The 144,179-nt window shown below is 37.0% G+C and overlaps 2 protein-coding genes across 2 annotated transcripts in view; one reads left to right on the top strand and one right to left on the bottom strand.

Annotated features, from left to right (window-relative positions):
* The window catches only part of LOC124237572 (gamma-aminobutyric acid receptor subunit beta-1), a 350,803-nt gene extending 341,531 nt beyond the window's left edge, over positions 1 to 9,272 (bottom strand). The window contains exons 1-3 of the mRNA XM_046657368.1: positions 9,161 to 9,272; positions 8,911 to 9,002; positions 8,431 to 8,498 (exon numbers count right to left, since the gene is read on the bottom strand). Coding sequence (XP_046513324.1) covers positions 8,431 to 8,498; positions 8,911 to 9,002; positions 9,161 to 9,240 — 240 coding nt within the window. The 5' untranslated portion in view covers positions 9,241 to 9,272. The remainder of the gene's footprint in view (positions 1 to 8,430; positions 8,499 to 8,910; positions 9,003 to 9,160) is intronic.
* Positions 9,273 to 42,982: 33,710 nt separating this feature from the next.
* On the top strand, positions 42,983 to 104,688 carry LOC124237472 (gamma-aminobutyric acid receptor subunit alpha-4). The gene is made up of 9 exons (XM_046657139.1): positions 42,983 to 43,068; positions 43,442 to 43,560; positions 57,938 to 58,005; positions 59,024 to 59,244; positions 59,405 to 59,487; positions 62,109 to 62,252; positions 63,975 to 64,127; positions 69,971 to 70,230; positions 104,155 to 104,688. Exons 1-9 carry the CDS (start codon positions 42,983 to 42,985, stop codon positions 104,686 to 104,688), a joined length of 1,668 nt encoding a protein of 555 aa, XP_046513095.1.
* The last annotated feature ends 39,491 nt before the right edge of the window (positions 104,689 to 144,179 follow it).

The raw sequence follows: 144,179 nt of genomic DNA on the forward strand, positions 1-144,179 counted from the left end.
GGTCCTCCTAGGAAAAGAACAATATTGCTAGAGATTAAGATTGACTGCATTCCATTCTCTGTCTTTGGCCAGCATCCTTTCTCCATAACTCTAACCAGCCCATTTCAGCCACCACATTTGTGGCCCCAGGATTTCTCCCTGTACAACTTGTCTCATTTGTAAACAGAGCTGGAAGAGTCACCAAGGAACTAGTATTTTTCAGGATAGTTCCAATCTCCAAAATTCTACCTCAGTGTTCCCATAAATACCTTATAACAACAAGCTGTAACATTTTATTTTATTCTGGAAATATATCCACTTCAGTGGTGAACACGATGGTTAGTGCTTCTTTTCCTGTGTTCTCTTCCTGGGCTGATGGTGCCACATGTGCCCATTACTCAATATGGAATCTCATAGGGCTTCCCAGGCTTGTTTCCTCTCTAACCTCCGTCATCTGGTCAGTCACAAAATCCCTCTGATTTGCCTGTTTGACTATCTTTTCTTTTTTGACTTTCTAGTCCTAAGGCCACTGTTTTACTTTAGGCATTTATCATCTCTTATCTGGACTTTGAAACACCCTCTTAGCCTCTTAATTAGGAACACTGCCCCCAGTTTTAGCCTTTCCTACTTCATCTTCCACATAGCTACCAGAATAATCTATCTAGAATGCAAAACATACTGCCTGCTCAAACTTTTAGCAGGTTTTCTGTGTTTCAGGATTAGGATTCATTTCCCTGGCATACATATTCCAGCATCACTTCGCTTTGTCTCTCTGTCTTTGTCTCTGTCTCTCTTTCTCCATATGTGTGTGTGTGTGTGTGTGTGTGTGTGTGTGTGTATCTTTTTAAAGTGAAAGTGTAAAACGTGTATAGGATTTTTTTTAATCAAACAATTCAAAAGGACTTATAAAGAAGAGTAAGTATCCCTCCAACTCATACTCCTACTCCTGGCTCCCCTGCTCCTCATCTGTTGTGGATTCCTCCAGAAATGGTCAATGCACATAAAAAAAATTATGTTTATGGAGAGGGGATCTATATATAGACTATCTCTTTCAGTCTGTATAAGGCTTTTATTAACCTTGTCTTTATCCCCCTCTTCTTTTTACACAAGAGAGAATATTCAACAACATCGTGCTACACCTTGCTTTTAGCATTCTATTTTATCTCTTGACAATCTTCCCTGTGCCCTTCAAGTTCTCACAAAAGTGAATTACCTGTAGTTCCCAGAACACTCCACACTGTTTTCAGGCACACCTGCCAATGCTTATGCCCTTTCTTTTTCCGGAAAATTTCTTCTCATTTGCAGCATAGCATACATGGCGTTAACTACTGTTCCTCTTTAAGATTCATCTCAGGCATCACCCCTTGCCCATGCCTTAGAAACCTCTCCTCTGTGCTCCCACACGATCTTGGACACACATGTTTCTGTCCTGGCACATATCACATTATTTTAAAACAGCTGTTTGTGTATATATTCTCCTCTACATTGTAAAATATTTGAAGGTACGGATCATGTCTTAGTCATACTTCCATCCCTAATGCCCAGTACAGGATCTGATAAAAGACTAAGTGGTCACTAAGTCTGTGTTGAACCAAAGCATCCCAAGACCAAGATAATTATGGATGTTTCAAAATCTTCCAAAAGGGAAAAAACTTCATTACAAGAATAGAGATTTTAAATTATTTTTTAAAAGACTGTAAACTTCACAAGGACAGACACCACATCTCTTTTATTCACTAGAATAGTTGAATGAATGCTCTTTGTAAAATGCCCTTTAATCTTAAATATACATAGGATGACAGGTTTTATTGGGGCTGCAAGGGGCAGGGGATACACCAGGCACTCAATCGAGGGGTAGGAGAAAAAACTACTAGCAGCAAAACAATGAGGACCATGAGGTTGCTAAGGGGTACCCAGGCTCACTAAAGAAAACCCATGTATTTTTCACTCTTTTCCTATGGCCAGACTTTTTGCTAAGTTATCCCCACTGATAGGAATTAGTTGTACTCTTTCTTGAGCGTTTCTGTCAAGTGTTGTGTAAGAGATTGTTATATGCTGCTGACTATTAACTTCCTTCAATAGATAACAGTCAAGAGATTTCATGAAAAGCACGACCTGATGAAAACAGAAGTATACTAAAATGCAGAAACTCAATCTTGGTATTATGGAAAATAGGATTCAGTGTTTTGAAAATTTCATAGGGAAACTCTGTACCAACAATCAATCAACTATAAGCATATATACATTCATCTTCTCATTACCCTCAAGTATAGTAACGTCATTTGAGTTGTGGACACTCAAATCAATTGGACACATTTTATACCATTTATTTTTCTTTTGAAATGTTTTACATTCCTTGATAATGCAAGATTTCATTCATGTGTGTTTTGAGGGTGCTATCAAGCCTTTGGGGGCCTTCTAAGACAAAAAGCATCAAACAATTACAGAATTGATACAAAGTGATGTTCAGTTGAGATGAATACCTTAGCTTTACTGCTTGCCCCCAGACTCCCTGATAGAAAGATTTTAGGTGGGTTGGGTAAATCCTTTGGGATACCCAGATCTTGGAAAATAGTGATTTCCTTCCACTTCACATTGTGTTAAAATAAATTATTAGTTTGTCGGTAGCGGAGCAATGCTCCCAGTTTAAATACAGGGACTGCATTTGGTCTTGGCTCCAGTGTTCAATACAATATGAACTAGGCATCAGTGAAGTCTCATTTGGAAGACAATTGATCCAACGTTTCTTGTTGCTGTCTTTGGGAATCTGTTTAACTTGGGAAAAAGTGGATGATAAGGCCGTGACCAATTAAAATTATTCGATTCAAGAGGCCGCAAATTACACCCAATCATTGCTTCGGTGTTCCCAGGAGACTACCATAGTTTGTACTCAGTGGGAATTCAATAATTGCTTGTTGATTGACATATCTAACAGGAGAATAAAATGGAATAAGATGGAATCTAACAGGAGAATAAAATGAAATAAGATGGAATCTAACAGGAGAATAAGACAGAGAGGAAGAATCTTGATTTTGACATCTTTAAAGGCCTAAGTTTATATCATAGAATATTTGAACTGGAAAGAGGTTTAGCACTTGTATCATTTATCTTCATTTTACAGATGAGAAACCTGAGGTCCAGAGAAGTCAAATGACTCACTCAAGGTCCCAAAGCTAAATACTGGGAATATTTTTTTACTTGCCGAGCAGATAGGAGCCAAACCCTGGAGTCAGGCTACCTGGTTTCAAATCCTGACTCTGACACTTACTAGCTCTATAACTTCTGAGCAAGTTATTTAACCTCTCTCAACCTAAGTTTCTGCCTCTCTTAAAATCAGTTTCCCCATCTGTATGAAAGATAACTACATAGCCTTAAATCAGGAATTAAATGAGCTACTAATATAAAAGCACTTGACGGGGCTGGCCCGGTGGTGCAGTGTTTAACTTCTCGTGCTCTGCTTCCCTGGTCCAGAGTTAGCTGGTTCAGATCCTGGGTGCAGACCTATGCACCACTCATCAAGCCATGCTATGGTGGCATTCCACATACAAAAATGGAGGAAGTTTGACAACAGATGTTAGCTCAGAGCCAATCTTCCTCACCAAAAAAAAACCCAAAACAAAACAGCACTCGACAACCATCCCTCATACATAGGATGTGTTCCATAAATATTTATTTATTTTTTAAAGACATATTTTAAGTATATATTTATTTTCTTTGTCATTACACATTTTAATACCCAGTCTGGCCTTGTAATCCTAAGAACACAGGCTTTCAAATGTGAACTCAAACTTTTAAAAATCTAGATAGGCTTGCTTTTGTGGGGCTTAGGGTGTAAAAAGTCTTCCTGTTATTTCCAAACAGAAAGGCAAAGGGAATTTTTTCCTCTCTCAGCTTCTCCAGATAGTATAGTATTGTAACCTAGCACCTAAAAATGAGAGCTGGTCAATTACTCATATAAGAGAAAAAGTATTTTTATCTTTATTTAACTGCTGATATCTATTCCCGCCTTTAAATGGTACTGACCTATTTGCTGTATTTGCAAAGGAATTCTATTATAACCTCAGAGAATTTACTGACAGCAGCAAGAGTATGTTTAGGCTATTTTACAAAACTGTAGCAAGCTCCTCAGTCGGGGAAAAAGCAGTTTGCAATGTTCTCTATTCTGCAGAAGAAAAGTTCCTCGTATTCTCTAAAGCAGCAGGATGGTATTGTTGGAGTCACTGTGCTTGGCGATATTTCCATAGCCATCATTTAAGGTTGGCTGACTCATAAGTATTGACACATTTAGGAGGACTGCTTACTAGTTTAAGTCAAGGCCCATCATGCAGGCTCTTGCCTTTGTCCTGTTGCTTATCATCAATTACTGAGCTAATTTTCCCTTTTGAACAGCTACCTGTTTAACTACCTACAAATTAACGTGAAACTTAATTTGGAACCTTGAAATAATACCCTTCTTAGAGAAATTTAAGAGAAAAAAATGTTCATTTCTTAACAATGTTGGATCTTAGAATAATGTACCACAACCTTGCCACTCAATGTGCTTTCCACATACCAGCACTCCACATCACCCGGGAGCTGTGAGAAATGAAGAATGTCAGCCCCCGTGCCAGACCTCTGATTCAGAATTTGCATTTTAACATTTTAAGATCCCAGAGTGAGTCAGGTATACATGAAATACTGAGAAACACTGACTTAAAGAAATAGGGAAGGATGGCTGGGATTCTGACATGTGATGAACATTTTGTGTCACCAAGATGATGGTAATTAGGCATAACTGCAGTGTGTACCAGAAACCTGTGGGAGCGAATATGAAAATAACAAGAGGAACAACAGTGAAATTTAACAACAGTGCATATTTGGTAAATTGTATTTGTTTTTATTTTAGGTATTATTTATACAGTTAGCTCAGTTTAGCTTTTTTGGGGGAGGGGTTGTTTTTGTTGTTAGTCGTATGTCTGCTAAGAGCGTTCGCTGTTGCATCCTTCCGTGCATGAAGGAAGGAAAGAAACAATGAATACATGATAGTATTCCATTACTGGAATGACTACTCTGAGTCAGGACTCAACAGATGTAAAGTCTTCTGGGAATGACCATGTGGACCATTGTGTCTTTAGATCAGGGACAGAGTTCCGTGGCTGGAAGTCCTACTTGATCATGGGAAGCCACCTCTTTAACAAGAAGGGGAGCTAGTCATTGGGATCTGAAATAGAAGAGTTCAATCTCTTGTTTGCAGGTAGTTAATATCATGTTTTCCCAAAATACTACTCAAAGATGACTTGTCTATTACAATCTGTGCTTTACTGGGCTTATATCAGCAGATGATTGTAGCAACTTTAAGGCAGTTTCTGAAGGCTATTGTCTCCTTTATGCCCCATTCCTATTGTACACAATATACCCCATGATGCCAGAACAAAGAGCCTTCCTAATTTAATCAATAATATTATTGCTCCTAAGAAGTTTTTTCCCCCCACATCAGAATTATTCTTCAGAGATTTTGCATTCACTGCTCAAAACCAACAATTCTCGATTATAGACATTCTTGACTGTAAAAGCTATTTTATTTTCTTAATTTGAGAGAAATATTTTATATCCTGAAGGACATAAATCAGAAAATACTCCTGATGTTATGTTAGTCTTTACAACAGATAATGCTGTAAGCCAATATAAAATTATATTTCCCTTGGGGTAGCATAGGAAAAGAACAAAAATGAACAGAACCTAGTTCTCAAACCCATTAATGCAATGTACAATTATCATCTCATTTTACCAGCCATGGAATGGGTGGGTAATAATAGTAATGACTAAAAATATATAAATTAGCAATGTTTTAGTAATAGATTTTAGTCTGAACTTTCCTTAAGGCTATTTTTATTATATTCCTTGTCCATTCTTATTTTTCGTTAATTTTGGTGAAAATTTCCTGTTAAATGACTTCAAAGGTTATTTAAGCCTATCACAGTACTGAAACACGATTAATGTAAAAAGCAATGAGCCTTATTTCCCATAGACAGTTCAACCCTACTTACGTTATCTAAAAGTCAAAGCATATTCTAGACAATTTTCCTAACCAGGGCTAACCATCCAGGTTGTGTTATACAGATCCTTCGATCCTAAAATTCCTCTTTACTTGCATTTTCGTGGAGTTATTTCCAATCTATTTATTTCACTGCTTTGTCATAGATGAGAGAAGATAAAATAAATCTTGGTCTTGTTAATAGCTCTCATTAAAAGGGGAAACTAAGAAGAAGTCAATCAAGGTTTATTATTTTTCAGTGTTCCGTGGTTCCTATTTTCCCATCAAATCTCTAGCCCCATTGTGGAAAGGTAATGAGTACTTGAGTTGAATATATTTTTCAAAGGTTTATCTGTTGGGTGAATATTCTAAAAAATCAAGTAGGATATACATGGTGCAGTGATTAAACAGACTGTATTATTCCATCATTAGGAGTTATTTCCAGTGGTACTGCAATTAAATTCAATCCTTTTTCTGAGCTTATGTATGAATTCAGTCAAACAACTGGTTATACAGAGCTTTTTTGTTGTGGTAGTTGTTTTGGTTAATGGCAACTTTCTTATTCATTTTTTTTTTTTAGCTGAAAAGGTGTTTGTAAATATAGTCAACAGAATTATACATTTTCTAAAATTCTGGAAAGTATAGTATCCTATACAGAAGACCAACCACTGGCAAAGGCACTGTTGGCCTTTTCAGCTTTCTGAATCTTCTCCTATTTTATCCATTATCTTTGTGGTTACTTACAAGGTATCAAAACAAATGACTGAAAAGGAAAATATTATCATCATTTATCTACCTGATACAAACAACTTGTTTTTGTCTAATTTATCCAGTTGCAATGGCATGGATTGGGTACAATTTGTATATGTGTGCATGTTACTACATTCTCCAGCATTTGTAAATAGCGTGTTTTGGGTTGCTTTGAGGTAGTGACATGGATGTGAAGAGAATATTATAAATGTCAGTCTATTAAAAATATCTGCCAAGTCAGAAAATATTCATTGGGCACTACTTTTTAAAAATGGATTTTCCTTTTCCAATACAACCACCAGAGACCTTATTTTAAGTAAGCTTTGTAATTGTGGGGACGTTACGACTATAAAACACAGGAATTTAACAGTCACATGTTTTATTTTAGTCCTAGTCAACAGATCATAAACATATTTATTTCTCCCCTGACATAACCTAAAAACGAAGAAGAAAAATTCTTAAACCTTAGCATGTTAAAATAAAACAACACACCAGTAATGAAATGAAAAGACAATTGAATCTCCTGTACAGCTGTAGAGTGATAAATCCCCAAAGGTTTTAGTCTTTAAATTATTCAGACTGTCTAAATTTCTGCTGCCACAATATTTTTTCACAAGTGGTATAAAAATGGCATTTTGGTCACGTAGATCTAATTGTTCCCTGGGTGGTTGGTTCTAGAAAAGCAACAGGCTTTTTTCCCCCTGCCTTACAAGAAGCAACAGTTAGAAACTCGGGCTAGAAAACTGCTACCCTACAGCGGTTGGAAACAGGCAATAAACTGACAGCTAAGATTTCAATCGCTTTTGCAACAGCCACAGAAAGGAAGGAGAAAAAAAGGAAATAAAAGAATGTTAACCCCTTGAAATGAAAGGATTGCGCTCTGCGCTCTGTTACTATCGCTTCCCCCACTTTCACCGTCCGTTTAATCATGAGGCTTTTTCGTCATGGGCATGCTTAAGTTTCTAGGGTAAAGCAAAGCAATAACTCGACCTATTCTGTTTCAAATGAAATTTGCGAGATTGTAGCAAGACACATTCATCAACCTCCATACAGGAACAATGCAAGCCTCCCCAGAAGCTGGCTCGAGCGCTTTCGTATTAGCAAGCATGGACTGTTGTCTCAGCCTGTTGCTCCTGCCACACGGTGTGCTAGAGCCCAGAAAGAGGGAGGGGACATTCTGAAACCTCATCTGTGTGCTGAATACTTGGTGGCGGGAGCCTGGGTCAGTCCAAGCTCCCGGGCAAGGGGGCCGCGCCTGGCGAGGAGGCGGCTGCGGACCACGGTCCGAGGACCCTAGTGCAGGCTGTCCGGCCGCCGGCAGATGGTGCCCTCGGCAACCGATCACCGAAGGGAACCCTGCTAAAGTAATGCTCAGACTCCGCCCCACCCGATCCGCTGGTGCCACAATCACCCGTCCTTCCCCAAATAGTGCCGAGCACGTTTCCTCCGGAACACTGCAGTAGTCCGTGTGTGTGCGCGTTTGTGTGTGCGTGTGTGTGTGTGTGTGTGTGTGTTGAAAATACAAACCAGGGGCAACAAAGTGTGTGTGCCGGAGTGGGGAGCGTACGCGGAGTGGGACTCCCGGGATCGGGGCTGGGTGACCGCCAATGAAACGCAGAGGGCACGGGGACCGGTCCATTTCGCATCTGCGTAAGCCGGGCCGCCGGGCCCGGCGGGAGGCCACTCACCATGTTCACTTCGGAGACCATGTCTATGCTGGCGACATCGATCCGCATCCCGACATCCACGGGGGGCCCTGCCAGGGAGGTGGGACTCATTATAGGCATATTCTCAGAGTGGCGACAGGCTGGGGAGGGACGAGGGGCTTCCCTGCGCTTACTACAGTGTAAACCGGCTCCCTCCACCCCCCAACCCTTTTGCAGGGGACAGCCTGGGAAAACAGGTGTAGGCACACGGGTGATGCAGTGACTATGCAGAGGGTGTGTCGGGCCGGAGGAAGGTCGGCTCTGCCTGGGGGTTCATTCACCTGCGACTGGGTGTCCGGTGAGTGTGTGTGTGTGTGTGTGTGTGTGTGTGTCCAGGGCGTAGGGCGTAGTGCACGCTTACGAAAATGAAATGCTTTTTTTTTTTTGTTTTTTTGACATTTATCTTTGACGGGAAAAGAGAACTAGATATGGGTTACAGGTTGAAAAAAGATGAAGCATTACCTCCAAAGTCCGGCCGCAAGCGAATGTCATATCCTTTGAGCAATCTGTCCACTGTCTCTTTCACGTATGACATGTTGCTGGGCTCATTGGCGCTGGAGGGAAGAAGTAGGGACCGTATTCAGAATGAGCACAAACTGCGAGCAGACATAAAAATAGACAGGCACACCTACCCCCAAATAACAAGCTACATGATCCAGCAAGCATGTAAAAAGAAAAACACCAAAAGAGACGTTCAACAGCAGCAGCTCACCTGTGTGCACAACAGACCATGGCAATCATCACAGGGAAAGAGAGAAGCCCCAAACTCTCTCGATTTTGTACTGTCCACATTACTAACTCTGATTAAAGAATTGTCTTTTCTGCGAAGATTCAAGGAATGCAACTTAGTCGGCGGCAGGGCAGTTAATTCCCGAATGGACCTGCGCATGCGCAGAGGGTGCTCACTACCAAAAGACACCTTGTGCCTTGCAAACAGTATTCCTAGTGGAACAGGCAACAGATTTCAATCCCTTTAAAGTTCCTGTTTGTGGTGCTCCGCGTCCTCCGGGTAGTCGGAGATATCCTGCTGTTTTCTTGCTCGGGATCCTAGGTGCATACGGAGCTTTCTTCCTGCACTGGAGGTTGCTACGTTCATTTCCTTTCTGCCCTCATCCTGATTTTTTACTCAACTCCCAGGGATCTGGCTAAGGCTGCCTGTGATTGGCATCTTTCCTTGACAGTCACAGTGGTCCTAGAACTGGGAATCTGGAGGCGGGGAGGTTCTCTGGTGGCCAGTGTGTGTGTTGGTGTGATGGTGGGGGGAGACGTGAGGGGGCGAAGTGACTGGAGAGGGGGAACCAGAGAAGAAGGGAAGGGACAGAGGAAACGCAGGTCAGATTTGAGGACTGGAAGAATCAGGTCCCCTTGGGAGGCGTGTTAACACTTCTGGCTTAGTGTGGGAGGGGGAGAAGGGGCAGGTCAACTTTTTCACTCGCTCCCCCGCTTTTCTTCCCTCCGCTTTTGTGTCTCTCCAGACATGGGAGGTGAGGGAAGCAAGCGATGAGACAGCATCTCTGGGCAGGCAATCCTTTTTCTGGGGCCATCTGCCTCGAGTTTCACTGGGATTCTAGGTCCTAGTAAGGAAAACCTATTTCTTAAATTGCCAGCTTGTTAGCTTGTGTTAATAATTGAGAAGAGGATCCTGAAAACCCAGAGGTCTAACCTCTGTTTGCAGGTAGACTGGGGCTCTGCAGGAGGAAGAGCTGTTTGAATTAAATCAAATTCAGTCGATGCAATTCGATAAATGTCATTGAGCACATGTTGGGCGAAGGTCCTGGGCTAGGTGTTTGTTCACTCATTTAATAGTATATCTTAAATTTTTACTATGTTCTAGGCTTTCTGGGATTTAGAGATGACTTAAAGAGGGTTCCCAACCTAGGGAAATTCACAGACTAATTGGGGAGAGGGACACAAATATAAATAAATTCATTATGTCACTAGATAGTTTATAAGCTGACAGGATGGTTGTTAATTCTACCAGGGAGAGGTAGATATGATTTCCAGAGAAGAAGAAAGCTTTTTGCCAGAGTATGGTAGGGAAGGGCATTCCAAGAGAAGGGAACAGCATGTGCCAAATTCTAGAGACTTGAAAGACTATGGTCTGCTTTGCTGGCTGAACCCTGAAATGTCTGAGCAGAAAGTAAAAGGAGGGAGGTAGGGATGGTGGGTGATGAGGGTGCAAAGGGAAACTGAGACCAGACTATAAGTACAGCTACATACTCCACTATGCAGATTTAAGCTTCTGGAAATCACAGAAAAGTTTTAAATAGGAATGATCTGGGTTAGATTTAGGTTTTAGACGGAATGTTCCGGTACAGTCATTATGATAAGAACAATTAACACTTGTCACTTGCTGACTATTGGCTGTTTATTGTGCACATTACATAGATTATCTTATTTAAGCATTTTAACCATCCAAATGTGATAGATATTATTATTATTCTCCTTTTGCAGATGGTGATACTAAGAATAAATCAGGGTAATTTAACTAGTTTAATATCAAACAGCTAATAAAAGTTGGAATCAGTATTTCAATGCAGAATCTATGGACTTAACTACTCTACACTATGAAGCATGGACCCCATGAGAAGGAACCAGAGACAGAGAAAAACAGTAAGAAGGAATAAGAGTTACTACAATAACCCAAGCAAAAGGAATTAAAGTCAGATAGTGTTCAGTATGGAGAGAAGGTGATAGACTAGGCAAGCTTTCAGAAGTACAATGGTGACATAAAATAGTTGGAAAGATTTTGGAAGGTGTCTAAAAAATTGTACAAACGTTTATACATGTGTCAATCCTGACATTCCACCCATGCATAAATTTAATTTTCTCATTTGTGCCTCACAACCTTAAATACACGGGCCATTTCTTCTCGGGACAATGCTAACTCTTAATCAGGTTTCTTAATTTCCTTAAAAGTATGTCAATCTACCTCTTTTTAATTCATATGGATCTGCTTGTAATGGGCAAGAGAGAAGATCCCTTTATGCTTCAGGTCCTTGCTGAAGCATAGAACCTCTCTCTCTGTGCCTCACAACTCTGCAAAAGCTGCACTGTAGAAAACATGAATGCATGGAGGTTTACTTCATTCATTTATTCCTCAACTATTTATTGAACATTTACTAGGTGCCAGACACTATGCTAAAAGCTGGTGATTCAGTAGTGAAAAAGACAGCATACAGAGAGTCCCTTTCCACGTGGAATTTGTCAATTGATCCATCTGTTGGAGGTTGCAAATTATCAGCCTTGCTAGTCAAATTCAACTCATAAAAGAAGTATTTAGTTTGGCGTTCACAGTGTTTTAACTTATGTAGCTTTTATTGGGATATATGGTTTCCAGTTGATCATAAACTGCAATAATTCTTTTTGAATAACAACTAGGATTTTATTTAGCAGTCTGCTAAAGAGCCACGATTTTATCCTAAAATTAAGGAAGAGTATTGGTGACTTTGTATACGTGAATCCTAAGGGTTAGCATGACCCAGTTCAGGCCAATTTCACTGAATTTGGCTTTTAAATTATGCCTTCCACTCACATGGAAGGACACTACAGCAAGTCATAAGATATTCATTATTGCTTTTATTATTGGTAAGCTATTGGGGATGGACACACTGCATCACTCAGTATCTTATGTGTTAGGATCTGTGGGAGAAAGTTTTTCCCAGACGCTGGTATTCTGAAAATTCTCTTATTTCCGGAATAGCTTGTATCTTATGGACAATAGAAATTCTAAAATTCATTAATTTCCCTGCTTTCTTTGGTCACTGGGAATCTCAGAATTATAGGTACATTTCAGCTTTAATCATTACGTAACATCTTAATGACCTACATTTTGATATATTGCATTTCTCTCTGATGCCTTAGAATTCTAAATTTAATTTTCCTTTGTCACACCTTGCTAATTTAAAAACAGATATGTTGCACTGAATATATATAGTGTGTAAGCTGTCTTGAATAATTTTTGGAACTAATTAGGGAATAAATGAATTCAAAATAATAAAAAGAAATAAGTATATAATTGAAAAATCTTAAGAATCGTCAGGTCCAGACACAGAGGAAATTTTTTTTATGACTTGAAAAAGGCAACACTTACTTCCTCTATGAAGTTTCTTGTTTTTTTTTCCAAATCAGTCCTCTTTATTAAGACCTTCTCCCCTTCAAAATTCAACTCAATTTCCATTTTTTCTTAAAGCTGGCCCTGAGAGTCATTGGCCATCCCTACTCCTATTATCAGTAGGAGAACAAAAGGAGGATCCTAAAAATTAGCATCCAACTAGAATGGAAGTGTCTCAAGATTAAGAAATCTTACACAGATTCTTAGTGAAGAAGCTTATTGGTGAGAACATACAGTAAACAGCTTTAAATTGTTACTTTGCATTGAGATCAAACTTGAAAAAGATGGTTTCATTTTTAAATTAGTCCTGTTTATTTATTTATTCTTGTAAATACTGAGCCCAGACAAATAATGTTCATACTAAAGCTATTTTTGATAAGCTATGTCAGAGACACTGCACAGATTTAATGTAGATGGTACACTTTAAGGGAAAGATTAACAGGGATTTGTGAAAAACAAAATAACAAATATTTTCATTCATAGTTTAAGAATATAACTAAAGTTCAACTCCATTCAGTCTTGCTTCAATCAAATTTATTAAGCATCTACTATGTGCCAAGCAAGTATGATACTCTGCAGTCTCAGTTAACCCATTATTTTCTGTCCTCAAGTTGGCTTAAAAAGTTAACGTGAATGGATATATTAGGTTGGATATATGTGGAAAGAAAGATGATAATAATTGTTTGGAAGTACTATAAAGCAGCTTCCTTACCATGAGTTAGGAAGAAATGAATGCCTACCCTAACTTTATCCTCCATTCCCCAGAAATTTATCTCAGGATAAAAAATTAAGCATATACTCAAATTAATGTTTCAAATTAGTGAATAAATAACAGATTTTCCAATAAATAATAGGAAAATTATTTCTCTGGAAAATAATAAATATAAGGATTTTCTTATACTTCTTGCTAAAATAAGTTTCAGTTGAGTTGAAGATTTAAATGTAAAAACTGAAACTGTAGGAATAATAAATAGGTACACACAATATGCTCATCCAGCATCTAACAAATGCTCATTGAAGTTCTTTTCTTTTTGACACATGCTGGCCAAAGCAGAAACATTAAAAGAAAATGTTGATAGATCAGAATACATAATTGTAAAGTCATTTTAAAAACATATGCTTGAAAAGTAATTCATTGTGAAATTTAAGAGGCTCTTCTATTAAAGTAGGACTATTCAACGTTGTACCAGAGGTGTGATATTTCAATGAGACAATAAAAAATAGAAAAAGAAGAAATTAACTTTCCTTATTTCTACATGTTAAGTTTGTTTAGAAAGAAAATCCAACGAAATCTTCAAACATGTAAGAATATAATAAGAGAGTTAAGCAAGCTTACTGGATTCAAGATCAAATAACATTTAAATACTCATTAGCAGTATTCCTATACACGGTGGTTACCACAAGAAAACATAATAGGAAAACATTTCATTACAATAATAGCAAAAGCTCATATGCACCCAGGAATAACTGAAAAAAAAAATGTGCAAGACCTTTATAGAGAATCTATATAACATTATTAAAGGACGTAAAATAAGACCCAGATAAATGAAAATGTAACGCACATGTAGTTGGGAAGACTCAACATCATACAGAGGTCAATTCTATCCAGTGTAAGAAATATAATCAATTTGAATCAAAATTCCTACAGTTATAGTGGAAATTAAGAAACCAATCCTAAAATTCAAATGCAAGAGTGAAGAGTCAAAAAAAAGACAAGAAAATTTTGAAGAAGAATAAAAGGAGGGAGGATATGGGGCACTTGCCTTTGAAATGTCAAGACTTATCAAGCTACTGAAATTGAAAGTTTGTGGTTAGTTTGGAATTCATGTAGGGCTAGGAAAAAATAGTACAACCAAATAAAGGGCATAGAAATATTCCTCTATTTTAGAAAAAGTGGGGAAAAATGAGCTATTCAATAAATTCTGCAGAGACTATTATTTACAAGGGGAAAAAAAGCAGATTTTTTACCTCATTACATACACAAATATATATTGCAGGTGGATATATAATTCAAATATAAAAACCAAAACTCCAGAAAAATTGTATGGGAAAATATATTTATGATTTTGGTATAGGAAAAGATTTAAAGATAAACAAAAGTACAAACTGTAAAGGAAAAGATTAACAGAAATAACCACATTAAATTGTAACCTTTAAATCAAAAGAGACTATTAACGTAGTGAAAAGTCAAGTCACACACTTAAAGAACATGTTTTCAGCAAATTTAACTGCCAAAGGATCAGTATGAAGAATTTACCAAAAAGGAAAAATCTCCCACAAGTAAATAAAAGAGAAAGCAAAAAGGACAAAGAGCCACTCCAAATGAAGAACTGCAAATTAAAACAATGATATGCCCTTTCAAACCTATCAGATATGCAAAATTTAAGAATGCCAAATATTGATTAGAAACTCCTGTATACTTTTAGTAGGCATATAAATTGATCTGAACACTTTGTAAGGCAATTTGGACATATCTGGTAAAGTCAAAGATGCGCGTGCCCTTTGGCCCAGAATTTCCACCACCTGGAAGATAGCCTAGAGATCCACTCCCGCAGTCTAAGAATGTTCTTAGTGTTGAATAGTTAAAATAGTGTTCTGAGTCTCTGCTTAATTAAAAACAGTGTTGCTTTTAATAGTGTAAAACTGACAACAACCTAAATGTTTACCTATTGAGCATAAATAAATACAGATATAGTTACACAATGGAATACTACAGTCAAAATAGATAAGTATCTACACGGCTTTACACAGATAAATCTCAATATAAGACATTAAGCAAAAACGAAGGAGCTAGGTGCAGTATGATATGCGTGTGATAACATTAAGTAAAGTTAAAAACATTTAAGTGCAGACACCAGATTATATATTATTTTGTATACATATATAGCTCTTAGATAGATAGATACATACATATCTGTTGTAAAAATAGACTGGAAGGCTAGGAAAGATACTAGATTTTAGGATATAATACAGGCTTCAACTGAATCTATAATACTTTATCCCCCTCCAAAAAAAAATCTCAGGCAAATTAACCAAAACATGATCTGCGGGTGTTCACTATTCTACTCTCTATATATTCTAGGTATTTGAAATATTTTATAAAAACTAATGAGTGAAAACTTGGAAAGTATATTGGAAATTTATATGTTTAAAATGTTGATATATATTAATGAGAAATAAATAAACCTAATACATAAATGGGTAAATGATTGCAACGGGCATTTCACAAAAGAAGTAACCACAAAATATATTAAAAAATTTCAACCTTGGTAGCAATTTAACAAATACAATTTAAAAAAAATATGACATGCTAATTTTATTCATTAGTTTGCTATTTTAAAAAGGCTTAATATCAAGTATAGTGAATGCTGTGAAGAAATACAGTTTCATACACTTTAGGGGCAGTATAAATTTCCACAATCTATCTTAAGGACAATTTGTAATATTAATAGCCATACGATATGCTATTTTCTGTATCTATTTGTGGAATTTGCATTTTGTTTAATTGATCAGGTTTTCTGATTTAACCCAATAAGATATTTGTACATATTTAATTCTATATGTATAATGATGATTTAATATATGTATACATTGTGAAATGCTTACACAACCAAGCTAATTAACATATCAATCACCTCACTTAGTTACCATTTTTCTGTGGGTGTGATGAGGATACTTAAGATCTGCTCTCTGAGCAAATTTCAAAATGCAATATTATTGACTATAATCACCATGCTGTACATTAGATCCTCAGAACTTATAACTGGTCAAAGGGTACAAACTTTCAGTTATAATATGTTACATTTTTATCACAATCACTGTTAATAAGGTTTGAATTTTGGTAAAGTAGCCACACTATTATTACGTTTTAAAATGTTTATGTATCCTTTGTTAGGCTTTCATACTTCATTTTTTAGATTAAGTACTGTATTAATTTATTAAGATTATAAAATCTTGCATAACTTTGCTATTACATTAATCTACCTATTCACTTAAGTAGTATTTTTATCTGTGTTAATGGGAATGGTCTCACTTCATTTTTTGCGTATGAATTAGTCTCTAAGGGTGTATTATTTTCTTAGAAAAAATGTCTTGTGTTGCAAGCTATATTAATAGCCAGTTATTTAACAGATTTTTAGCTGCTAATATGAAAAATGTCCTTTTTCACTTTGTATTTTTCAGGTCTTCCTATTCATATATTATAATACGGACTTTTTTTTTTAAAGATTGGCACCTGAGCTAACAACTGTTGCCAATCTTCCTTTTTTCCCCCCTTCTTCTTCTCCCAAAAGCCCCCCAGTACATAGTTGTACATTCTAATTGTGATACTTCTGGTTGTATGGACTTTTGAGCATAAAACTTATATCATATAATTTAGCTAAGTACATTTTTATCTCTTTTTATTTTTACTTTTTACTCATAATGCTACAGCAGTTTTATATATCTTAAGTAAATTCATATTTTATTCTTTTCCAATATTTATATTTCTTTTGAATTTCTTCTCAAAATTCTGCTATTTCCAATATTGGAATGATTATAAGAGTATTCTTTTCCTGTTTTAAGGAGATCTCTACTCAAGTATATGATTTTTTTGTTTTAAAATATATGCTCTATCTTATTAATAGAGATATTCCAAGTCATTGCTTTTATTAGAAACACTAATTTTATATTAATAAGAATAGTTAACATTTTTATTGGCTTATTATTTACAATATTATTTTAAAAACTTGACATATTTTGGGCTTATAATACCTGATGAAGGGGCCGGCCTGGTGGTGCAGTGGTTAGGGTCTCGTGTGTTGCTTTGGTGGCCTGGGGTCCACAGGTCTGGATCCCAGGCATGGACCTAAGTCAAGCCACACTGTGGCGGCGTCCCACATAAAATGGAGGAAGATTGGCACAGATGCTAGTTCAGCAACAATCTTCCTCAAGAAAAAAAGAGAAAGATTGGAAACAGATGTTGTCTTAGGACCAATCTTCCTCATACACACAAAAAATACTTCGCAAGGTAGTGATACTATAATTAGTTCTGTTTTACAGGTGAAGTAACTGAGACACAGAAAGTTCATTAATTTATCCAAGGTCAAGCAATTAAATGATAGAGACAGAATTCAAATTCAGGTAGTCTAAAGACAATCTATACTCTTTGTCAGTACACTATTAATTATGAAAAAATGTTGCCACCATAAAATGCTTTCTAACCTCTATTGAGATAAGTGTATGCTTTTTGCAACTTCTATGTAATTAAATGCATTTATGCTTTATCCTACGTTATGAGTGATTCACATTTTTAGAACAAGCCCGGATTAGAGATTTTTTTCATTAAGCTCAGGAGACTTATGCTCCCCGAGTGGAATCTTGTAAAAGGTCACTCTGAAAACTGGAAGTCTTGTAGTGTTGTGGCCTCTGACTGATCAATGTGGACCTGTGGGTAGAAGACAAAGACAAAGACTAAGACAGTGACTATTAATGTTGTTACCAGTGAGATATTGCTTTAGTCTGCCATTCATAACTCTGTTAATGTGTAGAGATTTTACTGTTATTTTTTAATAGGAACTATTTATACTTTTCATCTTACTTGTTTCCAAGACTAAATTTTAGTGCCTGGGATTAACTGGAGAACAAAAGTGTTACAAATGGTCAAGTGATTATCCAGGTAAACATTTTTTTATCTAAACATATGGCCTTAGGATTCATGCAATTACTCAAAAATATTTTTAAAACTATGAAACAATAAAAGATAAAAACCAGGGCCTGGCCCATGGCCTAGTAGTTAAGTTCATTGTGCTCTGCTTCAGCAGCCCAGGTTCAGTTCCTGGGCATGGACTTATACCACTCATTGGCGGCCAAGCTGCGGGAACGACCTACATACAAAATAGAGGAAGATTGGCACAGATGTTAGCTCAGGGCGAATCTTCCTCAGCAAAAAAAAAAAAAGATAAAAAATAGCAAGGTAAACACATCCAAAGAGAAATGATTAAAGAACTTTCCATCTTATCTTGGAGTGTCAGGGAAGACACCTCAAAAAAGTTGAAACTTTCTGCTAGATCTTGAAGTCATGGAATTAAGAACTTCAGAGGAGTTGGGGCAGGTGGGAAACACAAGCAAAGGCTTCAAGCTGTACAGTTGATGGCAATAAAGGAAATGGTAATTTCAAGGAGAATTGGACATAAAATGTATTTGCAGTGCTGACAGGAGTGGGGAGATGGAGGAGGACAGGAAGGGAGTTAGATGAGGAGAGAAATGTGTTCTAACTTTCAGCTAAACAAGAATCAGAGTAGAAAAACAAGTAGGAGATTTGGTTGGGAAATAAAACTTGTTTTTTTCTCTGCCCCATGTTAAATACGTACTCACCATTACTAAATGAAAATCAAAACATTATTAACCTATCATTTTTACTTAGTTGTCATTAGAATTCTTCCAATTACTTTAAGAGAGATTTGAGGGAAAATTTGGAAAACCTAGGCATCTGGATTGATCACTGAAGTGATATAGTGCCAATGTAATTAGCTAATGAAAGAATTTTTACTCTAATCATTTTCCGAATAAAGATAGTTATAAAACTATCCTCCCTCTGGGGGATAAAACTTAAATCAGTCAACATTTTAAGCAACAACATCTTCTCTTCAGTCGTAAGTTACTCCTACCATATATGAAATGCCACTCTATACTCCTGCTGTAAGTCACTTTCATATACTAACGATGAAGAAATGCCAGAAGGAGGATGCGGAGGTTGTAAATCTCCTTCTCTTTGTGGAATCGGAAATGTATTAGCCATAGACATGGAATGGTTCTAATTTGGGTTTAGGAAATGAAATACTATTTACTATGGACCCTGGCGTATAAATATGGACAGATAATCAAGGGTCAGCAAATCTTTAAGGGAAACCAACATCATGAAGGAAAGGGGATAAATTCCCCAAGCAGAAAACTAAATCCTCATGAGAAGTAAGACTACTTTAAAGCAAGCAAATAGCTTGAGGAAGATTTAAGTAGATACAGACAGCTGATGAAAAGAATAACTGTTAAGCAAAACAAAAGTCAACAACAACAGCGAAAACAAAAGACTGGGTTTCCAGGAAATTGAAATTCATTGAAATTTTAAGAGAAAATTTGATAGATGAAATGAATGACACAATTGAAAATTTTCAGTGAGCCAGATAATAACATCAAGTAATTATCAAGATTGTATTGCAAAGACAAAATAGTCACTGAAAAGAAATCCAGAAGTTACATAAGCAAGAATAGAGAAAAAGGTGAGGAGCAAATAATAAAAGAAATAGAAATGTCCCAGAAATGCCAAAAGTTATTAGTTTTATGATTGAATAAGTTCATTGAATGTTAAATAGAATTAATTAGTCATATTCTGGTGAATTTTCAGGACATCTTGGATAAAGAAAAATATACAAAATTCTCTTGAGAAAAATAAATCGCATTGTCTACCTAACAGACAGAATAGTTTGTTATTCTTATTGGCAAACTTAGTACCAGAAATTCTTTTTTTAACAAGAGAAAAGCAAAGTTTATTAACCTGTGCCTTAGAACTTCTTATCAGCAAATTTAGGACCAGAAATCAATGAATTTTTTAAAATTCTGAGTGAAAATGACTTTGAAGTGCTAATTCTATACTCTCACAAGCTAGTGTTCATTGGTGTTAGCAATATAAAGTCATTTCTAGACATAAAAGGACCAAGAAAGGTTTGCCCCCTACAGATAATTTCAGCAAGAATTACCTAAGATTATTACAACAAAACAAAATATCAATATGAGAGACAGGAAATTAAGACACAAATTTAGGTGGTGAGCAAACAAATTATTCTCTAATTTTTAAGTTAAATGCAGTGGAATTGAAAGCAATTGCTAAGAAATCATTCTGAAGCTGTAGGCAAAAGGTCCAGAAGTTAAACGTTTGTGAGTTAGAGGAGGTGCTGCGAAGTTGACGGGTTACGATGAAACAGCAAGGAGCAGATGTTTTGTATAAGCCATACTTCTCAAGTAGAAACTATGAGTCTATTTAGTGTTTACAATGTGCCAAGAACTGTTCTAAATCCTTTTTCGTATATTAAGCCATTTATACCTACCATCTCTGAACTCTGGTAATAATGTCTTCATTTTTTCAGATTTTTTTAAAGGAAGAACAGATGGGAAAAGGCAACTTGCTGTTGATCACACAGCTTTAGATGTGACAGAGCCAGGATTCAAGCTCACAAAGTCAAAATCCAAAGCCAGTATTATTCACCACTATGCCGCACTGTTTCTCATGGAGAAAAGGTGGAGCACAGAGAGGAGATAGCCAAATGTTGGTGAACCAATAAGGCAGAATACCCCCAGAAGATAAGAAGTAACTGGGATAGTAGTTGAGTAATAATAAGGACGGAATGCTTGGAAGACGACACATGACTGAAAATCTACACAACTGCAAAGGAACCAAAAGTACAGCCATACTTGTGGGCTGCCTTAATGCCTTCCATTAACATTTTAAATTCCATCATGATTCCTGCTATTCCTGGTGGTTCAGCACTTCCTGTGTCCACACATAGCCAAGTATTGTGGCTGAGATTTCTGTGTTCTTTACTATCATATTCATTCTTACAATAAAATCACTAAATTGAAACTCTATGAGGAAAAGGAACTTTTTCAACTCACCAATACATATCCCTTATCTAGAATTATGTCTGATACGAAATAGATATGAAATAAGTATTTGTTGCATGGATGCATACATAGATAAATAAATCGAGCAATATTTATTGGATGTCTAATATGGACCAGGCACTATTCTAAATACTGAGTATATAGTTATGAACAAAACAGATAAAAATCCATCCTTGCCACTAGAATATAAACTCCAATTCAAGGAGTTCTAGTGAGAGAGATGGATCATAAGCAAGGTGAATATGTAAAGTATACTGTATATTTAGACAGCGACAAAAGAAAAAAAATGTAAACCAGAGAATGGAAATAGGACCCACGGAAGTTTCTAAAGTCCTAGAAACTTTAGAAATGGTGGTCAGGGAAGACCTCAGTGAAAAGGTGACATTTGAGAAAAGGGCTCTAGATAGCGATGGAGTGAGCCATGTAAATCTGGTAAGGAAGAACATTGCCAAAAGAGACCAGAAAGTGTAAAGATACTGAAGTAGGAATGTGTCTGTTATGTTTAAGGAGGCTAGTGCTGGTAGAGCAGAGGGAGGCAGAAAAAGCAACAGATGAGTTCGAGAGTTAAAGGATTCATTCTGAGAATGATGGAAAGCCAGTGGAAGGATTTGATGTGGAGAATAACGTGATTTGACTTGCTTTTTAACAGAATCACTCTAACTACTGTAGAGTATAGACTGTTGGAGGGTGGGGGGAGTTATGTCACTAATCCAGGTGGAAAAATTACAGTGGATGTAGAAGTGATGAGAAGTGGTCATATTCTGGATCTATTTTGAAGCTAGAGTTAACAGGGCTTTCTGCCAGATTGGATATAGGGTATGAGGGAAAGAAAGGAATTAAGGATGACTCCAAAGTCTCTGAGCTGAGCAGATGGAAGAGTTGCCATTGTCTGAGATGGGGAGGACATTGAGAACAGTTTGGTAAAGGGAGTTTGTGTCATAAGTCAGTTTTGGACATCTTAAATTGGATATGTTTATTAGAAATCCAAGTTGAGATTTTGAGTGGGAAGTGGATAATTCCATTTCAAGGAAGAGGTCTTGGCTGGAGATATAAATTTGAAAGCCATGAGCATGTAGATGGGATTTGTTATGGACTTCATTGTGTTTCTCCAAAACCAATATGTTGAGGCGCTACCCTCAATGTGACTGCATTTGGAGATAGGCCTTTTAAAGAAGTGATTGAGTTTAAAAGGGCGGGGCCCTAATCCAATATGACTAGTGTCCTTATAAGAAGAGGAAAAGTCACCGGGGGTGCTCTCACACAGAGGAAAGGCCTTGTAAGGACTCAGCAAGAATGGGGCCATCTGTAAGCCAAGGAGAGATGCCTCAGGAGAAATCAAACCTGCTGACACCATGACCTTGGACATCTAGCCTCCAGAATCAGAAGAAAATAAATTCTGTTTAAGCCACCCAGTGTGTGGAATTCTGTTATGGAAGCCCTAGCAAACTAATAGATTGTTTAATACCACGGACTGCATAATTTTACCAACCTTGTGAGCACAGGTAGAAAAGGGAAGAAATTCTAGGTTCCCTGGGGCATTTCAACCTTTTGAGGTTGGGGTAGATAGAGAGGAACTAGAAAAAGAGACTAACAAGGAAGAGCAGGTAGAAGAAAACCAGGAGAATGTGCTGTTCTGAGAACCATGGAAAGAAAGTGTGTCAAGGAAAAGGAAATGATCAACGGTATCAATTACCACTGATAGATCAACCAATATGAGGACACACGAATCTCCCATTAGTCAGATGAGAAAGGCATTATTTTTTCCAAAATTAATGAATTTTGAGGTCTGTAGTTTCAGTTTCAAATTATTTTGAATCAATCTCATTAAGATTTTTAAGCTAAACCAATATCACAATGGAAGATTTTGAAAGTTTATTTTCAGAGAAAATAAATTTTCCTTTTTAAAAGTTAGTGATGTATATAAGTTTCATAAATTATCAGTAAAGAGCCAGAAGGGGAAGAAAAATATATTCTAAAATTTTAGATCTCCAGTATTATCACATTATTTCCTCGTGGCACTTGTTTTATTGTTAAGAACTAGAAACATTAAAAATTCAGGAACTGATTAGACAAAAAGTCATTCTTGCTAAAGAGGAAAAGGCAACTTTCGTTTAGAACAGGAAAAACTAAACAAAAACAAAACATGGGTAAACAATAGGGAAAGTGGTAAGGCATTCAATTTTGGAAAAGAAAAGTCTATAATTCAAATCTGAATTTAACAACAAATTATTTGAGTTCTAAGAGAGACTATCCAGTTATTCCAACCTAATTTTGAACCTCCTCTTAGCAATCTGGAGATGAATATGCATAGGGCTCCAAGGCAGTACCAATATAGCAGTGTGCAAAATTTTGATTGAGAGATTAGTTAGGTGCTATTCATGAAATAATCAAGATGAGGGTATTAAGCCATCAAGAAGTTAGGTATCTTACCAATATTCCACTGAGTTAGTGGCCGAACTGAAAGCCAATGTGTGTGTGTGTGAGGAATTAATCATTAGATTTTGGAGATTTTTACTTTTATTTTTGTACTTTCATAGCTATCCTTTCCTGTTTTATATATTTTTATTTGTTTCCCACATGTTCCTTATTTTTTTCTTTGGGTTTAGCCTTAGGTGACTTTCTACAGTGGTTGTCACTATTCTCCTAGAAGTCTCTCTCATATGTTCTCAATATTTCCCTAAAATCGTACTGCATGTAGAACTCAGTTAAGAAAATGTTCATTTTTAATTTTCCCAGGAATTTGAGTAAATAGATGAATAACGCGACCATCAGCAAAGCATCATACTTATGAAAGTGTCATTGAAGTTGTGCATAATTTCAGTTGCCAGAATCATAATACTTTTTTGCTGACAGTTATGTCATATCAAACGCATGATGCCAAATACTCTCTTAGACTTATTGAATGTTAATACCAGCAGACTATTTAACAATCTGACCCAACACTCTCATTTTAAGGTGAGAAATAGTGAGATACATAGAAACAATATGATATGCAAAGGCCACCCATCTAGTAAATTACAGCCCTGGAATTACATCCAGGTCAATTAACTCCAAACATCGCTCTTTCCAAACACTTCTTTATCCCTTTCTCCAGTCAAAAAAGAAATAGTATTAATTCTGGTATTCTCAATCTCTGCTTTTAAAACAGTCCATGTTATTTATTAAAAAGTTAAATTTTCTAATAATAACTGGTTGGACATTTTAGCACCTAGTTCAAAAACTGATTTTTCTCTCATTTCAACCAAGGAACATCATTTTGTTCATTAAATTGTCTGCATAATAGTAGTTTTGTCACCAAGGGTCAGGTAGAGAACATTTCTGGATTTGATTTTCCTTTTCTTCAGAAAATTATCAGGCAATTTTGCAATTGTCTAAAGTGTCACTATGTCACTTTAGTAATCAATTCAAATGATTATGGTTTTCTAAAATTTTCTATTAAATCATTATTAAAAGAGCTTGAACATTTTTAATGATGGGAAAGAAAAAAATAATGGAAATAATAGGCTTGCCTTTCATTCAGTATGCAAGAGTATAAAGTTTTATAGGACAAAGTGTGAAGCATTTTTAAAGAATCTGGTTTTTGCAGCTTGGTTCATGTTTTGTTGAAGGCAACATGCTATAACTGGGTACATAAGGAATCATGACCCTGTCTCTTACTTATATTATTTCTAATGTTTTTCTTTCACTGAACCCCTCCCCCATTACCATGTACTTGATATTTAATTAACACTGAACTGCTCCCATTTTCTGTATAAACAGAAGCAAGCCTTTTACATGTCGGTTTCTATTTCTACAACACTTCTCTGCCCATCTCATCCTTGGGAACGTCAAAGTATAGTTCTCCCTAATACTCCAGCTACTGCAGCATTTGGTTAAAATCTCTATTCAAATTTTTCCCTGTATATATATATAGCACTTTGATAAACAGCAGCCAAATCTCTACAAATTAAAGTAGACACTTAACGGCAATTAATGGCAATACTTTGTAGTTCATTCTCTGAAACCAGGTGATAACATTTTTGCATCTCCGTAACCCCCTTGTAGTTAGACTGACCATGTGACATATTTCAAGCAATAGAATGTCAAGAGAAAAGTTATGGGTTACTTCTTGGCCAAGATGGTTAAATATCTAGTGTGCTTTCCCTTCTTTTCCTCTTTCTCCCACTTCAGTGAAGGACAGCAATCTAAGATAGTGGAGCCATATGATGGAAGAAGCTCAGATCCCTGAGTCAGCACCTGGAGGAATCTACTAAGGATTTTATATGAGTAAACAACATTGGACCTTACATGAGGGGGAAATAAACTTTTATCTTATGCAGTTTGTTTGTCATAGAAGCTAGGGTTAATTACCATTGATTAACAGTATATAATTATTACAATACATAAAAATTCGTAATATCAAAAACATGTTAATATAAAAAGCATTGCATAATGACACTATATGTAAAGTATTTAAAGCATCATAAGTAATGGTATTTATTTTGTATATATATCTAATAATAATATATAAAGATGTTTGGAAAGAGAATTACCAAATTCAATATGGCGGTTACTTTTAAAGATGGAAGGACTGATGTGATGGAGTATTTAGAAACTTTCAATTGTATCTGGAATGTTTTGTTTTTATTAAACAAATTCTGAATCAATTTTGACAAAATGTTAGAATTTAATAGAGCTGAGTGTGAAGCACCTGAATATTTGTTATATCATTCTCTGGTAGTTGTTTTTTTTCCCCCGTATTTTGAATTATTAAAAAAAATCAACTTTTACTGACTTGGAGGAGTTTGGATAGAAGACTATAAATTATGAATAGTTGAGGAGAAAATTTGTACATATTCATCAAACACAAAATTAGAGTTAAGTATAAATTATAAAACTTGAAAAAGGGAAGTCTTTTCCCTTTACTGAGAAATGTATTTTACTTAGAGAATATAAACGTGAGCTTCCCCAGAGTTGGAACAGTTTGAAAAATACAAAGTGAAGCAGGGATTAGTAAAATTCATAAACTCCACCTCAAGTTGTTGGAACACACTCACCGTGGAGAACAGGTGTACGTGCCCATAAACAGACCTCCTGGGAACCGTCTGGCCCCTGTGTCTGGACCGTCTCTGCTTTCCAGTCAAGCATGACCATTTGGCCCCGTCTAGGACCTTACTCTCACCCATTCCTACATCAAATTTTTAGCCCCAGGCAAGCAGTACACAATGTAGATGTCCTTGGCTCAGCTCCATATCCATCTTGCTGCCAGTTTTCTTAGTATTCGCTGCCCAGACAGTTCACAGCTGGGCTTGGTGCTATTGAAGCCCTCTTGGCCTTGAGCAGGATCACAGTTGCAGGCTTGGTGTGTGTCTACACAGTGAGACAGGAAAGAGACATCTTGATCACAGCTCTGGGTTCTTTCCTGCAGCAGCAATGACAAGGTGAGGCCTCAGGCAAAATTGTGTGGGTTCGCAGACCAGCCCTGTTATGGGCTGGGGCAAGATGAGTAAATTTCCACATCTGCTTTCCAGAATCTTAAAAGTTTATATAAAGGCCTTAACTGGATTCAGTCATGTATTCAGTATAACTGGTCTCAACAACACTTCACTCTCTCAAGGCTATGTCCTTGAGACAGCTGCTAGTATGGGAAGAGTAGGCAGAACATACATTCCAAAGACAAAGGAAGGGATACAGCTCACCCGTCAACCTACAGTCATGTCCTCCTGCAAGAAATTGGAAAGTCTTTGAAGTTTGTCTCTGGGCCTCCAGCATCCTCTTTTGCTAATTTCCCCCACTCAGTTGCTTTTCCTTTCATTTTTTAGGTACCGTGACCTTTGAACTCCATCTACCATTGAAACTGCAAATTGTCTAATGCCCTCATTTTCACTTTGACTAAAACTTATTCACACCAATGTGTTGACTCCCTAATGTTTTAACACTTTTAAGCTTTTTACCTCTAGCTGCAGAAAGACTTTCTCTCCATCAATGGCAATGAGTTAAATAAAAAAAAAATGTCGTGTTCAAAAATCTAATGAGTGAGTTATTAATATAGCTAACACTTTGTTAATGCTCACCATGTTCCAGGCACTCTTCAAATTGTTTTAACATGTATTGACACATTTAATCCTTGTTAACAATTCTATAAAATAGGCACTATCATTGTCCTTATTTTGCAAATGATGAAAATGAAGCCCAGAGTAGTGAAGTGATGGTCAAAAAATTAAACAGCTAAGAAATGGGGGAACCAGGATTAGAATAGGTCAGAGCCAATAACGCTTCAGCTTTGAGGAGGAAGAAAGAGGCACTTTTCCACATAATAAGTTTAATATAGTGATGCTATGATAATTTCACAACAATAATTATTGTTAGGGAAATGAGCCAACATTTCAATTGATCATATTTCCTTCACTAACAAAATAAGATAATCTCTTCATTGCTTACCATATTTCCTTCATTAGTATGCAACACAATAATAGCTATGTAATCACTAAAGGAACACAAGAGGAGGAGACACGGAATTGATCTAGATAATTAAACACTAAAAAGAAAAAAAAGAAAGGAAAGACTTTGGTCCTAATGTCCGCTGTTCAGTGTCTTACTTTTGAGCCCTATTATTCAGCTGATTGTGAGCTGACTTGTGAGTGCTGGCATCTGTTGAATCCATTCCACTTCAGATGTGGACTCCATTGCTGATTCAGTTCTGGAAACAATGGTGTGTATTCAGATGTGAGGCAGCTGGGATCAAGTGGAAAGGCTAATAATAGCCCAGTTGGTAGCAATGAGGTGGCAAAGCCTAGAAGACACTGGAAAGTGGAAGTAGGCTTTGGGCAAACATGGAAAGAAAGAAACCCAGATACCAGGAGGAGGATATAGACATTAGGAAGTATAAACAACAAATTGGTCTCGGAGAAGCCTGAACCAAGCATCTTAGTGAAATCTTACAGATGAACTAACAGACAGATGATCAGAGCACATCTTTGTGAGGCTGGAGAGCAAGCAGTAGTCAAAGGTCCAAGTTGACATATAGAGAGTTGTACCAGGGAAATCTCTAAATAAAGAAACTCCATCATAGGAATCTGGAAGTTATGTGTAGGAGGATTCCATTCTCTGAGCAAGGAGAATAAGAACAGACTTCAGGTTCAAGTCTAAGGTACAAGTGAGAGACTGAGTTTCAGGGAATAAAGCAGAACTGGGGAGCAAGATCAGAATGAGACAAACTGCAAGGGTAAGTTGAAGTCTAGTCCCAGAGTATTTTGATGGAGCTGCTTAAATGAATCTTGGCTCAGATATTCTTTCAAGTGAGAGATTTTTGACCTCATCAGTACTTCCAGACAAAGCACTCCTTTTTCTTCTACTTCATCATATGAGAAATCACCAAAAACTGATTTTTATTGGAGCCGTTATGTTAGAGGCAGGGATGCAAACCTGATGCTTGTGGGGTTTATGGAAGAAAAATGTCAATGCAGTTCCTGCTACATTGCCTTGTTACTTATCAAAGGGAGGTCAAGGCAGTGTGTACCACTCATTGAGAAAGCTTCCTTGAATATGCACCAAAGCTAAGACTGGCTGAGAATCTGGAACAGAACAGTCACATTTATCCAGAGGTGAGCAGAAGCCTGGTTAAAGTGCCAACTGTGGCAGGCAGAGAATTTTTAGTTGATCTGCAAGGGTTTGGGCAACACTTTCACAACAAAATCCATTTGTTTTGAAAACTGCTTGACAATGTCTTGTAAAAGAAAGGTTTCAAAGTAGACACACCCATTTCTTAAAAATCTACTGAATTTAAATGAAATCTGCAGTTGCTTACCAAATGGGGACCATGACCCCTTCTTGGTTTGATTTTCTTTTGGGTCCAGCCTAGAGCCTAGATCGTGTACTATATCAACCACTTTCTGGCCAATGCATGATGTTCTTGGTTCCTTTGCCTTATTCAATGAACTAGTCCTAAAAACCTCCAATTTAAATCACCTCAACCAATTAACTTCCACTTCTACAATCAAATTCCAGAGCACTAGTGGAGACAATCCACAATTATATGGATTGGTATGCTTACTGGCATATGACCTCCGACACCATCAGGACCCTCAGGGCCACCCATTTTATAGGTCTCTTGTCAATTGTCTTAACCGTTATTTGCATAACTGGACTGTTAACTCTCAAATTCTGTTTTTTCTTCTCCTTAAAAAAGTTAAAAACGAGGGGCTGGCCCCGTGGCCGAGTGGTTAAGTTCGCCCGCTCCGCTGCAGGCGGCCCAGTGTTTCGTCAGTTTGAGTCCTGGGTGTGGACATGGCACTGCTCATCGGGCCACACTGAGGCAGCATCCCGCATACCACAACTAGAAGGACCCACAACGAAGAATATACAACTATGTACTGGGGGACTTTGGGGAGAATAAGGAAAAAATAAAATCTTTAAAAAAAAAAGTTAAAAATGATACTGTTTTGAACACAGACATGTTAAACTTAGTGGATGGTGTTGATTAATAGCATTGAATGCATTAATTTTAGGTGTTATTGATTAAAATTATATGAATAATCCTGTAGGGTACATATATTATAATAGTGGCATTTTCAAAGTTCAGGTATAAGGAAAAATATTTTATTTTTTCCCAAATGCTAGTCAGTATCAGAAGTTTAAAAGTTGTCATTCTTTAGATTCTAATATAAGCTTTCTACTCATTTTTTTGTACAATCTCATCTGCTCACACGGCTTTATGTACCACTTATAATCTCAAATGTACATTTCAGGTCCGGAACACTGCTCTGAAAACATGTGACTACAGGCCCCCTTGAATGTCTTGTAGACATTATCTCCAGTTCCCTGCCCTCACACCTCCTCTGTTGTGTATTTAAGTGAATGGCACCACACCCCTGCATTTAATGAAGACAGAAATCTGGGAGTTACTTCTTGTCAACGAATGCCAACAATGCTGATCTTGCCACCTAAATATTTCTCTAATCTTTCCACTTACTTCCATCCCCTACTTCCATGCCCCTCTTCTAGTTCAGGCAACCACCCTCACATTTAATATTGTAAGCACCGCCTAACTGGCTATCCTGCTTCTAGACTTTTCCTCACTCCAAATCGTTCTTCCTCCAGTCTCACTCCCCTCACCCGCCATCACCATAGCTGCAGCCAGAATGACCTTTTTAAAATGTAAACTTTTATCAATCCCAAAATATATATCCTTTAATGCTTTCCCAGTGCTCCAATAGGATACAAACACCTTACTTAGTACAGCTTAAGTTTCCCCATGACCTAGATTCCACCTCTCTCTGGCTTCTTGTTGTGTCTCCTTCAACTTTTCTCCATTCTTTAGGAGTTTCTGGTTATCTATTTGTTATTAACTTCCAGTTTAATTTCACAATGGTCAAAGAACACACTTGGTATGATTTCAATCTCTTGATATTTGTTTTTTCTTGCTTTAAAACCCCAGCATGCAGTCACTTGGGTAGAGTTCCAAGTCATCTGAAAAGAATATATACTCTGCAGTCATTAGTTCAGCATCCCCCACGTCAGTGAGGTCTAGCCTGTTAGCATCATCTTTACATCTACTACATGTTTAGTCTGTTGTGTTCCATTAGTGATTGAGAGAGATAGGTTAAAATCTCCCACTACGATTGGAAATCTTAGTTTTGTCAATGTTTCCAATAGTGTTTTTTTTAAAGCTACGAATTAAGATGCAAACGAATTCAGAATTATTATATTATTCTTGTGAGTTTACATTTTTTTCAATATGAAACATTCACTTTTATCTCTAATAATGCTTCCTGCACATAAAGTTTACTTTATCTGATATTAATATGGTGACAACATGGGGTGCACATTACCTTAAAATTATCTGTATCCTTGCATTTAAAGTTGATTTCTTTTATGTGACTTGTACTTTATTTTGTTATTGAGTAACAGCCTTTGTCTTTTAATTGTCAGGTTTGCTTTTATAATTAATGTAACTATTGGAATATTTGGACCTATCATCTTATTACATTTTCTATTTGTCCCACTTATTCTATGTTCCTGCTTGGTCACACATGGCAGAATTTTGTATTACAAGCAAAGTCAATATGTTGAAAACGTGTTAGTTATAGAATCTTATGCCAAACCCACATATAATGCTTTCCAATGCTTGGCCTCTACAGTTCTTTTTTTGAGAAACAGTTTGCCTACAGCATACATGCTTTATCATAACTCAAGTCATTGGAATCAAAAGCAAGTGAAACAATTTGATTTTGGAGTGATTTTATATTCATGATGTAAGACAACTTATAGATGTACTAGATGTACCAGACCCATAAAAGTAAACAGTTTTATCCTGAAGATTATTATAGGGTTTTTCATTTTTTATTATTGCAAACTTTACAGGAATATGCACTCTGAAATAATGAAATAAATTACAATATGTTAAATATCTTTCCCAAGAGCCGGACTCTTTCAATGTAACTGATGAGGGCTCTGTCTGTGAGTACTAGGCAGCCTATGAAATTTCTGAAAGCCAATCTCAACTTAAAATCAAAGTCTGTTGTTGTAATTCGATATGGAAGGAGAAAAGAAAAACCCATTTTCCATCACGATTCTGTTGTAAACAGTTCAATTGAAGGGATTCCATTCTCAAAGAACATCAAAATGAGTCAGAAAAATTGTTTGATTATATCAAGCAAAGGGAAAACAAAAGAAATTATTGCTTCTTTATTAGATGACTTGAAAAAACATAAAATCAAAAGTCTCCCAAAATCAAATACTTCCAAGTGTCTAGTAAATTAAAGAAAAAAAAAAAGAGCAAGAAGAATGGAAAGAAGAGGGAAAAAGAAGCGAATCTTTATATTCATACAAAAGGGTTAAACGACTGGGAATTGCCTGTAAATAAGTTGGAATGGAGAGCAAATGAAATGAAGACATTATTTAACAAGGTTCCATACGCTGTGGCTTGCCTACTTTAAGACTTACATAAAGAGATTTTGGTAGTCATTGCTTAGCCATCAGTTCCTAATTTTAGAGAACTCACAGAGGGGGAAGTAATGTTCTCAGTGACTGATAAAAAGGGGAGCATTTTTAATGCTTGTTTCTTCAGAAAGCTTTTAAAAAGTTGACTGTAAGTTAAGACAGACACTGATAGTCTCTACTTTATGAATCCTGGGATGTTTGCACTGCTTCACTACTTTCTTTTGAATTCCTATTCCTTTTAGCATCAAATGGTTCCTTTTCATATCCTGTGCTCAAACCACAAGTTTTGGTACATTTTCAGCATTTATTGAAATTTTAAAACTTACTGGATGGTCACTTCTTCACCAAGAACCACTTTTTTTTTGTTTTTTACTCACCTCAGGAGAATTTCTGTGTATGGGACATTAACCCCGGGAACCACAAAGCCAGCTTGCATTCGGCCTCAGCCAGGTCTGCCCCTGGCTTAGTCTCTTTCCCCATAAGTGACTGGCTCTGCCTGCTCTCTGGCTTCTCAGTGCCCACTATTTATATTTATGCCTTAGTAGAAATTACAAATCACTACATGCCAGAGATCTGTGGGAAATGCCAAAACTATGGAAACTATAAATGTTAAGCCTGCAAATGCCAAAAGCATTTTTTTTCCCCTAGAAGTATAATTTCTAAAGCTGAAAAAACTGGATGATATGGCATCAAACACACACTCACAGAAGAAAACTGGTTCTGGATTTTAACCTACATATCTTATTAAAAACAGATTCCAAGAGACTGTGTCATCTGTTTTTATGGTGGTGTCCTGTGGGTTTGGCCTCACTCATAGGTGGAGTAGGTGGTTAAAAAACAAGGTGTGTGGAGTATCTCGAAAACCTCCTGCTCAGCCCTCAAGTATATCCCTTAATAGTCAAATATGCCAGGAATTATATCAGTCTATCCTTTTTGTCAAAATTATTAATAATGAGGTCCTGCTGCTCACTGTGCTCATAATCTTGGCATGCATGCCTTGTTATTTTCTTAGGGTAAATTCCTAGAACTGCTGGCATGAAATTCAAGCACTTTAAACATTTTTAATATATTCTCATATTGCCCTATAACACAATTAGTGATTTCTTAACTTGCCTGTAAATATACGTAGACTGGGTCACAGATCGAGTATAGAATTCAGATCCCTAAAAGGGCATTTCAGTTTTAGACTCAATGTCCAATTTCCTAGAACTAAGCTTTCTCCTAAGACAAGTTGGGGATTAAACAAGCAGAATAGAATCTCACTGACGGAGACAGAAGACCGGGGTTCAAATCCTGACTCCAGTGCAGTAGTCGGTAGTCATAGAAACTTGGGAAAGTCACGTATTCTCTCCGAGCCTCAGACTCTTACTCAAAATGATGTGGCAGAACTAGGTGATTTCTCTGGTTCTATCTCGGCTTTGCGAGTCTGTGATGGAAGTGGAAAATTTGAAAGGTCAATATGGATATTTACTTTCCCCCAAATCTAACTCTGTCTGTATTTCACTGTCTGTAAAACTTGAAACATGAGAGGTTTCTTTTGGTTTAAATTTCCTAAAAAACAATGAACTTCTTGGATTTACTCCTTATATAAGTATATATTAGTGCTTAGAGCTTGGATCTTACAAGCATACGTAACTCAGATAGTCATGAAGAGAAACCGTCATGCAGATGATCTGCAGACATGTAGCAACACTCTGCAGAGCTGGATAGCAGAACCCCTAGCCTGGTGGACACAGATAGACTTCCCAGCTGAGGCCCCATTTAAGCTAAATATTTAAAGATATGCGAGTTTACCAGGTAGATAAAATGGAAAAAAGGATTTCTTTGGCAAATAGTATGTGAAAATACATTAGTGACTGAAAGATTCAGTAAATCTAGAAAAAAGTTACAATAATTTATCACTAAAAGAAAAAGAGTGGCATTGTTTTTTTCTGTTGTAAAGCAGATATGTGTGATTTGGAAGTCTTATGCTATTCATAAATCATATTTATCAGGCATTCAACTTTTGCTCATTGTAAATTATTTCCAAAAAATATCTTTTTATGGTAGAGCTTTTTATGGTAAGAAAAGTCCCAAATCCTTCTTTGGTCTTTAATTTTTAATATTCATCAATAATACTGAGGTTCTTCACTCTGTTCATAAGTATGACATTGAGTTCCTTTAACTCTCTTTTAAAATTATGGTTAATGCCACTCCATGCAGTAGCCACCAGATGGTAATGAAGAGCAGTCTCGATTCGTACTCTTCTGGGGACCAAATACAGTAACCACTGTGTCATGTTGATTCTACACAGGTTTCTATGGAAAATTTAGTTCCAAATACTGTGTTGGTTTGATGGTAGGCCAGTGTACATTTGTGAGACTTTGACTATTTACTTTGTGTGAGCCTGATTTATATGTTAGGTTCAGTGTTAAGGATTTAAAAGTACTGCAAAAGACAGATAAATACTTGCCATTATGCTTTACTTTAAAGGCTTTGGTTATTTTAAACAATTCGGAAGACCAAAATATTTGTGTCTACAACAGTTAGTAAAAATAAATACATCCTTTAGGCTAATTTAATTTTTTTTCTTCTGTTTACAAATATATTTGAAGTAGGAATCTCTTCATATCATTAGTAAAAAAAATTGATATGATAAAAATATCCAATGCAAATATATACAATAAAATTGCATAAAATACACAATACATTCCTCATCTGTGTTTCTTGGGCTTATTTAATTGCCAAATATGTTCACCCACTATTTTCTTCCCAAAGCTTATAAAGCAAATGGTGATATTTCTTCAAAGGCTTAGGTACTTTATTAAAAAAAACTTAATGTGTTTTATTTTGATACATATATATAATTTGTTTCATAATTATGAAACATAATATATAATAATTCATAATATAATTTGCATGTAATTTGTTTCTGTTTTTGCTAGTGTTTTGTATTCTCCAAAATTTCTATAATGAGCATTTATTATTTGGCTGACTAAAAAATCAAAAGGAAAATATGCAAATATAGCGATTCATTTAGAACTGAAATTATGGCTCACATATGTTTAACATTTATCAACGCTCACATATCACGAGTCTTTACCTGTATCACAAAAACTGCCCATCCTAAGAGCAAGAATGACAATAAATTGTTGTAAGATAAGATTCAGAATTCTATAATAATTTCATACCACTTTTTCTGGAACAGTTCACTCGCATTTGATTGGCAAGAAAATTTTTAACTTCTTGAATGGACAGAGCCATTAGATTTTACTCATACCCCAAAGATTCAGTAAGCATGCAGTCTTGTATCCCCATACCACTTGTATTAGATTAGGATTTTCCAGAGAAACAGAACCAACAGGGGAAAGAGAGAGAGATGGAGAGAGAGACAGACACAGAGAGACAGAAATGAAGAGAAAAAGGGAGAGAGCAATTTATTTATTTATTTTAAGGAACTGTCTCACACAATAGTGGAGGCTGGCAAGCCCAAGATCTGTAGGGTAGGTCGACAGACTGGCAACCTAAGGAAGGGTTGCAGTTTAAGTCTGAGGAGGTCTGCTGGCAGAATTTCCTCTTCCTCTGGGGATATCAGTCTTTTTTTAACAAAAACCTTTGACTGATTGGATGAGGCCCACCCACATTATGGTTGGTAATCTACTTTACTCATCCTTTTTATCTAAATCTTAATCTCATCTAAAATATCTTCACAGAAACACCTAGAATAATGTTTGACTAAATATCTGGGTAGTGTGTCCAAGCCAAGTTGACACACAAAATTAGTCATCACACCATTTTTATGAAATGTTATTCAATTTTGTCTATGAAATATTTTAAGTGTATGGAAAAGTATATATGATAGCTGATTTTCAAAGATGACAACCCACTGAACCACATCTCCCAGTAATCATATCTTTGTGCACCCCCTCTACAAGAATCTAGTTTGGTGCTATAACTTGATTTGACCAATAGCATGGAGTAGTGGTGACTCTCTATGACTTTCAAAGCTTGTTCTTAAGAAGTCTTGCAGCTTTAGACAAACTGTTGAAACCTTTGTTTTGGGGAAGTCAGCTGCCATGTAAAAGTCTGACTATTCTGAGACCATTGTGTTGTGAGGAAATCCAAGCTAAGTAAGGAGGCCAGAGACAGAGAGAGAGAAGCAGCCAACCCTCCAAGTGTTCCAGATATCCCAGCTGAGATGCCAGGCATGTGAAGCAATAAGGTATCTTCAACGGCAGCTCAGTCAAACCTTCAGACAACTACAGCCCCAGCCACTGTCTAACTGCAGCAGGGTCAGGCTTCCCGGGAGAACCAGTGGACTCAAAGCATGACCGCTGAGAGGCCATCATAAATTATTGTTTTAAGCTGGAAAGTTTTGTAATGGTTTGTTATAGAGCAATAGATGATCATAACAATGCAAAAAGTAATGTAACGAACACCCAAGTCCCTACCACCAGATTTGTCAATATTAAACATTTTGTCACATTAGCTTCAATTTGTTAATGAAATAAAGCATTACATAAATAGTTGAAGTAGCCAATGTTCCCCTCCCTTATTCCATTCTTCTCTCTTCCTCTCCATAGATACCCATTATCTTTAATTTGGTATTTATTTTTTCATGCAGGTTTCATATCACATATGAACTCATAAACATATATACATATATACTCATAAACAATGTACATTATTTTTCATGTTTTAGATTTTGTATGAATGATATTTTACTGAAAGAATTGTATTCTGTCACTTGCTTATTTTGTTTCCATTGTGTTCTTGAAATATATCCATACTGATATGTTATCTGATTTCCTTAATTTTAATTGCTTTATAGTACTCCATTTACACTACAATATAGTATATCCATTTCCCTGTTGAAAGACATTTATTTTGCTTCTAATTTCCCACTATTATAAACAATATACTATTTTTTAGACATCTCCTTATGAATATGTTTGAGTTCCCACAGCCTATAAAGCAGGCATGGGGTGGCTTGATCACAAGGTAGAATTATGCTCAACTTTAACATATTGCCAGACTGCTTTCCAAATTGATTGTATAAGCCCCTTATCAATCTTGAAACAAGACATAGCACAGACATAGACAAATCCTTTATGATCTCGCTTATAGGTGGAAGCTAAAAAAGTCAAACTCATAGAAACAGAGTAGATTGGTGGTTACCAGGACTGGGCGGCAGGAGGCAGGGTAGCGGGGAGGAAATGGGGAAATGTTGATCAAAGGCTACAAACTTTCAGTTATAAGATGAATAAGTGCTAGGGATCTAAAGTACAGCATGGTGACTGTAGTTAACAATACTCTTTCGTATACTTGAAATTTGCTAAGAGAGTAGATCTTAAATGTTCTCACCAGGCACACACAAAGGTAACTATGTGAGGAGATGGATGTGTTAATTAACCTGATTGTGGTAATCATTTCACAGCATATATGTAATACATCAAATTAAAAAAAAACAAAAAACAAAAAAAGCAAAAAGACATTTAATATCAAAGTAGTTCTCCAGAAAAAGAGACTAAAATCTTGACCTTTACATTTTCTGGTCATGTAACCATGAGCAAAATTACTTAACATTTTTAAGCTTTAGTTTCCTTATCTATAAAATGAGGGAAATAATATCTAGCCATAAATGGTTTCTCCTGAGTATCTAAATGATATTAGCCATTAATAAAAGATAATTTGTTTTATTATTATAATAAAGATTATCATGATCATGATTATTATTGATATAAGAATATAAAATATGCCTTTCTAGTGTAATGAATTTACCAACTCATTTTGTGTATACTACTTTCATTTTATGTTCTATATCTCTGAAGGAAGATCATCACTGTTATGGGCTGAATCATGTTTTCCCCGAAATTCATATGTTGAAGTCCCAACCCCAGGGTCTCAGAATGGACTCTATTAGGAAATAGGGATTTTACAAATATAATCGAGTTAAAATGAGGTCTTTAGGGTGGGCCCTGATCCAATACGACTGGTATCCTTATAAGAAGAGGAAATTTGGACACAGACATGCACACATACAGAGAAAAGACCATACAAGGACAAGGGAAGAAGACCACGATCAGCCGGCTGGGGAGAGAGACCTCAGAGGAAACAGCCCTGCTGACGCCTGGATCTCGAATTCTAGCCTCCAGGACTGTGAGACAATTAATTTCTGTTGTTTAAGCCAAAAAAAGATAAAGAAAGAAAAAAAGAAAGAAAGAAGAAAAAAGAATGTATTTATCATAAAATAGGCAGTTGGCAACAAATTTAACAATACGTTGAATTTGGGGAACTACTGGTAATATATAAATTGACCTTGCTAATCATTACAATTAATTCAGTGCTGAAAAAAATCTATCACTTGATAATAATATTTTTTTTCAGAAACTTTGAAAATATACACACATACAGACCAATACAATCAAGGGAATTTCCTTAACATACTTAGTACTCTACATAAAGTTTACAGAATATTCACACACACACACACAAAACAATCATGGCTTGTCAGAATTGGCTATAAAGTAACACTTCTAAAATTACTCTGAGAACTCATTTCAGAATTCAAGGTCTAGCAAATAAAATAACGCTTCACACATTATTAGCCACTTGCAAATGAGCCTACTAAGTATTTATTAAATTTGTTACTTAGATTCCAGGCCCTTAAAATGTATTCTTTCTACTTATTATAAAACAGTGGACTTTCAAATGAAACAAAAACTGATATTGGAGAGCTAGTATTTCCTATTGTAATTTAAATTAATGTGGGATCTTGGAGACTATTAAGAATGGATATACTTTCTTCAATGTTCAACTTGATCATGGACAATTATAAAAAAATATTTAACTAATAATTTAAAGATACTTAGTATAATAGTTGGTTTTCTAAATTTCATGTATGTAATTATTCAGATAAGATACAGATATTGCCCACATTTTATCCTCTTTCAAGTAATCACATTGAAATAACTAAATCTGTATTAACTATATGGCAAAGAAAAATAAATACTTAATTTGGAAGCAGTATCCACATGAATATTATGAAATATTCATTCAAATAGAATCTGTTAAGGTGTCCCAGATTATGTCATTTTTAATGTAGTTACCATTGATACAATAGACACAGTTTTGAGATGTCTTAATAATGGAGATGAAAAAATCTATAACTAGACAATTATAACAGGCTAACATACAGGTAACATTTTGGTAGAAGCATTGATTTAATACAAATAAGGAAAGGCATGACTAGAGAGCATCAAATCAATTCTTCTCACCTAGCCTAAAAATATGGGACAGAGAAATGCACTAACATAAAACTAGTCACCAGCCTCTATATTCTTGGAACTGAAGTGTTTCAACTGGGTGTATAGCTACCAGCTTTCCAAATTTAAAGCAGGAATTCACATCATTACCCTCCTCAAATGGTTAAAAGTGATTCAATATTTACCAGAAGTAATTAATGGGAAGAAAGAGAAACACGTTGCACTCTTTCAAATTATTCATTTTATTACCACACCAAATTTTTGTGTACCATGCTAGTTGGACGTTTGATAAATTGGCAATAAATGGGATGGTGTACTTTCAAAGGAGACACAAGAGCTACGTCATAGTCTATAGGAACTGTCAACGGATAAGGTCATCAAATGGGATAGAGATGTTTGTCATACACTAATTACAAATATTTGTTCACCTTTTGGTTGACTGTTCTATTACATATGTTGTTTTATATTAAAGAATAGTCCATACTATAGTTGTCCATAGCCTTTGAGAATCTGATGAAAGTTTTGAAAAACCCCACAAACAAATGCACATACTCAAGTGAATATAAAATTTTGTATTAATTTTCTGGACATTTTAGTGGCATGGTAGACTCTGGAGTGTCCATCCTAAGACTTTAGCAGTGGGGCGATCTGTATTATTTGCATTCCACCATATTAGATGTAAACTTTCATGATAAATTGATAATACGTGACTGATTTAACGTAATAACGTTTGGGGGTGGTGCACCTGAACCCAATTCAAATTCTATTAAACACAGCAATCAAAGACTTATGTTAACTTTAAAGGAGGAAGTATAGGCATAATTTTAACATGTTCATATTCCTGCACAGCTATATGCAGTCAAGCGGAAGAACTCACCCACAATCTGGAATAGGAGTTTATGCGGAAAATAATAGCATGTTTAATGATGTTTGTAACCTAAATTGTAGTTTTTTGAATATTGGAGTTATTTTAAAACTTGTAGTGGCAAGAAATGTGTTTTGAAGATTTCAGACAATAAAGCCCAACATATAACTTCTTTAAGTAATACAAAAGGTAGTAAAATGAAAGGCTGTGAAATGAAATGAAATGAGATATAAATGTCTCTATTATTACCTTCAGTTGATCTTAAATATTATTATAAACAGGTAACAAAACTATAATTGGAATTAGCTACACTGAAAGAAGGAATGCTCTTTTTATCTCTTTGAAGGTGTCAGTTTCACATATTTAAAACTGGAGTTTTAAAGATGACTTATCCTTAATGATATGGAACTTCTTTCCCCAAGGCCATTTTTCTATTGTTTATTTTTTGATATGTATGTATTTTAATGGAAATTAAAAAGAAAAATAGTTAAGGAATACCAGTTTGGGGTTTTAGACAGTATAGAAAGCATTAAGATTGGAGAAATAATATACTATGCAATAATATAATAATAATGTACTATCAGCTTATGTGGAGACAAATGCTTTCATGGCATATTTGGGGGATACACTAGTATTTCTAATTTTCTTTTCTTTTCTTTTCTTCTTTTTACAAGGGAATGAGCTTGAATATCATCCAAATTAATTAAGATGCTCTCGGAGCAAGCAATTAATTAATTCATTTAATTGTTCATTCTATAAATATTTACTGTCCTGGTACTATGTGCCATGTACTGTAATAAGAGAGAAAAAAAAATACAGATAAACAAAAATTACCCAGCCCAGGCCCTCAAGGAGACTATCATATTTAAGACAAAAATGATACAGATGGAATTAGGTCGAAGTATCATAAATGCCACGAAGGGGGGCCAGTCTGGTAGTGCAACCGTTAAGCTCACACGTTTGGCCTCTGTGGCCGAGGGTTTGCCGCCCAATCCGGATGCGGACCTATGACCACTTGTCAAGCCTTGCTATGGCAGGTGTCCCACATAGAAAGTAGAGGAAGATTGGCACAGATGTTAGCTCAGGGCCAGTCTTCCTCAGCAAAAAGAGGAGGATTGGTGGCAGATGTTAGCTCAGGGCTAATCTTCCTCCAAAAAAAAAAAAAAAAGGAAAAATAAAAACTTAAGAAAAAAAAGGATGCCATGAAGGAAGCAATACAGAATATCGTGAGAATACATACCTCTGGCTATTATGAACTTTCAGCAACCAGAAATGGTTTCCCCTTTGCAAGGAAAACTTTAATCAGGAGATTGAGACAAACAAACAAAAGTAACCAAACAAAAAACGGAAAGTCCCTTGGTTTGATCATTTCCCTATCAAGTCAGTCTACTAGCCATCAAAATTTGAACAAACCATCATAGTTTTAAACAAAACATAATTATCGGTGGTCCCTGTTTCCAGGGACCTAACATTATGGAATTTACTTAGGTCATTGATGTATTATATGAAAATTTCCACAGGCTTTCCCCCTTGGAAACAATAATTAATGCTTTTAGAAAGTCTCTTGAAGTTCTTACCCCTCTTCCATAAAACACTACAGATATAGTGTTTAGTGTTCCCTTTCAAGTCGTAAGTGAAGTGTTCCCCTCCATTTCAATTTTTAATTTCTCTCTCTCTCTCTCACACACGCACAAACACACATTTTCCTGTCTCTCTCCTCCTCCCTCCAGCCATCCTTTCTTTTCCCCTAAAGTAGTCAACCTTTAGGAGTCAGTCAGCTCTATTATGAAAGATCAGTGTGGAATGTCGCAGGAAGTGAAAGTCGCTTGTCGCCACCTCTCCCCTCCTCTCCAGAAGAGGATGGAGCAGCAAAGCGGAGGGCATGTGTATGCCAGGTGGGGGCGGGTATAGTAAAGGAATTTGATATCTTTACAGCAACAGCTTGGCAAATGCGTTGACTGCAGAGTGAGGCTCAAATCCACTTCCTAACAGTTTGCGAGAGTTTGAGTTGCAACCCCCTTTCTCAGGAAGAATCTTACTTCTTCTGTAGCCCCCAGCACCTGAAGGGGAGAATCTCAAAGGTTGTGTCTGTCCTGACTTCATCCCCTGTCCTCCCCGCGGTCTCCCACCCCGCGTTCCAGCAATCGCCGTCATCCTGCCCTTTCTCCACCTCCTGCCTTGAAAATGGGTACACACAGGTCTTGGAACAAGCTAACGAGAGAGGAGCTTCATTGGTTAGATCTTAATCCCAGCAGGAGGGAGGGGGATCGAGAGGGAAAAGTGGAAGCTAAGCAGTGCTGTGGACGGGGACGCACTTGGGGTGGGGGTCGCGGAAGCGAGGAGGGGCGGGAGACCTCGGTCCTGCTCCGCGGAGTTAAAGGTCGGAAAGAACTTGCTGGGCCTGGCGGTGCAAGAGCAGCAGCGTTAACCCTGAAAGCTTCAGGATGCGGGCACGAAAGGGTGTAGAGCGGTATACATAGCTCTCCATACACATCGAGAGCTCAGCGAGAAAAGGAGGGGGCGAGGAAAGGCAAGTTCCGCCTCCCCCTGGCCCGCGTGCACACACGCGCCCACCGCGGCTCGGGCTGGCTGAGCGCGGGCGAGAGTGAGCGCGGGCGAGTGTGAGCGCGAGTGTGCGCACGCCGCGGAGAGCCTCTGCCCTCGCCTCTCACCCTGCTCAGGGCATTTTGAGAGCCTGGAAACGTGAACAGGCTTAAAGTATGGCATGTTGCAAAAATGGTTTCTGCCAAGAAGGTACCTGCGATCGCGACAACCTCCGGGGTCAGTTTCGCCCTCCTACACTTCCTGTGCCTGGCGGCTTGGTGAGTTCCCTGGGGCACTGGGAGAGGGGGTGCGCGGGGGAAGGGGAAGGTGGAGAAGCGGCGAGCTCCCAGCCCCCTCCCAGGGCAAACCAGACCCTCCTGTCTGCTGTAAGGTCAGGGGCCAGAGCTGGGCTTTTCTGTGATCGCGTAGACTCGGGGAGCGGAAGGGGCACCAGGTGCAAGAAGAGTGTGGGTATTGGGGTGCGTGTGCGCGGCGTGCGCCTTTCCTGACCATTTCTCTCTCCCTCATCCCTTAGCCATTCCTTCTTTAGCTTGGGGCAAGAGACTTTCCCTAGAAGATAAACCTGTTTCCACCTGTTCTCTGAACCATTCTTAAAATAATCGCCTCCGCCCTGGTTCTTTGCGTTTGCAGTTTAAACGAAACCCCAGGACAGAACCAAAAGGAGGAGAAATTATGCCAGGAAAATTTTACCCGCATCCTGGACGGTTTGCTCGATGGTTATGACAACAGGCTGCGTCCTGGATTTGGGGGTATGAACGATTTCAAACGCGCAAGTGTGTCCTGTCTGTCCCTCTCTCGGTCTACCTGTCTGTCTGTCTGTGGGAATGTAGCTAGGTATGCCTCCTGTGCCAAAATGAAAAATCTCGCACTCTCTCTCTCTCTGTCTCTCTCGCCTCCCTTGATGAGACCTCTGACAAGCAGACCGCCCCCACCCGTCCTTCCCCATCTCGCTGCCCCCTCAGAAGCTTTGCCTCTCCCCCACACTAATTACCTCCAGGGACCTGACTGCTGGGTGAGGGAGTTGGAGGGGAAGAGTCAAAAATAAGAACTCGACGCTCAGCTGCCCTGCTGCGCTGCGCCCCGAGAATGGACTTCCCCAACCTGGCCACTTTGCTCAGGGCAGGTTGCACTTGAGGCACTGATCCGAAGTCCCCTTTCCACCCACGTGGTGTCTGCCCCTCTGCCGAAACCTCAGCCAGCGGTGTTCTACCTAGGGCATGAATCTAGGGCAGAGTCTTCCTGCTCTGCTAGAGAACCCAGTCCTTTCCTGTCTCTTCGACAGGGGGATGAATTTTTACTTTATTTTGGGGAGGTGGCATTTACTTCCCTCGTAAGACTTTGGAGTCACAAGTGTTTCAGCTTTATTTCTTCCTTCAGTAGATATTTATAAAGGTTCTAATAGAGGCCCATCCAGTAATAGTACTGATGCTCTTTTCCATATTCATATTCCTTTGCTTATATAATGAGAGTGTATGGCAAGCACTACACTGGGCACCAGGCTCACAGAAATCTCAAGATACAGTTTGTAACCTCAAACACCCTCTCAGTCCAATTCAGAGAGACTGCTGACTTCACTAGAAGTGTCAGCCCGGGTCTTCGGACCCGCCAAGTCCCTGTTCTCACCACTACACTGAGATAGTTACCTTTTGGAAAATGCGTTGAACAAGACATAGGCTCTATCCTCTAGTAGTAATAATAACCACCACCACTAAAATTGTATTTATTTATTTAAATTTTCATATAGCCCAGGCATTTTATAGGCATTACTGTTTAACCCTCACAACAACCCTGTGAGAAAGCTATTACTATCCTCATTTTACAGATGAAGAAATGGAGGCTTGGGAAGTTAAGTAACTGGTCCGAACCCACAGTTCGTAAGTGACACAGGCAGGATGTGAACCCGGATCAAGCTGTGTATTTAAAAGACAAACCCATGAAGAGTGGGACATCAGATACTATGTGACAGATATAACATAATATTAGAAGCAGGGAGGAATTTAAGCTTCCTATTAAGGGTGTAGAGGAGATAAGATGACGGGACAATGGAGAAAGTAAAAGAGAGCAGAACATTCCTGTCAAAGAGGACAGAATTAGACATGATTTAGAAAGAGTGTGGTCCAGGTTAGAAAGAATTCTTGGAAATAAAATAAAATTGCATAGAGTAGAGTTGGATGATTCTTTGGCATCTATCTAGACTTATTTTCCTCGTTTAACAAATGAAGACACTAAAGATTAGAAAGGGAAAGTGATTTATACAAGGACACATTGCATATTAATGGTAGGCTGGCATCAGATCTGATCCCAAACTTTTTTCTGGATTGTATGGAGAAGGTTCCAGGGAGCCATTGAAGGTCTTCATTCAGCTCTTGCGTGTTGACAGCGATAAAAATGGATGAGAAAGTTGAAAGTTTCTCCTGGTTCTTTTCACGGTGCCTCTCCAGGGGGCAGGATGCTGAGCACTGCGTTTACCTCCATGCAAATCTGAAATGAGGCTCCTTACAGGAGTGACTCATTTGTCAATGCACAATCTTTCATAAGTGACTGGGAAATTAGCACTTTAGTTAAAATATAATTTTATGGAGAATGTTTCAGAGGATGTGATATCATTTAAGACTATATTATATCAATAAAAGAGGACTTGTCTGCCCATAAATGTTTTAAACTTGACATTTCAAGTAAAGAAAAAAAAATAACAGAAGTATCAAATCAAATCACATGTAGTTTAAATATTCATTAGGGAATTGATGTACCTGAACATAAATTAAAGTGAAAAGTTATAATGGAAACCATATGGTTTTTTTATTAAATGTCGAAAGTTAAAATAATATCTGCCCAGTTGGTTATAATGCCAGTCGTAATTCAAAAGCAAGAAAGTATCCATTGTAGATGCATCCTTTTTACCAACTACCCTCTCCCATAATGTTATATAGACAATGAAATGAATGAAATCAATGTATGTAAGCCATTACTGGGTTTTGGTTAGCTGCAGTACTGCTGAAATGTCTCCAGGGCGTTATTAGTCATCTTCTTGCCACTGCCTAATGATCTGCATTACCCACCTGGCGATACTCTTCTAGCTTTATGGGAAGGGCTCGAATTCACCTTACTTCAAGTGTTAGCAGTTGATTCATCATTAAAAATTTACTATATGGCACAGTTTTTTTGCCTATGCTTATAAATATTTGTTGTAAACGTGATTCATTTTTTAGAAGTGGGTCATTCTCTGTAAATGCACAGTATTCCAAATGTGACAGAGGAATAGTAATTCTCACCTGCAGAAAATGTGTAATCTGTTTACAGGATAGTATCAATGAAGATCCCTGAAAATAATAGGAAAACTCATTGTTAGCACAGACTCTGGGATGCCACTAGTTTGATCCCTTCTTTGACATTTTATACTTTGTGGAAAGTTTGACATTTTAAAAAGAAAATGGAAACCATTCCGATGTTGACCAGTGTGCTATAAATACAGATTTACTTCCTGGTTCCTTTCATCCTGCTTCTGCTCTTTGTGGAGCATTTACTTTATATCTGTTTATACAAGTTAGCTGCATTCCATTTAAAATAAAGCTAAAAGCAAAGATTTGAATTGAAATTGGATGGTTTGTGATTGCTCAGTAGGCTAGGCAGGGGTTGAAATAGATTTGGAAAGTAAATTACGTATTTTTAACTCAGCAGAACAGCTTGCAATGGGGAAGTAAAAGGAACTGAAATGATTCTCTTTTCATTCCTCCAAGATCTCCTCTCCCTTGTCTCCCACATTCTCCCATTGGAGAGGAAAAGGGGAAAAGGGGAGAAGAGAAGGAAGGGGTATAGTTCTTTCAGCCTCTGACACTCAGTGTGTTGTCATCCTGAAGGGGCTTGCACCTGTTTAGAAGTGGCGTGCAAGTCAACTCTTCCGCAACGGAGCTAGGAAATCATTCCCCTGAGCTCCTATCCACTTTTGACACTGTTATCCACCTCCTTAAAAATGCGTAGCTAAGGTACTAGCCACCAGGAGATAGTTTAGGAAGCCAGCTCTTACCCGCTTCTCTTTATTGAAGGATTGCATAAACCTTTGTGCATCCCAATCTTTTGAGGTACATGATCTGGAATAATAAATACATCAAATATAAATGATTGCCTTAGATCATCTTCCACAACCTCTCTGAAATGAGAGTGGAGCATTAGAGTCTATTTTGCAAGGTTGCTTACGGACATAGTAGGACTTCACATTAGCAGAGTCTTCTATAGCTTTGAAAACATTTTCACGTATATTATCTAATAGGGTTATCACAAAAACACAAAGAGATAAGCAGGGCAGGCATCTCTGGGTCAGAGAGGAGGCTGAGAAAAGTTCCAATAAGTTGCTCAAGAACCCTACAACTAGCAATAGACAAGGGCGCAATTCACACCTCATCCTTTAAACTCTTAGTCAGGCAGCTGGCCTACAGCTACATCCACTTCTAAGGCTTTCTTGCACTTTTCTGTTTTCCAAGAGTCAAATTCTCATTAACATACCTTCTGGTTACTTAGTAAGCAGGTCATTAAAATAAGCAAAACTATATTTCCCCCAAAGGAGTGAAATGAGAACTTTTATTCTAAAGCTTTAATAACATTTTAAAATGAAAAAGCAAACATGGGGAAGTGTATACACTTAAGTAAATTTGGAATAATTTTCCCACACAAATGAAAATATCCTTGCTATGTTTTCAAGTGGCCTATGTCTCAACCTAAAAATTAAATTAATGTGTTATGTACTAGCTTTATTAATTGAATGTTGACAGAGAATATATATTTTTAAAATATATAGATGAAAAGAACATCTAAAATCCACAGGACAACAGAAAAATAAAGCTTCATTTTCTTCTGATTTGTCAAACTCATCCATTCACTCATTTGCTGAACCAATAGATATGGAGAGACTATTATGTGTCAGGAACAATGTTAGGTTATGGAGATATAATTCTGAATCACACACAGGCCCTCGTGAACTTTACAGCTAAGCAATGTAGAGAGATAAAAATAACAAAGAAACAAATAACAATATAATTAGAGATAATGCTATGGGACAATCCAATAGCAGACTACGGTAGAGAATAAATTGAGTGAGGGATCTATTTCACATACAGTGGTCAAGGAAGTCTTTTTAAGCTGAGACCTAAAGGTGACAGACATGGAAAGGGTAAGCAAAAGTTGTTCTCAGGCAGGGGGAAAAATTGCAAAGATCCTGAGGTAGATAAGACATTAGTGTGATTTAGCCAGTGAAGGGAGCCCAGTGTGCCTGTAGTCAGAAAGCAAGAGGTAGAATCTCATAGGACTAGCTGGCGGGGGTGAGGGGTCGGGGGAGGGTTGCTGAGCAGAGGCCAGATCATGCGAGGCCTTTGGTAAAGGAGTTTATTCTTCTAGTGAACCTGGAAGCCATTGGAGTGTTTTAGGTAGAGACAATGACATGGTATGACTTAGATTGTAATGTGATCCCTCTGGTTTCTACAGAAAGAAAGGCTTAGATAAGGAAGTGGGGCCATGTTGAAAGCAACGAGACCAATGAAGAAGGCTTTCTTTTTGGTTTCCTCCATTAAGTTAATGATGGCTTGGAATAAGATGGTAGATGTGGTAAAGATGTATGTAAGTGGATGAAAGTGAGATATATTTTGGAGGTATAGTTCAACAAAGAATTGGTGATGGATTTCATATGGGTGGTAAAGGAAAAGAAGAAATCGAAGGTGACTCCTGGATTTTTATTTTGAGAAGCTGGGCAGAGGATAGTATTATTTAAGTTGAGGAGGACTGGAAGAGGAGCAATAAGGGTAGAGTCAAGAGTTCATGTTACACTTAGGATACATGTTTGGCATCCTAGTGATTGTACTGCTCTGGATATCAGAGAAGAGTTTGATCCAGAGAGACACAAAAGAGTCACCAGCACATAATGCTTTGAGAATGGATGTCTACAGAAGAGTATAGAAAGAGCAGAAAAAAGAGCCAAGAACTAAGCCTCAAGGAATGTTCACAGTTGAGGAACAGCAGCAAATGCAGAATTGTCAAAGGAGAATGTAAAAGAGTAGACTGGGAGATAGGCAGACACTTGGAGAGTGTGAAGTTATACAAGTCAAGAGAATGGAATGTCTTTGGAAGGAGGAATGAGACATCTCCCAAATTCTTCTAAGATGTTAAGTAAGATAAGGACTGGTCACATGGAGATATTTTGTTTTATTAACTTTTCACCAAATATTCATTAATCATATAATGTGTGCACTGTTCTAGGATGGCACTAGGGATGTATTAGTGAGCAAAAGAGACTCAATTCCCTACCCTCCTGAGCTGACACTCTAGTGAAGGGGACAGAAAATAAAGAACAGAAATAAGTGAAATATAGAGTGTGTCAGATATGGATAACTGCCATAGAGTAATATAAAACAGGGGAGGAGGTTGCAGTTTTATTTAGGATAGTTAGTAAAGATGATGAGAGGGTGACATTTGAACAATGATCCTAAGAAGGTAAAAGCATAAGCCACATTTGGGTGGGATCTTCTGATTAGAAGGAACTCTGCATACAAACACGCTAAGCATGGAAGTCAGTGTTGCTACAGTGAAATTTAGCAGGACTGAGGAGTAAGAAGGAGTCCGTGGAAGACAAGGATGAGGCTGTGTAAAGCTTTGCAGGCTGGTAAGGACTTTATTTTTGCTCTGAGTCATATTAGAAGTGATTGGAGGGATTCCAACAGGGGAAGGACCTGAACAGGCTAATTTTCAAAGGTATTGAGAACAGGCAGTCAGGGTCAAGGGTGAATGAAGCAACATTTGCACAATAAACTAGGCAAGAGATGATGGACATTTTGACCAAGTTGGTGGCAGGGAAGTTTGTAAGGTTGTAAAAAATGGTTGGCTTCTGGCTATATTCCAAAGTTCTAGTTCACTGATGACAGCTAGAATGTGGGATGTGAGAAAAAGGGAGGTGTCAAATCCCACTTTAAAGTTTTTGACTTGAACGTCTAGAAAAATGGAGTTGCCAAGACTGTGACAGAAGCAGGTTAGGGCTGTGGATAAACAATTTGTGTGTGGCTATGTTAAGTTTGAGAAACCTGTTAGATATTTAGTGGAGATGAGCCTGGAATGCAGGAATGATGGATGTGTCAATATTTATGGTATTTAAAGCCATAAGACTATAAGGATCACTGAGGAATTAAAGCAATAGACAAGAGGTACAAATACTGAGTTCTGAAGTCTCCAATGTTAAGAGGTGGGGAGAGAAGGGACAGAATCTCTATCTCAGGAAGACTGAGAAGGAGTGGCCTTTGAGGTAGGAGGAAAACCTCAAAGAGAGTGTGCATACTGAATGTTAACTAAAAAAAAAAAATGTTTCAAAGAGGAAGTGGGATTGATCAATTACCTCTAATGCTTCAGACAGAGTAAGAAAGATAAGAATATAAAATTGACCACTAGATTTAGCAATCTCTACATCTTCGGTGATTTTGACAAGAGCAGCTTTGGTGGTGTGATGAGTGTGAAAGTCTGATTGGGTGGGTTCAAGAGAGAAGTGAGGAGTTTCTTTTGGGTGTTTGTACAGGGGAGCAGAGAAATGGGTGATCAAGGGAAGGAGAAGTAGAGTCAAGAGAGCTTTGTTAGAAATGGGAGGAATGAGATTATTTTTTAAAGTTTGTGGGAACAATGCTGTAGATAGGGAAAAACTGATGGTATCGACAAAAGGAATTTCAGTGGATCCTGAGCATAAAAACCAGATTATAATAGATGATGGCATGAATAGAAAGGGGAGAATTAGAGACAGTGTGTATAGATTTTTTTCCTGAAGTTTAAATATGAAAGAGAATAGAAAGAGGCAGTTGCCTTTTTTAAGATTATTTTTTAAATTATTATTTTTAAGATTATTTATTACTTTTAAGAAATATCATAACATGTTTGGAATAATCTAGTAAAGGGTAATTTAATGTTAGAGTTGAGGGAAGGGTTAACTGAAAGAAAGATACTCTTGAGAAAACAAGAGACTGTAGAATCCAGAACATAAATTTACTTTCTTATGCTCTTGGTTTAGCAAAAAATATGTACTGGTGCTATCATATATTTGCATTTTCTTTTGGGCAAGAACATGCAAAATGCATTTGGTGTTTCCTCAAATAGGTACTATAAAATCTAGATACAGGCTATTAGTAACTTGGTGGATATTTAGATAATACTTTCTTGCATTGTTAGTTTTTTTTTAGATGAAAAGATACATGAGCTTGCATTGGTTTATGATTCTCTAGGCCTTTTTTATGTATTTATTTTAAAAAGCCTCTAGTGCACAGAATTGGATTCTGGATTAGCAATCCTTGGTTAATGACACACTCTCATTATTGGTCCACATGTAGCCTTCTTTTTATCCACTCATCCATCTGATAAACATACCAGTTAAGTCATCAAACAGCACATCCTTGGCACCAACCTTTGTTCTGCTGTGTGACCTCCCTCATCCTGTCTTCCTGTCTTCCCCACCCGAGGTAACCACCGTTCTGAGTCCTGTTTAAATTATTTCATAACTTTTCTTTGAATATCATTTTAGCTCAACTTTATTTCTTAATAAATAAATTACAAATTTAATTGTTTTGAACATGCTATATATAATCTTTTGACGCTTTGTCACTTAACTGTGTATTGCTAAGATTCACTCTTGTTGTTGCATATTGCTAGAGATCATTCATTTTGACTGCTCTGTGATATTCCCATTGCATAGGAACCAGTTTATTCATCTGCTCTGTTGGCAGTAGGCATTTTGCTTGTTTCCAAGTTTGTGTTGCTGTGAATATTCTGGCCCAAATTTCCTGCTGTAAATGTGCAAGAGTTTCTTTTGCATATACATCCAGGAATGGATTTTTCTGGATCTTAGTGTAAGTGGGAGTTTGTCTTGATGAAATAATGCCAAACTGTTTTCTGTGGTGGTTTTACAAATTCAAGCTCCCATTTACAATGCATATGAGACTCAGGATCCACAAACCCTTCAATGCTTTATATCTATCTATCTATATATATTTATACTTGAATTGGTAGTTTATTGTGAAATGATTTGAATTTTTCTGATTTCTAATGTCGTGAACATCTTTTCAAATCTTTATTTCCTATAAGAATTTTCCTTCTGTGAGTTACTTTTTCATTTTTTGCCCATATTCTATTGTTTTCTAAAATTCTTTTCTTATTTTTAAAATTATTTTAATTGTTTAAAAAGTTGACCTGGATAGATAGAAGGATCATAGGATGCAGGAAGCATTAATATTTAATGTCATCTAAGTAAAACTCTATAGTTTTCTGCTTTCTCTGCAATGTCAATGGATGTCTGTTCTTTGTTTAATATCCAGGAAGGCTAATATTCTATATTTTCTAACTGACAACAAAATTAGAGGTTTCTTTAAATATTTCACTCAAGATTCTTTGTTGTTATTGTTATACCTCTTGATTTTTGGAGGCACGTCAATAGTGTTTTGTGAGATGTAGCTGAATGTGTGGATTCAGGTGGCTGACAAATCAGAAATGTTTTCTCCAGTGTGGAGCTGGGGAGGCAATGTGGAGAACAGGATTGACTAGTTTCAACATCAGCAAAATAGTTTAAGTCTTTCTCCTGATATGACAGCAAATTGAACACTGTTATTGGAAAAGAAATTAAATAGTGATATCCTTTGACCAGGTCTATATAGCCAAAGAAAAGTTAACAGTGGAAAATTATTTGATACATTGTTAGTTACCTTCCTACTTTCCCAGCAAGTTAGATTCATTAATAAGATGGGAGTATTCCCCTGAATTTGATCTTGGTGGTCTTGGTTCTTTCTTTCAAAGGCAGTTGGAGATTCTTGCTTTACCAACTGCCCATGATATTTTGGGGATTGAAAAACATTTCTCTATTACCGAAGAAGTAGGATTTTTTAAATAAAACGTGTCTTTAATGCTACACAAATGCATATAAAATTATGAGAAGTCCTTCCAAGCTCAGAATTATCTGGTTTCTATGTTATTATGCTCTGTGTAAGGTTGGTTTGAACATCCTAAACAGTGGTGTTAACAAGTGTCTCTAAGTATTATTCTTAATTACATAGCGACCATTATTCATTGAAAACTGATTTATCAGCAACCTCTTATATTTAAGGCCTGGGATTAGTTCTGGGAGAGGGTACAAATATAAATAAGACACAGTTTCTACTTTAATCAGGAAATATTTTTAGCTTAACTCAAAAAAACCCAAAATGAATCCCAGTTATTTTTCCTTTTGGGAGGTTTTTAAATTACTGCAGGGATGATATTAGGAACACAGTCAAACACATAGTTATTCGCCACCTACTACGTACAAAGCAGTATGTTAGTTGGGGACTTCAAAGCAGATTAAGATTTCATCTTCACTGTTAAGGGGAGAAAGACAGACTCAAGCAGGCTGTGATCAGACTGAGAGCAAAGGCATAGAAAGAGCTGCAGGAACATCATTCAGAAACCACTGATGAACAAAACAGTAAGTGTGGGTAGCATGTTATGTACAAAGATAGAAAAGCATATAAGTAATTAATCAATTGTTGACTTATTTAATGATATAATCAGTGTAGGAAAGCTAGAACATACTTTGGAGATGAATACAAGGGGGTTATAATTTTGGCTCTGGCATACAATATTTAACATCTGTGAACTCAGTTTCCAGATCCATAAAATTCTCATGATAATATCACCCTTGGAGAGTGTTGTGAGGATTAAATAAAATAGGATATGGAAAGAGCCTAGTATCATGCCTGGCTCATAGCATGCCTTCAATAAACAGAATTATTAAATCTCTGTTTATTTCTCTTTGGTAAAAACCCATTCCCTGTGAACAGTTAGACCCATACATGACCCTGATCTGTAAACTTTCTATCCTCACTGCCACATCCCTAGTCTACGCCACTCTCATTTCTCAACCGGACTAGTATGGCTGCCTCTTCTAAGAGCCCTTCTTCTACTTTTGCCTCCCTATCATTTACTGTCCATACAACTGCCAGAGTGATTTGGTAAAAAATATAATTCAGATCATATAATTTCCTTACTTCAAACACTTGATGGACTCCCCATGATTAAAGGATACAAATTAAACTTCTTATTACAGCCTGTGAGCAGAGGCGGAGCTGTACTGAATATGAGAGGGAGAAAACTTGGGGAAAGAACATGGGAAAAATGATGAACCTCAGGATTCATTTGCTGGGACTGCCATAGCAAACTCCCACAGACTAGGCAGCTTCAACAAGAGCAAATTTATTTTTTAACAATTCTGGAGGCTAGAAGTCCAAGATCAAGTTGTCAGCAGGGTTGGTTTCTTCTAAGTCCTCTCTCCTTAGCTTGTCGATGTCCATCTTCTCTGTGTGTCTTCTTATGGTCTTTCTTTTGTATATTTCTATGTCCTAATCTCTTCTTATAAGGACATCAGTTACATTGGATTAGAGCCCATCCTTGTAATCTCATTTTAACTTAGCTCTCTTTTTAAAGACCCTAACTCCAAATATGGTCACATTCTGAGTTTCTTGGGGCTAGGACTTCAACATATGAATTTGGGAGGAACATAATTCAGCCCATAACAACTTCTTTAGGTGTTGCTCCATCTGTCGCTAGGATTTCCACAGGATCTTTTCCACATAGTTTAAACAAGTGTGACCATAACATATATTACAAATATGTTGCTTAAAAGATGCCACTTTCAGAATATGGTCTCGGGGTAGGGCTCTGTCCACTGATTCTGGTTTTCATTCTGTCTATGTAGCTTTCATTTCTTATCATTCTCTTCCTCACTTGCTTTGCTCCAGCCCTGCTGGCCTCTTTTCTAGAACACACTAAGTCTTTCCTGCTTCTGAGCTTTTCCCTTTAAGTTCTCTATGCCTGGAATGCAATTCTGTCAGCTCTTCCAATGGCTTGTGCTCATCTTCCAGGTCTCTGTTTAAAAGTCGCTGCTTCAAAGGGTGCTAAAAAATCTAGAGTGGCTTTCTCAGTCTCTCACTCAATTACGAGCCTGTTTTGTTCCTCTTATGAATGACAACATTCTTCCATTTAGTTTATTTCTTTATTATTTATACTCTGACTATTGCATGTTACCTGCTTTAGGTAGGGAGCTCATGAGTTTTGTTTATCATTGTAGCACCAGGGCCTACCATGGGTCCTGGTATACAGCAGGTGCTCACTCAATAAATGTTTATTGAATGAGTGTCCAAATGAAATCCCTTTACCAATCATATTTTTTTAGGATCTAACTCAATTTCAAAGATCCATGTGATCATATAAAGCAAATACTGAATAATGTCACAAACAAATACTGAGGTTGTAATTCTGAAGACAAAGCATTTTTCAAGAATCATTGAAAAAGTAGTATGTCAGGTAACAATTTGAAAATATCCATTGTTATCACGGAATCATTATAACTGCAAGAATTGGCATAAACTCATACTCCTTAATATAAATTTATAAGGAAAAATATCATTAGCCTAATTCCTCCCTCTTCTAAACTTCCCCCACTCCCATAGATCACCTACGGTATTAATATTTTACAGGACACAGTTTGGTAAATACTATTCTAGAAAACAGATGAATACTGTCTGTAAACTAGAGTAAATCAAATAGCATCACCTAGCAGCTTGTTAGAAACTCAGATAGTCAGGCCTCACCTTAGACCCACTGAAGCAGCAAGTCTGAGGGTGGGGTCCAGCAATCTATGCTTTAACAAAGCTTCCTGGTGATTCTGATCCAGTTAAAGTTTGAGAACCACCGCCCTAAATTGATCTTCATTGTTACTTCTGATTTCTCAAGAATCATGTCCAACAGTCCAGTTGTCAGGACATATTCAACCTTAATTGTTCTAACTAACTTACCTCTCTTTGTACTGATTGGCAGTGAGGTAGTGCTTTTAACACTGTAGCCACTGTCCTTAAGAAACAACCAGAGTGATTTCTCTCACTCTTGAACCACTTTGAGTGAAATCTCCATCTTCTAAGGTTTAACACACATTACCTGCTTCCTGGATTACCTGTCTGTTCTCGGAATAATTAGGCTTTAGTGAGCTTATTACTACCATATTTTTGTTGTTGTTGTTGTTTCCAATTGCTCATTCAAATAAAAACGCAGTTAACTTCTCACACTTACTTTCTCTGTTTTCCAAAGGTGTTATTTTTAAAAAAATAAAAATTCATGGCAGATTAGCCTGATCTATAGTTTTCTCTCACTATACTTCCAAAGAATATATTTTTCTTAGGATACTTAGTCAAGTAAGGATTTTCTCACTCTCCCCCAAACTATTTTTCTTTCCATGGCTCAGTCTTTATCCTATAGAGGCAGAAATCTTCTGATTCACTTTTATGAGGATAACTTTAGACCTAGGGCATTTGGCTATACCAACTGCTCTTTGTCTTTTTTGGTATAAATCCAATTGTCCAATCAGTCTCAAAGGGAACTAGTCCATCTTGATAGCAGATGTTATTCTTTCCAGTATGGAGTATCTAGCTCCTGGCCACATAGTGTTATAAACCATCACTTAAGGAAATGATGTTCAAGAGGGCAACAATTTTTTATTTCTATTAGTAATAAAAAGCTGTATTATGGGGCCAGCCCAGTTGTGTGGTGATTAAGTTTGTGCACGCCGTTTTGGCGGCCTGGGGTTCGCCAGGTCAAATTCCGGGCCCAGACCTATGCACTGCTTATCAAGCCATGCTGTGGCAAGCATCCCACAGATAAAATAGAGGAAGATGGGCATAGATGCTAGCTCAGGGCCTATCTTCCTCAGCAAAAAGAGGAGGATTGGCAGCGGATGTTAGCTCAGGGCTAATCTTCCTCAAAAAAAAAAGCTGTATTATATGTAACAGTAACTATTATCATTACTGAGCACATTATATTCTAGAAACTAGGGCAAGTGATTTACATATATTGTTTCAGTTAATACTCATTAAAACCTTGACCTGCGAAGATACTTGACTTGACCAAGATCATACAATTAAAAAGTGTTAGAGCCAAATTTGAGCTCCAGAATTCCAGATTTTAAGTATTATGCTAAACCCAGATTGTGGCAATTTTCCTTTGTCTAAAATCAGTGTCAGCCCCGTTGTCATGATGCTCACACCTTCTCATCTGCCAAACGCACCCATATATTTTTTCCTGAACCAGTCTTGTTTAGGCCTAGGAAAGAATCTCTGTAGTTGCCATTATCAGAAGCAAAGAGAAACTAATACTTAGTAAGTACTTCCATGAGAGAGTCATTGTGTTCAAAATTTCATATGAGCAATTTCGTTTGAACCCCATCAGCAATCTTGCTTGACGTGTATGGCTGCTGCTATTGAGAGGTTAGGTAACTTGCCCGAGATCACACAGCTAGTAGGTGGCAAAATGTGAGTAGATCTGTTTTATAAAGAGCTTGACTTTGATCCCAGTCACCAGTGGTGGTCTACCATGAATCTTTTTTTTGAGGAAGATTGGCCCTGAGCTAATATCTGTTGCCAATCTTCCTCTTGTTGCTTGAGGAAGATTGTTGCTGAGGTAACATCTGTGCCAGTCTTCCTCTACTTTATGTTGGGAGCCATCACAGCGTGGCGTGCAAGTGATGCTAGGTCTGTGCCCAGGATCCGAAACTGCGAACCCTGGGCCGCCAAAGCCAAGTGGCTGAACTTAACCACTAAAACACCTGGCTGGCCCCCTACCATGAATCATTTTTGTGCTTAAGTTATTTACCAGCATCCTCGACTCTCCAAAGATGCATTCCTTGCAGCCATTATGGTTTTTCTCCTTTTCACTCTTTTGGCTAAGTTCCCTTTTTTTAACAGCTCACTTCATTCCTAAAAACCAATCAGATGATGGACTATAAAACATTACAAAGGCTGAAAGCTTTTGTTCCCTGCACTGCCTGTCATAACAGTGCCTGGGGGTGATGTATCTTTGAAGAAACAAGGTTCCCAGTAAGTAATTGGGGTTTCTTTCTGCCTGTAAGTAAGCATCACTTTCTGGTTTTATTGTTCTTTTGTCTACATTTTTTGTGGAGATGCATTATCTCACTGAAAATTTAAGATGCTTGTAAAAACATGATATATCATATCTGTATTTACTCTTTAATTATTGTACCTACCTTGCCTGTAAAATTGGTAATTATTTTTTCACACTTATTTACTTCATACCTACTAGGTCCTGTTACAGAAGTAAAAACTGACATATATGTCACAAGCTTTGGACCTGTTTCTGATGTTGAAATGGTAGGTATTTGGAAAATTTAATGTACCTTTTGAGGTTTTGAAGAAAACATGCAGAAAAGAGGGCAATTAATATTTATTTTGTTGTCAATCACACAAAGCTAGAAAGTCAAAGAACAGCTTAATTAGACTCAGAAATTCATGAAGAGTAAGATATTGAATTTGCATTTCAGCTCTAATATTTGAGTACTTTTTGGTTTCGAGTCATTCTCCATAAGGAAAAGAACTTGCCTATCATTAATCCCCATGGCACAACCTTGCATGCAGTATTTTTTTTCCCCCAGAAAATTATTGAAGAGGAGAAAATTAGACAGTGTAATTAGTTTTGGTATGGAGCTACATTGTTGCCCTAATTGCATTTAGAATTTCATATTGGCCCAACTGCTCACTCTTTCGCCAACCTGCCCCTTCTCTCCCTCCCTCATTCTCATGCTTAAAGAGCGTAGAACACAAAGCATTGGTCAGGATGAATTCATCCATTCTGTTGTGCTCTCTAATATAAATATTTGTAGTTTACAGGTCAAAGAACCTGCTTTACTTTTTTCCTTGACCCTAGGCTCCTAGGCTAATTTCAATAAATTTTATGAACATAAGATTTCTCATTTACATATTTTGCTTTGTCTTAAAGAGATGCTTACAATTTTATGATTTATTATGCAATGATATTTGTTGCACATTAACTAATTTTGCTACTTGGTGTAAAATAAAGTACAACTGTCATTACCTAGTGCTGGCAGTTTTATTGAATTATATTAATTATTCTTGAATAATTCTATGTATGTTAATTTATTTATCTAAAAAAATGTAGAAGATTAAGGTATCAAGATGGGCATAACATGCTTTAATTGTTGAGAATCTTTTTGCTCCATTGACTTAAGAAAATTTCTTTTCCTATTAACTTTGTTTTTATTTGGATAGTCTTTTTTATGAATGGGAAAGAGACTAGAATCTAATGTATTTTTTCTGCATACTTATGTATAGGCATCTGAGATTTGAATATGTCACAAACTAATTTTCCTAGGAATACACAATGGATGTGTTCTTCAGACAGACATGGATTGACAAAAGACTAAAATATGATGGCCCCATTGAAATTTTGAGATTGAACAATATGATGGTAACAAAAGTATGGACCCCTGATACGTTCTTCAGGAATGGAAAGAAATCTGTCTCCCATAATATGACAGCTCCAAATAAGCTTTTTAGAATTATGAGAAATGGCACTATCTTATACACAATGAGGTAGTCATTTTTTTCTTTTTCCTTCTTCCCTTTATCTTATTTTCCTTTCTTTTTTCTTTCCTTCCTCCCTTTTTTCCTTCCTTCTTTCTCGTTGTAGAGATCTATAAAATTATTTTTTAAGAAAGAGTTGATTTTATTTAATTGCATTTTTCCGTCATAGACTCACCATAAGTGCGGAGTGTCCCATGAGATTGGTGGATTTCCCCATGGATGGTCATGCATGCCCTTTGAAATTTGGGAGTTGTAAGTTACAGTAAAAATGCTGTTAGAATTTGTGATTACATTATGCAAGCTGATATTTATATGTGTGTGTGATTTTCCGTAATTCCACATTTAAGTCATTGTCCATGACAACAACTATCCAAGGTTTGATTTTTAGGAGACCGTTTATTAGCTAATAGGTTTAAATAAAGAAGTAAAAACAACCCCCTTTACCTCAAAAAACAAAAACTTATTTCTACAGATAGCCTAGGTAGACTGACTTATAATTAGTAGGTTGGTGGTAAATGATGAAATTTAGGGACCTCTGAACTCCATATCTTGGTGGTGTAACATAGAAAGCATAGATGACTTTTTTTGTTTTTGTAACTTAACAGTTTCTTTTATCAGCAGTCTTTTATGGCAAACTTGAAAAAAGGCCAAAGAAGGTTCAGGGCTTGACACGGGTTAAAATAACATAAACAGCACTCTTAGTATAAAAGTGGCTGAAATATGGTACAAGCATAATAGGAGGTGTGGTCTAACATGTAGACAGGGCCAAATAGTATAGTGCCTTATAGACCACATGAAAGAGTTTGAATTCTATTCTAAATGCTTTAGGAAGGCTTTGGAAGGTTTTACTAAGGGGCGTGGCTTTCTTTGACATTTCACCTTTGACTTCAGCTTTTCTATGGAGAATGGATTGTAGAGAGGCTAGAGTAGGAGCAGAGAAGAGTTGGAGGCTGTTGTTTTAGTAGAATCAAAGATAGCAATGGCTTAGACTAGGCTGGTACTAGAAGAGAAGGTGTGAGATAGAACGACTGGGGATATTTTGTGGAGTTGAAGGCAAGAGGATGAAATGAATGGGTAAGAAAGAATATGGGATTCCTTTCCCTCAAGCCCCCTTCTCTGAGATGGCAGCAAAATGTGATTGCCTCTTCTAAAGCCGGCCTCAAATATTTGATTCAATCAGAATCTGCCAAAAATAGATGCTGGCTTTTACTATTGCTTCAGATTCTTAGTTGCAGTGATTGTGAAACTGTTGCCTGCCGTTATCATTGCTCATTGCTTAGCTTAGTGAGAATCGGCAGTCACGATTCTTTTTATAACCCCTAGTAATCACAGTATTCAGTGAGCTGACTTGAAGCTAGAGAGAGTCATTTGCTCCTTGACCAATGACTTAATGAGAGAAGATAAAACCAGAAAAATACATAGACGGAAAGGGTGATCTAACTAGGGCCAGAATTGAAATCCATTTGTGCTATAATAATTTAAATCTCACCCAAGCTAGTTCTAATCTAGGGGAAGTCCTCTCCCAGTCATGCCCCTCTAGTTCTCAGGGGAAGCACTTGGTAGGTGCTCAAAGTTTGTATATAATAAAGAAATCACTTTTTGGAAGCTGATGTTTTTGAGTGGGGAATTAAAAAGAGAGGTATATCATACTTAGTAAATAATCCTTAATTATTCCAGAAAGAGAAGAATACCATTTAACTATGTTTACAATTCATAGGAATGAGAAAAACCAGGAAAGAAAAAGATTGTTCTAGCAGGTGGGGTAGCCAAGAGAAGGATATTTAATTGAAAATATCATGGACAGGAATATAGCATTCAGGACTTTAAATGAATGATTAAGCATGAATACACTTCAGGAGATAAGCGTTGACACATAGCTATATACGGCTCAATGACAACACAAGCCTCTTTTTTGTTTTGCAAACTCATTTGTAAAGATAGTCTCTCTAGGTATGAACTCCTTTTGTAGAATTAAAAAATTCCACCAAGGACCTACTGTGCTCTGGCCATTTTAGGAAGGTATGTGGAGGGTAGCACACAATTCTTCTTGGTTCTTTTGAATTTATTTGTGTGTAAGCCAAGCTATCTGTTCTGGGTAGACTGGTAAGCAAGCAGCTGGTCTCCATTTGCACTGCACATCGAATAAAAGAAAATGGGCTTAAATTGTTGCTGGGAGGGATTTGTTGAAGATGGAAAGGAAAATGCCCTGACTGTAAGAGTTTAAAGGTAGTGGAACTGGTTGGGTTATTATATTCCCTGGAGAGCTTCACAAACAGCATAGCCAGTTGTCACTGCAGAATGCTTCCCAAACAGCATGGGTATTGCCCAGAGGCAGAGTCTGGAATAGGTGACCCCTGGAGAGTTCTCTCAACAGTAGGGTTTGTTTTTGTTGTTGTTGTTATTATTGTATTATGGGCAGCATCTGGTATGTTTCTAATTGGCAGAGCTGCATTAGGATGGGAGAAGCCAGTATTGGTCAAGCACTGGAAGTGAATTAGAATGGAAAGAAGCAGCAGTTTGACAGTACTTTTTTGTGGTTTATTATTTCTACTTTTCAACTGCTTATCTTATTACTATGGAAACATATCCAAGTGCATTGATGCATACATGGCATTTTAGTCATTTTAGTTGCCTTCGTTTTAGTTTATCCTCCTCCAATCCTTTGGCATAAAATCAAGATATATACCCAATTGCAAGGCTGTTTATTTAATCTCTACCATTTTCTAAATCCCAAACATGTTTGATAAATCATAATGATTATTGTTTTCATTTATTCCATCTTTCCTGAACATGTGTAATGTTCTTAATTGTTGACCATCAATGCTGATGCAAAAGGAGCACTGACTCTAACCACGTTCTGTGCTCTCATTCAGATGCATACCCGAAGAGTGAGATGATTTATACCTGGACGAAAGGTCCTGAGAAATCAGTAGAAGTTCCAAAGGAGTCTTCCAGCTTAGTTCAATATGACTTGATTGGGCAAACCGTATCAAGTGAAACTATCAAATCCATTACGGGTGAGATGTTTAACAATTAAGCTCAATATGCTACTTGGCATTAGCAATGGAGTTTTGTCCTCGCTTTTTCATTGAAATATCTAGTGTTCTCAGGGGACAACAAAAACTTTCCAGAAAGAGGCTTGATGTATAACTTATAGTTAAGAATTTCTTTATTTTTGGGTATAATCTTATTTTGGTTTAAAATAAATTCTGAGTTGATGAGACATGAAAAGTGAGTTGGTTTTCTTATTCATAACAAAAGTCAATAATCAAATATATTAAAACTATTTTGAACAGAATTCTGAGGCAAGAAGTCTGACCATTGAACACTGGACTTTCCCTTTTTCTTTTTTTTGGTGTTTTCCCAAAATCATTTTTATTTTGCCCAATTAATGTGGTGCAACTGTATTTTCAAAAGTAAGAGCAAAATATAAAGCTTAATTACAAAATATATTCAGAGTATACATTAAAGCTGTCACACAAGAAAACGGATATTATTGACCATTCTTGGTCTGTATTTGCTTTTGGAGTATGAATGAAAGAATCATAGAATTTAGTTTTTATCATATTTATTGGGGAAAATTGGCTGTTCTAAAAGTATTCCTTACTCATATATTTTTTGAAAACATTCGTTTTCCAGCCTGACAGTGGGATTAATATCACATTTTGGGAGGATTTGAGGCTTCTGAATCTTGGACTTCACAGTCTGAGAATAAAGCTACTGCTTTCAAGTAACTTTCTTAATATCTCCCTTTCAGATGTAACATTAAAAATATTCATTAACAGGTACCAGAAATTTTATGGTTTGTTTGCTTATTAGCTTTTAGGTTTTTGTTTAAATGCCAATAAAACTTGCTTGAAAGCAGGGATGTTCTATGTGGCTCTACGTTATGTGTGTCTCTTTGTATTTTTCTTCAAATACATAACATTTAGAAATACAGCTCTTCCCTAAAACTAAGACAGTAAGGCAGCCTCTCCCTAAGCATATATACACATTTAATGTATATGTGTATTTCAATTCTTTCTAAAATTAAGCTATATATTTTCATATGTCTGTGTCTATGTGTGTGTGTGTGTGTATGTATTTCCATTTTTTCCTACTGATTTTCCACAAAAGTTAAGTCTAAATTCTGCTCTTGAAAAATACTGAGAATGAAGGTTAATTGCTTTAGCAGTGTTAGACCTTTATTGATTGATTGATTTGATTTGATTTTTTTTGGTGAGGAAGACTGGCCTTGAGCTAACATCTGTTGCCACTCTTCCTCTTCTTTGGCTTGAGGAAGATTGTCCCTGAGCTAACATCTGTGCCATTCTTCCTCTATTTTGTGTGTGGGATGCCACAGCATGGCTTGATGGGCGGTGTGTAGGTCCGCTCAGGGGATCTGAACCCGTTAACCCCAGGCCACCAAACAGAGCTAGCAAACTTAACCATGATGCCCCTGGGCTGACCCCAGTATCAGATCTTTAAAATAGAAAGCACTGCAAGAATTTTTAAAAATTATAGTCCAATGTATTAAATTGTTTAACCACTACGTAGAACAAAAGTGTTTTTTTGTGCAATGATGTTCAATATCATTTCCCCCTACTTAGGAACTACATATTTCTCGATGTTTGTGTTGTTATCCACAACAGATAATTTCTTTGCCTAGAATACTGTTTGTTAGTCTGAAATATGACTATGAAGCCATTGAATAATTGCTGCAGAACCAATAATACATTTTCCTCATGTTTTATTTGTAGGTGAATATATTGTTATGACGGTTTACTTCCACCTCAGACGGAAGATGGGTTATTTTATGATTCAGACGTACATTCCATGCATTATGACAGTGATTCTTTCTCAAGTTTCATTCTGGATAAATAAGGAATCAGTTCCAGCTAGGACTGTATTTGGTAATTGCAATTCATTTCTTGGGTATTTTTGTCCACATTACCTTTTGATCATGATTCGTGGGAATAGCCTTAGATATCATTTCTAAGAAAATATTAAGCCGTAATATATCAGGCTGTACTGAGTAAAGAATCATACAAACTTTCATTTTTATCTACCCTGTACAAAGTAATAAGGCTTGAAAGGATGTGGGCAGTCCATTCTTTGGGGCCCCATCAGACTTCCCCTGTTGAGACCAGACAGGTGAAGATCAAGCATGAATCTGGATCTAATTTCACTTTTGGTAATATTCTTGGGCTACTAGCTTAATGCTGTGTAATTGAATTAAAATCATAATCAAGGTGTTAAAATGAAATGCACTGGGTGCTTAAAATAAAACAAATAAAAGTCATGGTTGACTGAATAAGAAAGCCTTACAATAATTTTCCTTTTAATGAAGAGGAACACAATGCAAATAGTTTAGCTGCATTGAATTGGAAGGTATTATATGCTTAGTTTATTAGCTCATTGTTATATTCTATCTGCATCTTTTTTCTGAACACATTTTATTCTTTTTGTTTTTATAGGGGCTTCCTATATATCTTATTCTAAACTATAGGAAGTCCAGAAGACATGAGTTTTAAATTTTTATAGATGTTAATAAGTGTTTTACATATCAGTCATGCTTTTAAATAAAATTAGTTATAATGATGTTTATTTAATTCAATATATTTCTATATTCTTTTTCTATTGATTGTGAGCAGAAAAAGCATTCAGTAGTGGGATAAGAATGAAAATGATCAGAATTGCTCTGAAATGGAGATATAGTCCTCACAAGAGATGCTAATCTCCCTTTTCTTTTTCTATGTGATGGGATCAAAGCTGTGGTATAATATCCTTGTCACATGGTAGCTGAAGGGATGCTGGAGCCAAGGAGCTGGGGAGAGTGGGAACTTCTTATCCCACCTCCCTCTCCATTCAGAGAACTGCTGATAAGGGCATCTTAGTGTTCTCAGCGGACCTGAATGTGGGGATATTTTTGCATAGACCTCCCCCTCCCACCCCTTTAATCCTAGGTTCACTCAAGAAGGTATTGGAATCCTACTGGGGAAACTGTTATGGAAGGGTCAATGCTGGGGGCAGGATGTGACCTCAGAAAGGTGGCGAGCAGGTATAACGGTGCTATCCACTTCATAGAGTTGTGAGGGTTCAATTAAAGAATAACTGCCCATTGCAAGTGTTGAATAAATTTTAGCTATTAAAAATAAGTGTGAAAAAGAAGGAGAGAAAACAGCAAATCTAAGCTTTGGACTCCAATAGGTCAGGGTTTAAAACCCAAATCTGCCACTAATTTTCTCCACCCATAAGATTATGATAACACATGTCCCCTTCATAGACTAGTGAGGATTTAGTTATGCACAGTACTCATTACAGAGTATGTGGAGGACTTTGTACATATTAGTTACTCTCTCCCATATACTCTATCATCTCAGGGAGATCTATTTTTTTCTGACTTGATTTCCTTGATTTTTAATTGTTTTTGAAAGAAAACATATATCTTTCTGTTATGGAATACCGGACACTGTGCTAAATTCTTGATACTCATTATCTCATTTAGTGCTGACACTAACCTTGAGTCTACTCATCATGTTCAAGGGCAGCCTGACTGGGCAGGAAGTATCTGCTGAGGCTAAGTGCCAGACCAAAGTCCCTTAAATTTTCCCAGTACAAATAATATTAGTATTTCAGGAACTATCATCGTTTAAAATAGTAGTCACTTGTCCACATATTATCATATTCTTTTCTATGGTCCTGAAGAATCTAGAACAGAAAATACTGACCCATCAATGATGCCTTTCATGAAGAGATGATAGTGCCATAGCACAGACTCTGGAGTGAGCTAGCCTAGGTTGTCACCCCGAAGTCTACCACTTATTAGCTGTGAACCTTCAATGAGTTACTTCTGCCTGTTTCCTCACGTGTTACAACAGGATGAATGGTTGTACCTAGCTCATAGGTTGCTGTGAGCGTTAAGGGAGTTAATTTGAATAAACCATTTGGAAAAATGCCTACCACGTGGTAAATCCTATTTGTGTCATTTATTATTATGATGGTCCATGCTGCCATCTACCTCATTTGAGAATCACTACTTGGTATTATAATGGGAAGTCCTCTGTATTTTATAGTTATTGTGATTGGTTGATAAGCTTTGAACACTTTCTTTGTTGATTGCAAACTGATAGCCACTGTTCTGTCTCTCTTATCCCCAAATAATAGAAATTTCTAGAATATCCAGAGGGATAGCATTGATTACAGCTGTACCCAAACAATATTTCCTATCCAAATAAGACACTGAAAGGAAATTAAGTAGCATATAGTGAGGATACTGGTAATACTAGTACTAATGATGATAAGATTTGCTGTATACTTTTGGGGTCGTCTTATTTAATCTTCATAATAAGTCAGCATGGTATGCATTATTAATTTTTTATGGATGAGGAAATAGACTCAATGAGATTAATAAACTTGTATAAAATCACCTGTTTAAGTGATGGACCCAAGATAATTTCTGTCTAACTTTGAGAACTCTGCCATTTAACAGATGGACCAAGAAAATTTCTAACTTTGAGAACTCTGCCTTTTATCTTCACAGGGGGCATGGGGATGTGGGGGCTTGTGGAGAATTCCAGAGCTGCTGAGTGAGATTGTATGGATGTGTGCTGAAGGTATTCTGTGGGTAGCTTTTCCCATTTGCCTCTGTCTTGTGCTCATGTGCCAAGATGTTGGTTTTGATTGACAAGGGAAATTATGCCCAATAATTAAGTCTTCAAAGACCTAAGATGTGTCAGAATGGTAATTACTAAACTGTTCATTGAGACTCTAGGATGATATTTTCCTAAGGAAGTTAAGTTTTAAGCATTTGAGGAGCATTAGAAATCAATTTCCTATGAGATTTCGGTAAAAAGTTAATTCTGGGCTGGTATTTATCTTCTATAATTCTCATTTCCCTCTTCACTCAAGGAGAGAATTTGCTGGGTCAGGGATGTTTCTAGAGATCATGCAAAAATAAAACCAAAAAAAAAAACTCAGTGTAAATATGAGAAGTCGAGTGTGCTAAATTCTTCCCAAGGTGGTATGCCTTTCAGTTTTCTAATTATTCCAGTATAGTAAAACATTAAACCTGAGTAAATGCCAGCTGGCATATCTATATCATTACTAGTTCATCTTTTAGGAGTGGCCAGCCAAAAATTCACTCTTGTGTACAGTCTTAGCCTACTCTTACACATCCTCTCCCAGCTCCTGGGCCAGCCAATATGGTGCATTTTCAGCTTCTAAAAACAGGGACTGGCATCAATACTTGAATGTGTCAGAAAAAATTCTATGGTTATTGAAATGTTTTCAGGGTAGATGCCAGCTAAGCCATTTACCACAGATGCACCGTCTTCCTAGATGCAGCGGAAGCCTGGCCTCTTATCTGAACGGTTGGCTTCTGTTTGCTGTTCTTTTGGTGTTTAAGTAAATGCTCCAGCTAAAAGCAGGTATGATAAGCACATCCTTGTCATGCTAGTGCTTTCTTTAAATTTGGACTCCAGGCAGAGAGAGTTTTTTAATGTCTAAAGGGATGTCGACTTCAAACGCTTAGCCAATTGTTCATGCCAGTTACTTTCCTAATTTTGCCAACAGTCATAAAATAAGAACCATAATAACTGAAGGGCTATTCTACAAACTTTAAAATCAAGTTGACTCAAAACAATGAAAGAGAAATGGAAAGTGGCCACATATCTAGCCTTTTTTGCAATGATGTCCGTAACATCGTTTAACGTCTTCATGAACCTTGTGATCTACCCTCTCTAACAATCAGAAATTAATTTTTGGACTTATGGCTCAGCAATTGCATTAATATACTGTTTACTTGGCATCAATAAGGGAATTTATTTGCATGAAAGCAGGAGAAAATGAAGACTACTACTTCTTGTCCTCAGGAGAATTTGTTCTATTATAAAAAAAAAATGCTCAAAGCAACATGGAGAATCCTAAATGGCTTATATTTGAGTTTGAAGTTTCTTTCTGGTTATCACATTATGGTCTTTGTAGAATTTTGTGAATTCTTCTCAGAGTAGTATTCTCTTTTAGACTTCACTGTTCATATTTTATTTCCAGGTGCTTTCAGACTAATTTCTATAATATTATAGGAAATATCTCTAAGAAGCTTGTGGAACATTTTTGAATTCTTAATAGGCCATTAAGGTTAAATTATTATGAAAAAACAGAAAAATTTTGATTTATCTTTAAACTTTGTAGCTAAAATTTTTCAAAATTAATTTAAGGTTTGTTCATACAGCTCAGAGCCAGCATGGGAACGGTGCCATTTTTCTGAGTTTTACAATAGAGGCCTGAAAATTCTAAAGTCTCTTTCTGAAACAAAGTACAATGAAATCACAATACTTAGTGCATTTTCATAGATAGTTAGATATCTATGTATTTGACTGAATAAATACATTTTAAAATCTATTTTAGACTAATATAAATGTCAAAAATATCACGAATTTTTTTCTTAGGGAGTACAACCAAGTCCTCAATTTTCTTTCTCTGTGTAGTCTATGGAATGTTTTTAAAAGATCTATAGCTCATGTGTTGCACAGTTGGTCTAATTTTTCATGTTCTAGACATTGACAATTCAGTAGGCACTGGAGCTGAAAAAGTGAGTTTATATGTACTGTGCATTTATCGTGTGCCTGACACTATGTGAAATATTATGGTAAATCCTGAAGTAATGTTAGACTCTTCTGCCCTCAAGGAGGTTATGCTCAGTCAAGTTGAGGAAACAAGTCTTGCATACAGGGAACAATACAAGGCAGAATAGAATTCAATGCTGAGTTGAGGAGACAATATCATTTCTCCCTAAATCAAAATATTATGCTTCTTTTATTGTTCCATAGGGCTCACTATCTCTTCAGTTTAACATATATTATTTGACTTTCAGCCAGGGATTGGCATGGATTGGAGTATATAGTTTGGACACCTTCATCATCGTCATCGTCATCATTGTTATCCCCAAACACGTGGGTGGGTCAGTTCAGGAGCTATCCTAGGCAACACATAGAATGAGTTTAAATGGATATAGTAAATCCCCACAGAAATTTCCAAGATTAGCTAGATAACATGGATTAGATCTACAGATAGGAAAAGGTGCAGAAAGGGACACTTGGACAAATATTGGCATCCTTAAATAATGCATATCTCTATAGTTCTGGTGGCAAGTGGAATTTTTCAAGTGAGAATGGGAACTAACCTTTTTCTAGGCTGAGGAGAAGGCTTCCCTGGAGACGATATGCTTCAGAAGCCTGCTGATGAAAGAGAAGTGACTCTATTCTTGTTGCAAATATTTTCCTGCTGACCATAAACTGATGGGTAATAGATGTCCAATATTTTTAAAGCCAAATTGCTCTAGAAATCTATGGAATATACCTTTATCGTTTTATATAAACTAAGCTCTTTCATAACAGGTAATTTATTATTTTAATTGAATAGGTAATATTCAGTTAAAGATCGTAAGTATCTATAATCTTTACAGCAAACCCAATAGGTAGATATCAAAACAAGTCCAGTGAGTTTTCCTAACTAAGCCCAAATCACACTGAGCCAATGATTTGAAGAGCCAGGATTTGAATCATATCTTTCTCTCACTCCAAAGCCTATGCTAGTTTCACTGAACCATTAGGATTCAAATCTTCCATCACAGATGGTTTGATTTGAGTTACTGCAAACTTTGTTACCTGCACCCCACCAAATACCTAAGTCTTTTTGTTTGTTTATGTTGTGCATAGAAGTAATGGTAAAGTATTTTGTCTCTTTTGCTTTGAAGGAATAACCACAGTCCTCACCATGACCACACTGAGCATCAGTGCACGACATTCTTTGCCCAAAGTGTCTTACGCTACTGCCATGGACTGGTTCATAGCTGTCTGCTTTGCTTTTGTATTTTCGGCCCTTATTGAGTTTGCTGCTGTCAACTATTTTACCAATATTCAAATGGAAAAAGCCAAAAAGAAGACGTCGAAAGCTTTCCAGGAAATTCCAGCTGTTCCAGTGCTGAGAGAAAAGCATCCTGAAGTACCTTTGCAGGTATTTGACTTAATCTCCTTCAGTTTAAGATTTCAGCTTTTTTCTTGGTCACATTTGCATCACCAGGGGAAAAACCGAAAACCTAAAAATCCCAATGACAATTTGAAAGTCAATTTAAAAATCCAGGAAATTATAAAATGATAATTATGAATTTAAACTTTAAAACCATGATTAATCACTTAGAAATTAAGCAGCTCAGGGGGCTGGCCCCGTGGCGGAGTGGTTAAGTTCGCGTGCTCCGCTGCAGGCGGCCCAGTGTTTCGTTGGTTCGAATCCTGGGTGCGGACATGGCACTGCTCATCAAACCACGCTGAGGCAGCATCCCACATGCCACAACTAGATGGACCCACAACGAAGAATATACAACTATGTACCGGGGGGCTTTGGGGAGAAAAAGGAAAAAAATAAAATCTTAAAAAAAAAAAAAATTAAGCAGCTCTGGATGAGCTAGATGTACATGGAACTAGTTGTTTGAAAGTTTTTTTCAGAATTAAACATTTTTGACAGAAAGGGGCAAAATCTTATGTGTACTATTAAGGGGAACCTGTGGATATCTTTGAGTGGGTTGGAAAGGCATTTAGTAGAATTCAGTGAACAAAGTAAAGCAGCGGTTCTTAACATGGCCCCACATTAGAGTCACCCCATGAGGCTGGGTGCAGCCTGTGCTTCGATTTAAGACGAATAAAACCAATAAGTAAGAGGGCTCATAGTTGTAGTTGATGTACATCCAAAATTGAAAATTCTCACCCTAAGGGGCAGATCTAAAAGGATGTGAAAGCCTAATAAGAGCTACAGCAATTTACACTGGGCACATCTGTGATTTGATATTAAAAAAAAAAATTTAAGTGACTTTTTTCTCATGGACTCCAGTTGTTCAAAAATAACAGATCTTCATGTCAACAGGTCCTCTTCCCCCCTCCCCATCTCCCCAGATCTCTACTCTCTCTCCCTCACTCTTACTCTACTCAGCTTCTTTCTTGAATCAGCAGACAGGTGTCTGTGGTCACTTGTACACACCCTGATGGCTGGTGCCACAAATGGTGACCCAAAACTCTTTTTGTCTGCGTGTGCCCAAATCAAAGCATATATACATCATCAACTTTATTCTTCTAGGTGTTAACTCTTTCCCTTACTTAGTCATTCATTCAGTTTTTCACTCATTAAAAAATATACATTTAATGCCAACTGTGTGCCAGACCCTATTTATGGTCTTGGAATCCACAGTATACAAAAATCCTCAGCAAATATCCTACCCTGTGGAGTTTACATTTAAACTTTAATTAATTAATTAATTAAATTAAGTGTAGGATGAGGAGAGGCAGACAGATGATCTAAAAAACAAATAAAAATAAACATAGTCTACTGTTCCCTTAAAAAAATCAAGCCTTTGATTTATTTATATATTTATTTTACTGTTTCTGTTTTCTAACTTTTGATTCATAATTTATTTTAACACCATCTTTCTACAGGTTAATTTTGTTACTCTTCTTCTAGCTACTTGAGTTTAATACTTACTAATTTATTTTCACTGTTTCTTATTTAATAATAAAATTTGCTTTATTGCGGTGAGATTTCTTTTGCATAAAGCTTAGGCCATAATTCATAACTTTTGATATATGAAATTATCATAATTATTTGTTAAATATTCCGCAATTATGTTCTGTTTCTCTCTATGGCTAAGACTTGTTTGGAAGATAATATCAAAATTTCCAAATGTGATTTTGTTTGTTTATTTAGCTCTGCTGCTTATCTTTGCTTGTGTCATGCTGTGTTCAGGAATGTTACCTGTACAGATTTGAATGTGACTGATACTTTTATTCTGCCCTGAATTATGCTAAAAACTTATATGTGTTTGATAGCAATTTGGAAGGAGTTGATTTTTAGTTATTAAATTAATTTTACTTAAAGGGTTATTGTTTCACCCTTTTAATGAGTCACTTGTTGTCTTCCTGATGTTTCAAATACCAAGAAAGATATGAAAAATTATCCCATTAATATTATGAGATTCTGTTAATATGTTTTGCATTTTAACTATTTTTGTTTTATACGCTTTGATGCTGTGATATTCAACATGTAAAGAGTCATAACTGCTCTGTTTCAATATCAGTCTATGGATTTAATCATAAAATAGCCTTTATTTTTTGTCCCATCTCCTACCTTTCCCTTGAATTCTATTTGGCCTGATTTTAATATTTTTCATATTCCTTCTTTCTTTTTGTTTTTGGTGAAGAAGATTTGCTCTGAGCTAACACCTGTTGCCAATCTTCCCCCTTATTTTTGGCTTGAGGAGGATTAGCCTGGAGCTAACATCTGTGCCAATCTTCCTCTGTTTTGTAAGTGGGTCACCGCCATGGCATGGCTTGACGAGCAGCATGTAGGTCCACACCCGGGATCTGAACTCAGGCTGCTGAAGCAGAGTGCACCGCACTTCACCACTATGCCATGGAGCTGGCCCCTATATTCTTTCTTAATATTAACTTTTGTAATATATCTCTATTGCTAAATTTTCCTTCTTTGTTCTTTTTTCATGTACTTTGGAAACTATATCACATTTTTATTTCACTAATGGTTAACTTTAACTTTTAAAACAACATGTTTCAATTTATGATTTTCTAATAATGTTGAAATTGTAAAATATATTGACTCTTTCATGTTGCTATTAACTCCCCCAACCCCAGGTTTGCTCAAGTCCAAAGATTCTGGATTTAGAGACATATTTTGTATATATAACTTTTTCTGTTTATAATGAGTTAATGGTATTCTCTTTTTATTTTTGCAAAATGATGAGACTCCTTGTGCTAGTATTACAATATTGTAAATACTTGAAAGTACCCCTTAACCAGAGTACAAGTATTCTTCAGAATTTCAAAAGGTGAAAAGAAAACCAATAATCATCTATTTGCTCCTTGAAACATATCTCTTGACTATAGCAATTGCCATCGCTGGTAGATGCTTGGTTGAGCACATCCAATTGGTTAAGTCCACTCTGATTCAGAAACTCCTCTTGGCAGCATGGACCACATGCTGTGTGCTAATGGCAAAACCAAGATCAAGAAGATGAAATTTGTGAAGGGCATAGAGTCGTAGTATTTAAGGGTTAGGAAGGACTTTATAATAAATCTAGTCAAAATATGAATCATATGCTTTGTGTCCTCTACAATGTGTAACTATATATGTGTGATAATTTGAATCTCCACAGCAGTTTAGTTGACGAATATCTGTGTTCTAAAGACAGTGATGAATGAGTTGGCCCGCCCATCCTCCTGACTCTAGATTGCTGCCAGAGCGCAGCTGGCTTTGGAGTGTCAGTTGTGTCATTGAATGGCTTCAGGGTCAGGTTCAACTTTGAAGGTTGAGAACACATGAAAATTGAGGGAGAAAGAGAGAGACAGAAAGAAAAAGATACATAAGGAGAAAGCAATCAATAAGGGGAAAGAGTGTGTTAGGAGCAAAGTTTTAAAACATGTTACTGGAAAGAAATATTCTAAGAATCTTATAAGGTTTGGAGTTCCAGTAGAGATTCTAACCAGACAGCTGAATTTTGCTTATTCTAATATGTGTTTCAACTTGTATGGCTGTTTATTTATTTGAATGATATTGCTGTGTTTAAACTGTGTTTGGAATTGCCTTCAGAGTCTACATGACATTTGGTAACTCGATAGTCCTTTGGGTAAGCTCACTAGTGGTTTGTTTTGTTGTCACTATATGTGACCTATGGACTGTTAATGGCCTGGCAGAGGTTTGTGGTGACATTTCTGTTCTTTGGGAATTGCAAGGCTTATGATTTATGGAATATTTATGAAGCAAGGAGAAAAGGTCGGTTGGAGAATCTAAGAGCAGTTATGGGCAGCTTCAGCATGTCTTTGGGCATCTCAGGAGGCAAAGCAGCTGTTTTGTTTCTACCTCAAAACTACCTTGATTCTGCCTTTGACATTGTCCTTCCAATATTTGAGTTGGGCTCCATTTTTGTGGTTCTATCCTTCCATACCCTTTCTACTTCTTAGAGTACCTACTCTCTCACTGATGCAAGGGATTTGGATTAATAAGATGATTTGGAAAATAACTATAAAATAAAAAGAGACTGTTTCTTTAAAAAATCGTGTTTTTAAAAAAGTCACTTGAAAATAGAGGCTATAGTCCTTGTTTGGTTGGAATGTATGCACATGGCATCTTGTGAAAAAAATCCAATTATATAATGACTCTTGAACTCTTAAATTGTGTCAGGTACTATGTGATATGCTTTACATGTATTACTTAATTTCAAGCTCACAATAACTATTTTGCAGATGAAGAAACTGAGGCTTGCAGTTGTTAAGTGCTAATTCAGGCTAATACAGCTAGAAAATGGTAAACACAATATTTAAATTAATTCAGCTATGTCTGAGTGCAATGTTTGTTCTCTTAAACTCTATTTTATAGTATTTAATTTATTATGTGTCTATAAAGATAGCCATTAAAATATATATAGATATATAACATATTATTTTATAATCAGCCCAATGCAGAGGTTTTTTATGAATAGAAAACAATAGCAAAATACTCTGAATACTCTTTATGTGCCAGTAAGAAGAACTTCTACGGACATTTATATATAATTTAATTCTAACAATTTATAAAATATGTCCTGTTATTATCCATGTTTTATCAGTGAGGAAATTGATAGTTAAAGATCAAGTAATCTGCTGAAGTTCGTCTATCTGGTAAGTGGCAGTGCCGGACCAGTAAACCCTATATTTTTAAGCCTCAGGTCTTAATGACTGATTAGAAATGTTGGATGAGGGAAACAGAGGAGGAGATGAATGATAGCGGCATCATTCACTAGGATAGGGAAGAGCAATGAAGCACGTTTAATAAAGAAGTTAATTAGTTCAAGTTTAGTTAGGTGGAAATTTCCATAGCAGGACATTTTCCCCTATCCCACAATAATGATGACTTTCTTTTTTCAAAGTACAAGTGCATACTTCACTGCATACCTTTTCTCTCCCATCTACCTAATTCTGTTGTCTGTTTCCATTTCACTGTGACAGTTCTTCATGGACTTTTCAATTTTAAAGTGTTCGTTGATTCTTACAGGGATATTTGTAAAATTAAAGAGCTATTTGCTCTGCTTAGAGTCTTTAAGAAAAAAGATGATATAAAAAATGTATAAGTAATTCGAGATACACCTTGGATTCAATAATTCAAGTGTACTCATGAGAATCTCCCTTTTTACAACCCATTCTTCAAAGTCAAGCTCCTAGCCTTATTTTCCATATTTGGCTCATTCTGACTGATCTCAAAGATATGGTCACAAGTATCCACATCTACAAATTGAGGGCAATAGTAGAACCTACTGGAAAGGCTTATAGTGAGGATTAAATTACATCATGCATGTGAAGTACACAGTACAGTGCTTAGTGCCCAGTAAATAATAACTGTGATTATTATTATCCTTTATTTCTTTAAGCACCACCAACATTTAAAGTACACATTGCAGAATTTATCATTGATAATATCCTGAAGTATTTACCATAAACTGTTTCATATGTGACTGCTATATTTATCTAGCTAGATGGTAAGCTCCTTAATAAAATCGACGATGGCTTCATTCTATTTTCCCAGATAGCACATAGCACAGGGTTTAATAGTTAGAATTGTTTATTGGTGGATTATGATGAGCCAACTATAGGAACAGGACAATAAGAAATGTATCGCCTCTAAAAATCAATTATTTATCACCAATTTCAAAAAACATTTGTCTTTTATGTAAAATTCTTTCTCACCAGAGCAAATGTGAACATCAGGCAGATGTTAAGCAGTGAGTTAGAGCCAGGTTACTGTGAGCATCTAGAACAGCAGAGAACTCATTCTTAGCATTCTGAGGCACAGTTGTCAGCAGTTGGACTTTGAGAGTGGGCAGCAACAGAGAACTGATGAGGTCTTGAAAACAAAGAGAGCAAAGCAAAACATCTACAAGTGCAGCTATGCATTATAAGGAAAGTATAGTTTGTTGTCCTTTGGTCATTTTAGTCATATCAGTGGCTGTGAATGACATCAATGTTAAACACGATTCCCCAGGCCTTGGCAATATGCAAGCTTCATTCCATTGCAATAGGGTGTACAAACTAGGTCAGTTTCAGATGTTCGTTTCAATCATTCTCCAAATTCCTCTTAGAAATGATGTTCTTTAAATAGTTGAAGCTAAAATGCAAAAAAACCTTTTATTTTTCCACTTGTCCTTATTTCTTTCATTTCTTAACTTAGTTTAAAATCCCTTTCCTTGGCAGTTTGAAAAAGGACATGAAGCAGTACTGTCAGTTCACTTGACATTTAGGTGTGTCTGTGACAGTAGTTTAATGACATTCTTTAAATCTTATATAAGTCGTACCTCCCCAAACCCATACCTTTTTTCAGTTCAGAATGTTCTTTAGTTAGTAGTGCTCTTTAGGCAATGAGTAATTGTTTAATTGCACAATTATTAAACTGTATGATTTAAATGTCAAGAATATCTGAATTATGTTTCATCTTCAGCCATATTTTTCATCTGTTAGATTTATTGTGTGTCTTGTGCAGGTTCCTGAGAAATTTACAGGTTGCTAACCCGTGAGAGCAATTCTAGTCATTTAACAAGTGTTTACCAGGCAACTAATATGCACCAGTCACCATGCAAGGCATTGGGGACTCAAAGACAAAACCTAGGAACTTAGTCTAGTGAAGGAGACAGGCTATTAATCTTGTGAGTGACTATATTTGGTATCTGGAAGTGTGGTCTGAGTCTTGATTAGAATAATCCAAGCAGGCTTATCATAGTGCAAACTCAGTGTCAAATCTTCATTGCTGCCTTACACCTGTCTGATGCAATGCCGATCCACATATCCGATTATATACTGGGAACCTGTTATATTTGTGGATATATTTATGGGACACCTATTAAGTATCAGTATTCTAGGAATACTGTGCTCACTCCCTTCATAGATATGAGGGTAGTGGAAAGGACAGACATTCAACGATTAATTTCAAATAATTAAATAATGAGAAATGTGCAAAATGCTGTCAAGGAGAGGTAGAGGGAATCGTGATAAATTGTATCAGAGAAAGTTAAACTGAGACTTCAAATTATTTCCTTGAAAAGCAAAAAGTGACAAAGGATATCATTCAAAATGACAAAGGGAGGAGAAACAATCAATTTTAGTAGTTTATTGAAACAATATTGTGCATATTTTGGTAATTATTGATAATAACATCACATGGGAAGAAAATGCCAACATTAGCTTCATAATTGAAAATTTAGGCTCTGTCCTCTTCCAGAAGGGGAAACGTCATAATTTTAATGCCTCATTAAGAAGGCTACTTATATTAGCTATGGTTCAAGGAGGGAGTGGGGCATCTTACAAACCTCGTGTAATGTAGTGTGAGGTGTGTGTGTGGTACAGATATAGATTAACAGTAAATTTGTTCTTTTATTTGCATGTATTCTCTGTTTACAAATATCATAGCAAAGGAAGAAGGCATGAAGTCTATCTATTTAGTACATAGAATTTGGAGAGGTAGCATATCACCATCATCATCATCATCATTTATTGAGTGTCTGTGATGTGCCATATATATATAGTGCTAGTTGCTTTACATGTGTTATCTTAATGTCCACAATGAGTCCTGGGATAAGCGGCTGTGTTGTTATCCACGTAATTTTATGGTTGAGGAAAATGAGCCTGGGTGAAATGTTTCGGACACTTTCAGTTCCATGGTGCTGCCTCTCACCCTTGAGAAAACAGCTAGGCACGAAGGGATTTTTATCTTTACTCTCAGTTCTCCAGTGTAGTTTTTGTCATACAATCCAATATTTGGGTTTGCATTTCTCTATCTGTTAGATGATGCAGTTAGACAAGATTATATCCAATTCCCTTCTAATTTAAAAATGTGTGTTCCTACAAACTCACTCACTCTCTATCACTAATGCCAGCTTGCTTTGTGCTCTTTAGCCTGCGCTTGCTTTAGTAAAAACTGATTAGAGGGACGTTGGTTCTTTTTGGGCTCACCTAATCAGATCAAATTAAATATTCAGGTTATTTTATGTGCACCTATACAGCAAAAATCCATACAGTTCCAACAGCAGTTACAGCATCAACTGGTACTGTGTCACTATGTACCAGAGAGTATTTGAAGCATTTTACATATATTAACTCATATAATTGTCATAGCAATCCTGGCCTGTCTTCATCCTATTTTACAGGTGGGGAAATGGAGACCCCGAGGCCTACGTGATTTGTCCAAAATCATACAGCTGTGAAGTAACTGAGCCTAGATTTAAACCCAGGTAGTCAGGCTCCAGAGTCTAGGTTTACAACAGCTAGAGATTGCTACCCCTCAGTTACAGCCTACTACCACCAGTGTTGACCTTCTTCTGTGCCTACCGCCACATACTCACGCCTCACCCTGTTCCCAGTTTTTCTGAAGGTTGTCTTAATGTTCACATTGTTGAAAGCGTAAGCCATACTCTGAAACTCTACCCCATTTATAAAGCAGTCCTATCCCTTAGCTAGTAGTTTAGTTTACATAGAAGCCAAAGTCATAGAAGATTAGTCACAGTCTCCAAATCTCCAATTTTGCATAAAATATATGTGGGTTTTTTTCAAGGCTAAAAATCGCCAAGTGGTTTAGCACAGTCATTTCGACAAACTGTAGACTAACCCATAGTTTTCCCAATTTTTTGATATTTTAAGCATTCAAAAGTATTACTATTACTTTTGGTTTGAAATAACTTATCTTACAGGCATTAATAGATTCAATTAACAATATTTACTTACAACATACATTCAGAAGAATTCAGTTTTAAAGGTTATGGGGAAAATTTTTAAAAAGTTCAAGAGGTGGTTTTGGCCCTAAATGAAATTAGACTATGGTAAGTGACAAGGTACAGTGATGTAAATAATCAAGGGGAACAGATGTTCTGTAGGGACCAAGGACTGTTGTAAAGCAACGTGCTGAACTTCGGGAGGGGCTGGCGGGAGAACTCAGCCTGGTGTTGAGGTGTATTTTACTGACGGTCAGCAGCAAAGAAGTGAACCAGTTCATTACTGTAAGTATCATTAGTTTGGTTTGTGATACTTACAGACTAGCTTAAGGATCATTCTAGAATTGTATAATTAATCAGCTATTACTGTATTGTATTGGAATTTTTATTACTTCTCCATTTACTCTATTACTTTCCAGCACATCTGGCACAAATTTGCTCAGAACCTAGCAAGTGCTCAAGAAATACTTAGTGATTGATTTCCTTCCTCATACGACTGAGATACAGGCTCAGTTGCCAGGGATAGCAATATATGAAGGAACCACATACATATTTTCACAGGTGAAATTTTATTAAAAGGTTTTTAAAATGATGTTTCAAATTTTTATTAATTTGGTGATTTTTTCCTCTATGTTAGCAATGTGAGTGGGCCAGCACTTCTTGTTAGAGTTTAAAAAAAATTCGGCTTCAAAAATATACAGCTGCTTGAAACAAATTCCCTCAATGTTTAGCTACATTTTCCAGTAAGTTCTCTTCCCTAAACTACTGAGTAAGATTATTCATTCCTTCTGGTTTATTTGGCTAAGCTGCCAATTTCCCTTTTGCTATTTTGAGGGACTAATTTCCCACAACATAATATACATCGCTAAATCTCTAGCTTTTCACTTACCTCAGATGATTTAGAAGTTTCAAGAATCCTCAGTTCAGATATTACTTATTTCATTTCACTTAAATAGATTAGAGAAATTATGCATAAAAAGTCTTCGGTAGAAGATAATTATGTATTTTGGTCAATTTAAGGAGAGGATCCTTACAATCAGGTTGTGTGGCATGATGTGTTTTTCTAAATATTTTCTAGTATTTCAGATCCCTCATGATTCTTACCCTTCCTAGTTTCTTTGCTTGAATAATACCTCGTATTCTTTCTCAAAGTCTTTTCTGCTGCCCTTGTTAGTGATCCTGAATTTTCACATTCCTCTTGCTTAGTTATTCTGTAGGATTCTACTCTTTCTCTCTCAGTTTTTCTCTCTTGAACTTTGACTTCAATTTTTATAACTGTAATATTTTCATATAGATGACTAGCATGGGGATTTCTCTATTCTCTCCAGTGTCATGACTCACCAACAATGTGGTCCACTGAATTTTTCTTCTCTCTCAAACTATCTCTCTCTTTAGAGGGAAGATTGGCTAAAACAAAGTTTTTGTCTCATTTTACTTGTGTTTTATTTGGCTATTTGAAAATAATTGTGGACTCCATAGTCAGAGGAAAGGCTGTCTTTAGAAGATTCAGAGAAGAGAATTGGGGTGGAGGATGACAGTGGGTTTAGTTTCTCTGTGAACACTTTCTATTTTTGCCACCCTGGAAGGTTTTTCTAAGGCCAGTCAGTTTAATGTGGATATCAAGGGGTCCCTTGAAAGTAAAAATTTGTACCGTGAAAATATTAGATAAAGGGAGGAGGTGTGGAGGTAGAGGAGCACCACCATTTAGCATATCTATACTCTCTCTTTGGCAAGATCTTTGGCACTTGAGGGATGACATTTTCAGAGAACTTGGCAGAAGGTGGGGAGGACTCTGTATCCAAAAAGCAGAAAGTCAACTCTTTATATACAAAGTGAGTATACTATTGTCTCTAGCTAACCAACCATGAGCACTTGTGAACATCTGGGATTAGTCTATTGGACAGATTGAAAACAAACATTTTGAAGAATACAAACTTTAAGACCAATGCTTAGCACAGAGCCTGGTACCTAGTAAATGCCCATCCGATTTGCTGACTGAATCAATGAATGAAAAAATGAATGAATGCAATATAATACCTGCAAAATATTAGCAATAATAGTAACGGGAAAGAGAAGTCCTAATGACAACAATAACAGAGAAAACTCCCATAAACTTATTCTTGGATTGCTTTTTTAATTTTTGAGAGCTTTGGGATTACTGAAGGAAATCTGTATCACTCCTTTCTTGACCCCAAACCACTTAGTTTTTTGGAACTCTCCCATATGAAGCAACCCCCCTCCACACCCTTTCATTGGCTTGCCTTTGACTCTTGGTTTTGTGGCTTGGGTTATCTCTGTCTCCAAGTGTAGAGGGGCTACAAGATGGGAGGTGAGCGTCCTGCTCAATTCTACTGTTCGGGATATACCCAGAACACAAGGAAATGGTCCCTGGTTTTGTGTGAAAAGGGATCTAATTGATGCCTTTCTGAGAGCTGATTTGAATACAGAAGCTCTGATAAGGGCATCCTGTTTGAAAGGTGAGAAAAGGAGGCCTCTGTGGAGCTTGAAAGGTGCTTCCCCAGAAAGTAAGCAAGAGCTGGACAAGCATAAGGTAGCTTGATAGTTAAATTCCTAGAGTAGATAACTTCCCTGAAAAATGTGGACAGCAGTGATGAGTGGACAGTGTGGGCTGGGCACTTGACCTTCGCTGGCCAGCCCTTCTATGCAGAAATGAACCTGTGATTTGTTTTGAAAAGAAACAGGTTTTATTAGATTGAACCATATGAAAATACCATTTTTGCTTGTTAAAAATGATCTAAAAAAGGTAAAAAATGGTCTTTTGAAGTGAAGATGAGACCTAGCTCTGACTTGTAATTTCCTTTATCAGCTGCCTCTTTTTGACAGCCAAACAGGTAATTAGTAAGAAATTGTCCTAGTGATTATAGTGATTAGTAGTTTTTAATTTATTCATTAGTTTGTTTATTTGTTTTCAAGTCAGAGATTTTGGTTGAAGCTGAGAATGTCAAAACCTTGAAGCTGTATTCCGTGTGCCTGCACAGGATGAGAGCACCTCCCCTGTGGGCGTCTTAATTCTCTCAGTAGGATTGTGTTGTTAGTTTATTTATTTAATTAATCAATTTATTTATTTTGGTGAGGAAAATTGGCCCTGAGCTAACATCTGTTTCCAATCTTCCTCTTTTTGTTTGAAGAAGATTGTCCCGGAGCTAACATCCATTCCCATCTTCCTCTATTTTGTCTGTGGGATGCCACCACAGCACAGCTTGGTGAGCAGTGTGTAGGTCCGCACCTGGGATCCAAACCAGCAAACCCTGGGCAACCAAAGCAGAATACATGTATATAACCACTGTGCAACCAGGCCAGCCCCGTTGTTTATTTTATTTTGACCTGAAGCATTGAGGCTTATACAGATGTAGAGCTTCCTCAGGCATTCTCCCCTGTGCCCAGCTCACTATTACTGCTTCTGCAAGCAAGAAACCCACTTTGCTAAAGCCTTAGCTGAGCTTCAAAAATGTTAACACGCTTTCTGCTTAATGTTTGCCAATGGGCTGATCTAAAAATGGCAGCAAGGAGGTTACCTATTATCCTCAGAACAAAAATACATTTTGGGACTGAAATAGATTATGGTCAATGGGGACTTGATCTGTTGACAGAAAGTTGTATTAGTATCCCTCAGCAATTCATAAAAATAGAGTGAGATTTTATGTGGTGAATCCTGTTTGTTTTCTGTTAATTAAAAGAAATGAATCTCTCCATTACTAGCTCTCCATTTTTAAGTCATTTTTCTCTTATACTTATTTTCCCACAGTATTTCTTTATGAAGTATACTCATCTTTCAAAATTCTGGAAATCATTCATTTGTGCACATTTACAATGGGTTATATCCTTTGTACCATAGCCAAATTGATTTCATCAAATTTGTTATTAAAAATACTTTAAAGAAGTATATTGAAGCATCATTGAGATAGAATATGGAAAGATTTAAACATGGTTTTTTGAATGAAACATGCATATTTTTTTCTATGTGATGTTCAAATTCCTAGCAAATTGGAAATTTTTATTATTTGTTTCAATTGATGTATAATGAATAGGTTGACCTCGTCCTTCTTAGTCTGCAAGTGCCCAAGTTTATGCCTGTTGTCCTTATGGCCTTTGTTCTGGACTAAAATGTCCTGGCTTGGCCGACAGACTAAAGAGAAGTCCTCCTAACAATGGAGCAAAGGTGTAAGCAGTCTTCTGGCAGTGAAAATTTACCCGAGTATTGAAGTTAAATATTTCAAAAAGCAATGCAGATATATATGACTCTGATAGGCATGCTATAATGGGTTAAACATTAAAATTACAATCAATAGGGGATTTTAGAATCTCATGAGACAATTTAAGTTAATTATTGGCTGTGCTTAACTTCCTGATTACTATGCAGTCATTTGGTAGCCATTAAGTGCAACTAGCTACTCACAGTATCAGAAATCATAGAATTATGCAGTTTCTAAGTTCTAAGACAGACAAAATTAAAGAAAACAGAGCAGTAAAAAGGTTCCGCACTGCAATGTTTGTACAAGGTACAGGCCAACTGTTCTACAATGTAAGACAGATAGGTAGTGTTGCTTTACTCTCAGGGATTTTGTCATTACACTGTCTTCCTCTTTGTGGGGAAAAAGAAAAAAACAAGATACAAGAAGACGTAAAACTTGGAGCTGAAACATATAGGGTGATATCAACAGTATGAAAGTGAGAAAAGAAATACTGAGTAAGGTGTCCTTTCTTCCATATCACTTGCTGGGATCTGCCTCGTGTGTTACCTAAGCGCTTCAAACTTTAGAGTTTTTTGTGTGTGGTTATGAAGCCCTAATTGAGGATATCCTAAACTTTCATCATATGCGTTGGCCTGAAGGAGAATAGATGCCAGGCTTGGATTGGGAAAGAAGAGGTACAAATCTCATTGTCACATTCTGGATAGAACACTGCTATTGTTGGGATCTGGGTTCTCTGCTTGGTGGACCTGATTTAGCACTGTGTAGTATAGCCTGATTCATTATAGAGCTGTTCATCTCAGAAATAGCTACAGTGAATGAGAACGTTATGTATGTTTATTCCAGACCAATCTGCCAACACAGTAGAGTGAGCACAATCATATAGTCTCAGCAAGGCAAGCAATGAGATGGGATTTGTTGTTGCTTTTTCACCAGCTCATCATAATGTTCTTTCTCAGTTAGAATGCTCTCCACAATCTGATTATTGTGTTTACTCCATGGTGTTCTTTCTTCATGTCATTAATATCCTATTTTCTGGCTGAGATTCTCTTTATTTATGATGATAGATTGATAGATTTCCAGAGGATAAACAAATGTGATTATTTTAGTGGTTAAAGTACAAATTGGATGTTCAGTGGAGGTCTTATGGCTGTTGCAGATCAGCTGGATGGGTTCACGGTCTATGCCTAGCTAGATTCAGTTAGAACAATTTTAGAGTGCTGAGAAAATAGACACCAGCCAAAAGCCTCCTAATATATTGATGGTAAGTGATAGAGTATGATGACAAGAACATAACTCCAAGTGGGCCATGTTTCCTCTTGTAACAGTCATTCATTTGGTGCTACTATTTCCACATATGCATGCTCCATACCGAGCAGGTATACCTGTGATTCATGTGGGAAACTCCCATTTATCCCAGTAGCAAAAGAGCCAAAAAGCTAAATTAGGTAAAAGCACTTTTTGGTAAAATTATTTAGTGCTAACTTATATATGAATATGCTAAAAATATAGTTTTAGTGCAAAGTTAGTTATGATATCTGGATGCTTTAAAATTGACAATGCATGAGTAAAAAGGGATTCTGTTAAGCGCACAAAAAATTTAATCAGAAACTCATTCCAAAGTTTAATTTCAGTGTTCAGTTTTTTGACAATTCATCAAGCTTCCATTAAAAACTGCTGCATTCCTCTTTTTAGACTGATCATTTTAACTATTCCCTCCCCAATTACTCCACCAAAGATAGAGAGCCTGTGAAGCTGGATCTCGGGCTGTTTGAGATATTATTGGATGTTGCAAAAAATATGTTGTGACACAAAACATTTTTCAAGATGGCTGCAATAAGACCCCTCCCCCACTGGCCATCCCACCTGCATTTCTTACAATGTGAGGTGGAGTCGGTGCTTCCTCACCCTGAATCTGGGTGGGCTTGTGACCACAGTAGAAGTGATGCTATATGACTTTGAGGCTGACTCTCTTGAGACCCCTTACTTGGACCCAGCCAGCATGCTGTGAGGAATCCTAGACCACACGGAGAGACCATAGGTAGGGTATTCTGGCTGAGGGCAGAAGTATCAACTGCCACACATGTGAGAGAGGACACCTTCAGCGTGACTCCAGTGCCAGCCACTCTGACTGAAACCACACGAGAGATGCTAAGTGAGAGCTGCTTAGCTGGGTTCAATCTCCGAACTCATGGAAGATAATGTTAAAATGATTGCTGTTGCTTAAAACCATGATCATTTGGGATGATCTGTTATGCAGCACTAGATAACTGGAAAACACATGCTTAGTCAAACATACTTGAGTTCAAATACTGACTCTACCTTTTGCTAGTGGGATAATGTCAGCCAAGATCTTAATCTCTCTAATTCTGTTTGTTCATTTTACAGATATTTAATCTGGAATACGATAGGTGCTCCATAAATGTGTTTCCCTACTTTCCTCCCCCTCTTCTTCCCTTCCTTCCTTCATTCCATCTGTTCATCCATCTTTCATCTTTCCCTCCTTTGCTTACTTACTCCTTTCCTTCCCTTTCCTCCCATGTAAATTCAACTGAGTGCAGCTGCTTTTATCGTAGGCCATTTTACACTGGAAGATGCTAGTGCCAGGTGTGGATTTAATTGGACCTTTACTTAGAATGTAAGCAGACAGAATTCAGGATGCATTTTATTTTCACTGAAAACTGCTGAATCACCCATTCCAAAATCGGCATAAAATATGCTCAGACTTTCCACAGACGGTGTGTGTGATGCGATCAAGTGCCTTGGGGGAATGGGGTAAACACATTTTTTAAAAAAGGAATGTTTCCATCAGTTCACAGTGAACATTATCTGAATTCAGTTCAGGGGAAGAATATCTTAAAAAGCTAGATAAAGGAAATGAAGGCATGAGCAACATGTTATTTGTGGGAATGACATACATTATCTCCTTGGCAACTGCAGGGTGGCATGCAATTTGGCAATCTACGTTGTGTCATGTTGGATGCCTGGAAGTCACAGTTTCCTATGGAAACAAAGGAAAGAACAACATGAGAAAAAGAGTTCTGATTTTAGTATACTGGCAAAGTATTTTAAAACCAACAGACCAGCAGGCTTCCACAGCATAAGTAGAACTCAAAATGGCATTAAATTTTCATTTATTAATTCCACAATGCTTTAGAATATGGATTAGATGCAAATTTTCTTTGGCCCTGCTGAGCTTTTCATTCATGCTTTGTGGTCAAATGATTACTCAAGACATTTGTGTGGAAGTTTCAATGCACTGGTGTTTAGTAAGTCTTTCATAAACATCAGGATATGAGCTTATACATGTTCATTTATCTGTTCATTCAACAAATATTTATTGAGTATCTAACTTGTGCTAAGCATTGTGTTAGGTGTTGAGGCTTTGTAGACTCTTTGCCTTAAGTCTTACCATCATCCTGTCATATCCATGGGATATTGTGGCATTTCTTTATTTGAAGTGAATCAACAATTTAGTAAGCATTCATTTAGACCCAGGTGGGAGAGCCTATTATATTGGGAGCGATTATATTGGGAGTGGAAATGAGCCACAGGGCTACACAATACTTGATCGGGCACCAAGCGGTTCTCATCATGGCCTCTCTTTGGTCAGTGATTTCAGTGACCTTGCTTAGGTATAGTCAGCTTGTTTTCATCAACAGCCTCCAAGTGAATAGCTCCAAAATATTTATAATAGTGACTTATGCTCAATATAATTTCATTTGGTAGGTAATTTGGTGAAATTGAATGTCTCAAATGAAGGAAACTCAGGTTGCAATGTAGCTGGCTAGAGTCTAAAAGTTTCCACTTTGATGAGATTCAAAGAAGTATCAATATTATAAAATGCTACAAAGGCAGCCTGAACAGGAGAACGGGACTGCTGATCACAGCAGGAAAATGATATGGCTGGTTATGTGAGATTAAAGCGTGACATCAGTGTTGTCAGGATCACCAATGGGCTGCTGGGAATTCTTCCACAATAATGCTGGAGGCAAGGACTTGAGGTTTACTCAGGAGCATAAACTTGGGCTCAACAGTCAGTTGTTTCCAAGATGATCTTGCCTCCCATTGATCTGTTTAGTGTCCCCAAAGCGTTGCTTTTAGCTTATTCTATGTCCACTTCTAACCTCATCACAGCAGAAAGTGGGGCCTTTATCCACATTTCTGGTGTCTATGAAAGGATGACTGTAAGGCAGATGGCTATTGTCCTCCAAAGAGTCTCACGAAAGAGCCTTCTAGGCTGACCTTCCAAATAATGGTTACAGGTGTTCTTCTTGCTGAGAGGAGAAGAAGCTATATGCCTGATTTTGTATTTTCAATATTAAAATTAATGACCAGATTTTGCTTCCTGGATTTTCCCCCGTAGGGTCTTATTTTACTTTGTCCTCTCTAAGAACAATATTTCAGCTTAGAATTTTCTTGGGTTTGTGGATATATTCATGAAAGATTTAAATAGCATTGCAGCTGTACAGAAAAGCTGTTCCAGTGTGTGCTTTGAAAATCAGCTTTTCAATAACTGATAGCTTTAGAACTGTGATTGAGAAGCAAAATCCAGTTCTTGTTAAACAAGCTATTTCAGCCACTGGCTACGTGTTCCAAGCAGTACGAAGAAGGAGAGGCTCATGTTTCTCACCACTTTGCTCCTAGAGAGGCAGGATGGTGTCCATAGCCTCATGCCTTTCCTGTGTAGCAGCAGAGGACAAGAGGAAGGTGGAGGTTGATCCAGGAGGTGACTCTCTTCTGCTCTGTAGCAATCATTCAGTCATACTTTTAAACAGACAGATGTATGAAATGGGAGAGGAAAAGCATTTAATTCTGGTTATCAATTAATATTTCAGGATTGACTCATTAAACAGTCCATTAACTAGTGCAGTGGCCCAGGAAGCATCATCTGGATAGAATAAATGACTGTTATCTGGTTTTCAAGTGGATTTAAATGCACCGCTTTGGGCTCTACAGCTTTGCCAGCTACTTATCTCCTGAGACACATTGTGTGAAACTCATTTTTGCTGTTTTGATTGTCCAGAGGGAATGATTTTGTTGATGATTTATTTCAATGCAGTTTTCTCCTCCTTTATTTATTATTTATTCATTCGACTTATTTTTTTGAATACTTCTTCATGCTTGGTATGGTGCTAGTCAGTGGGGAAAGGAAAACCATGAGATACTGTTGCAACCCTAAAGACATTCACAGTTGGGAGGGGCATGCACACAGCATGCTACATGCTAGGCTAGGAAAAAGCAAAGGATGCTGTTTGAAGACATAACAGTCCCGATTAGAGTTTCTGTGGTGGAGGATTCTGATGAGGGTTGTGGGGGTGTCAGGTTAAACTACTCAGAGGAAGCAATGGCTGACTACTATCTTAGAAAACATAAGAGAGAGGCAAAGACGTGGGAGGAAAGAAGGCAGTGAGAGGAGAGTGTGCAGAGACCCAGAAGCAAGACAATACAGCTCATACTTGTAGAACTAAATGAAGACGTCCTGGCAGAATCCAGGTGTTTTCACTGGGTTACCCCAAAAGCAGACTCTGTTGCAAGGATGTGTGTGCAAGCAATTTATTTTTGAGATGATCCCAAGTGCTGTGAAGGAAGTGAGGTGGAAAGAAAGAAAATCCAATAAAGTATGATTAATGAGCAGATTTACCACTGTGTGCTCATCATTGTAGAGACTCTCCCAGGGTATGTGTGGAACACACCTCAGAACTGCCCCACTGGGTGGCAAAGAAGTAAGAGTACTTATTTACCAACTCTTAACTCGTGTTGATTAGGTTTACTCAGGGGGGTATCAGCTTTCTTGCACTTTCCTCTTCCCCGCTCCAGTCAAGCTGCTGTAGCCAGAGCACCCCTTAGGCAGACAAAGACAGTAGGCAATCAGCCTGTCTGGAGTAACATCCTGGGTAAACCAAATGAATAGGGACCAGGCACTGACAGCACATGCTACACTATGGTACCTGGAATGGTTAAGAGGAGGGTTTGGGAATAAAAGAGAGATGAGCCTGGATTGGGAGGCAGGACCCAGATCATGTAGAATGTTATGCCATATAGGTGGGTTTATTTCTTCCTGAAGACAATAGAGTGCCAACTGAAAGAATGTAAGCAAGAAAGTAATATGAGATTTACAATGCATGAATATTATTTTAGTGGAGAGTAGAGAGGGAAGGTTCATAAGGATGTTAGGTCTGAGAATGTTAATAGCCTGTGCAGTAGCCAAATGAGAAATGTTGCTTGCCTTTACAGTGGCTGTGGAGAAAAAGAGGTAGACTGGAAAAGTACTGAGGAAGTTGAGTGGAAAAGAACAACGCAGAAGGAGGCAAGAATAGCTGGAGTTTTGTGGCTTGGAAAGCTAGCTGGATAGCTGGATAGCGTGCTAGTCCTTAAGATCTAGAATACAGCAGGAGGGATGTATTTATTTGGATAAATATATTGGGTTCATTGAATACAAATGAATTTGTACATAAGTTGGACTGTGGACATGAGCAAGAATGTAAGTTCCATAGGGTAGGAATTTAGGACTTTCCCTCAACTTTTGTATCACCAGAGCCAAGAACAGTGCCTGACATATAAATAGGCACTCAATAAATATTTGTTGAAAAATTGAATGAATAAATGAGTGGAAGAATGAATGAATAAATTAAAAGTTTGGTATGCCTCTAGTACATTTGAATGACGTTCTGCTATATACATGGGTCTACAGTTTTGAGAAAAATTTGAGAAGTAGACACTGATTTATGATGTTAATATAAAGATGATAATACAAGCCACTGGACAGGTTTATTCACCTGAAGATTGAGAAAATGGAAATGTCTGAGAGTTGAACCCTATGGAAAGATAACATTTTAGGATTAGTTAGAGGAAGAGCATCTCACACTGGCGACTGAAAAAGGTAAGAGGAACATTACTAGACTGTGAAATTTATTGAAAAAATTTAAGGAAGAAGTGATCAACATATTAGATGCTGCTGAGACAGTAAGTAAGACATCTTCTAAAAAATGCCTATTGGAATAATCTTCAAAGAATTTCAAGGGAAAGATGGGAGAGGAGATAAAATAACAATGAGTTGAAGAGTAAGTGACAGATGAAGAAGTGGAATCAGTAAGTGTAGACAATTTTTGACCAAACAGGCACTGACAGAGAGTAGTAGCTGGAAGGAGTCAAAAGTCTGAGGAGTTGATATTTTCATTTGTTTCTTTATAACTTGAGAGAAATTTTAGTCCACTATATGTTGAGAAAGTGCAAATATTTTTTAAATTGCTAATATATCTAAGTGAACAATATCCACAGGATTCTTGATTTTATGCCTCTCTTCAAGCATCCATCAGCCAGAAGGAAACCTTTTAAATGGGAGCCCTTAATCATCTTTTTCTACGATTGGCAGATCTGGGAAAGTTGGATTTTAGCTAATTCTTAGCATTACTCCAAGGAATGGAGCTGATTGTCTCCACCTAGAATAGGAAGTAAGATGAATTTTGAGCAGATCACAAAATGTTGGGTTTTCATATATTTCCAACATTTTTTGAGGTGCATAGTTATAGTATTCATTTAACATTTAGTTCTGTTGAAAAATACAGTGTATTTCTGAGTACAGAAATAATGAAAACTTCTATAGTAATATTTTACTTCACAGAGATTAGTTACATATCTACCTTGGAATATGAACTGATAACAATATGATAATATTATTTAACAATTATTGATCACTTACTATATCCTAGGCAGTCTGTTAAGTGCCTTACGGATACTACTCCATCAGTAACTCTAAGTAGTCATCGTTATTATCCTAATTTTACCCAGAACAGAGAGGCTAAATAACTTCCCCAAAGTGACACAGCTGGTGTTTAGCAGAATCCAGATCTTGAATCTACCTGATTTCAGAACCTATGGTTCTGAATTTGGTTTGTAACTACTAATATACTGCTATATAAGAATGATAGTGAAAACAGATATTTGTAGCTTTTGGTTTTAAGATTCATCTTACAGATGTTCGTAGAGGGCACATTTCCCTTGCTGCCAACCAGATATTTGTCTTCTAGTTTCTGGCCTGCTTGGCTAAAGTGGTTATCTTGGTGGCACATGTTAATGTGCTGATGAGCCGTTTGCCATAAATTGCAACTCAGCTACTGATTTAATTTATGCTAAATTTGCAATCTGCCTTTACTGAAGTGCAAAATTGACTCTCTTGTCATAAAGTGGTAGAACATGCAGAATAGTCTAATACCTTATTTTCTAGCTCAAGTAAGATTATCTAGGCTTCAGAGAAAGTTTTAAAATTTTCATTTTGGTGAACAGCTGTTTCAGCATAAGAGCCTTGTTAAAGGTTGAATGGTTTGGATAATGCCCCATTGGATACTGTCGTTGATAGGATGGCACTTAGTCCTCAGGACAAGTCAAATTATTTCCTAGAAAAAACCGAAATGGCTTCAGCTATTTGGGGGGTTGTCTGTTTGACAATGTAAGAGCTACCAACTGGTGTCGTGGTAGAATATCGATTTGTTCTGCTGACTTAACGTGCTGTTTTACTGTAGATGGAGTAGATTTATAATGAGTTGTGTTAACAGGATAATTCAACATATGCTTTATGACCAATTGACTGTGCTTCTGTTCATAAAGACTAGGGAAGGAAATTGATTTTGAAAATACAAGAGCCTACCCAATAGAGGGCTTCATGAGTCCTCTTCGGCTACATACACGTGTGTACACGCATTTACTTTATACGTAATTTGGCACATGCTTTCCTGAACTTCATTAACTTTTTAAAACTATTTTGTAGATAATTACATGTTTGAACAATCATTCTCAAGTCAGAAACTAGAGATAGTGCTTTCATTGATATCTTCCATGGGTTACAATTAAAATTGAAGTTGCAATGTCTTATAAACCAGAGGGAAGAATGTTTCAGTTTTACCATATATTTGAATAGCAAATTTTTAAACATCTTTTGAAAGTGCTGTATTCAAACTTAAGGTAAAGTTTGTGGAAGAAAGTTGGGGCACTGCTTTCCTTTTGCAGAAGAACACCATGAAAATATTTTGTATCATATAGAAGATGCAAATTTTAAGTGGTGATGTTGATTCATATTTAAAACAGCTAGAAGAGAAGGCTTCTTCAATTTAAAAAAAAACACTTTTCTCAGCTAGATTGCATTTGTTGTTAAGATAAAGTTTTCTGTAGAACAAATCATCTAAATGTGGACCTATTTATAGATATTTACTTAGGCCTGAATGTAGAGGCTATCTAGGATCCAAAGTAATATCTATAAGCAATTTATGACAAAGAGGCACTAAAGGAGTAGAAAGAAGATTAGGAAGAATGGGAGCGGAAGCCATCCGTAAAAACTCTAGAACCACTTTCAGATATACTGGAAAGGAAGGTTAATCAGAGGAAGATTTTTTTGGGGGGCAATGTGGGTCAAATAGTACAGCGTTTAGTTTATCATAGAAACTAAATAAATGTAAATCAAACCCAAATCTGAAAACCCAAGCTGTTTATAAATGTCATTTACCTTGTTTGGGTTGTTGTGGACATGTTTCAGGTAAATTGTTTTCCTCTTTCTTTTGCTTTCATTAACATAAGTGCTGGCCGTTGTAGGAAGCTTCCTGAAGTGGTTGAAAGTGTGGGTTTGGGATTAAAATCCTGACTCTAACCCATGTTAATTGTCTGACCTTAGGAGAAGTACCCAACTTTTTTTTTTTTTAAAGAGGATTAGCCCTGAGCTAACATCTGCCGCCAATCCTCCTCTTTTTGCTAAGGAAGACTGGCCCTGAGCTAACATCCGTGCCCATCTTCCTCTATTTTATATGTGGGACTCCTGCCACAGCATGGCTTGCCAAGTGGTGCCACGTCTGCACCCGGGATCCAAACTGGTGAACCACGGGCCGCGGAAGTGGAACGTCAAACTTAACTGCTGCGCCACTGGGCCGGCCCAGTACCAAACTTTTTTAAGATTCAGTGTCCTCATTGGAAAAATTAAAATATTAATACTATCTCCTGGGTGGTTGCAGGTAATATGTGAGGTTATTTGTGAAAGTCGTTTAGTGTAGTGCTTGGTCCATAGTTAGTGCTCCATGTATTGTTGAAATGTTGATGGAGATTCAAGATTTCTGTCTAGCAAGTGCTAGTATCAGACAGTAATTATGCTAGAGGAGCCCCTGAATGTAAAGTATTGCCTTACTTGTCCATTTCAAAAGAATATGTGTAAGAAAAGAAAAGGAAGATTTTAGAACATCCTCAAGTGATCCCAAATTTTAATTGACAAGGAAGCTTATTGGCCTTCCTTATCCTTGTACCACTGAGAGAAATCTTTAAAAATTATTCCTACTACCACCAGAAACTTTCTTCCCTCCCTCCCAAGTCCCTCTTTCACCTGGTTAAGCCTTACTCATCCCTAAAGTTTTAGCTTATGTGTTGCTGTTACAAAGAGGCTTTCCCAGTAATCAGGCTAGGTAATGTACTCCCTAATTCCTTTATAGCATTTATTGATTATCATAATTTTTTTACAGTTCCTGGGAGAAGTGCAAGGACTGTATTTTTTTTTTACCTCTATACTCCCAATGACCAGCAAAATAACTTGAAAAGTTAGACACTCAATACATATTTGTTAAATGAACGAATTCATGGAGTGAATCAATGCATTTAATAAATCCTTTATAACTTCTGAGCTCAACTGTGGATCTTCTGTTACTCACCTCCACCAGAGACAGAGCATGGAGCTTGAGCTTTTTTTCCTAAAAATAAATTTATTAAAGCTATTATAAATGTTTAGATTCAATAGGCGAACATTGTCTCATATTTTCTAAAGAAGTTCATCCTGCTTTAGGTAAAGTTCTTGGCTCACCAAAGGCTTCCTTACACTGCATAGCCATGATTTTACAAAGGGATATGGCTGATAGGGCTTGAGCTTTGGAATTTTCCCCCCAGGAGAAGTATACTGAGAATCTGGTCTTGATAAATTATTGCTTTTGAGACAGTGCCTCTGTTGCCTTTGCTCATGCAGATAAAATTGTGACTCAGACTGTTTGCCATGCCAGCCTCTTATAAGGTTGGCATGGACCCAAATCTTTCTGGATGGCTATTTATCATAGCACAATTTCATTATAATCAAATCATATCAAATCTACATTAAGAAAAAAGTATTGTCCAAATGTTTTCTAAGTTCTAATGTGATTTTATGAATATTTTGAAGCTAAAGCAAGTCATTTCCATAGGATGATGTGGATGCTTAAAAGAAAATGAATTTATTTGGACACCCAAGTTAGGAATTGAAAACCCTAGTGAGATTTCTTTTTCAATGTTTATCAGATATCTACATATATTAAATTTACTTGTAAGGATTAAAAAATATTCTTAATATAAAGTGTGAAAAAGAAAAGTTATAAATTATGTTATTAATGATTTTAAACAAATACATGAAATCCATGACAAATACACATGCACGCACACACACACACACACACAGTCACACATAAGAGTCATAATCTGAAAGGAGGCAAAATTATTTCGGGGAAAATATTGGATAGTTAAAGAATAATCTGGACTAAGTCTAAGCTAGAAAGTTAAATAAGCCCCTATTAACTGAATTCCTCTTATTTCTGTGAAGAGGAGCTGAAAAGAACTCAGGAGGTAACATGGAGGGATCTTATATCTAGGCAACTTGGACAGTTTAAGAAGAGGATGTAGATGCCCTCTGGTGGATATGAAGGTATTTTCATTCATCAAGGACAACTAGAAGATTTACAAAGAAATCAGTCCTTAATTCTTATCAAATGCATCTCAATGTCACTTGTATCTTGTATCTTAACTCTACCTAGGATTTGGGGTTATCAGAAAAGTATACTCACTCAATGGACAAGAGAGAACAGACTAAAGACAAAGAAAATATCTGAAAAGAGAGAGCTGCAAGTTTGTTTAGGTTTTGTTTATTTTTCCCCCATGAAAAGGTTAGTTAACATTTGCTATTTAGACATCTTAAAATGTGTATGTTTTAAATTTACTTTTATTGAAGTTAGATGGTTTTCTTAGTCTGTTCAAGCTGCCATAACAAATAATATAGATTGGATGGCTTAAGTGACAGAAATTTATTTTCTCATACTTCTAGAGGCTAGAAAATCCAAGATCAAAATTCTGACAGGTTTGGTTTCTGCTGAGAGCTCTGTTTCCAGCTTGTAGACCGCTGCCTTCTTCTTGCTGTGTCCTCATATGACACAGAGAAAGAGCTCTCTGGTGTCTTTTCCTCATTTATAAAGATACTAGTTCTGACTGATCAGGGCTCCATCCTTATGACCTCATTTAAGCTTCATCACCTCCTTGAAGACCCAATCTCTAATACAGTCACATGGTGGATTAGGACCTCAACGGGTGAATTTTGAGGGGACACAATTCAATCCATAGCAATGATTAAAACCTCTTAATGTTTCTAGTTTTTACCTTCTTTAACATTTGTTGCCTTGTACTATCCCTGGTCTGAGGCCCTTTCTTGATCCATTTCCTGCTTCCAATTTAAACGTGGAAGAAAGTCCTTTTGACCTTGTTGTTGTTAGTGCTGTGGAGCTGATTCTGACTCCTAGTGACCCTGTGTACAGCAGAGTGGAACACTACCTAGTCTTTTTTCCCCATCCTCTCACCTTCCGGCGCTGTATCAGACAATGCTATGCTGCTGTTCATAGAGTTTCCATGGCCAGTTTTTTTGGAAATGAGTGGCCAGGTCTTTCTTCCTAGTCTGTCTTAGTCTGGAAGCTCTGCTGAAACCTGTCCACCATGGGTGACCCTGCTGATATTTGAAATACTGGTGGCATAGCTTTCAGCATCACAGCAACATGCAGCCGCCACAGTATGATAACTGACAGAGGGGTGGTGTGGTTCCCTGACCAGGAAACAAACCCACGAGGTTTGTTGCCAATTCTTAACCACTAGACCACTGGGGCTGGCACCTTTTGACTACTGTAATTGAAATAAGAGATAAAAGACAAAGAGTGATACTAGAGTGCCAGACCAATATATCCACAGATACAATTCTTTTTAATATTCCGTTATATTTAGAAAGTGGGCCAGCCAAGCTGGGTTGCCAAAGTTCTAATTGTGAGCCAATGTTCTGAGTATGTCTTTTCATAGCATAATGAGGTGTGAATACCATCCTGCTGGTTGGATTACAACAGTTCCTCCAGTCTTTGCTGTTTCCCTAATTACCAGTTTCTCGACTTCACCGATAGTTGTAAAGTCCCAGAAAGACAAGTGATCAGATGTAATAATGCACAAGATGCCCTGTTTATATAACCCACGACTTTTTTGGATGTTGAAATACTCATGGCTATAGTTTTTCCTACATGGAACATGACATATGGTTGTGGTAGCCAGTTAGTTAAAAGCCTGTTAGCTGAGTGCCAGGTACAGAAGAACCGTTCCATAAAAGTTAACCATTGTTGCTGCTGTTGCTATTGCTATTTTTTCCAAGAAGAGTTTTTTATATTTGTCTTACACCACAAGCTATTGGACTTACTGTAGTGTTAATTCTCACCTTTACTATGTCCGATACGTATTTTAATATTGCTGTTGCATTTTATATTTCCTTGTATTTATTTCTCATTTCAGCCAGCAAGATCCTTTCCATGGCCGACTTCACCATAGGCTGTCCTTTGCTTCAGTGGTCCTCTATCTTTCTGATTATTAGAAATAGTGGCCATATTTTTATATAAATATAGAAAATATCTTCTAAAATTTTGTTTCCTGTAATGATTTACTTATGAGTGATGTACCTTTTTCTTTTGGAGGCAGAATTTTTTTATCTTCCTTCTGCTGGATTATTTCTACATAATATTCATTTGATGCCTACCATGTGCTGGATATTAAGTGCCTTATATGCATTGTTTTATTTATCATTATGAGGAAGGTGCCATTATTACTCCTGATTTAGCAAGGACCTTGAAGTTTCAAGAGGTTAAATAACTTGCCAGATATCTCAGAGCTAGTAAATGGCAAATTCAGTATTTGAGCCCAAGTCTGTCTGATTTGGAGGCCCACAGACCTAACTATTTAGTCAATGTTTCCCAATTTCTGATTTCTAATTGTGATGACTGGCAATAGCATAACTAATAAATAAGATTTCCTGCAAACAGGGCCTGAGACTGAGTTTTGGACTAGCTCCCAGGTTATTCTTATAAACGGTTAGACTGACTATAATGCTGCTTTTCCTTATTGAACAACAAGAGATTCATCCAGTTTAGTGTTTGCATTTGGTGAAAGTGAGTGGGGTGCCCTTTGCCATCCACGCTCTCCAGGGTTATGTTGGCAGCACTGGTGAACACATCTCCTGGAACAATTCCAGGTAGCATTCTGGTCAAATCTGCTTGATTAAGCTGAGAACTTCTGCTCCGACTACCAAAGACTCCGACAAAGAGATTTCCTCTACTAGGTCCATATATTTAATATACAGAGCATTGGGCAATAAAAAGAAGCACTAGGAATCACTATGAAACAAAACTAACCACAAAATCGCGTATCTTCAAGAAATCCTAGTATTTTAAACTTTCAACTTCTCAATATATAAAGACAAAATGAATGAATTCTTTAAGATCTTATTCTCTGGTAATTCCAAATTGAAGACATAAATTTTTATCCCAGTGCCTGATATTGAAAGTAATATTTCTATAGCTTATGGAAATACAAACATTGAATTAAATGCTAACATTGGGAGGAAATGAAATACAATAAATAGGGACCTCAGCATTTTCATTACTACATTTTGTTGCTGCATGTTTGATAGAGTCCCTTGGTAACTATTTATGAAAAACTTAGCTTGTTTATTTGGAGGGGATGTTTTTCATTTCCATGCAGTAGCATTTTCTAAAAACACTGCTGATAGCCCTCAGTAAATCATTACCTTGGGGTTTAGTTTCAGCTGCTCTACCATACTTGTTTATTTCCTTATTGAATAAGATGTGTGGCTAATCCCTGAAGCCCTGTCAGAATGGGCTTAAATAAATGTCTTTACATTATTGGATTTTTTTTTCAGTATGTGGCTCATTGATATTCTAGAAGATAAACTTGTTCATTATTAGCCTTGTTTGTTTTTAATTTAGAAGGGTTACATTACATTTTATTAAACTTCATTAGCTTCTCAAGCAAGCAATATGAACGTAGTTTGCATTCTGCAAATCTCCCCTTAGTCACTTTATCTCATTGCTGCTAGAGTAATAAGTTGAGATGGATTTTCTTTTTGTAGTTGATAATATTTCTTTAGAAATTGTGTCAGATCACAGCTGTGATTGACGAATTGCTTGGATTTGCTCCTGTTTGCCTGTTGCTGCCTTAATTTGTTGGTAATGTCTGAAGCTGCCACCTTGCATCTCTGTCCCACCAGTTTCCTTGCTTTGGGCTATTGTGACTAATGACAAAATGATTCCAAGCTAAATCATTTTTTAAAATTCAAATGAAGCTTAGGTGCTTTTCTTGTTTGTTACCACTGTGTGTCTGCTGAATACTGATGGAGCCTCTCAAGTCTCTGAACTCTGTATAAAACTTTACATCACTCTGACTGACACATTAGTTGTTCCAAAACTTGAAAGCTTTGTGAATATTGCTCCTAATGAGTCCTGTGCCAGGTAGGTCAGTGGATTTCTCAATCCTTTTGTGGTTTGTCATCATGGAAAATGACAACTACTTTTTACATAGTAGACCTTGAGACATCAGTACAAAATAACTTGAATGTCATTTGGCTGCTTGGCAGAGAGCAAAGATTTAAGCGTCAAGTCAGTCTAATTTTGCTTTCCTTTATGTAGGCTCTATACAGAGAGTATTGAGACTTCTTAGGCATTCTTAGTCAGACTTGGGATTGAGTCAAGATAACTTATACCCCTTAGGCACTATCTGCTATATTCTAGAAATCTGCCCCGTAAATGAAAAACTAGTCATCTGGAGGTCAGATAAAAAGTTTTTGACACTTTCTTTTTAATTTCTTTAATTTGAAAAAAATCTTGATTCTGTACTATATCCATTTAAATGAAATTTATTAAAAAATGAAGTAGGTGCCTGCTGTGTGCGTTTTCTTACAATCATGAATGAGTCTTTATACTCCAGAAGTTCACTAATGGTTTTAAACTGAGAATAAAAAGACCTGATCTTTGTTTTCACATGGTAATCCTAGTAGCACATTGCATCCTGCTCCCTCCATTTTCATAACATCTCTTGCTTCATTGATTCTTTTTTCCAATCACTTTAGACTGACTCTCTCTCTTTGGCTTGGGATCACTTTTTTCTCCAGGCATGTTCTTCAAGTCTGTGCTTACATTTCTTTGATAACTGATAACTTGTCTAATGGTAGATGTCATCAGAATATAATTTTCAAAACATCAAAAACATGACTCATACAAATACAGAATGGATGTATGTCAAAGTTTTGTTCACTTCATTAATTAATGAGGGAATCACTTAAATGGTAAAACTGGCTCAAAATCTTTTTAAGGATTGAGTATAAGTAGCAATTTTTTAGAAAAAGAAATACTAGAAGAAGATTTCTAGATTAGATACAGAAGAGGTTGATATCCTACAGGGCAAGAAAACTGTAACTTTTGGTGATCTTTTTTGCTGGACAGGAATCTACAACCTAACATGTAACTTCACAGGCTTTGGGCTCAAATCCAATATTAAATAGCAAAATCAAACACAAGTAAATTGCCCTAGAGGCTTAATAATCCTTGGGTGGACTTGTCAACAATGCTTCATTACAACATTGAAAGGACATGCTGTACTCGTTTCTGATGTCCAAGTCTTGAATAATTTTTTTAACAATATACTCGACTATTACAAACACTTGACTGACTCAAATAGATAGGTGTAGTTTATTAAGTTCTTTAATGCCTCCTCCACATTTGTGCATTAAGAGGCTGTCTGACATGGCAGGACACTTGGTCAGTAACTCTCTGTATGACTTCCAGCCGGTTGTAATCTTTCTGCTCTTATTTTCCTCTACTATCAAATGAGGAGCTGGAATAAGTTGATCACTGAAATCTCTCCCAGTCTTAAAATGTTGTTATTCTTTAAGAATGGGACTATAAAGGGCAAAATATCTTGGTCCTTCAGTTAGTGTGTGGGGTTAGGCAACAGGGTCCCCTAATGGTCTTCGATGTATTCTGGGCAGGCTAGTCTTCTAATTATCCTGGAATGTCTGAGGAACTTCCCCTCAGAAGAAGTTTGGAAATACCTCCTGTTAGGACCCTTGATTTAATTGGTCTGTCTGTGTTATCTAGTGCACAATAATACTGTAAACAAGCAACGAAAAAACATCAGTGGCATACAATAAACATTTATTTTTGCTGTCAAGTCTATGAGTCAACTGGGAAGTTTTGTTGATCTTGATTAGGCTTGACTGGACAGTTCATTGTCTCTTAGTTGAGACAAACACATGTGTATAGTGGTTAGCTAGCCATTGGGTGATCTAGGCTAGCCTCACTGGGATGACTGACTCTGCTCCAAAGGATCGCTCCAGCAGGCTAACCCAAACTTGTTCTTGTGGTGTTGGTGGCACTGTTTTGAGAGAGAGCAGAAGCAAGCTGCTCTCTTAAGTCTCAAGACTCTTAAGGCTAAGGCTTGGAAATGACACAGCATCACTTCCATCACATACTGTTGGCCAAAGATAGTCATATGGAAGCCTGAAGGGAAATAGACTTCATCTCTTGATGAGAGAGGAATGGAAAACTTAGATTACCAGGGTCATGAAGATGAATTGGTGCCATTTTTGTATTCAATCAACCATATAGCACATGATTCACAGTTGAGATTTCAGGAAGTTCCAGAAGGATACTTTTCTGAAGGGAAAGAAGACAGCGTCCTATAAATGCTCTTGGGCTTTCTTCTGGGGTGCAGTTAAGTTACTTAGAGTTAGTTTCATCCTTTCAGGTCTTACTTTTAAAATTCCTTAGGCAGGACTAGAGCAATGTTTGGGGCTAATTATTCCGTATTACTGAGGTAAGGTCACTCTGAGTACTCTGCCAAATGCTGTATGAATGTTGAGATTTTCCAGTCTGGCTGGTGAAAACATGCACTATTCCTGTTTTTGCTGGGCACTGTTTCTTGTAATCCTTTCAGGTGGTTCTTTTTGTGGCCTTGGGTAGTTACCTCATACTCATAAACTGCTGTGCTTAGCAAAATACTCAATACGGACTCTCCAGATTTGTGGAGTTCTCTCTTTTTCAGCATTCGCTATCCTGTTACTTTTTACTATGAACTCTAGCCACCTTGATTTCCCCAGATTTTCAGCTGCATCTCCTCAATTTAGAGAATCTGTCAGATTTTTCTTGGATTCTTCTTTCCTGTACCACATCATGGAAGTTCTCTCAAGTTTGTTTCCTCTCTCTCAGTGATTGTGGTCTATGTTGTCTAATGCCCAGTGTCTTCAAAAAACAGTTGTTTCACATATTTTTTCTAGTGTTTTTGGTCATTTCATGCAGGGGAGTAAATTCAGTCCCCGTTACTCCATTTTAGCCAAAACTGGAAGTCTCCAATCCTTAATTTAGTCTTATGAAAGATATGGATTTCTAAAGATTACGAGTAACCTAACTTGGTGGAAGAAGGCAGTATGCCAATATCAGATTATATTTGAAAAAATATATTTCTCTCCTGCTTGTCCAATTGGTCCTTTATTTCTCTCTTCTTTTCTCTTCTTAGTATATATAGCATTTTGCCACAGTCTAACCTTTCATTATTTTTTACTTTTTGTTATATGTTTTATTGTATCATGTGTGGGTGTGCATATTATCTTGCCGATGACAATGTACACTCTTTAAATGTTGTGGATATACCTTATCCTTCTTTATATTGTTCTCCATGTGTATAACATTTTAGAACTAATGCTAATAAATTGACCATTATCCTTTTCTGTAAAAAAAGACTCAAAATCTGAGAATTAATTGTGATGTTTACAATGCACTTTGTAGAGGAAAAGTGCTGGGTAAATAATGGTACCTTTAGCTTTTAGGTTGATGTCAATTTTGGTTTCAATTTTCTCCACCAAAATTAGGTGCCATATGTTAGACTACAATTTCTCATGAGTTCATCTGCAACCTGCTTAGAAGAATACGCCAGGCTGACATGAAGAATACTTTCTAAACCTCTCAGATCCTGCTTTGGCTCTGCATTTTGTGAGGCTTTTTTTCTTTCTCTACTCCGAGCGAACTTGAAGTCATAATTCACAAGGACAGTCATGCACCGCATAAGAATGTTTTGGTCCATGACAGACCGCATATATGATGGTGGTCCCATAAGATTAGTACCATATAGCCTAAGTGAGTAGTAGGCTATACCATCTAGGTTTGTCTAAGTACACACTATGATGTTCACATAACCACAAAATTGCCTAATGACGCATTTCTCAGAATGTATTCCCATCATTAAGCGATGCACGACTGTAAATGAGATATGGATTGAATACTTTCAATCTGCTTGATGAGTGTGGTATTGAAAAAAGGTTATATTAGTAGGATAAACATTTTCTATAAAGTGAGCACTCAACTAATTGTATATAGTATCATCTGTGAAATTTCTTGTAGACTGGCTCCTTCTAATCACCCACTTGTGAGCTGTTCTTCTTCCCCTCTCTCTCTCGTCTATTTCTCCACCTCCTCACCTACCTTTTATTCTATGAAATGGGAGGGGGAGAGGATATAGAAAGTAATTACAGTGTGCTCTTAATATAACTTAAACATAATTAAGGAGGAAAAATCGTTCCAAAAAATAGTATATTCTAAAGACAGACATGACTATTTTAGGAATCATTTGAGCAATTGCTTTCCTTCATTAGAGTGGGCAAGCTATAGTTGGCTATACAGTTATTTATCATGCCTGTCAAGATGTAAGGAGAATTAATTTTAATGTTTACCATGCATCTGTATTCAAAGGTAGACTTGTTCTACACATAAAATAATTTGATGGAAAATAGTGATTTCCATTTTGATTTAAATGCTCTTTATTGGTAAATAGTTTGAACTCACATATTTATGCAATGAAATGAGGATGGTGCTTATATGTCTAATATAACATTTTATTTAAAATTAGTTTTCCTTTATATTTTCGCTATTAATTGTGAAAAACTAAACTGCATTCGGATTTATAGCTTTTATAATAATGTATATGATTGCGTATGTAAGATTATGAAAATAAATCCCAGGAATTTGGAAATTAAAACTTTAGCCGGCCCAGTGGCACAGCAGTTTAGTTCACCAGTTCCGCTTTGGCAGCCCGGGGTTCGTCAGTTCGGATTTTGGGGGCAGACCTACGCACCACTTGTCACGTCACGAGTGGCAGGAGTCCCACACATAAAGTAGAGGAAGAGAGGCATGGATATTAGCCCAGGGCTAGTCTTCCTTAGCAAAAAAGAGGAGGATTGGCGGCAGATGTTAGCTCAGGGCTAATCTTCCTCCCCCCCCCCCCAAAAACTAACTTTTGGAGTTTTATTTTTTCCTTTTTAAGGAATGTCATGCACATATGGATGATTGTTATTGTTATTCGGTGCACAAGAGTAGGTACAGTTCTTCCTGTTTATAAAACAAACATATACAAGACTCAATGAAATGTATGCACTATATCACAGAATATTATTTATAATAAAACTGAGCAAAGAAGTTGTACAGCTCTCATCATGAACTCCTGAAACAAAATCAAGTGTAACTCTAGTTTATAGTGCTAAAAGCCTCATTTTCTTTCTATAGATTTAAACTTTAATTATTTACAAGAATGGATTTTATTTAGAAATAGAATACTTTTGATTCAGAGTTTCAAATATATACTTTTTTTTTAGTTAGGTCTTTTAAAGTTTTTACGTCAAGCTGAGTAGCTATAGCATGTTAATAAAGGTTTATTTTATAGAAGCAACTAATTTTAATTATTTAATCCCTTTAAATTTTGTATAAACCCACATAAAATTACATAGCAAATATAATTGTTAATATACCTTTTCAGAACATAAATGCCAATCTGAACATGAGAAAAAGAACAAATGCCTTGGTCCACTCTGCATCTGATGGTGGCAACAGAACTGAGGTGGGAAACCATTCAAGCAAATCTTCCACAGTTGTTCAAGGATCCTCGGAAGCCACACCGCAGTCTCAGTTAGCTTCCAGTCCAAACCCGTTCAGCCATGCAAGTGCAGCTGAAACGATATCTGCGGCAAGAGCACTTCCATCTGCAACCTCTTCTGCGCCTAGTAGAACTGGGTATGTGCCCCGACAAGCTTCAGTTGGATCTGCTTCTACTCACCGCGTGTTTGGATCAAGACTGGAGCGAATTAAGACCACAGTTAATACTAGAGGGGCTTCTGGGAAGTTGTCAGCCACTACTCCTGCCTCTGCTCCACCACCTTCTGGATCTGGCGCAAGTAAAATAGATAAATATGCCCGCATTCTCTTTCCAGTAACATTTGGGGCATTTAACATGGTCTATTGGGTTGTTTATTTATCGAAGGACACTATGGAAAAATCAGAAAGTCTAATGTGATTTTGTTGTGATAGTAGTTTCCTAAAAGATGATGAACTTAATGCAGAATGTCTTTTTAAATGTTTTTAAAGATAAACAATTATTCTTTACTAAAATAAAAATTCTACGTAATATTTCCATTTAAAAAATTCCAGCCAGTTGTTGGGAGAGTTAATTAATTCCTCAGTGAAGAGAAAGTGAGCCATCTTTCATTTCAGAAAGATGATTTAAATAGAATCAATTCAGCACTCAAATTAGACAGAATACAGACCATCCTGGAAAGTTGGGACGAGAGAAATAGGGCTATTAGAGTTACTCAGTGCATATTTATGGACTGAAATTTGAAAACAGACTTTTTTTTAATATACTCTATGAATATCAACCAGCCACCATAAATTTCCCAGTGGCACTGCCCTTAATCAGAATTGTTTATCGGATATTATATGCAGTGACCTTTGGAGATTCTCTTAGTATCTGCAAGAAAAGGACTTTCCCTGTTAAATGAAACATTTTCAGAAGGGAAAATGGAACAAAACAAATACTGACCAATAGAGTGAAACCTCTGCTGCATCAAAAACAAAGACAGAGACCAGGGGAAATGTGTTCCCTGTCATATGTTGGCCAAACAGGACTTAACAGTTGACTTGAAAATTTGTGCTTTGAGCCAAAGTTTAACTCATTGTGTGACTTCTTTTTGACAGTAGTTCATTCAGTTATGTATTCTTTCAACATATAGTTATCCAGAGCCTACCATGTTCCAGGCACTGTGCTAGAACTGTCTCTCTAGGAAAGCTCTTTCACCCTTACCTACAATATTACCTAAATAGTAGAACAGCCAATGCATGCTAACAAACCATAAACTAGCAGAGGACGTTGCATTCTTTAATGGAGGAAATTTATTTAGAGTCTGACAACATATTCAAAATATTTGTTTCTACTATCCTGATAGAGGATAACAAGTATATTGTTCACATAGCCACCTTTGAGATAAGTATACTTTAGCATAACTTCAGGAATTGACTTCAAAATGTAATGAAAATGTGTTATAGATTGTCCTCTACATGAAAAGTACTACGTACCTGAAAGTAGAAATCTGGGCACAGTAAGACCTTATAGATTACCTGTCTCAAATTTGATCGCATCAGAGAATAGAATTTGAACTGAATCACAGAATCCTTAGAGTTAGGAACTCAATACAAGGCCTTTTTGATGCTTTTCCAAACATAGATCTGTATTAGCTGGTGAAATGCTAACCTCAGGGGAGTTTTTGTGTCCATAGTTCCATATTTCTGGGCAGTTCTGTGTTTATTTTGGGGTAGTTTTCATACAGTTTCATAACTAAGATGAGTTTTTTAAAATTAAAAGAGCAGCAAAGAAATGGAGTAAAGAAAAAAATCATAGCCAAGGGGTAGGATACCACTGACGGTGTTATGCAATTTATCAGAATTTTCATGTCCTGACTTTTCTTTTTCTTTAGGTAGGCTTAACAACTTAATTGAATTTCTTGCAGCTGTCTTATGCTGCTGTATCTAGGTCTGGTTTTTCTGTTGTGTTGCTTCCAGATTTTTCTTCTGTACTTCTCTCTTCCTGATCTGGGTGTGTCAATTAATGTGTTCTGGATGTTTGGGGGAACAATTGATAGAAATGGCCACCTTGCAAACAGGATCTCTTATTTTTTAAAGAAGAAATGACATTAATTAACTGGCATTAATTTTTCAGTTATTGCATTACCTTGAAATGGTTGTTTATGAGAATTGTAAAATGTGCAAATACCAATTGTGAGTCATATCTGAGAACTCCTTCTTGGCTAGCTCTCTAGGTATTTCCTAGAATGGATAATTTTAAGGCTGAAAGAGGCTTTAGAAATCATCCAATCCAAACCCCTTACTTACAAATTGATGCCAGTAATATGAGGCCCAGTAGAATTTGTACTATGTATATATTTAATAAAAAGTACTTGTACAAAAAAGCTTATCATTAGTTATTTCATGAATGTGAGTAGATTTCTAGCCTTGAGGACAATGCTTGAAACTGTGGTTGGAAACAGTAATCACTCATTATTCCAATGAAATGACCTTATTTATTTGCTAAGGGACATACTCCTTGCTTATCTATTGCCTATTCTTAAGAAATATTTGATTGGTTTCCTTTTTTAAAAGAAATTCTTCTCCTATAAATTTTGCAGATTTTAAAGTGATAAAAATAAGTGATCTTAGATTTGTAGACCAGACATCCAGGTGAACTTCTAGTTTTTTTCTTACCTTTATATATGAAGAAGATTTTAAAATAAGTCAGGTAGCCAAAAAAAGAGAAAGGATAAAATTAATAAGGATTCTTAAGTGTTAACTTGAAGGATAAATTGACAGGAAAGTCTAATCGCTTGTACTTAAAGGAATTATTTCATTTGTACACAATGTTAATAATAATAATAATGCATAGTTTGTTTGCTCTGACTGAATTCCATTAAATTAATTCAAGGCTAAACTTTTTATTTTGGTCACCATTTCTATCATTCTAATAACTCAGAGCTACATTAAACAAAACACTTTTGTGAAGAACCAATCACTTTTCTCCGTTAGACAATCTCACCAGAGTCAGGAGAGCCCAAAGTCCTGGTAATTTGTGAAGAAGAAGCAGAATTCTGGCTGAGAATGGTACCTTTGTATGTCTCTAGCTTTTAAGTTGAAATTCAGAATTGTTTTATTCAGTACCACTGTCTATATTGTAGCTTTCAACTCCAAGTTGGCTACTAACTGCCACATAATTACTTCCAATTTCCTGCAGGCATTACTAGGTATAATTATGTGTTTACGTGATTAATCCACAGTTAAAAATGACTTGCATTTGTGTATATACAGAGTATTTGAGTAATATGTATTTTAAATTGGACCTGATATATCTTGAATTGGAGTAGGCAGAGAGTAGAGTCACTCTCTTTTACAGATGGAAATGAATCATAGACAAGTTAGTGACAGAGATAAAAGCACAGGGCAGGAATGAACTTTGAAAGGTCATTTTTCAATCACCTCACCTTAGCAACGGCCACGTTTCAAGCAATACATAAAAAATTTGTTTGTGGTTTATTTTACCCATGAACTGGTCGATTCTGCCTGGCCTAGAAAAAGATCCCTACTCTCCACTCTCTTGTGTTCCAATGGTCCTCTCTTCTAGATTTGTAAATAACCTCCCATGGAAAAGCACCAGATGGAGAAACAGGTGAACTGATTTCAAGTTCTGACTTTATCGTGGTTTTAAATGAGTCGTTTAACCTCTCTAGGCTTGTTACTTATTTATAAGAGGAAGGAGAGACTAAATGATATCTAAGATTTCTTTCAATTTTAATATCTTCTGATTCTCATAGTAGACTAAATACAAGCATATTCTTGGAATAGACACACTCATACTTTGTGCAAAAATAGATGTTTATGGGGAAAAAATCTTGATTTTAGTTCCACTGCTTAATTACTTTAAGCTCACGACTTGCCTCAAACTAGGGTTTCCTTATCTTAAACAGAGAAAATGACATCTCTCCATTTAGATTAGATATTTTCTTCCCCATGGGAGATTTTATTCTTTGAAGACTAAATAATTTTGGTTATTTCTATTTTCTGGTTTTATTCATCTTTACTAAATGGTCAATGTTGGGTACTGTGCTGATTTTTAGATATACATAGGTAAATGAAACTGATTCCTTTCCTTACCGGTGGTCACAGTTTGGTATTGATGATAGATGTGTAGAGAAATAACTATGGAGTGTAGTAAGTGCTTCATTAGTAAAGAGTAGGGCCCAGAGTAGGGTAATATGAGTGAGTACTCACTCTGGGCACAAAAATACAAAGAGGTGCCCAAAACCTCAATAATCAAGATAAATAATATTTTGAAAGAATATTTAAAAAAATCAAAATTCATGCAAAAATCCATGATGAACAAAATACCCAAATTTTAAAGATGGGATGAGTATTAAGTTTTCCTTTTGCATCATGCTCTAATATTGCTCTACATGGCGCTGATACAGATGCACATAATTTTATAACTTTGTTGATGTGAAGGAAAAAAGAGTGATGGCAGGGTCGGCTTCACAGAGATGATATTGAATTGAATTTTGTAGAATAATTTGGAGTTCTAGCCCCTTTGCCTACTCCCACAAACAAACAAACAAACAACAGAAGCACATTTTACCATCACCTGAAGCATGAAAAGAAGGATAGATTTGGAACTTCAAGGAGAACACTTACTACAAAATAGTTCAGGGTCATGGAAGAGAAGGGTGAATGTGGGGAAGAATGTGAGAGTTGTTGATGTGGGAAAGATCTGCTTGGGCTGGATTAGAGAGATTTTTCTGGAAATTACTAAAGAAATTGGGTTTGATCCTGGATTAGTGGCAATTTTTTGAAAATCTTGCAGGGTAATATGATGAAAATGAACATTCTATGCTCCTGTTTTAGAGAAATCACCTGATTGCTGTATGAGCCATGGAATGGGGGGGCCACGAATCTAGAGGTAGTACAAGAATTGAGATGTCTTGTTTTTGTTTTCTCTCAATCTTTACCTTCCATTCTTTTTAATCCCAATGACTTTACTGTTACTTGTAAAAATGATACATGATTGTTAAAGGTAGGTATTGCAGAAATTTAAAAACAACCTCAAAATCCCACCACTGAGAATTTGTTAATATTTCATGAATATTATGCTGATACTTTTGTATAGATAAAATTGTGTAGAAGAGTAGACTGATTGATTGATTGAAAGACAAAAATAAATTTAGGAGCCAAATATGCCATGTATGAATGTTGTTAAATAATAAAAAAATAAATTTACCTTTAAATCAATTTAAGATAAAAATACTAGGATAAAACTGAAGAAATTGTTGAAATTTAATTAAAGCAAGAGATTTTGGAGACTCTATGTTTTTTTTAATCCCAGATTTCAATCTTTAGTTCCGGAAAGGTTTTTCCAATTATGTGCCTAAATAATTTTTTCTTTCAGAATTCTAATTATGTTAAATCTCTTACCTTTATAACTACTTATAAGTCTCTATAGTCACTTTTGTATTTTTAAATTTCATGTCAGCTTTTGTTAATCATAACCCAAGTGAGCTTTCAGTTTTGTTTACACTATTTTAAATGTGTTTATTTTATTCTAAATCTCTAAAGCAATTTTCAACTACGTAATGGTTTCAGTCATTTTTTTTGATTTTCAATTGTTTTCATTTTTTATTGCAGTTATTGCAATTGGATTATAACACTATCTAACTTCCAGGTGTACATCGTAATATATTTTCAATTCTGTGTAGATTACATCATGTTCACCACCCAAAGACTAATTACAATCCATCACCACACACGTGTGTCTAATCAACCCTTTCGCCCTCCTCCCTATCCCCCTCCCCTCTGGTAACCGCTAATCCAATCTCTGATGCTATAGGTTTTTTCTTTTCAGCATTTTAAATAATTCATGCCACTCTCTTCTAGCCTGTAGGGTTTCAGCTGAGAAGTCTGCTGATAGCCTTATGGGTTTTCCTTTGTATAGCACTTGTTGCCTTTCTCTTGCAGCTTTTAGGATTCTCTCTTTATCTTTAATTTTGGACATTTTAATTATGTGTCTTGGTGTGGGTCTCTCTGAGTTTATCTTGTTTCGTGCTCTCAGTGCTTCCGGTATTTGGATGTCTGTTCCTTCCTTAGGTTAGGAAAGTTTTCAGTTATTATTTCTTCAAATAGATTCTCTGCCCCTTTGTCTCTCTCTTCTCCTTCTGGGACACATATAATATGAATGTTAGTGTGCCTGGTATTGTCCCAGAGTTCCCTTAGACTGTTCTCATTCTTTTTAATTATTTTTTCTTTTATCTGTTCAGCTTGGGTGATTTCCTCTAGTCTTTCATCCAGCTTGCTGATCTGTTCTTCTGTATCATCTACTCTGCTATTGAGTTCCCCTAGTGAATTTTTCATTTCTGATTGGTTCTTTTTTACGTTTTCCAATTATTTCTTGGCATTCTCACTGTGTTCATCCAGTCTTCTCCCAATATCAGTGAGCATGCTTAGGAGTTTTTGTTTGAACTCTTTGTCAGGTAGATTGCTTACTTATGTTTCATTTAGTTCTTTTTGTGGGGTTTTGTCCTGTTCTGTTGCTTGGAACATAAACCTTTGCCTCCTCATTATGCCTTTTTTTCCATGCTCATATCTATGTATTAGATGAGTCAGCTATGTCTCTTATTCTTGGAGAAGTGGCCTTATGTAAGAGATGCCCTTTGAGGCTCTGCACTATGCTTCCCTCTTGATACCAGTCTAAACATTCCAGGAGTGAGCCCTGTGTGGGCTATGTGTGCCCTTCTGCTGTGGCAGGGTTGCTCTTACTGCAGGTACCCAGGGAGACTGGGCTTTCCCACTCTGGCTGACTGTTTGTAAATCAGGTTTGGGGAGCCCCAGCACCATTGGCTACAAGGTCTAATAGCACACTCCTATTGCAGTTTTCCTGTTAATGGGTAGGCACCCAGTGCAGCTGCTTGCTAGACTCAGGGCTTTACAGTTGCTGTAGGCCTCAGGCCTGCAAGGCTGTTGTCAGCTCTCTTAGGATTGCAACTGAATGGGGCTGGCCTCAGGCATGGGAGCACCCAACTGTTTCAGGCTTTGGAAGGTGGAGTTGATCCCATTTGTGGCTGTTTGTGAAGCCCAGGTCTTCTGCCACTGATAAGCCCCACCCCACACAGGTTCACACACACCATCAATACACTCCTGGCCAGTGCACACTTCCTGACCCCTGGAGCATACCCACTTACCACACTGCAGTTGCCCCCACTTCTCCACCAAAGCCCTCCATGGTTCACTTGGTCCTCACACAGGCCCTGCCCCACAGAGGTGCACACACCCCCTACCTGTAGAGGATCTATGCAGGCTGAAAAGTTGCCCCAGGGCTTGCTCTTGGATGGGGCCAGTGCCTAGGGCAGGCTGCCTTCCCTGGCTGAACTGGATTAAATCTGCACTCTAGTGGGTGTGGCTGACCCCTGGGCTAATAGGCCAGGTGAAGAACTCCAATGGCATATGCCAGTCTGTGTCAGCACACCTGTACTAGGTCACAACAGTGGCTGCCACCAATGTCTCAGCCTCTGGAGAGGTCTTCCCTCTCACTGAGATGCACCCACAGCCTATCAGGTGCATCTTTTTTCACCGAAGGACTTTGAACCTTTCTTTCTGGTGATTTTAGGTTACTCAGGTGAATTTGTGTGTGGGCCCTTTAAGAGCTGGCTTTATTCTGCTTATGTCCATAGCTTTTCTGGGGGTATTCCCTGTTGTAGTTATTAGCCAACAAAACCAGAGAGTATGACACTTGTCTCAGTTGTGCTGAGTCTAAAGGATGCTTATAGCAATAATGTGCCCCCCACTCAGGTCCCCACTTCTCCAGGGAAGGCTACATACCCTAGGGTGACTCCTGCCTGGCTGGCTGTGAAGCTTCGTCACTCACAAAGGTGGCTTTCTTCTCTCCAGAAGGAATTTCTGCCTCAGTCAGGATTTTCCCTTGTTGTGGGGGTTCTTTTCATCCAGTTTTCAGTTCTCTCTCCAGGGTAATTTTTCCAAGAATAGAGGTAACCTGGTTGTGTTTGTGGGAGGAGGTGAGTTCAGAGTCTGCCTACACTGCCATCTCGACAAGATCTCCTAGATTTGATCTGATGGTTTTATTCTTTTCCATTTCTTTCTTGAAATGGTCTGTGCCATTTCATTTTTTTCATTTCTTTTTGCTGTTTTTATAATCTCTTTATTGAAACATTATATTTTTTTTGAGCTTCTCACTCTATTAATGAGATCATGTCTATAATTTATTTGAGACTATAAAGAACTATTTATATAAACTTTTCCTATGTTTCCTGAAAAAAAAATTTTCTTTGGTAAAAACTTCAGCTACTTTTTCATTGTGTTTCTGCCTCCTTTGCCTATGTTCCAGGATGGTTTTTTTCTATTAATCACTGAATGAAGCCAGCTATTTACTGAACTACAGTGTGGGAAGTGGTGGGAGAATGAATCAGATCGGCCCACAGTAGCTATTTAAATTTCAGTTTTCAAGCCCACCTCCCCAAATATGTTTCATCTTCTGCCCAGGGACCATATTTTTTCCTTATTTTTGACTTTTGGGTGATCTATGTGGCTCGCAGAGGTAAAGCTCCCTAGTTTTACTTTCTCTGTATTGTTAATACGCTAGTGATTGACACTGCCTCTGCCTCCCCTTTCCCACTATAATGCTAGTCATCTCTATTATCCAGCAGGCTGTTTCACAACTATCATATATAGTCTATCAGCAATTTGTTCTTTACCCCCATTTTCTACTATTTGGGAATATGTACCTAGAATCTTATGAAGACAAATTTGTTTTCCGCCTGCCTATCCATGCCCATCTCATGGCAACCTCAAGCAAAGTCTTGGGAGGATGCCTCAGGACTGTGAAACTTAGTGAAATCTATATCCTGTGCAAGATATGTGTCAGTCAATTTCCTTTGTCTAATAGTGCAAATGTCTCATTATTTGAAAGCTATTTATCATCATTTGTTGTTAATTTCTTATAATTACATAGTTTTTATTTTGTTTTTCCCAATTTTTCATTATTTATGTTATTTTGGGAGGAATTCCACAGGAGAGGAGTGAATTATAAATGCTTTTATTTCACTATCTTAAAATGAATCACCATCTATCATTTGTATTTCCACTAGATCAGAGGTTGATCAGAGTATTCTTTACTGACAACCAGAGCTACATAGTTTTTCCCTTCTGTATATCAGATGTCATTGGAATCAGGTATTACATCTGGATTAAATCTGTGCTGACATGGTTGACAGAGAACATTTCCCTTTGGGGGAAGTAAAAGGAACTATAATAATAGAAAATAAAAATTATTGCAGTTAACCTTTGACGGACATTCTTTTTCAGTCTTTTGTATTTGTGAGTGGTAGTCTGCATTCTGTCACAGATGTTGGCTGATAGAGTGAAGTATGTTTATTGTCTTTTTACTGATTATGTAGACTGTTTCCTGGTTCAAATATACAATAAATCAGAGCTTTTATTTTTCGAGATCCGTAAAAATTATTGTTGGTTGATGAGGTAAGGTTTTATGATTTTAAGGGAGTTTCACTGTAAAATGAATCAAAATCCAGTTTTCATGCAACACTCTACACTACAAGACATTCAATGGCCATAGTTAATAGGAGGTTAAATTTTTCACTGATTTGTCCTTAATGAGGAAATCTCCTTAATAATTTTATGCTAAAAATGTTGAGGACTGAAGAAGAAATAAAATATTCTGTTTGGTTTTTCAATTGAAGTGTTACACAAACCGAGGAATAAAAGCTTATCTGCCTGCCTGCTGAATAATTTTAAATTGTTTATTTAATTATACAATTGAAAATATTCCTTATTATGGAAGTAAAGAAAAATAATAATGCATATTTCATCATATCATAAAAACTAAATTTGTTATACTTGGAGCTTCATTATTCTTGCTCCTTTGGAATAGCAAATAATAAAGTGTGATATTTAAAACAGTTCAAAATCTAAGGGCCAGCTCAAATTTCTGAGAAACTGAATGAGGCTAAATAAAAATACGTGAGCTGATGCTTACGAATATGTAGCTCAGAATGTTAGCCGTAATTATTTTGATGAGATGAAGCACTTTGAACACTCTATGGTCTTTAATGAAAGTTTTGCTTTTTATATTTTATAATGTACTATGAAACATTCTGATGTAACCCTCCTTGGTCTGAAACAAGTGTTTTCTGAAGAAAAATTCAGGCTTTTGATTATATCTTTTAAAAAAGAGAACGTATCTGAGAGAAAAAAGTTGATCACACACAGACACAAATACACACACACACTCCTATATGAATACATACCCAATAAAATACATGGTATACGTAGTATTTTTTTCTTCACTTTTGTGACACGTTATTTGAGTAAATCCTCCTCCATATTTAATTGTATTTATTCATTTAAATATGACTGCTGGTATTGACTGAATGTTTGTGTCTTCACAAAATGTGTATGTCGAAACCCTACCTGCCATGTGATGGTAAGGAGATGGGGCCTTTGGGAGATAGGATTAGATGCGTTCATGAGGTTGGAGCTCTCTTGAATGGGATTAGTGTCCTTATAAGAGTTGAGAGAGCTTGCTTCCTCTCTCTGTTCTCTGCCATGTGAAGATACAATGAGAAGTCGACAGTCTGCAATCTGGAAGAACTCAACCATGCTGGCACCCTGATTTTGGATTTCCAGCCTCCAGAACTTATTGAGAAGTAAGTTTCTGTTGCCACGGACTCTCTGGTATTCTGTTACAGTAGCCTGACCTGACTAAGGCAATTCCCCACTCTTGTGGGAATGTTTCTACTAAAATTTTAATATTTACAGTGTACAGCCCCTTTATTGTGTAGTGATTTCTGTTATGCTTTCTTTTGTTTTTATTTTCTGAAGTTCTCATTGATCACCAGATCCTGTTTCCAACTGAACTGAATACTAGTTAGAAAGTGCTTGCCTTTTAGTTCAATATTGATAATAGAGAAGTACAGCTAATGCAAAAGAAAGTGGAGGTCAAAATCAAGCAAACAAAACTATTCTCAAGCATAAGCATAAACAGAGAGGTAGGAAAAATGAGATAATGGAACACATAGAAGTGTTATGACTTTTCAAACTGGATTACATCACTTGTTTAAATTATACTCATTTTATTTGTTTTCATCTTCTATGAATAATTTCTACCTAGCTCACTTTTGGAATATAATAGTTAAAGGTTAATTCTTTTTCTGACTAATTGGAAGCAGAAGCTCAGTGCTGGCTGCTTGGTTATGAAAATAAAGCTTAGAGTGGTTCAGCAATTGTGAATTTGTTTACAACATTACCTAATCTGTATTTATCTTCCTCTGTGCATTCTGATAATTAATCTCTCTCACAAGAAAAATTACATAAAATTCTGACTATTATACTCTAGTATATTTTCTTGGTGTCAAATATGCATCTATCATGTGTGTTCTTAAATGCTATCCCTCTCATCTTATTCTGGAGAATGCAAAATAATGTTATCTATTTAACATTGGTTTGGATTATGTTCTCATTTGAAAACTCTTCAGGGTAACATTCATCAATTCGGTAGTCTAGGCAAATAGATTCATAAATCTGTATCATTAGCATTAAGATAAATGCTAATCACAGGCATCATTTATTAAGTAAGATCCTTAAATCTGCATGTGGAATATTATTATTTTCATGATGCCCCATGTGCATTTATCAGTTGAAAACTAAACAGATTGATACATGTGTACTCTTAACAGAAGGAGATATCTCAATTGACATGTTACTCCAACAATCTGATACATTTCTATTTCTTCCTTGACTTTGGATTCCTGCATTTTGCATACTCTCTCCTCAGTGTAAACATAATGTAGTACGGTGTCAAAACTCCTTCCCTCACAGTTTATGGTGTTTCTACGGTGCCATGGAGAGAAGAGAACAAAAATCCCTTCCTTTCTTGCATGCAAAATGGAAAGGGTAAATGCATCATTCTATTTTTGTATATTTTCAAGTGCGTAATTTTCTAACCAATACATCATATAATATGTAATACTCCTCCATAAATGAGAACAATATATTCTTCACTCATAAGTAAAACTAGGTCTAATGTTTCTTTTAGCAGAAAAGCAAATGTGAGGGAAAAAGCCATTGCTCTTTATTTTGGAAAAGGTTGCATTGTGAATAGAATAATACCTTCTGGCCACTCTAAGAATAAACCATACACAGAATTGAAAATGCCCTGTAGAGACTATGCTAACTGAATTATTCAAATACATCTCTCAAAGAGCAGATCTAAAATGCTGGCATTCATCATAAAGTTTGAGTGATATGTAATCCATTTTCCATTACACAATTACTCCTCTCATTTCTGTTCAAGTGGTGGCCTTATTTCTGGCTCCTTGATCCTGTCTCTCCAGCCTCACCTGTTCTACATGCCGATGTCAGAATATATGTGTTCATTTCATACTTGCTTTAGAGTTTCTTTTGGTTTTCCATTACTTTGGGATAAAATGTGAATTCCTTAGTATGACGTTTTGGCCCAACACAATCCAATTCTAATGTCACCTTCATCCTCTCCTTCCACCTATTCTATGACCTAGCCACCCAAGACTAGGAAATTCTCCGAACATATTCTGCATGACCATACTTTAGTGCCTTTCCAAGAAAAATCCTTTGCCTCAATTGCCTTTCTCCTGCTCTTGTCTTACTGACAACCTCCTATAAATCACAGACTAATATCCCCATTCACTGAGGCCATCTCTGATTCTTAGAAGAATTAATTCATGGCATTTTCTCACTTTCCCTGTATCTCTTTTGTAGTATCTTTTATGTGAAATTATGATTATTTGGTAACATATCTGGTTTTTATTTAGATAAAGGATGAATGGAGGCTATGCTCCCTGATCATAAGTTCACAATTTTATCTTATAAGTTTAACAAGATTAAAATCAATACGCCCATTGTCTGATGACAAACTGAGGATCCTAGCATAGTGCTTGGAAATTTGTAGGTTTAGGTTATTGGATAATTTGAGATTTAGTTGATTGCCAAAGAGGACAGTATGGCAACAACAGCTTTCACTTTAGTTATACATTTTGATAAAATAATATTTAATTCTTTAAAAGAGGCAGGCAAAACAAATTACTTCATACAATTCTAATTTAAGATTGTGTACTATGACCAAAACAACCATTTTTAATGCTCTCAACTAACGGTATTACCATGGCTCTATAATTATAATGTTGACATCATATACTTGATAGCAATTGGAGGGGCATTTGAATGTGTCCATTTCAAAGCTGTTGTAAGATTGTATATTTTTGTTAAGTAATAAATATAACTTTACTCTTCATGACTGTCTTTCCCTCACCTGCCACTTGGTAAGAGAATATATAGAGAGCTTCACACTCTTCTCTTTATACCTTCTGAGAATTTTTGTTTGCTACTTAGTGCCCAAATAAATTTGTGATTCTTTGACAATAATTATGCTTTGACTTATGAAACATGCCTTGCTCAGAAAATACAAATTGTTTTAAAATAAATGTTCTGATAAGTAATCATGGGATAGACTTGGTTCCACTGGTTTCACAAGTAGAACAGACATTATACTATTGTTCTATGAGAACCTTATTTCAGTAAGCATATTAGTGCATTGTTTATGGCATCCTAGCACATACCAAACTCATTCCTGTAGTGAAAGTAAGAAGAAAAAGATGGTATCAAGGAGGTAAGAGGGTGAGAAAGATTAGAAACAGTGGTAAGGAATATTTTGAAAGAAGTTCCAGAATGGTTTTTAAAGTTGGCGAGGAGTAGAATAAAATGAAATGTTTTACAAAGCAAGGATGCCTTTCCACTATATCTAGATCAATTTTCAAATTTTGTACAATTAAAAGTTAACCTTGGGCCACAGCAAATAAGTTGATATTGGAGAGGACAGATGAGAAGACTTTTTCAATTAATATAATGTGATGTATATTTAAGCTTGTTGTTCTTATTCCTGAATTTTTGGCACAGAAACACAAATGTTTAGTATGATACTGCTGGGGGCACAATCCAGTTGTTGCTGCTGATCTCCTTACTTGTATGGAATGTTGCTGGTTTTGTGCATATAACAAAACTAAATCAGTCATTTCTCCTACCAGAAGCCTGATTGGCAAGAAATGGCTTCCTTAGAGTACAAATTGATCTTTGTATTCTAATGTAAAAATAAGTTAAAGATAGAAAAGAAGCTATGGAAATTATAAAAATAGAGTAAGGGTAGAAACACTGAGGATATAAGGTATATAAAAGCAGAATTAACACCTTTAATTTAAAAAGTGATTTGTATATTCCTTGTATTAACATGACTCCCTCTTTGGGAATTCCGAACTACTCCTGCCTATAAAACTTTCAAGAACAGACCACTCTTAACGCTACATGATTTGTGCTGGCAACATTGTATGCAAGGAGATTACATACGAGTGATTCTCATTCAAGAATTAGTATTTCTTTGTTTTTCTCTTTTGAGGGAAGAAGCATGTGTGGTACTATATAAGTAATTGAATTATATGTATATGATATAGATATATTCTTTATTAATGATATTGATTTTACTATCAAATTTAATCTTTTTTATACTGTCAATAGTATATGTACATTTTGCCATCTGATATGATGAAGCTGAAAATATACTTGATGAGTTTAATGGATGTTGGCATAAATTATTATGCAGGCAAACACACACACACACACACACACACACACAATATTGTAAATGGGGGCCTATGAACTGAGAGATGTAAGATGACAGTATAGTGCCCCACTTACTTCCTAGAGGTAGGTTAGCACAGTGGTGGTCCAGGGCCTCTAGAGTCATCTATCACTTAATAGTGTGTGACTTTAAACATTATTTAATCTCATTGCTGCTCAGTTTCCTCCTTAGTCAAATAAGAATAATTACTTGAGTGGTTTTGATACTTAAATGAGTTGATTCATGTGAATATGTTTTGAAAAGTACCTGGCACATACTTAAGTGCTCAATAAATATTGAGTATTAAAACAATTTTTTTTCATTGTTCTGTTGGCTCATCTGAGTGGTTCTCCTTTGGCATCTCTTATGCAGTTGCAGTCAAATAGTAGGTGAGGATGGAGTCATAGGAATGTTTTCTCATTCACAGGCCTGATGCCTGGATTGAGAGGGCTACAATCGTGGTAGCTATTTGAGGATCTCTGTCTGTGTGTGTCTACCTTGGGCTTTCTCATGGCATGGCAGTCTCATTAGTTAGCTTGCTTACAGGGCAGCCAACTTTCCCCAGATCAAGCATTCCAAGACATAGGAGGCGGAAGTGGCAAGTCTACTAATGCCCTTTCTACAAACTGGCACAAATATTGGAACTTGTGCCATATTCTATAGGTCAAAGTAGGTTATGAGTCCACTCAGATTCAAGGAGAAGGGACACAGACCTTACCTCTCAATGAGAAGTGTATCAAAGAATTGTAGCCATCTTTAATCTGTCACATATATTGACATTCTTCAGTGGCCTATTTAGTGAATATCAACACTCATGCCTTCTTGGCAGTTGAAAACCTCTCTGGAGTTTAGATATGTTGGCTCTAGATTCTTCACGTTGAGATATAAAAAAACAAAAAAAACATGGTCGTTGAATAGTTAGCTTTATAATCAGTACAGAATTTCAGCCTATGAAAAATAATACAAGCTATTATTTCCCTTTGATCTGTGTCATTTGGTGTGCTGTTGTGTGCACTGGCACTACCTAATAGTCAAACACCAACCCAGAAAAGAGGATATAGAGGAAGAATCATTTATCCTTCAACAAAATCCATAGAGGTTACATATCTCTACATTTATAACACATGAAACAAGACTGTGAGAGAACGGGGTCACATATGTTTCTCTCAGCAGGGTGTAAAATTAGAGGTCATTCAGGTTCCATGGAAAAAAATTACCAGAGCAGAGTGGATTCTTCCTAAATCTTAGCAGAAAATAGCAGCATAACTAAGTAAAGGGACTCTGAGCTTCGGAATTATGACTGAAGATATTATACCCCTCTGCTGATATTACACCATCCTTTTAACTGTCCCTTTATTTAACTAATTGACTCCAGACCTGATAGTGGGCTGGCAACTAAGTCAATTAAGTGGCAGTTTGAAACAAGGAAAGCTTTATTTTTCGAGGTGCAGTTTCACAAATTTAGACAGTCTATATAAACAAACGGTTCACTTCTAAATAAATGGAGATGTCAGTTCTGTCAAGTAACCTGCAAACTGTTAAAAATAAAAACTTTCCAGGAAGCATGCAGCAAAGTCTCTCACAAATTCATGTGGGTAGTCAAGCTGTATGGCTGTGTAGCCTGGTATCATAGATTAAACACGTCTTACAAGTGCCAGGATAGCTAGATAATTACTTTAGATTTGAACCATTACTTGGTCAGGTCATATTATTCTATGAAATTTTCTCCTAAATTCCACTTGTTGTTCTATTTTTTTATCCTAATGAAATCATAGAGTTACAGTATGGTGGTCATAGAATCATAGCACAGCAATTAAAAATCAATTTCCAAGTAAATAAATTTTTAACTTGGACTTCTTAAACACCGTGAAGTGCATATATATATATATATATATATATATATATATATATATATATATAATACAAACACACACTTCTTAAAATCTCCTTTTATGTCCCATCCATTTCCCCATATTTCACAGTTACTTCCAGATCCCTAACTCCAAAAATTTCCGTAGAAGCCTCCCTGAGACTATACCACCTACCTCTCATCTTCTTACCCTTACTGCTTTCCTCCTAGCTCTCTAGTTTAATTTTTCCTCATATTCCATCACACAAAAAAAGAATCAATCTGAGAATTGACAAAATCTTCTTTAGAGAGTTCCAATCACCCCCTCCCCCCAACTTCAATTTCTGAATGGGATCTAAACTGAGAAGTGGGTGGGATGGTTGGTATTCAGAGATGGAAAAGACAGAGTTATGGGAAATGAAGAGATGCAAGCACAGTGTGCTCCTTCTCATTTCTGAGATTAATCTCTGTGAATGAACAAAACAAAATACACGCAGTTAGAAGTAACCACAAAGGAAGAGAAGCAAACAAGATACATGCAGTTGGGTTAGTGAAGATCTTCTCAGAGGGGACTCACTTCCACTTCTTGTCTGGCGAATTCTGAAGGTGTCAGGCTCACAGAAGCATGTCACACAAAAGAATGTATGCACTATTTCCTGACATCTTGTCCAATAGAGCATTTGTCCCAGATTTTAAATTTTTGTTGAAAAATTCACATTCATGTTTGCAATAAAATAAGTCTGGATGGATTTGTTAGATCTTGACTTTATACTTCTGTTTTCTGCCATGCTCTCATTTAGAAATGTGTGAAATGTGTGTAGTAAACAAAACACGTGTTAACATGTGGTCAAACCTAAAAGACAATGAACAACAGATTGTCTCTAATACTGATCATTCCAGACCCAACATAACCAACATCTTTCTATTAAGAACATTATGGGGCTGGCCCCGTGGCATAGTGGTAAAGTCTGGCACACTCCACTTGAGCAGTCTGGGGTGCATGGGTTCAGATCCCGGGCACAGACATGCACCACTTGTGAAGCCATGTTGTGGCAGCAACCTACATACAAAATAGAGGAAGATTGGCACAGATGTTAGCTCAGGGCTAATCTTCCTCAAGCAAAAAAAAGAAAAAGAAAGAAAAGAATATTATACAAGACATCCACTATAAAGCAAGGTGGTCTGGGACCCTACTAGCTCAGGACAGCTAGGAACGCTAACTCTTTCCGGACTTAGGTGGTGGTAGGCAAAATATTTGATGCTGTACTTCTTGCCGTCCACTTGGGCTATCATTCAACTGTGGCCTTGTCCATGTCCAGAACTTTGAGATGCAGGAGGCCTCCAGACCTAACATGCCAAAAGGTGGGCTCAGTGGAACATTATAGACAAGGGTACACAAAATCTGCCTGGCCAACTGAGATAAACTCATACTGTACTTGAGCTCATACATAGTAGTCTGAATGTTCTTGTTACAGTTCTGTCATTTACTGTGCGTTATAAATATATAAGTATTTTATTATTTAGTAAAAGTTCTTTTAATTTTGCAATGAACCTTTTCAGGAGCAATGAGCTTAAAGAAAGGAAAGTGCATGCTTAATGAGATTTTAAATATTAAATTTCTATTTGCAAGAAAGTTGATAGATAATATGTAAAATGGACAAAATATATGTCAATATTTATCATCTACCATGAGAATATTAGTGTCATCACTCTGAAAACCGGAAGACATAGAAGACTGCAGAAGAATCTCCTTCTAAGCACGTACTTCAAAGGTTAGTAGTTATTTTATGAAGAATGTACTGGAAGATAAGAAATTAACATATGCCTGCAGAAAGTACATGTATACACAACACTGTGAAATAGAAGTTTTCCATTAGAATAAATGACTACTCATGTAAATAATTTTTCTTATTTTTAATCCCAAGTTTTCTAGTGTGTATGTTGAGACATGTTGGCTGTTAGGTGGTTTTATATCATTGTTATCAGATGTCTCAAATAGAAAACAGTTAAATAATTTCCAATGTTTTTTTTTCTGTCCAATTCATGGAGTCAAATTAAAACTTGAAAATTCAAAAGTAAAAGATTTGCTATTATTGCGAAAGTTGTTCTATATTTAGTTAAAAGAACTGTATAAAAATAAAATTATTTACAGTATAATATGAACTTAAATTAGGCAGAGCACAAGGTCATAGTAAAAAATAAAAACTATTATTAAATTGAGAAATGTATGGAATAATTATATCCTTGGAATTGGATGGGGTTGCGCGTAATTCATAAATGTATCCAAACTGTAACTGACATATAACTGTAGTCAGCAAAATCACAAATATTTTTATATATGTTTTATTTATACAACTACAAAACTTTTGTGATAAAACTAGAAGTGAGTACCAAAAAATACATTCAAACATAATACCACATATTTTCTGTCTTTGTTGCTCCTAAGTAGGATTTTAGAAATATTTGATTCTTTAAAAATACATTTTGTAAATGAATTTAAATGGTCTACAAAGATACTGAACTTTTTATAAACAAAATTTATAAAATCTTGTTGCATTGTGTTAAAAACCATTTATAATTTTCTTTTTTTTTCTTGCTGAGGAAGATTTTCCCAGAGCTAACATCCATGCTAATCTTCCTCTATTTCGTATGTGGGTCACCGCCACAGCATGGCTGCTGACAAGTGGTGTAGGTCTGTGCCCAGGAACTGAACCCAGGCCGCCAAAGTGGAGTGCACTGAACTTAACCGCTAGGCCATGGGGCTGGCCTCTAGGAATTTTTAATCAAACAATTCAAAAATTGTTGTGCTAATGAAATTCATATTTTGAAGATTTTTCAGATTGCAGTTTTTGAAAAAAAGTTTGTGACATGGTAAGTTAAAATTTACCCCTACAAAATCAATGGATAACCTAAAGAAACTCAATTGGATTTTAAATGATGTACAATATAAACTTTAATTTTGAAATTCTATAATTGTACCTTGGAATATTTTAACCCATGTGAAGAATCTTTTTGTGGAGCTGCTATTATAATTGAATAAGTTCACATGCTTAGAGAAATAAAATGAAATTTAACAGGTTTTCCAATTTGCAATATCTAAATTTGGCAAAATCTTCAAAAGAATCATAAACAATGGAAAATATCTTACGAATTTTGCGTCATACAAATGTTTGCTGAAGAATAGTTCTCTGAATAGAGGTAAAAAGATGGTATATGTGAAAATATTTGTACTGAAAAATTTACATATTTCAATATAAAAAAATTTTCTATTTAGTATAATCTCTCTTTTTAGCTTATTTTCTTAATTTAAAATATAGTCTATAGTAAAGAGTAAATTGAAGGTGTCAAAATTTCCCATATATCAACCATAAAATACATATTTGAGAAGACTGTAGGCAATTGAAAAAATTTAAAACAATAATACCATATTGAACATGTATTCTTCAGAAAAATATTAGTGATCCAGTATTATAGACAATTAAGGATGAAACCCGACTTAAAACACATCAACATGTGCCAAGAATTACCATTCTGTTATTTTTAATGTTCATATTATCAATATAAAGACATTTTAAAAGTTTGCTTGAATTTCGTTAATTTTTAGAAGTAATATCACTTTAAAAATGAATTTTGAATTGCAGCTTTTCTAAGTCTCCAATATAAAATCTCAAAAATTTATTACCTTAATTTTATTGCCCTCTTTCAATTTCAAGGGTCCTAGTTTGGACAATATATTAGGCGGTTACCATAATTAACGACCTGGCATGCTTAGGAGAGGTCAAATACACTACAAGAGACTTACAGCTCGCTTTGTGCTTACAAGCAGTCTCAAACTTCCCTTGTGACCAAGTGGGATGAAGATGTAACTGAGAGAAAGAGCCAGTGAGCTTGCCAAAAGTTTGCCGTGACACGGAAGGGAAAGCTCCCAAAAAGAGAGACTCCACATTTAGTTGAAGAGCGGGAATACTTATTCCCAAAGCTCTTGTTTCCTTCACTATGGAGGGACCCATATTAGAACCACAGGCCTAACGCTCGTGTGTCTCTTTACTTCCTCCTGCGGCGGTGGCAATCAGTTATCCGATTGGTCAATTTGGAAAGAGAAAGTCAGCCTGTGCGTGACCCGCCCCTTCCTTTTCTCTCAGAGATGAGCCGCCCACAGGAAGTGCTCATTTTACTCCGCCCCTCCAGGCTGTAAATCGACAGGTACGGATTTGCCTGTGCGCCATCTTCCGTTGGGTGCTGCCTGTGACATTGTTGGTAAGTCTGTCAGTTCTAGGCTTCAGTATCAATAAGCCTGCGGTAATAAGCCACAGTCTTCAATATCCTCTCCAGCAGTTTTAAGGCAATACTTTGGTTTTCCTACTGTTTTACTTCTCTTACGTCTCTCGAGGGAAAAGAGACGCTACTTACTGGACTCTCCTCACATCCCAACATCTAGGAGGTAGAGTGGGAATAAGGAGAAAAGGAGAAGGAGAGAAATTCTGTGTTGTAAACTGTGGAGTAAAACTTATGGCATACTTCTGGCATGGCTAGAGTGGGAGCTGTTCAGCTTTGATAGTGTTGAACTAGGCACCGACCACATATTTCCAGCTGTAGTGGGTTGTTACAACTTCTGGCAGTTTTGCCCACAGAAGAGTGGCTGTTTTCATATAAACAAAACTTTTTATGATTCTATTGATAGGGGCAAGTCTGCATGCTTTGGGCTGTAAGCAAAGACAGGCAAGCTTTGAGGGGCTCAGGGAGCAAAATCTGACCAGGAGTGCTGAGACATCCTTATTAAACTCGTCCTACCCGAATAGTTACTGCTGCTTGACCTTGAACTCTGCAGACATGATTTTTTCTAAATAGTCTTGTCTGAGACAAGGGTTTGATTACAGAGAGAGTCTTTTCATGTACCAGCCTTTTAGGTCTCAAATTGTTTCTGCCTGCAGGAAATGTTTTGTGCCACGCCTCGGTTTGTGGCATAGAAAGTCTGCTCAATTCTGATCTTTTTCCGTATTGTTTTGACTTCCCTCCGGAGTAAAGAGAGGGAACATTGGAGGGACAAATCTAAGAGTGCATTGGCTTGTCTGTAGGTTTAAAAGTTGCTCCTACCTCTTGATCTCAAGCGGCTCTGAATTTGACCATTCCTTACGCCCTGACCATGACTTTTGATCACTGAGATTCGAGCTATAATTCCACCCATAGAAGGTTGATGCATATCAAATTAAAAAGGAATGGGGCCCTTTACTGTAAAGAGCATATACCTTCTTCGTAAATTGAGGATGAGAACTCAATGAAATTAATGCAAAAACAGTGGCTCAGAAAGCAAATTAAAAAAAAAGGCTTGTGCTTGGAATGCTCTCGTTCTAATAATTGATTTTGCTTAGGAGAAAACTTGAGAAGTTAGGAGACAGACTTGACAAAGATGACATAGAAAATAATTTGAAGTTCAAGTAGACGTCTATAAGAGGAAATGGCGCTTCAAGGGGATCTAAATGCTGTACAACAGACTATTAGAAAAGGGAGACGTTGTTTAGTTGTTACTAAATTGAAATAGGGACCCGGGCTCCGAGATTAATCAAAAAGAGAAGGAGGCAAAATCTCAAAAGGAGTGGCTCTTTCAAAGAGAGTCAGGAAACTACTGAGAGGTCATGGATAAGGGATGACGTAAAAGGCAATTAGAACAGCATTTTAAAGGCTGAGGAAGACTAGGAAGATCTGCAGAACACGCAGTAGCATTAGGTGATTTTCAGGATGATGTAGTCATTGTGCATTTGTACAGTATGGTTTGTGCCTTCAAGAAATGTGCCCATGAATGAAGACTCAAGATCAGGCGTGGCAAGATGAGGCTTATAGAAAGGAGCCAGGCGAGAAGATGAGTTAAGTCCAAGCTTGGATGGGCTAGATGGGGCTCTAACGGGAGAAAAGTTCCCGTGTGGAATTATCCGTCCAGGGAAGTGGAGAAGAAAAGATTTATTTAAATGTAGATGATTTTAGTAAACTCACAATTTAGTGATTTCTTCATTAGTGGTAGAGAAGATTCTAGAGTTTAAGAAATAGAGGAATATATTAGGAAAAACTAATGTCTTGAAAAGATAAGATGGAAGGCAAGTATTCATTTCCTACAAACAGCAATAATCCTGTATGTTTTGGAGAAGAGACCAAATTAATAAGCAGGTTAAGCAGTTAGAAATTCGACTTCCAAAGCAGATTAAATAGTTAAAAAATTAACTAAAACTTTCTGAAAGGTGTAAGAGAAGGATAGAAGAAAATAAAAACTAGAGACATAGTTCATTGCAGCAGAAAAATATGTAGCAGAAAAAATGCTATTTGAGGTCTGACCAATTCAGTGATGAAAGACAGTGCCTGAAGGAGGACATAGATGAGGTGTTCATTCTCGTTGGGCCTGTGGGGGCTCCAGCTTCAGAAGCATCATTTGCAGCTTCAGTTCAGGAATTTGTTGAGAGTGATTTTCCAGCCGAAACAAATGGGATAAGAGAGAAACCCTCCTTAAGAGGCCGGTTTCACCAGCTTAGCAATTCCCCAGCAAGATGTAGTGGAAAGACCCTCTGTGGTATAGGATTGAAAATATCTGCTTACTGGAGATAGTAGGCCCCGTTTTGTGAGATAGAATCCACTTCCAACAGTACCAGAGCACCAGAAATGGGGGGGTCAAGGAGGGAATGGAAATGAAGAGGCTTTGAAAACATTTTCTAGAGGAAAAAACTGTACTTTAAGTAAAAACCTGGTGATCTTGATTGCACAGTTTTAAACTTGTCTGGGAGGCAGAAATGTCTCAAATGTCATTCTTTGAGAAAGGCAACAGTGTGCTGAGTGCATTTTGCTCCCAGATTTGGTGAATCCATAGTGTCAGAATTAATGTGTTGATAGAAGTTTTCTGGAATCTATGCTACTCATGCAAACCAACAAGCATCTTGGTGAAGCTGAAATCAAGAATGTTTCCGTGTCCCCTTCTTCCTTTAGATGCCATTTATTTCTGGTTTCTAAGAACACAATTTGTTTTGGGATAACTCTTCTAGGATCTGGGAATGGCTTGTATTTAAATTTCATGTGTGGGGCCAGTTTTGTTAAGTTTATGTGTTCTTTTACTATTGTTTTTGAACCATACATCCAAAACTCAAACACTAATAGTTCAAAATTAAAGTGACGCAAAAAAGTATACATTGACAAATCTTACTTCTATTCTGCCCCCTGTAGGTTTCACTTATTTAGTTGTTTGTTTAACAAACACTTCTGTACACTTCTGTAATACTTAGTAAGTGCCCAATACTATCCTATGTACTTTGCAAATGTTAACTCATTTATTTCATGTATCAACTCTATGAGGTAAGAATGCCTGTATTTCCCGTTTTGTAGATAGGCTCAAAGAGGTTAATTCATTTGTAAGTGGCAGAGACAGACCCACGCAGTCTGGCTAGAGTACCTAAACTATTTAGTAGGTCCCATACTATGTATGCCTCCTGTGTCGTTTTTGAAATGCAAATGCATGCAAATGTGAATATATATTTTTAATTTTTCCTTTTTTCTACAAAAGAAAGCAAACTTTATACGCTGTTCTGCACCTTAATTTTTTACTTAACTGCGTATCAGTTATATTTATTTCCATTTCCTTATGTAGAGAGCTTCTCATTCTGTTTTACAGCTGGGTGGTATTAATATTTTGTTATGTGAATATGTCATAGTTTATTTAAACAGTCACCTGTTGATGGACATTTGGGTGATTCCCATTCTTTTGCAATCAGAAATAGTGTGGTAATAAATAAACTTATATACTTGTCATTTTTGGCAGGTATATCTGTAGTATAAATTCTTAGAATTTGAATTACTGGATCAAAAGATAAATGCATATGTAGTGTAGTTTATATGTTGCCAAATTCTGTAAGTCTTTTACTGTTTTGCATTCTGCTTACAACATGAGAGTTCTGCTTCATCATAGCCTCATCAAGACAGTATTATGAAATGTTTCAATTTTTGCCAGTCTAATAGGAGAAAAATGTTATTTCAGTATTGTTTTAATTTGTATTTATTGTTTAGTAATCAGATATGAATGAATTGAATATCTTTCCATTTGTTTAAGGGCCACTTGAATTTCTTTTTCTGTGAACTGACTCTCATGTTCTTTGCCCATTTTCTGGGGAGCTTGTAGTGTTTTATTTCCATTCAATATTTAGCTGTGCATTTTATATGAAAGAAACAGACCTTCTGCCTGTGATGTGAATTTCAAATATTTTTTCAGGGTCATCTATTTTTTGACCCTCCCTCTTTTTTTAATGTAGTAAAATATATCAGTTTTTTCTTTTATGGTTTTTAAAAAATATTTATTCTTTTTTTTTTTTTTGTGAAGAAGGTTGGCCCTGAACTAACATCTGTTGCCAATCTTCCTCTTTTTCTTTTTTTCTCTCCAAAGCCCCCCAGTACATAGCTGTATATCCTGGTTGTAGATTCTTCTAGTTTTTCTTTGTGGGATGCCGCCTCAGCACGGCTCAATGAGCAGTGCTAGGTCTGTGCCCAGCATCTGAACCAGCCAACCCCGGGCCGGCAAAGTGGAGCACGTGAACTTAACCACTCGGCCATGGGGCCAGCCCTCTTTTATGGGTTTTGAATCATATTTAGAAATGTATTTTTCTCTTCAAGTTTATGAAGGAATTTGTGTGTTTTCTTTTAGTACTTTCATGGTTGCATTTTTCTTTCATTTTTACATTTAAATCTCTGATTCCTTTTGAGTTTATCAGTGGTCACAGAGAATAATAGAGATTCAACTTTGTCTTTTCCCAGATGACTATTCTTTGGACTCTTTAAAATGTATCTAGTAAAAGCTTGTCTTTGATAGGATACAATTTCTGCATCCCTAAAGAAACTATACCCATTTGAGGCATTGGGAATGCCTCTGACTAGAGGAAGTAGAAGAAATTCATCAGGATGAGTTTTGTAGTTTCATCTAGGCAGTCTGATTTCAACGTCTTCCAGCTGTGGCTCACAAGGGCATGATAATTTGACTATAGACTTTCATTCCTTTGAACCTTAATTTTTTTTGTATTTGACTTTGAAGGTGATTTAATCTTTGGACTTTAACTTCTCCTTGGGAATTTAATAATTTAAGGAGATTATTTTCAAATTTGGGATATTTCAATGATGTTAGGATTTTATTGTTAGAATTTATGTCATTTGATCTAATTGCAGGACCTCTGATAGAAATGCTGGATAATATGTTAGTCATAATTTGGGGTAAGAAATAGAACTGGGAATAAATTTTCAACTTTAGATATAGAATGACAACAAATTTAATTTAATGTGATTTTTGACCTATTTTGGAGGATTCTTGCCTCAAAACATCTAAACTCCCAACAGTGGTCCCAGAAGGATTCCCAAAGTCATAGGTGGGGTGGGTGACTCATAAAGGTGGGAGCAGGATGTCTTGATAGACTGCAGATTCCTTTCCCTGGGAGGAAGCCACTTGCTTGGCAGCGCTTAATGATTAAGCCCATGGTTTAGGAGAACAGGATGCTGGAGAATATTTGTGTGTGGGAGAGATTGTTGAATGCTTCCTCCCCACTCCCAGTGTTTCTTCTTTTTATATGTAAGATCCATTGTCATAACACGTCTGGCCTCTCAACCTAATTTCTACCTAAGTAATAGTTCAGTTTGGGGAGTTATTTGATTGTTGAATTGAGAAGAAGAAACTCAGAGCCCCTTCTTCTCCTGTTCTTGGGATTGAGCTGTCCTCAGAAAGCTGCTCTGCTCTCCATTTTACAGGGGTAGAAGGACTTTTCCCGCACCATCGTCCTGAGACTGATTGGGAAAGTCTGCTTAATTTTGCATTCAGTAATAGAAAACACAATAATAGATAAACTGCACTCTCTACTATGTGCTTAATTAGATACAGAGGTAATATTTTGATCTCTTGATAAGCCAACTTCTTTGTATCTCTTAATTGTTCAGAACTTGAGTAGGAGTGCCAGTTCTTGACCTTTCCACCTCCATCAAGAAGGAAGCCCATGAAAAGGACAATAGGGTATTCAACTGAAATTTTAGATGCTTGATTATGCTTCGTAACTGAAGCGGTAATCAAATCTGCAAGGACCTCACTATTCCAATACATGCTCCAATAGCAATCTATGTCTGATGTCTATGTGGAGGGAATATATGACAAGCTATATTGTCACAAAATATCTGCAGAAAAGTGAGCTAGGATCATATGCATACCACCTTTGATGCCTCAATGTTACATATACCTTTTCTGAAACCAGGGTGAGATATCACAGGAAAGTCTAAATTTAAAAACCAATATTGGAGTTTTGTACTATGCTCAGTTATGAGAAGCAGAAATTATAATGAGATGTAGAAATAAAGTAAGTTATATATTGTACACCTGAGTTTTCAGAACTGCTGAGACTGTGAAATTCACATTATGTTGGGTTTTTAATGTTCATCTTTATTAATTTTATTCTGAATGCACACATGAAGTGCTTTGTATCAGAGACAGATTTTTCTTAGTAATTAAAGCACTACCACCCCTGCCCTTGGCCTTACATTTGTGGTGACACAATAAGAGCCAGGTCAGCTGTTCTACTCAAGTAGCCAAATTGTCTATAGATGAAGAATGTGAAAAAACACTTTTTCTCTGCTTATTAAGGGGTAAGGAGGCAGCTGTCTTCCTTCCTTCTTGAAAGAGTCTCCTGGGGTACATGATGGGTCTGATTCCTGTCTATAACACTTTGGTAGGAAATAAAATCTCCCCAAAAGTCATATAGATTCCCTGTACGTCTCAGACCTAGAGATGTCTCTAAGTCCTGGGTCTCATTCCTCCTTGAAATGTAAATACCTAGGATACTCTCCCCAGTCTTTCACCCCAGACCTACGTACCTTTTCAAGGATGTAACCTTTTGGCTTTGGGGGAGATAAGTTTTATTATCCTTTTGGATCAAAGCAGATTCTCTAACTATGTCGTGAATACATTTCCATTTTACAGGAGGCTTGGACTTTTTATAGGAACAATGAGAAATCCAGGAATGTTTTGTCTCCCCACACATCCATTACATGAGTTTTTGTCATTTCTCCTGGATAAAGATGTTAATACTGTACCTGGGGCAAGTACTCCACAAATGATAGCTATTGTAGTAATTATTATGCTTTTTATTTTAAGATCTTAAAAATGCCTATATCCCTGTTGCAGAAAGAATCATTAAAATGGAAATGACTTTTAAATTCATTTGTTTCACTTAGGGAATGAATTTGTGGCAGAAATTTTGCTTGGCTTGTATCTATCATGAGCCTTGAAATCTGCAGAGAGGAGTCTATATTTCCTCATGGAAGGCCACTGTTTAGCTCAGAACTCACTTTCCCTTCTTGGTGAAAGGGTACACCTCAACACACATACATCTATGTTAGATACACACACACACACACACACACACACACACACGTGCATACCTCCTTGAAGTGCACTTAGGTCTCCATTCCCTTCAGAGCTTTATCAAAATGGATTTTATGTCTGCTAAGCCAGTGAGACTTTATTCTCTACTAGTAGCTAAACCTAGTAGTTAGGAGATAATCTCTTATTCACTTACCCTTTCTTAGCTCATCTTTTAGATTCTAGTTATAAGGATTCAAATTCTTTACATTTCATAGCTAATACTATGACAGTTTTAAAATAGACAGGGTACTGTAATATCTAGCTGGAAAGACAAAGCGACTTCAGATGAAGTACAGTATAGGATATCGTAAAACTCTAGTGGTAGAAAAAGGAGAAGGATCAGTACAGGTTGGAGTATTGATAATATTTAGTGGAGGACATGGTACATGAGTTGGACCTTGCTTTTTATGAGAAGCAAAGAAAGAAGACAGCATATCAGGTATGTAAACTAATATGAACTAAGACTATTTCTTGAACACATGTTAACTTTTTTCTCCAAGTATAGCGAAATGCAGTGATAAACAAGAAGTGAAAGCCTCTTCCTTCATAATTTTACAGTAGAGTAATTTTACAGTAGACTGTGATTCATTGATTATTTCTGTGATTAGGGAACAGAAGGAGATGTGCTGCCAGCAATGAACCCATCAATTAGAACAAAGAGTTTAAGATAGATGCTACAGACAATGTAGAATCAACGCAGTTTTTAAGCAGGAAAGCGAAAGAATGAAAAACAATATTTTAGGAAAATTGATTATTGTTAAATTGAATGGAGAGAGTCTTGAGTCAGGAAGAACAATAAGGGAAATACTGGAATAATCTAAGTAATAAATAGTAAGAACATCTACTTTAATTTTGGCTCTTGGAACAGAGAATTCAAAAGAAAAATCAACAGCTCTTCTAGACTTAATTTATGAATGGAAGGAAAGAGGTAATTCAGAGGTAACTTCAGGATTTGGAAAAAATAATATAAATTTGGAAGGGAAAGTGGCAAATTAATCTTTATGCAAATTTGAATGTTGGCCAATGACTGTACCCAGGAGAAAAATTCCTATATAGACATTGAACATATGTTACTGGAATTCTAGGCAAGAGATAAAGGCTTAGAATTCACCAACCTAAAGGTGATGAGAGTAAGCCTTCTGAGCTATAAGGGCAAAGAGTAGACTTTAGAGGAATAGTTCATAGAGGGTTAGGAAGAGTAACAGGTGAAGGTGAGAGAACAAAGGCAATATAGTTGGGGAAGCTGAAGAAATAGCCATGTCAAGTTCCTGTGGTGTTGTATGCTGGTCTCAGTCTATCGATAACCAATATTGTGGCTGGACCAGCCCTTGTGGTTCTTATTATGATTGCAAGATTCTCCCAGCAATGACCATCAGGAAACTTTGAAAAAAAAGTTTATTATTTACAAGTCTTGGAAATTACGTGGCATCCTTGGGGCACACAGCCAGGTCACAGGAACAGAGATTAAGAGAGAGAGAGCAGGCCTGGGGTTCTGCTTTTATTGGGGTCTAGGGTGGGGACCTAAGGTTTTGAGGGCTCACTCTTTATTACTGAATTTGAAACATAAGAGAAGGAATTAAAAGTGCAGGAAGGGAAAAAAAATAAGCAGCCAAGGGCTGGCCCTGTGGCCGAGGGGTTAAGTTTGCGCGCTCCGCTGCAGGCGGCTCAGTGTTTCGTTGGTTCGAATCCTGGGCGTGGACATGGCACTGCTCATCAAACCACGCTGAGGCAGCGTCCCACATGCCACAACTAGAAGGACCCACAACGAAGAATATGCAACTATGTATCGGGGGGCTTTGGGGAGAAAAAGGAAAAAAAAAATCTTTAAAAATAAAAATAAGCAGCCAAAATGGTCAGTTATCAAAATCAACCAAGATCTCTAAAACAAAGGAGCCTGGGCCTGGCTCTTTATCTAGTCCTGTGGCTGGTACTGTGTTTATTGGAGCTAACCATCTTTGAAGTGGATGCCTCTGTGAAGTGGATGCCTCACAATCAATGCTTAAGCCAGCACTGGCATTACAAAAAAGAGAAAAGCCACTGTCAGGGCTTACACTACTTGTGGTTAGCTATGTCACATTTTGATGTGAGGTAAAAGAAAATGAGGTCTGAGAAATCCTCATTAATCTTCTGGTTTAAAGTATTACCCAAGGTGGGGGGGGTGTGAAATGAGGAGGCCTGAACTCATATCCATGTAAATTTGCACATTAGACCACTGTCACCCATTATCGCAGAATGATTTGTCAGATAAATTGTGAATGAGCTGTTTAATTTGAGCAGTGGAGAGGGAGGAGGGGTAGGCGTATGGGTGGTGATGGGAAGGCAGTACTGAGTTGGCAGCCATAGGCGTTATCCTGAAGGGTGCCTGAGAAAACAGAATACTTGAGAGGGGACCATAATGGGCTGGTCCCTAAATCAGTGTTTTCTGGTACTTCTGGGGGCAGATTACTACTCTTTCTTAGCAGAAACCCAAGTGATGTTTGTCTGTGGAGTGGAGATAAAGTAAAGGTGACACAGAGAAATGCAACTTTTCTTAATACTCAAGAGGGTGAATGCTTAGCATTCGCCTGTTATCGGGAGAAAGAAGCCAGCTGAGTTGGTGTTGGATGAAATCTGGAGAGATATCAACCCCTTTTCTGTCTAAAGACCTGAAACAAGAGTGGTGGTAGGGGAAGGCAGAGGAGAAGGGAGTTGGAATCTTAATTTTACAAAAGAGCTAGCAGTTCATGACAGGACCCATAGCCTGAGTGACCTGTATTTCCAGACAGTTGCCCCTGTCTTGACCCAGTTTGTTTCTAGTTTTGTTGTCTGTGACCCTGGGGTGAGGCTAAGGACAAAGGACAATTGGGAAGCCAGCCGTGGTCTACAAAATAAGCCTTCAATTGTCATTTTAATGGGTCTACTGTTTCACCTTAATTTAATTTCCCTACCTCCAAGAATATATCTTGTTTTGTAAGTTCACAAGCTGACACATCACCCAGAGAGACTATTTATTTTCCCTATCTTCTTCACACAAAGGCTGAGATTATTCTTGCAACAGTAATCAAGATCTTCTGTCTTTGGGTTGCAAAGAAAATGCGTTCAACTGTACTTGAAAGAGAAAATTGAAATTCTGCTACAGATGATAAAGCACATTCTCCTTCTCTTTCAATTCTGTCTGCTCATATCAGCTGAGCTGCGTGAATAACAGCAAAACGTGCCTGTTGCTTGCTACTGGCAAAAACTACAATTGCCCAAAACTGTGTATTAGGTGTGTCGAGGTTTACTCCTATTGTAGAAACTGTGCTTTTAATCCATTTTGTTCTTATTTTGTTAGCGCTAGCATGGTACAAAATGAACCAGGAAAATGGTCCCCAGAGGAAAGTTTTCTCACTAGCTTTAATAGCAGAGCAACTGTGAATCTTCCAGAAAAATGATCACATCTCAAATGTGATTGGCTTGCTTATCTGCCTGTTGTAACCTTTGTACATTACTGGTGTAACTGTTTTAGGAAACAATCCTGCAGACTTATTAGCATGCTTAGTGTTAGCTTTAATTATTTATTGCATTTATTGGGTGTGCAAGTCATGAAGTTGCCATTGGGTGCTTCAATAGCACAACCACCACATTAAGAAAAGACATCTGAAAGTAAAAGTAGGTTGGTACCTCTGAGATAGAGATTTCCATAAACAAAGAATGTACTGCACATTTTCCTTTTCCCCCATCAACAATCTCATGGGCATGTCGATTGTGAAACCACAGTCAAATTTATAGAAATGAAAGGGTAAAGACAAAATAAAAGTTTGTACTCCTGTGTACTCAATAAATAATTCTTTTTAGCCAGTACTATAACAGGAGGCCAGTGGCACAAGTCTAAGCAAAACTGTGAAGTAGAAATGGTTTATCTTTAAGGGCCCTAGCCCCACTGTGTGCCTAATAATATCGCCTTCTTCAGAAGCCTTGTCAATTTTCTCTCCTCTCCAAAATTATTTATTCTCAGGAGGAGACAAAATTCGTTCTCGCTGAGGTTGAAATGGTGAAGGTGGTAATGGGGCTAGAGAAAGAACTCTTTGAGACCAACTAGCTTTAAGTCCACTTTTCATCATTTCCCAGCTATTTGATTTTAATGAATAATTCTCCCTCAGGAAGATCAGGGTTTGGTACAACTTGGAGTTTGTGCAATTTGGGGGGCCCTTTTTTAAAAAAATACAAAACTACATATATAAATTTAGGTAAGAAAGTAAATATTTATGATTACACATTAAACATGACAATACAACAAAGTTCAGAAAAATAAAATTTAGACATTCCTCAGCCTTATTTGTCCATAAAAAAATTATTTCCATGACAACGACAAAAAACTTTACCAAAATAGCTAGTGGTCTGGGGATACAATGACCTATTCTGGTCCTTATTTTCTGAAGATTTTGGGGCTACTTTGATTTTCTCTCCTTCTTATGAGTCATTTTTTTCTGATAATGGAAATTGATATGGGGAAGAAGCCCAAGATTCTGGGTAAGGGAGTCAGACCCCGCGGAGTAAATCACCTCTTGAGGTGCACTAAGCTCTACCTTCCATATAAACTGTTGGCAAGTCCCCAGAGAAACTCAGATGCGAAGAGTGCGTGTCCTTGTGTGCTTCAGTTCTTGTGTCATAGCCAAGCCAGTAAACACATCTCATAAGATGCATCATAAATTCCATCATGGATAATAGAGATAAAGATACATGACAGTGATTTAAAAGATGTGCACTTAGACTGTCTACCTCTGTTAACTCATGTGACATTCCTGATGGACTTGTCCCACTAACATTGTCAAAAATATCAGTGAAGTCTGATAAACATGTGTGATATTGCTTTTCTTTTCTTTTTAGTCTATACCATAATCCATAAGAGTGATATCAGTAGTCCCTGCAGTTAATATCAAAGTCAGGAAGACTCACAGGCTACTGAAGTTAGCAAAAGGGAGTCCTTGACTCTTGTGGGAGGCAAGGTGTACTTTCATTTGTCAGTGATGCGTTAAGTAGGCTAGTCTTTGGAACCTCTGGGTTGTAGTTGATTATACTCCTTAGTATTTGCCTCTCCTGAAGGATGCACAACAATAGCTAAAAATAAATTTAACTGAATAGGGTGAAAGAATAAAAAAATAAATGAATACGTAAGAGGTCCATTGCATAGAACTGGAACAAAAGAAACCTACTTACATCTGAGACTCATTTTCTCTTCACTGCATCAGAATAACATGCCTGCAATTTAATTTGGTTTTACAGTGTTCACAATGAAGCTTGGCTTTCAGGATGTGTTACCCTGAAAAATCTGTGGTCTCTTCAGCTTGTGCTGAATCCAGTGTCATTCCCTAGTGCCACAGGCTGGAGGAGAAGGGAAAGAAGCAAGAGTGGGCTCAGAGCTTAACAAACTAACGCATAGTGGAATGGCCCGGTATTCGTTAGTCTACTATATAGATTTAAAGGGGTGGGGAAGACTTAAATTTGATGTAAACTCATGTCTTTTCTCCAGGGCTCCAAGGTCAGAGACAAGACAAGGAAACTTTACATGATTGTGGTATTCAAAGAGTATTCTCTTAGACGTTTTGTTCATTTGCTTTTGGGGGCATCTTTCTTCTCATCTCCTCTTTGTCTCATTGCTCCTCCCTTTCAGTCCTCTCTGCTGGATCCTCTTCCTCTTTCTAACCTTAAATGTTGAAGCATCCCAGGACTCTGTCCCTGGACCTCTTCTCTTCTTCAGATACATTCGCTTTCAGGTGATTTTTAATTACCATCCTTACACTGAAGTTTCCCCAGGTCCTCTCTCTGGCCTGAATCTTGCCCCTGAACTTCAGGCCCATATCAAACTATCTACCTAAACCCAACATATCTAAACTTGAATTCTTGATTTTTCTCTACCAAATCTGTTTCTCCCATAGTATTCCCCTTCAAGTGTATGGTAACATCTGGTTCCTCAGGTCAAAAATTTTGGCATTACTCCTGATGTCACTCTTACTTTCACATCCCACATTAGCCAAACTGCTGGTTTTGCACTTTTAAAATTTATTCTGAATCTGACCACCTCTTTCCATTTCTTTGTCACCACTTTTATTCAATCCACCATCATATCTAGCCTGCAACCTTACTATATCCTCTTACCACTTGTGTCTACTTTTTCCTCCATTTAGCTATACTTCATGCACTGTTAGAAAGACCTATTTAAAATATAAATATGCTATTATCCTTTGAATAAAATTCTATAATGATTTTCTATCACACTCAATAAAATAAAAAATCCTTACTGTGGCTCAAAGGCCTGACGTCTTCTGACTCCAGACTAACTAGTTTCTCTCCGTACTCACTATTCCCCAGCTGCCTTCTACTCAGCACTGGAAGGACTCTCCCTAAGAGTTTTCACACTTGTTCTTTCCTCTGTCCAGGAGGATCTTCATCTAAATGTCTGCAGGGTTTGCTCTTCTACTTCTTTCAGTCTCTTTGTAAGTGTCGTGATGTCAGAGAAAACTTCACTGCCCGTCCTGCTCGAAGTAGCACTCTTGCCCTGCTTTATTTTTCTTTGTATCTTTGTTGATTGCCTGTGCCTCCCAGTAGAATGTAAGCTCTATGTGGGAAGACACGTGGTCTGATTTGTCCTCTTTTATATGCCCAGAGTCCTGGCATAGGGTGAGCACTGAGGACATATTTAGAGAATGAATGAACAAGGCATCATTAATGTTCTAGGGACTCCACTTGCTTTAGAGCAGCACTCTTTCTGTCGGGATAGGTAAAGGCAGTCTGTCCTTACTCAAATCCATTATAGTTGCCAGCCAGTTGCCAGACCTAGCTTTCGCTACTGCTCTGTACTAGAACAGAAGCCAAATCCTTGTGATTATGAAAACATGGCATGCACTAAGGAAGGCCTAGACTTAGACTGCTTTTCTACTCAGGCACACCAGGGTCACATAAAGCTTCAGGACTCATTCCAGATTCTTCTTAGTGGGGGCTTAAGTCAGCTGTCCTACTGCCTTCAGCTAGATCCATTATTTCCTGAGCTGGGCCCAGCTGGCTGTTCAGGTTAGAAGTTTCAATGCTTAGGTGAATCTCTTAGTATTCATGCTGCTGGCATTTATTCCTTTGTATAAATCATGTTTTCCCCTCATAATAAAAGTAACACAGACTAGATTAATGAGGAAACATGGGAAAAACAACAATTGTAGAAAAAAGAAAAAAAGTAAGTTTTCAAAATTCCACTTCTCAGAAACAACCATGTTAACGTTTTGATGTATTTCCTATCAGTTTGAATTTAGTGTGTGTGGGTATATGTATGTGTTTACATGGTTGGGGTAAGGCAACAATATTTGTTGAGTGCTATTTGTGTTCAGAGCCCTTTGTTCCCTCCTAAATAATCTTGATAAAAAAGATGAAGGAATTTAACTTTCTGTTCTCATTATGAACTACTCCTCAGAAGGTATTCATTTCACCTGAAATTAGACTTCACTCCTTCCGTATTACCGTTATCCTGTGCTAGAATGTACATTTGTTCTTTTTGTCATACCTACCTAGTCTCTCTGAGAGGTAGTGCCCATGGCAGCCAGCTCAGACACACCAGAGCAACATTGGAAAACAGAATTCAATCAGTGAAAATAAGAGTTAAAATGTGTGAGAGTGTCCCTGACTTGAAGAAGAGTCAAGGAGTACTGTGGCGTCAGGCCTGGTGGATATGGGGAATAGTTGAATGCTAAGACTATTAATGACAGAACCTAAGTCCAGGGAGCAGGTGTCAGGTCTCTGATGGAAGCACACTTTCAGATCCAAGGCCAGACCTAACAAAGAGGATGTCAAGTCCTAGCCAGAGAGAACGTGGATAATAAGCAGAGTGGGTGATGAAAATGTGGAAACTTTTGATAAGCGTGGTTTAACTCGTTCTACCAAGTGAGTCTTTCTTCCTGGGTTTGTTTAATTAATACATGATCATTATAGGAACACCTGAAAGTATAGATAAGTGGCTGCCCACTTACCTTAAAGATATCTTTTGGTGCTTGCTTTGTGGCATTGGTGGTATCTAGGGTGGAAGATTAGGGGAAGAGATAGAATTGGGAATTGGAGGAAGTATAAACAAGAGACAAATAGGGAAGATACAGCATTGCAGTATAATTATTCAAGAAGAAATATAATCGTCTGTCATCTTTAGAAACATAGGAACCTGTCCATCACTGTTACTTGACTTGTTATATGTTACTTTTGTGATTTGAAACCTATTATTTAAAAAAAATACTTAAATTCTTAAATTGGCATTAACAAGCTGAAAATAGACTAGGATTTAAATGCAGCTTCTTTCCTAGAATCCTAAAGGAATTCATTGAAATCTTGGTGGAATGCAGTGTCTTATTACCTGAAGGCACCCCTTTGAGATACCAAAGTCTTTACCTCCAAGGAAAGCACTGAGCTCTTGTGGCACCTTCTAAGGGACGCCACTTTGCTACTCCCATTGTGCTCCTAATGCACAGTAGACAGCATGTGAGTTATTGCTTATCAGGGAAGTTCTGATCTTCACTGTGAAATGTTGTTTTCCAGATGTTTGAGTCATTAAGAGTGGTGTCAGCACAGTAAGCAGGCCTTCCGTTTTGGGTATCTATGCCTTCAGCAGGCGTTTGTAGCCTACTGGTACCGGCCTGATTATAAGCTTCAGATAGGAGTCAGGCATGTCCAGGAGGTGGCAAAGGAATCTTTGGACTAGGCTAAGTCCTGCCTTTGTTTTCATTCTCCAAGCCGCCTCAGGGTGCAGAGGCTAATGCTGCTGGGGTGAGGCGATTGGGGAAGAGCCAGGTGGTAAGATGGCTTCCCTGCTTGGTATGAATTGTCAAATAAGACTTGATTGTCCTATATCTGTACGGGATATTTACTTTGTAGTTTGAAGTACATGATCTTAGATGAAACCTCTGAGCCCAAGGTGATAGACAGTGTGCAAATGAAGGACATAAGGCAACCTTTCCCTGTTTTCTCACAAATGTCAAACTGGCTAAAACTAGAATGAAGCTTTGCTTCTTAAATGAGTCTCTGCTTTCTTTTTGCTAATACCCTTAGGCTAGGAGGACATCATATCTTTCTATGGAAAATGAACATGAAAATCTGTCCCCTAAAATACTTCTCAGGAAAAAATGAACAAAATGGAACAGGAGAATCAGGAAAAAGAGTTGGGATTCATTCCTTTCTTCCCTTCCTCCTTTCTTTCCTTCCAGTTTGGTTTGTATTAAACCCTTCTAGATGTGAGGCACACTTAATGGTTCCTGCTTTGTGTTAGAATAGTAATGCTAATTGTTAGAAAAAAAAAAAAAGCTATATTTTCACGTTGCTGAGAGGATTTCTGCCTAGAGTATAAAACACCTGTTTGTGACTTTTTTCCCCCACACCAATTAACAGTTCTGTCCAGTAGGTGGACTCCTTCATGTACACATAGGGGTTTTCTTTTCTCTTTAATCAAGTTTTCCTTGAACCTGTGAAAAGACGTATCCTCATATTGAACTTTTGTTTTCACCAATTTAATATCTGAAAGGCTAAAAATAGATTCTGGAATACCTATTCCTGTTTGAGAAATAACTTCATCTTTAGTTATTTTTTTCATTTCTGTTTTAGTTTATATCTTGACATTTTTGTTTCTAAATCAGGGCTCCTTTGCAGTAACTAAATTTACCATCTGCATTTGATTCTTTTAAAATAAACTGCATTTCTAAGCTTAATTCATCACAATATACAAATATATGAATAATTATAATTAATATAATTATAAATTGACACCAAGGACCAATGACCAATATTTCTTCTGAGAACTAATCTTTTTGTAGTCTCCCTAGTTGTTTTCTTCATTCATTCTGGAGTAAATGTTTTTTTTTTATAATGCATCAATTAACAAAAAATACAGCACATGAGTCATTTTGAAGCCACTCCCTACAACTGACACTAGTTAATACTTCTAGGTTCACCTGAAGTCAGATGTCTGGCAGTTTCTCTATGGCCACTGGGACAAGTGCAGATTCTCATTCTAGGTTATCAGTCTTCCTTTGTCCCTAAATCCTTACCTTTCACCCCCATTCTTTGAAAATGTTATCTCAACACGGGCTCATAAACACTGAGATGTTGTCTGCATGGTGAAATTTCTACTAGTTGATTCAATACATTTATTCCAACATGAAAAAGCAATCTCTTGACCTGGAAATCTAATTTAGGAAAAGCCTCATTTAGGTAACCTTTGTGTGCTATTTCTCTGTGACTGGGCCAATGATGATAGCGTGTCACCTGAAACCAAATTTTTCTAACAATTCATTACCTTCTCATATATTACAGGTTCCACCTCCAGTGGAAAATTTAAATGTTGAGATAAGTGAAAAAAAAGGGGGGGGGGAGAGGGCAAGCTTTTTCCTGCATAATCCAGCTGAATTTTTGCTCTTTTATTCTAGGTTATAAATTTGTTGAAAGAAAGGGTTGTTTCTTATTCATCCTTGTATTTATCCTGGTATCTGATGTTAAACTTGGAGGCAAAGCTGAACGAAAGGCATTCTATTACTTCAAGATTTGAGATAGATTAGAACCTTCTGTTAAGCAGAATAATTAAGGATGTCATTATAGAACAGAAAATTTTTTAAAAACTCCACACACAGATATTTAAAACAGACAGATATAATTTTGAATCACAAGTCCTTTTTGTTAGCTGTCTTGCCTTAAGCAAGTTGTTGAACCTCTTGGAGCTTCAGGTTTCTCAATTTCGAAAATGGGAATGGCAATACTTAGAGCCAATTGAAGACAAGGTATTATATACCTCATCCAATACTATGTTATAAAAATTAAGACTCAAACCCAGCTTTCTGATTTCTACTGTATAACACTGAAATTGGCATTCTATACTTTAGATACATGTAAAGTAGGGACAGGAATTAGAAAACGCCATATTGTTCCAGGATGATCTAGGGAAAAGAAAAAAGGTAATGCTGGAAATTCATTCTGAAAACATATTTAAATTTTGAGACCCTGCTGTGGTCTGAATGTGTCCCCTCCAAATTCGTATGTTGAAATCCTAATGCCCAAAGTAACAGTATTAGGAGGGGGGGCCTTTGGGGGTACTTAGGTCATGAGAGTGGTGTCTTCATGAATGAAATTGGTGCTTTTATAAAAGAGAACTCACAGAATTCCCATCCCCTTTCACCATTTGATGATACAATAAGAAGTCTATGACCCAGAAGATAGCCCTCTCCCAACTATGTTGGTACCCTGATCTTGATCTTCCAGCCTCCAGAACTGTGAGAAATAAATGTTTGTTGTTTATAAGCCACTCAGCTAATGGTGTTCTGTTGTAGCAACCCAAATGGACTAAGACAGACCCTGACAAGAATTTGAAATTGATATGTAGACAACGTAATTAAATGTTTACTACTGTATCAGTTGGTAGATAAGAATTAACTTTAGAGAAAATTTTAGTGCAAAAAAAAATATGTGGAAAGATAGAGGATTCTGAAAGGACCAAATTAGAGAGATTATTTTTTAAATTAAGCCAAATGACCATGACATATACCAAAATATCAAATCTATGAAGTAATTTCAAGAAAGCATGAAGAAAATAAACTAGATTGGAATTGTCAAAACAATTGAAAGCAATTGATAATGTCCTTCACATGGTTAAACATTTCCTTCTAGAATTAAAAAATTTAATCCAGATGTGATGTCAATTTAAATATACTCAGTATTGGTTCTAGCCTTGAGTATGAAAATATAATGCACTTTGATTTTTTTTTAACAAAAGTTTAAGATAGAGATTTTATTTCCCACTGCCTATCAAAAATGAGAGGAATCTGGCCTTATTTTGTATAAAATTATAACCTTCAGATTACGTTATCCAAGAGCCCAAGTGAAGGATATTCATTAAACGTTTCGTCCCCATTGCAATATTCACCACAGATAATGACGATAGTACAGGTACACAGTAATAATGATGGTTGCAGACAGAAGAAGGTTAAGAACCATTAAGTGCTATTTAAG

This window comes from Equus quagga, chromosome 3 (genome assembly GCF_021613505.1).
Source record: "Equus quagga isolate Etosha38 chromosome 3, UCLA_HA_Equagga_1.0, whole genome shotgun sequence".
NCBI lineage: Eukaryota > Metazoa > Chordata > Mammalia > Perissodactyla > Equidae > Equus > Equus quagga.

Bases quoted from the DNA above. Each gene is read 5' to 3' on its own strand.
- LOC124237472 (XM_046657139.1), top strand. From the start codon at position 42,983: ATGGTTTCTGCCAAGAAGGTACCTGCGATCGCGACAACCTCCGGGGTC. The intron at 59,245-59,404 runs GTAGTCATTTTT...TTTCCGTCATAG, and splicing joins ACTATCTTATACACAATGAG to ACTCACCATAAGTGCGGAGT. The intron at 62,253-63,974 runs GTGAGATGTTTA...TTTTATTTGTAG, and splicing joins AACTATCAAATCCATTACGG to GTGAATATATTGTTATGACG.